At 34.6% G+C, this 134,410-nt stretch overlaps 11 protein-coding genes, 1 long non-coding RNA gene and 2 pseudogenes across 18 annotated transcripts; 5 read left to right on the top strand and 9 right to left on the bottom strand.

Annotated features, from left to right (window-relative positions):
- Positions 1–8,823: 8,823 nt before the first annotated feature.
- NRPB5 (Eukaryotic rpb5 RNA polymerase subunit family protein) lies at positions 8,824–10,885 on the bottom strand. Its single transcript, XM_089621402.1, has 4 exons — positions 10,568–10,885; positions 9,653–9,832; positions 9,448–9,561; positions 8,824–9,116 (listed from the first exon to the last, which is right to left on the bottom strand). Exons 1-4 carry the CDS (start codon positions 10,766–10,768, stop codon positions 8,991–8,993), a joined length of 621 nt encoding a protein of 206 aa, XP_089477528.1. The 5' UTR covers positions 10,769–10,885; the 3' UTR covers positions 8,824–8,990.
- A 10,246-nt stretch (positions 10,886–21,131) lies between these two features.
- Positions 21,132–23,001, top strand: LOC149392180 (uncharacterized). Its single transcript, XM_089619527.1, has one exon. The coding sequence runs from the start codon at positions 21,448–21,450 to the stop codon at positions 22,519–22,521; it is 1,074 nt and encodes a 357-aa protein (XP_089475653.1). The 5' UTR covers positions 21,132–21,447; the 3' UTR covers positions 22,522–23,001.
- A 7,641-nt stretch (positions 23,002–30,642) lies between these two features.
- LOC149392179 (PPPDE thiol peptidase family protein) lies at positions 30,643–32,967 on the bottom strand. Its single transcript, XM_089620280.1, has 3 exons — positions 32,592–32,967; positions 31,706–31,993; positions 30,643–31,206 (listed from the first exon to the last, which is right to left on the bottom strand). Exons 1-3 carry the CDS (start codon positions 32,728–32,730, stop codon positions 30,971–30,973), a joined length of 663 nt encoding a protein of 220 aa, XP_089476406.1. The 5' UTR covers positions 32,731–32,967; the 3' UTR covers positions 30,643–30,970.
- An 8,083-nt stretch (positions 32,968–41,050) lies between these two features.
- On the top strand, positions 41,051–42,986 carry LOC149392178 (Mitochondrial glycoprotein family protein). Of its 3 annotated transcripts, none has more exons than XM_089618569.1 (4): positions 41,051–41,302; positions 41,555–41,868; positions 41,989–42,050; positions 42,603–42,986. In XM_089618569.1, exons 1-4 carry the CDS (start codon positions 41,096–41,098, stop codon positions 42,611–42,613), a joined length of 594 nt encoding a protein of 197 aa, XP_089474695.1. In that variant the 5' UTR covers positions 41,051–41,095; the 3' UTR covers positions 42,614–42,986. The 3 variants fall into 3 exon arrangements, with proteins under 3 accessions (XP_089474695.1, XP_089474694.1, XP_089474693.1); XM_089618568.1 differs by lacking the exon at positions 42,603–42,986 and adding an exon at positions 42,264–42,448; XM_089618567.1 differs by lacking the exon at positions 42,603–42,986 and having other exon boundaries at positions 41,989–42,448.
- Positions 42,987–45,862: 2,876 nt separating this feature from the next.
- LOC149392177 (uncharacterized) lies at positions 45,863–47,060 on the bottom strand. The gene has a single exon (XM_089618522.1). The coding sequence runs from the start codon at positions 46,897–46,899 to the stop codon at positions 46,126–46,128; it is 774 nt and encodes a 257-aa protein (XP_089474648.1). The 5' UTR covers positions 46,900–47,060; the 3' UTR covers positions 45,863–46,125.
- Positions 47,061–55,510: 8,450 nt separating this feature from the next.
- LOC149392176 (uncharacterized) lies at positions 55,511–61,185 on the bottom strand. 2 transcript variants are annotated; one of them, XM_089620811.1, is made up of 11 exons: positions 60,292–61,185; positions 60,068–60,208; positions 59,748–59,852; positions 59,622–59,639; positions 58,881–59,131; positions 58,598–58,701; positions 57,827–57,959; positions 57,656–57,722; positions 57,110–57,194; positions 56,742–56,825; positions 55,511–56,663 (listed from the first exon to the last, which is right to left on the bottom strand). In XM_089620811.1, the coding sequence occupies exons 1-5, from the start codon at positions 60,292–60,294 to the stop codon at positions 59,027–59,029; spliced, it is 372 nt and encodes a 123-aa protein (XP_089476937.1). In that variant the 5' UTR covers positions 60,295–61,185; the 3' UTR covers positions 55,511–56,663; positions 56,742–56,825; positions 57,110–57,194; positions 57,656–57,722; positions 57,827–57,959; positions 58,598–58,701; positions 58,881–59,026. The 2 variants fall into 2 exon arrangements, 1 of the variants encoding a protein (XP_089476937.1); XR_016300271.1 differs by lacking the exon at positions 59,748–59,852 and having other exon boundaries at positions 55,511–57,194; positions 59,622–59,687; positions 60,068–61,172.
- A 2,495-nt stretch (positions 61,186–63,680) lies between these two features.
- Positions 63,681–63,905, bottom strand: LOC149392175 (protein transport protein Sec61 subunit gamma-1 pseudogene; annotated as a pseudogene).
- A 13,869-nt stretch (positions 63,906–77,774) lies between these two features.
- On the top strand, positions 77,775–81,838 carry RR10 (response regulator 10). 2 transcript variants are annotated; one of them, XM_089619656.1, is made up of 6 exons: positions 77,775–78,342; positions 78,690–78,842; positions 78,930–79,328; positions 79,388–79,464; positions 80,483–81,331; positions 81,558–81,838. In XM_089619656.1, the coding sequence occupies exons 1-6, from the start codon at positions 78,213–78,215 to the stop codon at positions 81,594–81,596; spliced, it is 1,647 nt and encodes a 548-aa protein (XP_089475782.1). In that variant the 5' UTR covers positions 77,775–78,212; the 3' UTR covers positions 81,597–81,838. The 2 variants fall into 2 exon arrangements, with proteins under 2 accessions (XP_089475782.1, XP_089475783.1); XM_089619657.1 differs by having other exon boundaries at positions 77,778–78,342; positions 78,930–79,307.
- Positions 81,839–89,223: 7,385 nt separating this feature from the next.
- On the top strand, positions 89,224–93,966 carry LOC149392173 (uncharacterized). Its single transcript, XR_016300257.1, has 9 exons — positions 89,224–89,669; positions 89,780–89,856; positions 91,122–91,281; positions 91,417–91,453; positions 91,580–91,867; positions 92,346–92,395; positions 92,589–92,684; positions 92,899–92,960; positions 93,041–93,966. It is a non-coding gene; the product is annotated as an uncharacterized LOC149392173 (long non-coding RNA).
- Positions 93,967–105,702: 11,736 nt separating this feature from the next.
- Positions 105,703–109,173, top strand: LOC149392172 (HXXXD-type acyl-transferase family protein). Its single transcript, XM_089618796.1, has 3 exons — positions 105,703–106,294; positions 106,810–107,343; positions 108,002–109,173. Exons 1-3 carry the CDS (start codon positions 105,818–105,820, stop codon positions 108,518–108,520), a joined length of 1,530 nt encoding a protein of 509 aa, XP_089474922.1. The 5' UTR covers positions 105,703–105,817; the 3' UTR covers positions 108,521–109,173.
- A 1,127-nt stretch (positions 109,174–110,300) lies between these two features.
- Positions 110,301–112,430, bottom strand: LOC149392171 (serpin-ZX-like). Its single transcript, XM_089620835.1, has 3 exons — positions 112,315–112,430; positions 111,594–111,991; positions 110,301–111,204 (listed from the first exon to the last, which is right to left on the bottom strand). Exons 2-3 carry the CDS (start codon positions 111,963–111,965, stop codon positions 110,413–110,415), a joined length of 1,164 nt encoding a protein of 387 aa, XP_089476961.1. The 5' UTR covers positions 111,966–111,991; positions 112,315–112,430; the 3' UTR covers positions 110,301–110,412.
- Positions 112,431–118,352: 5,922 nt separating this feature from the next.
- On the bottom strand, positions 118,353–120,223 carry LOC149392170 (serpin-ZX pseudogene; annotated as a pseudogene).
- A 491-nt stretch (positions 120,224–120,714) lies between these two features.
- LOC149392169 (uncharacterized) lies at positions 120,715–125,407 on the bottom strand. Of its 3 annotated transcripts, none has more exons than XM_089619623.1 (4): positions 125,132–125,407; positions 122,488–124,552; positions 122,186–122,418; positions 120,715–121,783 (listed from the first exon to the last, which is right to left on the bottom strand). In XM_089619623.1, the coding sequence occupies exons 2-4, from the start codon at positions 124,517–124,519 to the stop codon at positions 120,863–120,865; spliced, it is 3,186 nt and encodes a 1,061-aa protein (XP_089475749.1). In that variant the 5' UTR covers positions 124,520–124,552; positions 125,132–125,407; the 3' UTR covers positions 120,715–120,862. The 3 variants fall into 3 exon arrangements, with proteins under 3 accessions (XP_089475749.1, XP_089475750.1, XP_089475748.1); XM_089619624.1 differs by having other exon boundaries at positions 122,494–124,552; XM_089619622.1 differs by having other exon boundaries at positions 122,186–124,552.
- Positions 125,408–129,249: 3,842 nt separating this feature from the next.
- On the bottom strand, positions 129,250–132,612 carry LOC149392168 (DOMON domain-containing protein / dopamine beta-monooxygenase N-terminal domain-containing protein). The gene has a single exon (XM_089620129.1). The coding sequence runs from the start codon at positions 132,312–132,314 to the stop codon at positions 129,633–129,635; it is 2,682 nt and encodes an 893-aa protein (XP_089476255.1). The 5' UTR covers positions 132,315–132,612; the 3' UTR covers positions 129,250–129,632.
- Positions 132,613–134,410: the final 1,798 nt, after the last annotated feature.

Here is a 134,410-nt window from a genome sequence, read left to right as displayed (position 1 = left end):
GCGTAACAGACAATTTAGTTCCATTTTAAATGGTAAGAAATATTTTTCTTAGCAGTTTCTTTAACACATTTGGGGTTTTAGTCAAGGGCAATTACGTCATTCGCTGTCAGGAACTGAGGAAAACACCAATTTTCACTCTGTCAATAACTCACTTATAGTTATTAATTATTCCCAGCAAAATTAATAAATAACTTGTTCTATTTTTTTTTTCTTTTTTCTTTTTTCTTTTTCTCTTTATTAAATTTGGGGTGCGCATGGTCTAGTCTCAAATTGAATTAGATTGTTTTAAACAGTATTTGAAAAAAATATGTTATCAAAATGGACTAAATAAGAAAATAGACCGAATTGAAAATTCAATTTAATCAGTCATCTAATTAAAAAAAAATGTTACTTTTCGAATTTATGAATTTATATAATAAAAAAAAATTGAACTATCCTTAGTTTTATCATAAACGTAATAAACTAAAACTATTAAATTAAATACCATAAAATTTTAAGATAATACAAAAAAATATATATGACTTCAAAATTCATCTAAACAGGGAATTCGTGACAAGTTTATCATAAAAAAAAATGGACAATTGTCTTCATCTAAACAAGGAATTCATGACAAGTTCATCATTGAAAAATGGAAGTTTGTTTTCATCTAAACAAGGAGTTCATGACAAGCTTATCATAAAAAATGGAAGTTTTAGACAAAATTATGGGGTTTGTTTTTTAGAAGTTTGGTTATAGTTGTTAAAAAAATAATAATAATAATAATAAATAAATAAATAAATAAATCTTCCGAAGAAAACAAAACCAAAATAGTAACATTCATGTCCAATTCCTTTTTTGTTGATATACAAAACTTGTTATAAGAAATGTTTAATGAAAATCCAACAATTCAAACGTGTATGTTTTACCAGGTGAAGATTCTAAACATAAATGTTACTGGTGATAGATGAGAATTCTAGTGAGTTAATCCTCATGCGAGCATCTCACTCTTCTACTTATGATTTTTTTTTTTTTTTTTTTTTTTTTTATATTTGTGATGAGTTTTCTTTCTTCGCTGATTGATCAGACCTACGATCGATATTATGATTATTGATGGATAACTAACGAGTACTTGTTTCTTTCTTCCGTAACCACGTTAGTTTATTATGTTGATTAGTCATGTATGACCTCTTCTAATTCTGAGCATCAGTTGGAAGTGAAAGTTTTATTTTTAATTACCGAAAATTTTGGTCCTTAACGGAAGGAAATCTTCCGATCATTAAGGACTGGAATTCCGATTTATCGGAAGTGGTGACTTCCTTCCGGTAATTTTTGTTACTATTCACATAATTAAAAAAATTAAACCTAAAATATGTCCTATTATCAACTCGGATGAATAGTCGGAACATAACTTTTGGTTCCGTGAATAGTTCAGATTTCTTCCATTCCATTTGTCCATGTTCACAGTTATCCTTTCCGATATTCTCGAGTTTATAATTATTGTTTTTACTTTACGAGCTCGAACGTTTCTTGTATGTTTTATAATATTTGCTGGCCTTTAGCAACAATATGTTCATTTATATAATCATTTAAATACTTGAAACTGAAGAAAAAAAATCAAATAACCATTTTATGTGACAATTTAAAAATTCGGTATTAATCCAATTTGAGTTAAGATTTCCCGGTTTTTTTTCACCATCTTAGTAAATTTTCAAAAAAAAATAAATAAATAAGTGCTCAAAAATTAGAAATACATTAACTATGCACATGAAAAATTATACCCGGTTAAAACATGTCACCTAATTATCTTATTTTTCTTATTGGTAAAGAGTGATTATAATTGTAAAAAAAAAATTAGGTAACTAGCCAACTAAAATATTTGGAATTGATATATAACAAATGTTTCGTAAATCTTAGATAAATAGCTATAAAGATGACGTGACATCCTTGATTTGCCTTTTAATTGAAATAAAAGGATTAAGTATTTACGCCAATTTATAAGTGTATGTAGACGTGGTTATTTACTTGAGATTTACGAAACATTTACTATATAACAATGTAAAATTGTAAATATGACGATATAAATTGACCCGTATAATTACTGGTAAAGAGCTAGGATATTGTTCTATAAACAGATGATCGTGGTAAGATGAAAGTCAATCAAAAGGGGCCATAAAATAGGAATGATTTTACGCCTTATAATTGAAAATATATTACGTTAATATTGTGCACATATATACATATAATATATATATATATATATATATATATATATATATATTAAATGATCTCATGTGAATCATTTGCGATAGATCATCTATATATATATATATATATATATATATATATGTATATATATAATATACATGATATTAGCCCTCATAATTTCGATGTATTACGCACTTTAATACTCATAGACATTATATACTTTGATTTCACCTGGATCTCTATACTCGTTTAAATTATCCCATTATTATGGGATCGGTTCCGTCTTGACTATTTTCATATTCAAATCCAAATTTTTAATTTAAAAAAATTTGGTCCAATAACCAGTCCAGCTTATTCCAAAACCGAAATTCGGTTATCTCAATATTCGATTATCCATTTTTTTAAATCCAATATCCAGTTTTAATATCCGATTTCAAAATTCGATTATTTAAAATTCGAACCCAATTTTAAAACTGGTTTAAAAAACTGATTATTCAGTTCTTAAAATCTATAATCACTTTGAAACTAGTTTTTAAATTCATACTTGGTTATAAAATACATCGATCAAAATCCGAGTAAAAATGTATCATACAATCCTAGCATTAATATTAATTTTTTTTTAATAAAAAATAATCGGTTAAATATCCGATATCCGATTTTTCCAAAATTTAAAGCTGATATCCAGACCAGTTTTTGAAACTGGAAAGGTTATCCAAATCCGAATTTCAATTATATGATGTGACACCGATTTTCGGTTTAGGATCGTTTTGGCTATCGATTTTATCCGATTTTTGGTTCGATTTTGTACATTTTTATCACTTATTGCATTCTAAAAGTGGAGAAATTCAATGAAAATGATTAAAAGGACTAAGAGGTCCGAATTCTAGTTTGTTATTAAAAATGATAGACCCAAATTTTATAAGTAAATAAATATTTAACTTCTTAGAAAAACTTCGTGTGTATTTATTTTTTTATTAACTACGTTTAATTGAATGCATATCATATGTCATAAATAAATCTTCGACGGTGTCAAAATAATTTATCCTAATGGGTATTTTCCGTTAACCCGTTACAAACGAGTATTATCCGACCCGTTTTTGACTGTGTGCACAAATTTGTAAAAGAAAACAAATGTGTAAGAAAAAAAATATTCAGAAAAACAAATATTTAAAAATCATTTAAGTTTAAGAGGGGCATATGTCTCCTAGTGTCCTTATCTGGTTCCGCCAGTGCTCGTTGAGATATTTGCATTGATATCAAATTTAATAATATATAGAAGTTTAATTATGTATTTTTTATATTTTATGATGAGATAGAATAAATATTTATTTAATTTAATGTATTAAAATATATGTTGAGAATTAGAATAATAAGTTTCAACGTAACATGGCAATGCTTTACAAAAGATTACTAAGTTAGGGTATAAATGGCAATTTTTTCATAAATAAATATGTATTCTTAATTTTAACCCAATTTATTTTGACGTAGCAAGTTATGTAGCTTATCCTGTCAATTCTTATCGTTATTCTAGACGGTTTATTGAAAATTAGAAAAAGGTTCAAAAGTCTCGTAACATATAAATGAGTTATGTAAATATCAACATCATATTTACATTTAATTTTGCTCTAATAAATCAACATCAGGTTTCACTTGCCGGAAAAGATTTGATTCCATTGCATGTCATGTTATTATCATCCGTGGTAGGAACTATTTAGCGAAAACAACAATAAATTTTGAAAAGAGAATTTGTATATGATAAATAATTTTAACTTTAGGGTTCATTTTTCGACTCACATGATGATTTTGTTTGGATAGCTCTGAACTCTTGAAATAATTATATATATTCCAAATAAATTGCAAAGAAAATGAAAAAAAAACGACACTGAATGCGATCGAGTACGTGATTTTAATGATTCAAGTGGACTCATAATATATATGGTCCACACCTAGCACGCATGTTTATCTTCTACCACTTGTAATAAAAACTAAAGTGATGCAAAATCTTTGTCTGTTCCTTTTTACTTTCATTATGTATATTTGTTCTCAAAGTTAAAAAAAATATATATCGGATATATATGCAATAAGTTATAATGGTAACTAAACCAAATAGACTAAGCAAAGCACTAAGTTCATAATGTAGAAACTAATTTCCCCAAGTTAAATGGAAATTGTCTAATTAATTTTCTCTCTGTTTTTGTTTTGTGTTATATTATTCATATTTTTACAAGTTAGATTGTTTTTTTTTTTGGCAGTCAAATATCGAATGACATTGATTACAAAAATATCCAATCACACTAACTTGCATGGCATATGATGTTCCGATAAAAGACATACATATAATGTCACCAATATTAATCAATGTGATAATATATCCCTTTTCTTATCCGTCCCTGTCCCGAACAACGTGAAACTTTAATCCTTCACAACTTTGCAGTTTTTCTTTAATGATTTTCCGATAATTAAGTTACTCAAATATTTGTATATCTTATTTCTTTTACCCTTTAATATACGAATCACCATTTTAGGTAACCGCGGATTCAAATAGCACAATGTGACTCACAACTTATAATTAATTTCGTAAACACTTCAAACCATTTATTCTTTGTATAATCTTTGTGCAACTCTTTCCAAAGAGTACCAACAATATAGTGATCCAAAAAAAATAAAAGGTACAAACAATACATAAGTTTTGTTTTAGGTTTTGTGTTTCAGAATTTATCAGTACTACTGTACTACTGTCTCAAAGTCAACCGTGAAAGATAAAAAGTGCACATTCCATTAAAATCTATTCAATGTCTAAAACAAGAAAATTGATATTGGAAAATGAATTTAGAAACATTTAAATAGAGGGAAGTAAAAAAAAAGTGACAGTTAACTTTTTTCAAGTTCAAACCTCCAGTCGGAAAAAAAAATGTTGTCGTACAAAAAAATAAAATAAATGGGTATGTTTTTATTTATTTATTAATATTACTTATGGGGGTGTCCTATCTCTTTCAATGAAGCTTCATGATTGTTGGCCTGTTTGGAAATTAATTTTGTTCCCCACAAGCATAAAAAAATAAAGTTGTTTTAAGTCTGATTATTTTGTTTTTACTTTTGGTTCATGAAAGTTGGTTACATAATTACATGTTAGTGAGTTTACCATCATCAATATTTTGAAACTTTTATGCGACATTGGGTCATATATATACTCATATATATATATATATATATATATATATATATATAATCCATACACATACTATATATCACTTTGACAAATATATTGAAAAAAAATACTCAATTTGTCTCTACATTCATGGTTAATTGTCTTATAAGACTGGACTTTTAAATAAAACGAGGGATGATGAATGTCCTCTTATGAGATCATCACCAATTTTGTTTTAGAAATTAAGCCATTTATCTTAGGGTTAATCATGACTATATGGTTTATGATGCTTTCGAAATAATGAATATTCAAGTATAGATATGTGTATAATATATATATATATATATATATATATATATATATATATATATATATATATATAAGTACTGTATCCTAGCATTGTTCGAAGAAGTTTAGATATAAGTAAGGAGTTTAAAAAACACACAATAAAAATTAAAAAAAAAAAGTTTCAAAAATATCTGGATTATAAAATATGTGGTTCAGTAGTTGATATTTCTAAAAAATTTAGACAAATTCAATGACAATATTCTAATTCTTAATATTCATGTTTAATTTTCTTGATGGTATAAATGTAATTATCTTGAAATTTAAAGGATAAATTTGTAATTTTATCTGAGAGTGAACAGTGAATTGTTTATAGATGAATAGTAAACTCGACTTCTCTTATATATAAACATAATATATATTATACACATAAACTAAAGTTTATATTACAATGGAGATAATTCATATGCTAGTAAAATGGGACTTGTTTCATGGAATGTTGTTGCTTTCAAGGAAGTTAACCATGTCTGCTTATTAGTTTGCATATATTTGCATATGCTAGTAAAAATGGGACTACTATTTGTTTCATGGAATATTGTTGCTTTCAAGGAAATTAACCATGTCTGCTTATTAGTTTGCATATATTTGCTATTGATTTTTTAATCGATTGAAAACGTAATGACTTTGGACACATTTTTGGCTCTTAACTATATGTTTGACCCATCAATTTGAATGACAAATATCATATTTTTGCGGATATTAAAAAAAATGTATAGAATCTGGTTGTAACCTACATGATCCGATCGAATAAGAATCTCGATCCGGATCGGAACAGAACATTTCCGCTACTAAGGGACCGGAATAGAATATTCCGTTTCAGTCAATTTCAATACTATTTATAAAAAAATTAGAAAAACCAAAACTTAACTCGTAGTCTAATATTTGAAGAAAAAAAATGGTGGTAGATTGATATCGGAAATCTATCGTTCTGTGAATAGTAACACAAAACAAATTTCCAGTTTTGTTTGGTTCCAGACGTCCCACCTTTAATTTTACAAGGTTTGGGGTAATGTAGCAAGGTTTTATTTTTCTAATCAACATAAAATAAACAAGCTTGTCACCACTTCAAATGAACACTATATTGTCGTGCAACGAGAATAGTACAACAAGCTGTAGCCAAATATGCATTAAATTTATTGGAATATTTTTAGTATTTTTTTCCTTTTTTGTTCTTGGTCATTTAGCTTTAGATTACTGAAGTGGATCCATTAAATATCATACACTAGAGTTGAAAAAAAAAAAAAGAGGACATTCCTTTGAAGGAAAAGCGGTCAAAAGTGTATCCAATCATGGTGTGTATGTAGAATCTCATGCGGAAATGTTGGGAGGGAAACAATCATATGGCACTAAAACCCCCCTTCAGTTTTCTCACAAACAAGCAACAAAATTCGTATTTCCTATTTGAATCTTCAAAACTTATTATTTATTTAGATATAGATGCCTTGAACCAAGTGACCATGCAAAAATCCAAAAGGCAAAGAGCTTTGTGTATTAGGTTTTGTTTAAGAGTTTAATTTGAGAAAGGAAAACAAAGAAAGGGTTGGTTGGCGGCTGTCTTACTTGAAAAGCCAAATTACTTTTATTTCCAAAATTATATAGTTTTTTTTTTCCTCACAGCCTAATAATTAAATTATAATTTATTGCAACTAATCAATTATTTAGATTCGTTTAAGTTTTTAGTCAAAATTTCATTTTGTTAAAAAAATAATTCACAAAATCGAAATAAATTAATTAATTGTTTAAGTTAATTTAATTTATTTTGGTATGATGAGCTATTTTTAAGCAAATTAATTTAATTAATTAATTAATTTACTTTGATCGGGTGATTATTTTTTTAATAAAGTAAAATTTTGGTTATTTTTTAAAAATAAGATGAACTATTCAGTTACTGATTTAATTGACCATAATTAGAAATTATTTGTCCGAATTAAATAATTAGAAATTATTTGTCCGAATTTCTCTATTTAATTTGTAATTGGTGGGGTCATATGGTATGTCTACGTATCGGACAAGACATGAATTAGAGGTATTTATTTCGTTGAATTGTTTTTTTCTTGGCTCGTCACATGGATGATGATGGATGTCCATGTTAAGAAATCGACATTCACATGGTCTTTCTAACAACTCTCCTCTTTTTCTTCATATAAACTATTCCAGAAGAAGACAAAACAGTGCATGTTTTGAGCTCTTTTTCTCTCTCTCTCTGGTCAAGTGCTATGCAAACAGTGGGCCAGCACTTCAGGTTTGTTTCAGATCAGTTGATCAAGACACAATCTAGCAGCCCTTAATTAGGACAAAGCTAGAATGGATGAACCTTGATATAGTAGTATAACTATAAAGTATAAACATACATGTTACTTTATGGAATTTTAAGTTCAGGATGTTAAATTGAAATATATTATATATAAAATATATTACAGGGTTTGTGACTCACCTTACCAAACACAAATTATACCAATTCATTCTATTTTTCATCCATACTAAAATCCTTCCATCCTACCTTATTCAAAAAAAAAAAAAAAAAAAAACCCTTCCATCCTACCAAACAAAGAGTAAATTGTGGAGAATAAAAGGTAAAAATTTGAGGGTCTAGGGAGTCGAAGAGCCGGGACATGGAGCTAAGAATACATGAGTAGAAACTCGAGGACTCGACTACGAGGATACACACGTCAAACGGATAAATTTACTTGAGGATCAAAGAGACATGCACAAAAAAAAATTTAGTAATTGTATATAATAAGACACACCCCTCCACGATCAAGAGATAAACCCCAAAGACCGCAATATAAAAAGATAATATTTTTTTTTATTCTTACAAATTAAAATTGGTTTCGTGTCCGGTGAATTTGAACTCACTGGATGAACCTCATTTTGGAGGTGGTGTAAAATTACGCTAGATCCGTCGCACACCAATCTTCTTAAATGGCCGATCTTCCGATTTCAGAGGTTGTGGATACTGATTATATTATATTCCTGACCTCTGGATTTCCCTCTCAATTCCATAGGCTTGGCATCTCAATTATCTTATATATAGGTCGGGCATCCCGATCCTGTTATTATCCCTGGCCTCTGGATTGTGTTAAAGTTTATTGTTGACAATGAAATAACAAGGGATATGATTTTCATTTTTAACACCAACGCTTAAGTTATACATATTTGTTACAAGTCGTTTATCCTCTTCTGTCCACCAAGAAGAAATATAAATAGTATTGCCCGTGTCATTCTTTCCACCTGATGAAATTATAGAAAACATGGAGGACCATTGACCAAGGTTCAAAAGTTCAACTCTTAGTTCAAACACTACCAAACCTAATTATACAACATATCTGTATGTGATGTATCGCCCGGCGGTTTCACTTGGCCGGATTATCTTCACAACTTGGGCTCGCTTCAGACCGTAGTATCTTGCTATCGGATCAGTCACTTGTATCCGAGGAAGCTGAATTAAAAAAATAAAACAAATAAGAGAATAGAATCCAATAATATAGCACACGCACAACAGAAAAATCAAAAGTTTAACAAAACTCTTAAGTCTATTTACTGTCCATTTTCTTTCTATCTTTCTCTTGATTGCTATATGCATGTCAGTCAACTTTAGCTACTGAAGCTGAATTAAATTACGAAAACAAAAACACAGAAAGAAATACGCACAGACAACAACAGGTTGTTGAACTCTTAAGCCTATTTACTGAAACACACTGTATTTTCTTTCCATCATCCTCTTAATTTGCTATATACATGTCACATGTGAGTCTTCTCAAACTACTTACCTGGGTTTCTTTCACTGTGTACCGCTCGAGTAGAGTCTTCTTTTCTTCGTTGGTGAGAACTTGATGCTCGGGGACGAGTACATGCTCTTTGATATTGACCAACAACTCTGCTTCCTGAATTATATTATAAAAAAAAACACTTATGTTAAACCAAAAAATGTTCGCCGAAAATGAGCCAAGGTGATCAATTGTCACCTCAATTCACCTGAAAAACTTCCAAGTGGAACTTGGAAGAAATCTCGCTGATACATGTCCGAGCAAAAGGGGTCAGATTCTGCTGGACGACCAAGATTGCCCTCGTCACATTCTCAGTCTTCATACGGTTTGTGTAGTTCTTCATCGTCTTCACACCAACCTTCGGTTCCTCGGGGAAGAACACGTAAATCTAAATGCAGACACAGTGGCCAAGTAATTACTGTATTGTTATTGGTTTCAACTCAAACAGAGACAATAGCATTGACTAAAAATTGCCCCCAAAAAAAAGACGTAGACAAAGAATCATCATCGTTTCGATTTCCCTCGCCAAACAAACCCAACAATACAGCGAAGCAGACAAAATATCAGGACAGTAAATTATAAAAACTACAATAGAGAAATTAAAAAAATAAAGGACTACATAGAGCCTTGTTAGTCATTCAAACATCTCCTGTTAAAGTTAAGTAAAGCTTTAAAAGCAATTGTTTCTAATTGACAATCGAAGTTTCAAATACACAATAACCAAGAATGATATGAAATCATAAGAGCATAATCTGCAACCTATACTAACTCCTAACCCTACAACTGCGATTCCAGAACACGAGATTTTACATAAAAAAAATATATAAGAATAAATATTTGGCCTCCAAAAGAAAGATCCCAGATATGGAACAAAACCATCTGGAAGGTATCAAAAAGGCCAATCCATGTCCGGAGCACTATGAGAAGAAGCAAGCTCATGGCTCTATGTTCTTCACTCGAGGCTCCATAGAAATCAATAATATCTTCATTAAATTTATCAGCCCCTAAGTTATAACAACTCTAATATCCAGCTGATTGCAAGTTCGCGAATCCCAAAAATGCACATTACGAACCCTAATCAGTGACCAACCACCTCGATTTCGAAGGGGATAAAGGTTGTTACCTGGTTAGAGCTGTCGTTTCTCATGGATTTGTTGATGACGAGGTCTTCTCTCTTCATGTTCTCGCCGTACTTGTTCCTGAACTGCTCTTTGGACATGTTGATCTCGAAATCGCCGACGAGGTAGTTCCGGTCCTTGAGCATCTGCATCACCGTCTTTCTGATCCTGAAAAGTCTCGTCATTTCGTCCTCCGAGATAACCATCTTCGCTCTCTTTCGCTTTCTCTTCTTCGATTCCCTGATCGCCGACGCACAGAGAAAGGGGTTTCTCAGGGTTTAGGTCAAGAGGAAAACTGTGCGGAAATATAAATGGAAAGTTTAATTAATAGAATGAAATGAATGAATTGAAAATGGAAAGGGAAAACTTATATGTAGCCCAGTCCGATTATAAATTAAAGAATTACCCGGATACCTCTTTTTAAAAGCTTTGTTCATGAATATTCAATTTTGCATTCTTAGTCGAAATATATCTCTTGTTATGAGAACATCCCATTTTTTCAATATTTTCCTTATTATTTATTTATAGTTTTATTTGAAATTTTTGACATTTTACAGTTACATCAACACTTTTTTTTAGATGTTTATAGTTTTATTTAAAATAAGCACAAAATATCTGAAATTTTACAAAAACGAGTTATTTATAAAATCTTTGAAAAGCTGAGATATTCAAGAAAATCACCACCGCCTGTTTGTGGAATATTCCCTATAAATTATTGTGGAAATTACCCTTACGAGAACACCTTATTTCATAGTATTATTAACCTCTTTTTTATTGTGAAATATCTTGTTCCTATGATTTTTTATCATGTTGCTTACAGTTTAATTAGACTTTCCCTTTTTTAAATTATTACAGTCTTATTTAATTTTTATTATATGTGTACAGTTCACTAATAATATCAGTAAAAAAAAAATTAAAAGAGAACTAGATATTGATGAAATGTATTAAAATTTTAGATATTTAGTGAATCACCCATTTCAAATAAAGTATTTGTAAAATCTCTCCTAAAATAATTAAAGTAAAGCCCAATGATTTACTTGGCCCAAATTCTGTTTGTTTTTTTTAATTGGGGGAGAGAGAGAGAGAGAATTCCAACAATTTGTTGCGATAGTTATGGCTTTCAGAGAATAAGTGTGAGAAAAAGTGAAAAGGACAGAAAGAAAACATAAAGAGGTGGTACCTAGGATAGTTTAGCGGTAATTCCACACCACCTCCTGTGTGGAGGTCATGGGTTCAATCTCCATTGCAGCAAACCTGCCTTAAAAAAAAAACAGAGAGAGGTAAACGAGTATTTGCACACTTGTATTACAAATATATTTGACCAGATTATATTTTTGGTAAAATATGAGATAAAAGTTATCAAAATGATAGTAATTGAAACAATTTCAATATTATTAGAGAGCTATACAGATGGTCTATTTCGACCTTCTGTGTTAAATTTTTTGCCTAAATAACTTAAATTTATTACAACATATATACACCTGTGAAAAAGAAAATGATAAGAATAATATTTTAAAAATATAATATTTCAAAGATGTCTATGTTTTAATCCTTATAAATATTTTTTCAAATTATAAACAATTATTTTTGTGAAATTTGTTGTAACTAACCAAGTTTGTCATTCTTATTGGGGGAATAGCCCAAGTTTCATTTTATTAAGCAAATAGCCCATATTTTCGGCTCAGGCCATAACGCCCTTGGTAAATTTGCGAATAGGTTAATTTAATTAACCTAGTGGACTGAGTTAGGTTAATTAATTAACTTATTGGTTGAATATTAGTTTAGGTTCTGATTTTTTTTTTAGTAAAGTTAATTTACAAAATGATTGAATTCAGAATTATGTTAATTAATTGAATGCTTTGAATATCAATTGACTTAAGTTATGATTTTTGTAAAATTTTTGTGAATTTCAAATCCTTCACGAATCAGTTAATTAATTAACCTAACTCACTCCAGTAGGTTAATTAAATTAACCGATTCGCGAATTTACAAAGTGTCTCTCCTCAATCCCCTCCATCGCCGCCGATTTCCTCTCCGCCGTCGATTCCTCTCCCCCCGCCGATTTTCGAGTCAATCTGAGCCGTCGATTCTCCGAGCATCGCCGCCGCCGGAGCTCGACGGAATCGACGCCGTCCATGGCGGATCTTGATGGAGTCTATGGCGGATCTCGCCGGCGACGTTAGGGATCAGCAACGAGGATGGACGACGATTGGCGACAACGCGGCGGCGTGAAATGGATCGGCGGCGTGAAGTGGATCAGTGATGTGAAATGGACGAAGACGAGAACGAGTTTAGGTTTAGGTTTTGGAAAAATTGAGTTTTGCTCTTATATATGAGGGTAATTTAGGTAATGAAATATTAATTAGGCTATTCACTTAATTTATTCAAACTTTGGCTATTCTTTTAATATTAGTGGGTTGATTGGGCTAGTATGCTCACTCTCTCAATATTTTTCGTATAATGAAACTTTAAAAGCTAAACAAATCAGTCCACAAAATATATAAAAAAAAAATGTAAACATTAATAAATGTAATACTTGCAAAAAATTATTTTTGGGATAAAAACGAGATACAACTTGTAAACATACTATCATATGCTACTTCCACTATTATAGGACAGTTAGGCATAAATGTAATATTTAAATAATTTAATTATATTTTTTTTATTGAAGATAATCATTAAATTATTTCAAACAATTTTTGTTTTAATCTAATTATTAATCACCCACCACACACACGAGTTAAGAATATCTTCCACTAAGCATAATGTAGAATCCTAACCTATTACATATATAATAAGGAGCCAAACTCAGACAACTTTGATCCAAGTGACTCTACATAGCTTTATTAAATGGTTACACGTAAAGTTGGTCATATGCGATATCGCGGGACCTCATTTCCCGTATTATTAGTACCATATGGAAAATGGTAAAAAACCATATTATGAAATATGGTACCGGGATTTTTGTCCCGAAACCATCCGGGAAATTAGACGGAACTGAGATCCCCGTTTAGCACCATTTAGTACCATATTTTTAAAATTGTATTTTTTAATTGAAAATATGGGAATTTTTATTCTTTTTTTTTAATGTATTCATGATTAAAATAAAAGGAAAAAATAAATATGGTAAATATGAGAATCACGGAAACGTGAAATATGGTACCAGGAATTCTCGGTACCATAGAAAATAGTTCCGGGATTTTCCGGTACCATTTTTTACGGTTCTGAGAGTCTCATTTCCCACAAAATATGGGACGGGACCAAGGGATCCCATTTCCCGAGTTCCACATGACCAACTTTAGTGACACGTGACGGTTTTTAAGTTTTATTTTTATTCTCTCTCTACATATCTCTCCAAAACAAGATATTTAGCAATTTCAACTTTTGTTAGGGTGTGAATGGTTGACACCTGACATCTAAAACTCTCTCTCTCTCTCTCTCTCTCTCTCTCTCTCTCTATATATATATATATATATATATATATATAGTAATAAGATCAGATTAGATATTTGGAGTTGCATTAATATGTTTAAATTAGGAATTCAAATCATATGTCTCATTTTGGTGTCATTTCGAATTTCTCCAATCAAAATTAGTCATACAACCATTTTATTTAATTATTAATTTATATTTATTTAAAAATAAATTAAAATAATTAAATTAGCTTATTTTAATTAGAGGGACATCAAAGGAGATACGGAAAAGAGAAAGAGGTTCTGAATTCTTAAATTAGCTCGGTGACCTTTATTTAATAAAAACTGAATAAAAAAAATGTATCCCAAACACACAAGCTATACTTTTTGAGAATTAGCCTGGGTAACTAAGAATTACGTGGTATATTAGGTTAGTTTATATTTGATGATTTTTTTTGTTTGTTTGTGGAAACCATGTTTCTATCATATTAACAACCATGTTAAATAAATAAATAAATCCCATTTCTAGTGGGCAAAGTGATGATTACAGGTCAGTCACCAAATTAATCACCATTGCCAATAAGCCACAACTTCATGTTGAAGATATTTACATCTCAACCAATCACCAAGTTTACATGTATTAGTAACGCAATGTTGATTAGGTTAGAGAATGAGTCTATGAATGGGTCAATACACAATTTAGTTGGTCAACATTGACTTGGAGTCGTCGTCTATTCCCTTTCAATAGTCAAGAGTCTATACTTGGACTTTCCATAATTAAATGACACGTCCTCTTCTATTCAGTTGGAGCCACTATATTAGAGAAACGTTTAAAGCCAAAGATGAAAAAGCCATCAAGAATACATTCAAACTTGCCGTAGTGTGTATATTTGATAATTAAGACTACGTGTAACTAGAGTCTAGACTGTGTTGAGCTTGAATCCAAATTCTTACGCAATCTAATTAAGTACAAGCATTACAAATACGACCCACTTAAAGCGAATATGTATGTTTTGATTCCACTTATTAGTTCGTTACTATGTTATCATATCGTTATTCTACACGTTGCTATTGTTAGACGACGGTTCATTCTTTGCCGTAGTGTGGTGAAAATTTAATTTAATTTTTTGATCGGACGTGAAAAATGTGAGTATATTGATCATGATGATCGTATATCGGTGAAAATAGCTCAAAACACATATCTCCGTGTTTTTTTTTTTTTTTTGTATTTTTTTTGTATTTTTTTTTTGTAGTTAATAATTCCGCGTTGTTCTCTAAATAATAATGACCCTAACTCGTCGTACAATTCAAACTAACACTTATTGACTATTAATTAGTCAATGAACTACTACCTCAAATAAACTACAGTTGTTTGGTCATTTACACAAATATTATAATTATAATTAGTTTAATTAAAGAATAATAGAGAATAGTCCTACATACACACTGCTTTCAAATTATAATTAGTAAAGCGATTAATATTCGTTGAAAACAAAGTTACAAAAATTGTTAATTATCAAGGTTTATTCTTTTTATTATTCCTATGTTTCTCCAAGAATTATTTATCACGTTAACAATTCAAAGAATATAAAGAAAAATAAACCAAGAGCGTCCTTTTAGCATTTCTCTTTCTTCAACTATGAGGAGAAAAGCTGGACTCCATATATGTGTGTAATGAAGATCAATAATGAGAAACACTGGAGCTAATATATAGACCACACACACACATTATATTATTTATGATATTTTTTTAACCATCACCAACATATTATTTGAGCTTAACCATTAAGAACCCACCTACTTTATTAGGTAAAGCAACAAGAAACTGAGAAATTTCTCATTTACGAAAATCAACTACCTGTAATAATAACTCATAATAATTTTTAGTGCTCCTCTCTCACATGCAAAAATTAAGTTCAGAAGTTTTTGGAAATTTCCGTAAATAACCATGAAGAAATATAAATGATATGCATACGTCCATATTAATTTTGATAGATGATATTTGTGGGGGTCCTAAGAATATTAATGGATAATGAAAGCAGTATATGATTTATTAGGTGATTTGGTTCCATATCAACTGTCCCTTTGAGTACCAGCTGGCTAATTTAACGCAAATTCAGACAAACTATACCCCAGCTAAAATAAACCATACAAATTGCTTATAGCACTATTTATACTTTTTTTTGTGTTCCTTTAGACTCTTATCTGTACAGTAATTCATTACATGATAAATGGATTAGTAAATTGATCATCACCTACATATATATATATATATATATATATATATATATATATATATATATATATGAATTATGAAGTTTTTTTATCCTATATTTTTTTGGGACTAGATTTCTCGGAATATATAAACTGCCCAAAATTTTGACTATTTCCAATAATACTGCGATTGGTCAACGAGAGTATATAAACAAATTTCCGTACCATCCTATTTGATACAAAAAATAAATTATATATGTGTATATGTATGTGTGTGTATCATATCAAGTGGTTGGGAACTTGGGAGGACTATGCTTATTTATCAGCTGGCAATTTCTTCGGTCCGTTTTGTGGCTAAACACATTTTTGTTTAGTTTTCTATTTTTGTCTGTGAAATAAAATAGTATTTATTATATGGTTTGTTGAGAGATTACAACGGATAGGGCTATGGATATGCGAAAATCATGAAGACTATATGTAGGATTTTGTTTAATTTTATATGTCGGCCAACTCGGCCCATACTTTGTTTTCCACATTAATTATGATTTGAATCCTGTCCAAAAATATACAAATAAAAATCAGAATAATATATTTTTTCTTTATTTTTTGAATTTTTTTTAAATAAGTTAAAATTTCTCATTTTCTAGTTATTATACTTCTAAGTTCAAACCTAACTTGTGCTCATATGATATGATATCACATTAGTAATTTACTTGTTACCATTAGCTATTGTTTTCGCCATTAGCATTTGGATCTAAAAGAAATAGCACATGACCTATTTTTTTTTTAAAGAAATTTGTAACCTATTAGCCTATTTCAAACATCATGTTTGGGATATAGTCAACATTTGAAAACTTAAAAAAAAAAGCCAAACAGATTGTCACTTGAATAAGCCAGCAGAATTTTCTATTTTGTCATTCCAACCGTTTTTTTTTGCTATAGTGATTCGTCACTTTCTCTCTCATACAAGTTTTTTTTTTTTTTTTTTTCTCATCAAAACTTCACAAATCCATATATTCCTCATATGAATTCGAAATTGAGTGATTCCAAGTCTTACGGATTCGTAGCGAGAAGAGCTTCAAAAATAGACTCATTGTGTTGGATGAAAAATCATGTCTACTACTGTAGAATTCCGCCGGAGTTCACTATTGGTACATTAATTGTCATTAATTGTCGAATTTTTAAATTATTTACATTTTTTTGTTAATTATAACATCTTTAATATAATGATATTTAACTCAAATATAACTGTCATTGGTTATTTTCCTAAAAGTTTACAAACGTTGGCTACATCCCAATTTTATAATTTAATTTTGGTTACAAATTTACAACGCCCTTTTCTTAATTGCTATTTTGATTTTTTATACTATCCATGGTTTAAGAAAATAGATTGCACATGTTTTTGACAATCTATTCACCATCCGAAAAATTATAGTGTATTAATTTTTAATGCAAATATGATTTATTATTATATACATATGTATTTATTTCATCAAGGATCCGAGTATACTAAAGTTAATTAAGAGCCTGTATTTTTCTAATTGGCTAAATTTTTATACGCTCATGCGAAAATGTAAATACTACTAAAATTTTGTCTTTATTTGGGCTAACTCGATAAAAGTCGATTTAAATATTATCATAAAAAAAAGATATACAAAAAAATTGAAAACTAGATTAAATATCAAGTTTTTCATTCCACAAAAAAAAATTCTGAATTAATATGGTGTGTTTTTAATCTCTTTGGAGTTTTCTATGAACAAAACAGCCTGAAATTGATCAAAAATGCGAAAACAAAATAAGCTATCTTCCCCAAAGGAATGCTCAATTTAATAAAGTGGTCTACCTATAAATTTAGTTGATTGTATTTCGTAATTTGAAACCGATACAAAAATCATCGGAGAAACATATGTGTAAATGTTGATAATAACCAATACGAAAAAAAAACCATTAACCGCAAGTCTTTTCTTCAATTTGTAAATGTTGGTAATTTTCTCTAATGATATATAGAATTGATTGTGATCAATTTGAAAATATTTTGCGAAATTTAATATTTACGCCAGAAAGATTTAATTAAAGTTTTGACGGTCTTACAACCATGTAAGTTTAAGTTCGTTATTTAATCCGATTCTCATATGAGGTTAATAAGGTCATACTAACACGAGCAATTTGTCTAAAAATTCAAAAGCAGTTTATTGCAATGTGTATAATGATAAACGACTCATGGATAGATACAGGACATATATGCGTTGTTTTATATATTTTTATCATGTGAAGTACTTGACACGTTATTTAGTCAAATTCCATGACGAATGGCAAGTCGGTAATGTATATGGAGGCTTATCTAGAATATTAAAAAAAACAAAGAAAACAAACCTTAGTAAAGGTTCAATTCGAAATCCTATTTCGCCGAAAGATCAACTTTAAACATATTTTTCCAGCTTGTGCCTGAGACATAAATTTTAAAAAAGGTTGCAGTAAAAGATGAGAAAACTAATCGGTATTTTTATAGTATTTTATCCCTCTTTACATTGATTCTACTATTAAACGGAAGTTACATGTCATTTTGAAATTAATTTCCAGGAACTTTCAGAGTTTATACATGGACAATAGACTTAGATTAATTAGATAAATTTTTGGTTGTATATTATCAACGAATGAGTGTTTGTTAGTGTTGGAGAATAGTATTATATGATATTTAATGATCACGTCGACGCTAAATTATATCTAAAGTGAAAGGTCTAATAAATTTTTATACATCTAAGTGAGTATAATTGTTCCGATTTTTCCAAACGTAAGTTCACGTGTTGTAAAAGTAATCAAATGTACGAGTACGAATGTCGAACCCAAAAAAATTAAATTGAACTAGCAAATTAATGTAACTTATTTGCGAATTGACTCAACTGTAATTAATAGGTGATTTTGACGAATAACAAAATTAATTAAAAATTAAAAAAACAGTGGAATCACGGGAATTCAAATATCGGTAAGCGACGGTTACGATTTCACGAGAACTAACTAAGTTCGGAATTTCGAGCTCGAAAACAACTAATTCATTTCTATATATGATAATCTCAATCTCTCTAAAAACAATCACATGCACTAATAGCAAGAATTCAAACAGTTACATATTTGTCTAGAGTTTTCTACTAATTTAAAGTAACAATGAAGACACGAATACGCGCACGATTATCAACTCTCTCATAAATTAAATATACATGTCTACTTCTCGACGACAATTATTTTGATACTGGTGGAAAATTGCTTCTCATGCGTGGTATAACAGGAAATTAGGAAAATAGACAACTTAAACGTTTGATATTGCTAAATAACAAACGTTTGATAAATCTTAGGTAAATAGCCGTAAATAATGATGTGACCTAATATATGGATGTGACTATTTATCTAAGATTTACGTCTGTAAATACATGAAAATGACTATTTACCTAAGATTTACCAAACGTTGGCTCTTTAGCAATGTAAAACGTTTAAATTGGTTATTTTCCTAATGGGTCAATTAGGTATATAGCAAACTTAAACGTTTGCTTTTGCAAAATAGACAACGTTTTGTAAATATTAGGTAAATAGCCACAAAATTTTATTTACGCTTATTTACAAGCGTATATTTACAAAAATACCCATTAATACCAAGAAATTTTTTAACTTATTTATGAGCATTTTTAATAAAAATACACTTGTAAATAAAATGCAGTAGCTATTTACCTAATATTTACTAAACGTTGGCTGTTTTACTAAATTCAAACGTTTAATCTGGTTATTTTGCTAATTTTTTGTTTTAATAACCGCTAGTTAAAAATACACTCTACTTGTTAAAAAAAAATAGTAAAATGGAAAAATTGACTATTTAATGTCCAAAATTTATATATAATACCTTAATAAGAGTCCTCAAATGTACTTAATCAAGCTAGCCATATAACGTTTTTCATTTTATTAATTTGTTAGACAGCCAACCGTGATAACATCTATTATCTTATCAACATATATATATATATATATATATATATATATATATATATATATATATATATATATATATATGGATATGGGTAAGAGTCGTACAATAGAGCCAATGGTTATTTATGTTTGGTTATAGCTAATCTAAAGTCTAAACTATTAAACTACAATAAATACGCGTTTATTGGTATTTCTTTTCCGTAGTCTTGAACAATAGTTGAATTATGTGGTTTGAAAATATTCTCATTGTAGATTACTAAAATTACATGGAACCTTGGCGTGCATATACGCGTGTATACAGAGACAACACTTATAAAATGCTATTTATAAGCATCATAACTTTGAAATATGTATAAATTTTCATTGCTATTACTGTTTTTAAATCAAAAGCTGATATTGATACTTCAGGGAACTTAAAGAAAGGAAAAACAATCCAAATGTCACTTATCCATAGGTTCCCTAATATGATATATAGTTAACTATTTTCCATGTGAAATTTAATATTATCATTGGCACCCAAATTGATGATGGTTTAACAAATGAGCTCTTATCGAAGCATTCATGATAACATCTCACTATTTCCGACAACTTATAGCAATTCAAAACCTTACTTAGTTGTGTTAATGAGTATGGCTATGAGATTGTAATTTGTGCATAAACATTAGATTCAATTACAAAAATCACAAAAATAATTGATACAAACATGATACGAAAATGTACAATTTGCTAAGCTCAAGTTGATAGAAGGCCTGAAGCTTCTATACAATTTCCGTGATTTTGATGATCACACACTATACACAAAACGTAGATGTGTCAAGACTCAAGTACTATGGTGATGTTAAATAAATGATATAATATGTCAAATTTAAAATAATAGATGATCAAGCTTGAAACTTCTAAAATTACTTTAGGCGGTAATGAAAGGCTATAGAAAAGTATTATTGTTGTTAAAAAAAAAAAAAAAAAAAAAAAAAGTCCAAAATGTCTAATATTTCACATACGAAAGACGAAATTGAAGAAGAAAAACTCTCTCTCCACGCTCCGTCTTTCGTTGAAGTCCAATCTATATAGACAGTCCTTTTCCACTCTAAAAAAAAATTAAGAAAAATAAAATAAAAATAAAAATGTCTCTGTGCTTTTATCTTCTTCTTCTTCTTCTTAGTTCGCCAGACAAACAAACTCGATCTTCCCAGTCCACCATTTCCTCTCTCTCTCTCTCCAACATTTTCCCAAAACCCTAGAAACCTCCATTGACGCTCACTCCAAAAGGAAAAAACTCGCGCGAAATGTCCAGGCCGTCGTCGCCCTTCCCGTCGTGCTTCTACCCGTCCTCCACCTCCGACGACCACGACGCGCCACACGCGCCGCCGAAACCTCCGCCTCCGCCGCCTCTCTCCGGCAATCCAAACCTAACGACGTGTCTGTACCACACAGACGCCGCCGTGTTCTCGCTCACCTGGTCGCGGTCCTTCATCGGTCGGAGCCTCCACGTCACGCTCCTCCACCACGCCTTTCTCTCTCCTCCACCGTCCCCAGCGATTTCCGCGCCGTCGCTCCATCTGCAGATCAAGCCTTTAGTCTTCTGGAAAAAGCACGGCTCGAAGAGGCTCCTCCCGAACGTACGGCTCTTCTACGACCTAACGAAGGCCAGGTTCGGCTCCGGACCTGAGCCGGTGTCCGGATTCTTCATCGCCGCCGTGGTCGACGGTGAATTGGCTCTGATCGTCGGCGATTTGACGAAAGAAGCCACGGCCAAGGTTAAGGCGAAACCGGTTGGGAATCCGGAGCAAGCGCTGGTCCTGAGGCGCGAGCACGTGGTGGCGAAGAGAATTTACTCGACGAGAGCGAAGTTCGGAGGTAAATCCAGGGAGATCGAGATCAATTGTGGCGGAGAGGACTGTTCGAGGCTGATTTTCTCCGTCGACGGGAAGAAGATCCTCCAGATCAAGAGGCTGAAGTGGAAGTTCAGAGGCAACGAGCGAGTCGAGATCGACGGCGTCTCCGTCCAGATCTCCTGGGACGTTTACAACTGGCTTTTCGACTCGCAAAACGACGACTCTCACGCCGTCTTCATGTTCCGATTCGACGACGAAACGTCGCAGGAAAAACAGAAATCCGCCGCCGCGGCGAACAGTAATAACGTGGCGGTGTGGGCTCATCAACAGGCGTGGAACTTAGGGATGACCGGAATTGAGTGGCGGAAGATCGGAAAGAGCGCTTCGTCGTCATCGGTGTCGATGTCTTCCGCCGGATCCTCCGCCGGAAGCTCCTCCGTGATGGAGTGGGCGAGCATGGAAGAGTCCGAGCTCAGCGCTGGTCCTTCCGGCTTTACTCTCATGGTCTACGCTTGGAGGAGGTGATTCGTTTACATACATATGTGATATATATCTGCTAGTTCTGTTCGAGTATTTGACTGACTAACCCCATTTGTTGATTTGATGAACATAATAAGATTGAATTCAGTAGTGAAAAAAAGAAAAGAAAAGAAAAAATAAAGCGTGAGATTGATTGTCGATTTGTTACCTCGTTGCTTTTTCTTGTTATTACTTTATTTAGGTATTAGGTTTGTATTGTATACTTAAGATTTATTTTTAGATAGATGATCTAACCAAGATTTTTAGTAGGTTTAGATTTAGACGAATCCAATTTTATTTTTCTTTCCCTATAATCATTTACATTTAGTGTCGTAACTTGTAATATTGTTTTGCTGGTTGAGTAGCGAAAACCTGTTAAGCTTGTTAATGATGACGATGATATTGAGGAATGAAACGCATTCATACAATCAATTTGTTAATCGTGTATTGTTGATTTTTCCAAGTTATTATATATGATTGTTGTCACTTTTGTGGACATGTGTTGATTCATAGACGATGAAAAGATGCTTGCGTTTTGTTAGCAACTTATCATTATATTAATTTTTTGGGTTTTGTAATTAATCCTTAGCTGTAAGATTTTGATTCGATAAGACTGACAAACAAGAGCCATGTGACGGTGGGTCTTAAAAAAGAATTCTAATATTGGGTGTGTGAGTTTACACGTATAGATATGAGAAAACCGAATTCAAACCAGATTGAATGTTTGACCATGTCTTCGATCGAGCCAAGAAAAATAATCAGAAATGAATTTGGGTGATTTTTAAACTTATAGTAATTTGGAATTTGGAAGAGAGAGGGTGTGAAAATATAATAATAAAAATTGTTAGCTGATCAAAAACGGCAACGAAAGAGGGTGGGAAAGTGGCCAAATGGCTGTTGGGAAATGAAAGCTCAGCAAATCGTTACCTGTAAGGTTGACTGTTTTGTACTCTACTACTACTCCTCCAAGACCAATACTATTTTTTTAATCTATTATTCAATTCTAGCTTAAGAAAGTTCTTCTCAATTTTTATTTTTTTTAAGAAGAAAAATCCTTTTGTTCTGCGTTTATTAGTACACTGATTGAACGGGTCATTTAAAATTACAAACTCAATGTCAAACTAATTTAATGCGGTAGTTTTACAAATATAAAGTTTCTAAAAGTTTTGAATTTTCGAGGCTTTCATAAATATATTTTTTTAATTTAATTTTTAGACAATTTTGCTCTAATTTTAAATAAAACGATTAACAAAAAAATTTGAATGAAATTATAATCAGTAGGATAAAATTATAAACAAGAAAAAAAAATGGTAAAATAAAAAAGATACTTGAGAGATTATATTTAAAAAGAAGATGCTAAAACAATTTCCACAAAAAAAAAAAAAAAAAAAAAACACTCCTAAAGCCAATATCTCATTTTTAGAGGGCAAAAGTTTAAACCACAGCTGTGTAAAATAATCTTCTTACTATTTTGAATATGCAATTGCTGATATTGATCTCGTGACTCTTATTTTGGAAAAAGAGTGTACACTTTATTAAATTTGAAGCTAATACAATACAATTCCTCTTTTCCTACTATATGGATAAGAAAACTAGTTTTTGGGTACCACAAATAAAACCCCGAACTTATGTGCACATGCATTATGCAAAAAACCAATTTTCCTTAATTTTTCAGTAACGAGACCCAGAAGATACAAAATGGATTCGAATAATGTGGACAAAATTTTTTAAGAGGCATAATTTTGAAAATAACGAAGCCAAGAAGACTTTCATACGTTCATGCTGATACATATTACATACACTTATTTATCATCTCTCTCTCTCTCTCTCTCTCGAAATAAGTATCTTCCGACATTTTCATAAATATAATTAAATCAGACTTTTGGATATTCTAGTCCTTAGAATGCAGTGTTTCACGGCAGATCATATTAGTCAATATATTATATATGTATTATAAGAAGGCTAGAAAAGAATAAGAAAAAAGAAAAACTTTTAATACTTGTAATTTGTAAATAGTGGTTCAAATTGCAAAGCAATTTTCCTACGAAGCATCGGTGTGAAGATTCAATGCTAGCCAGGCAGCCATTGATGGCTTGGACCATTTTAGTTGGTGTCTTTTATAGATTCATTTATCTAAAAAGTTTGGTCTGATTCTGTACATCTGTAAATTGTTCATATGTGGTGAGTATGTGATTAAGCATATTCCCATTATTTAAAAAGCAAATGAGTTGGCGATATTCATTATTGATTCATGATTTACCTCTTTTTGTCGTTTAATTAACATGTGTGTCTTGTTTTTTTTTTTCCTCTCCCTCCGCTGCTTTCCGTGGCTTAAATTGGACCATAGAAAGTAGTTAGGCAAAAGCATAAACATTTCGCTCGGTGTTTAGCATAATACTATACTATACTACCAGTATAAATAAACAAGCCCATATATTCAAACATGTGGATAAAGTGACAATTTTCATGCTTTCTTTGCCTAACATGGGTCTAAGTTATCGTTCGTACAAGCTTTGTTTTCTTTGAAATTGTTAGTACAAGTTTGAAGTTAGACTGTGTTCAAAAAATTAAAGTATATTGACGAAAGCCTTTAGCATAAATTGCATAATTTGTGAAGAAAGTTCATTGAACCAAAACGTGCGTTCTTATTATGTTCTTTGTTTATTTTTCAATTTCCTTAGGGTACACTTCATGTATGTACAGTGGGTCTAACCATGAGTGCAAGTCAAAATTGATGTTTTAGACTAAACTTCGTGTAATACTCAAATTCCTTTGTATGTCAACGTACTCTAATAACTTTTTACTGATGAATATTACACCGATATTTACAATATAGATATTCCAATTATAAATTAGAAATTACTTGTATGCAGAACATGTGAAGTTAGTATAGTTCCGTGAAGTTGAGCCATTATGTTGATCCGTGAATACGCCATTGCCGACAATATTGACTTTGAGTCTTCAGCTATGTTAAACTAGTTTGCATTTTAATTTGTCGTCCTCTTTCAATAGATTTTTTTTATTTATTTTTTATTATTATTTTTTTTTATCAAACTCTTTCAATAGATTTAGTAATCTCTAAGAAGTTCCATATTATATAGTTGAAATACTAACAGTTGCTAATATATATATTTATTGTTTCCTATTTAGCTCTGTAGCATTTGAAAAATTGAAACACTAACAATTTAATGGAACGACTAGGGGACATGTTATTCCACAGAGAGGTCTCCGCCAGGGCGACTCGCTTTCTCCCTTCTTCTTCCTTTTCTGCTCAGAGGGTCTCTCGGGTGTCTTCAGAGTGAGAGAGCATGCGAGATCTATTAGTGGGGTCCGTTTCAGGAACCTTCGCGTTTCACACCTCCTGTTTGCATATGATAGCTTGATGTTCTTTAAGGCTTGCCCTGAGGAGTGCGAGGTCGTGGCTGAGACCCTCCGAATCTACTATGTGGCTTCGGGTCAACTGGTTAACTTCCAGAAATCTGATGTCTGTTTTGGCAAAGACGTTGGGTCGGTTGAGGAGGAGGAGCTCCTTGCCCAGACCCTTGGAGTTCGGAGGATCGACTGTCACAAACGGTACTTAGGCCTCCCCGCGTTTGCTGGACGGAAAAAGAAAGAGCTCTTTGAATATGTGAGAGAACGCATTTGGGAGAAGATTAAGGGGTGGAAAGGTCTTTTCTTCTCACATGCTGGCAGAGAGGTGTTGATTAAGTCCATCCTTCAGGCTATCCCGTGCTATGTGGCCTCTTGCCTTAAGCTTCCGAAGACGCTGATCTCGGAGATTCACTCGACTATAGCTAAGTTCTGGTGGGGAAACTGCAACGGGACTAATAAGACTCACTGGTGTGCCTGGGAGGTCCTCGTGCAGAATAAACTTGAGGGTGGCATGGGTTTCAGAGACCTGGAAAAGTTCAACCAAGCTTTGATCGTCAAGAACGGGTGGAGATTCCTCAGACGGCCTGACACTTTGGTGGGCAAGGTCTTCCGCGAGAGTTACTACCCACACGGGGACGTCTTGAGCGGTCATTGTGGGTCGAACAGTTCCTTTATGTGGCGCAACTTGGTTTGGGAAAGGGAGATCATCCTGGAAGGCACGAGATGGAGTATTGGTGATGGCGAGTCGGTCATGGTTATGGGAGATAAGTGGATTCCCAGGCCTAGACTCTTTGCTTGGATTGATCCCCCTCTGATTCCTCCTGACATGAGAGTTGTGGAACTGATGAGGTATGACGGTAGCTGGGATGAGCCACTAGTTCGCAATATGTTCGGGGAGGACGACGCTAGGGCGATTCTGAGCATCCCCTGTGGCGGTGAAGGGGTCCCTGATAGACGTCGGTGGCTCTTCACAGAGGATGGCGAGTGCACGGTCAATAGTGGGTATAGGGTGGCTACAGACTCTATCATGTTGGAAGCCAGCTCGTCTGATCGGACTAGGATGGAGGAATGGTGGAAAAAGTTATGGAAATTAAAGGTTCCTCCTAAGGTGAAGCTCTTTTTGTGGAGAGTGTGTAAGAATCGGATCCCGACACGCTCTGTTCTCGTCAAGAGGAAGATCATCAACGACGATCGCTGCCCGGTCTGCTTGGGGAAGGCTGAGACGACTCACCATGCTCTCTGGGGGTGCAAGTGGAGTAGGAAGGTGTGGAAAGAAGCTGACTTTGGTGGGATCCTCCCGCCTCACGGGGATGGAGATGCCTTTGACACCATTCTCAGAGCGGCGGACTCTCTTGAGGTTAGTAATTTTGAATTTTATATCACTATTATTTGGGAATTATGGAACCACATGAACAATGTCGTCTCGGAGAAGAAAGCTTGGAATCGGACGGAGCTCGTTCAGTGGACAGGGTGCTTCCTGGAGGAGTTTAGGGAAGCGAACAAGGGAGCCAGTCAGAGTACGAATAAGGGCTCGGCCAAGCCTATGTGGATCCCTCCGGCGCAAGGAACAATCTCGGTGGCTGTGGATGCTGCTCTAGATCAGGACCAGGGAGGATTCGGTGTGGGTTGCATTGCTCGTGACCACACCGGAAGGGTGTTAGCCTCGCAAACGCTTTCCCAAGCTAGGGGATTCACCCCCAGCTTGCGGAGGCGTTTGCGGTTCTCCAAGGTGTAGTTCTAGCTCTCAGCATCGGTGGGTCGAGATTGGAGCTTCATTCGGATTGCTCGGAGGTGGTCAAGGCGGTGGCCAGAGGGAAGACCCCCACGACCGAGCTCGGGACGATCTTGCTTCACATTGAGAGAGAAGTGAGTAAGTTGACTGAGTTTAAGATTATGTTTATTCCTTGTCTCGGTAATATTGCGGCTCACAACTTAGCTCATTTTGCGGTTATTCATAGTTCTAACTCGAGATGGATGGGGCTTGTCCCTCCTTGTTCGGAAGATGCTATTAGAGCCGATGATAGGGAGATCCAATCCCGCACGCCGGGATAGTGTTTTCTCGTTTGGTGTGTTGTTTGGTGGCGTGGTTGTGTGAGTGTTCTTCCTTTCTTTTGTAACCACGGTTTTCATCCGACATACATGAGGGTTTATATGAAATCTTCGTGGTACCGCCCACGTTTCTAAAAAAACAATTGCTAGATGGGTAAATACTTCTGAAAAATAACTCCGGGTTTTATAAAACCTATTTATGCATCTATTTAAGCATCCAAGCTTCTTATCAATTATTTTCAATACATTCATTGAGTTACCGCCAATCAATTCTTATGGTTTGTTAATTAAATGATAAAATTGTGTTTAAATAATGTTGATGCATGAGTTGACAACACAAGACAAATCATACGACTACCTAGATTGATGAGTCACTTGATAGAAAAAGTTGAACTAGTAGACTACCTAGTTTGTAATGAATAAAGACCTTCATTGAAATAAGGGAAAATAACACATTTATACCCTGTGTTTTAGTGAAATGTCGAGTTTAACCCTCGGTTTTCAAAAATGTCGAGTTCATACCCTCTGTTTAACTAAAATGACGAAATTATACCCTATGTTTAACTAAAATGACGAAATTATACCATGAAATAGACAACAGTATCACAAATATTCTTTTTATTGACTTTTCATTGACGTTGACTATAATATTTATAATATAAACACCAATTATCTTTATTCATTCGCGCCATATATGTAATTTATTTAAAAACTAAAAAATAAACAACAGTTTCTTAATCGTGAAGAACACAGAAAGAGGCAAAGGGGTATACATCGATAGTTGATAGTCATCAAAATCGCATATTCGAACAGAGAATTCAAGATTTAGAGTTACAATTCGAACACGGAATGAAGTCATTTCTTAGGCGGTATGAGTTTTATTATTTAATTTCAATTTAAGGCTATTTTTATTTCAAAATTGAGAATTTGGAAATTAGGGTACAGATTTTGATTTGATTCGGTTTTTCTTATATAAGAGTTAATATCAATGAAAGAGAGATTTGTGACGCTGTTATTCATTTCAGGGTATAATTTCGTCATTTTAGTTAAACAGAGGGTATGAACTCGACATTTTTGAAAACTGAGGGTTAAACTCGACATTTCACTAAAACACAGGGTATAAATGTGTTATTTTCCCTTGAAATAATCATGAACTATCATACATATTAGAGGATTTTCAATTTAGAAACTTCGATGCTTGGAATGTTATGACAACGGTCGTTGTTGCATGTCTCATATGCAAGATACGATTGGTTCCCATTAAGCAAAACTAGTATGTGTGGATGGGTACGAGCCTCATCTAGGATACATCGCTAACAAGATCAAGCACAGACCTAAGCTCCGCACCTGGTCCACAAGTTCAGGGGAGAGCGTGTCTTGTGGAACTTGGATGGTTCACGAGATTAAGGGCATACCGAGAACATGCACTTGTGTGTGACATTAGGTCCAATAATGCACCCGGTCCACAAATTTGTAAGCGTTGGTGTCATATATGGACACCATTGCTTAAATAATTTTGGAACTAATCATGGGTTTATGGTACAGAAGAGGGTTGAAAATCCGATCCTTCTGGTCATGAAATTCGAGCAGAAGGATTCTTTCCGTGGAGAAGCGTGAGTGGCAGGATTTTCTTCCGCTAGATGAGCGGATGCTGACGAAAACGAGCAAAAATGATTTCTTCCGCACGTACAATTAAGGTTTGTATTTTATGTGTGTGTGTGTGTGTATATATATATGAGCCGTTCTCTAAAGTATGCCGAAAATAAATGTGATCGGAAGAAAATTCATTTCCATTTACTCAGAATAGAAATTTTATTTCCATACCGAGCGAAATTCCGGTCAACACCGGAAGGAATGATTCCTTCCACTCAAACCCGGAATTCCGTGTCTCATGGAAATGGAAATGCATTTCCCTTCCATAACCTGAGATTATTTGGAACTTTAAGTTACCCATAATGGAATGAGCAACTCAAGTTGCCCTTCACTTGAACATGAGCAACCTTCATTGAAATTGAAGTTGCTCTAAGAGAGTAGAGCTCGACATGATTTTTTTGAATGGTTAAAATATTGATTTCCTCATTTGTTAACAATTTTTTAAGCTATTTTTACAAGTTTCCTTAGCTATAGGAGCCCGTTAAAGTCCAACAGGAGTAACTACATTCATATAGATTGTCATGTTTTAACCGTGCATGTATTGACCAAGTAAAAATGTCACAAAACAAATTATGTTCTATCGTTGGCTAATTAACCTAACACCGACTCGATCAAACTAGGTCCAACAAGCTATTATTTAGAATCATTCGACGGTTGCGTTTTTTTAGGTACTTACATTTTTCTTGTTATATATAAACATTATTCTCTCGATTGAGCAATTCTAGGAGCCTATTGGGAACCTTCATGTACTTCTGAGATCGGAAAAAAGAGTTGTTCCACAACGGTCGTTGATTTAGTACACAAAGACAACTAAGAAAGGACATTATCTTATAAGAGAGACACCTAAATAACCAAAAATTACTTCAATTAAACATCCCAACGTTCCGTCACCGACAATACACAATAAAATAGAAACAAAAAACATAGGTCCCCCACATAAACATATTATGAATTTATGATCATGACACTCCATCATCATTAAAGCGAATTTCAAACCTATCTCTTTAACATTTTCAAACTTGGTACATATGAAGAGATAGAGAGAGTTTGGTATATTAAATTAAAGATGCATTATACCATTTAAATAAATGTACATACCATATACAATATTCATGACTACCACGTCATCTCTCTGTATAGAAAATACACCCCAGAAAAAAAAAAAGCATTAAAACATTTTACACAGACAAAAAAAAAAAAAAAAAAAAAAAACCTAAAGCTGCAACAATTTGAGGCAGCTGTTTCACAAACCATAAAGGTGTGGTGATAAAGATTAGTGAAAAACCATAAACATTTAAATATTTTGCTTTGCTACTTTGCTCATGTGAATAATATCTAAAAGAGACCTAGTAATAAGTTCAGTAGCGCAATCAGATTGAGATCAGAGCTTTAGTGACAAAGTGGAGGTTGAAGAAGAATGAATCAAAGAAGAAGGTGGCGGTGGAGTACACCGCTTTTGTTTACCGGTTGTGGAGGACGAAGAAGAAGATGATGAGGGATAGCTGTTTGAATGGCTTCGGAGTTTCTTCTTCTGTAATTCGCAAGACCCGTCGGATCTCACTTGCCGTACCTTTGCCTCGTTCAGTCCCGCCGGAAGAACACAGTTGCAGAAAAGCCCTGAGTTTGAGAAAGAAGAAAAAAAAGTAACAAACAACACCCTCAAGGTTAATATTAATAGTAACACTGAAACATACAGTCTAGCTTTCTCTTGTGTTGCTACAAACTAGCTCTTCTGCTTTACCAACACTTACAGAAACAAGTTCATAACATAGCAAGTTATTAACTTTTTGTTTTGTTTTCAAGCAATTTTGTATTGCCAACTTATAACTTTTTTTTTTCTTAACATTATTGAAACTTGGGGAATTCAATTGCAAAGAGTTGATAGCTATTCTTTTCTGCTCCTGCTTATTTCTTTGTGAACTTGATAAATCTCTATCCCTAAAAATAGTACGGTGGCTCTTATCTGTTCAAAGTTGTGAGCATAATTACGCTACGAATAACATAGAAACGGAATTACCCATTTCGGTTTAGCTTTTTCAATTCTAAATATTTCCCTCTCAAAAACAAGCAAATACAGAATACAGCGAGTAGAGACAGCAAGGAAGAGAAAGCTGACCGAGGCGGGCGAGTCGGTTTACCCAGCGAGGGATCGGCTTTCCAGTCAATCGAACGCAAACGTCGTTGCAGAAATGGTTGCAGTTCCTGGTGATGAGGTGATAAGTGTTCCCCGAATACTCTTCCGCCAATTTCTCCATCATCGATCGTACATCTTTCGGTCCCAGATCTGTTCTTCCAATCAGAATCGACTTTCTGAATGTGAAACCGGGACAGACTTGTGGCTCGACCTCGAAAATTCCAGTCGTTGAGTGGTCATGGGCTCCAAAAGCATATTCAATTCCATGGACTGTACATGAATAATTAATAAAATAAAACAAAAACCCTGCTGAGTAAGTGAACGTTTAAGGGACTAAAAAAATTAAGCAAAGATTTTAAAAGAACGAAAAATCTGGATAGATGTTTTGAACAGGTCAAGGGAATCCATTATAATATCATTGAATTTTTTTTCCCTCTTGTACCAGATTTTTCTCAAGTCTTCCGTCATTGGTTTTGTGGATGAATTTTTTAATCCTTTAATTTCAGTAGCTGCCAACGATTCAGCACATACACGAGTTTAATCAGCAAAAGCACTAACAATTTTTTAATTTTGTTGTCTCCAAATTGAATAGGTTCAAGTTGAACTGAACAATACATGTGAAACCTAGATCCCAAATTCAATACCAAACTCTAATCAACAGAGAAAAATATCAGCAAATATAGGTTTCATTTCCATTTCGCATGAAAAGATGAATAAACTTAGATCCGAACAAAATTCATTGTCGATACAGATCTCAAAACAACTAGTATCTCCACGGAATCGGAAAAAGAAAACGAAAACTTCTCTTCGATTTTCGCACAGTTTCTCAGCAGAGGAACAGTTTTGAGACACAGCGTAAAAAGGTTACCTTGGACGCCGGAATGATAAACGCCGAGCCCTAGCCAGTAAGCGTAGCCATTGATGGGCGTGAGATCATAGACGTTAAGGTAAACCGGAACTTTCCCAGTTTTCTTCTTCCTTGGCACCAAAACCATACGACAGAACATTTTCTTCGCAGCCAAACAGTCCTTACCAGCTTCAGAGCCAAACCCAATCAATTCTTCGATATTATTAAGAGGGAAAACGAAAACGAATAAAATAATAATTCGTGAACAAATAGTTTTTTTTAATAAAACAAAAATTTAGGTTCTTCTTCTTGTTCCGGCAGCCGAAAATGTTCGCGGTTAAGTCCCTTTTTATAACTTAGTAAAGCAAAAATACCAAACCTCTCTCACCAACCAATAAAACTATTTAGGATGTTGAATAAATAATTAATTACTACTTTATAAATCTAATCTAATCTAATCTAATCTAATCTCATTCAATTTTAATTAGCTGTTAACCAAACACAGTGCAAAACAAATCCGCCCATCGATATTTAACATATTGGAAGATTCTTTGAGTTGTTACCATAACCGCTTTTAGTCCATTAAAAATAAACATATAGGGGTTAATAATGCGAATTTCACTCGTCTATATTTTACCGATTGGAAAAATAAAAATTGCAAACATGTATTATTTTTTACGGGGTTAAACAGTGGGAACTGGGATCTCCAACTATTTTTCAAATAGTGATGGATCGTCTATGTGGAAATTTACTATATACTTTATCATGCAAATAATATAATTGCGATTCAAGGTCACATTTTAAAGGAAAATAGTGGATATGGATTTGTTTAAGAGTCGCATAAAAATGGAAAAGAATTTATTGAAAAATTGAAATAGAGATCGGATTCCATCTAATGAGTGTATGGTCGCACACACCGAAACCATGCCCTTATCCACGCTATTCTGTCTTTTAAGTTGGAGACAGTGACGAATATTAATATATAAATATACACATAAAAATTCTCTTCATTTTTTGGGGACATAAAATCCATATAATACACTTATGTTTTTGTATTTTCACGGATGTGAATGTGATTACAATAAAATATCCCGACTTGGATCTCATATTTTTTTAGAGGGAAAAATTTTAAATTTTGACTATTTAATTAAGGTAATAATTTCAACCGAAGAGAAGAATAAGACCTATTTATCAGCAACTGGTCATGCATATCAATACTCTTTACTTTGTAATACTCTTTACTTAATATAACAAACCCAGTAAAAAAAAATCAATTGGGTACATTGCGATTTCACTATATATATGTGTGCGTGTGTGTGTGTGTATATATATAGTTAATCATTACCTAGGTAGGTCTACTCGGACCACATTAAAAAAAAAAAAAAAAAAAAAAAGCAAGCATACCACGATCGATCCACTTGTGTATAATAATCTTTCTACTTGGCTTATGTAATTTGAGTGTGATGTTAAAAGGGTTTGTTTTAAGGAGAAAAAAAAATACGAGAGCTTTTGGTGTCATTAATTATACAATATTACGAATGTAATGGTTGTTGACTAAATTTTTATAATGCCAAAATTCAAACTAGGTCTACAATATGATCATATCAAATGCATTCTTTTTGTGTGTGCGCAGTAAGAGAAACACAGGAGCGTTAGTGTTATTAAAAAGTCAGTGTCAGTGCACTAATAGTAAATTAATTAGTACCACAAATGAATGACTACAGCGAATATAATTAAGGCTGTATATATGATTATATTTTTAGATCTGTCGTTTCTGTCTTAACTGAATCCTTCCTATTTGACGTTATGGGATTCTGATGTTCGAGACTTCCTATGTAAAGCGTGTTTAATTCAGTATTAAACTTTGATTATCAATTCAAACGGTGATCAAACGAATAACAAATATGGTTGTTGCGTCTTGAATTAGGTCGATAGTATAATCAATGTTTCTTGATGGTAAATCTCAATGAGTTATTACTATAATTGATTTTTGGCCGTCTTTTATTTTTACTCGCGAGGATAATATTGTAATTTGTAGCCCACACACTATCTCGGGGGTCTTTTATCCATTATTCATTATCCATTATCCATTACATATTAGAAGTAGCAAAATGTGCCCCAACTTCCATCCTCACGCCGCCACGTGGCGCCGCCTGGCGAAGCCACGTGGCGGCGTGAGGATGGAAGTTGCAGGCGGCGCCACGTGGCGGCGTGAGGATGGAAGTTGCAGGCGAAGCCACGTGGCGGCGTGAGGATGGAAGTTGCAGGCGGCGCCACGTGGCGGCGTGAGGATGGAAGTTGGGGCACATTTTGCTACTTCTAATATGTAATGGATAAATGATTGACTTCGTCAGGCGGCGCCACGTGGCGGCCTCTTTTTTTTTTTTTTTTTTTGCCTTACCCTTTTCGGTTTTGTTTTTTTTTTTTTTGGCCTCAGCCTTTTCGTTTTTTTTCCTTTTTTTTTTTTTGGCCATTGCCTTTACGGGTTAGTTTTTTTTTTTTTTTTTGTCCTTTGCCTTTTCGGTTGTTTTTTTTTTTATTATTTATTTAGTTTTTTTCAATCTATTTTGTAAATCTTATTTTATGTATATAGATCATAATAATTATTAATAAGATATATTTTACTCTATAATCGCGTATATGTAGAATTACATATACGATTTTAATCAATATTAGTATATGTTATTATATATATATATATATATATAAATTTTTCGCCGCCACGTGGCGGCCTCTTTTTTTTTTTTTTTTTTTGTCCTTTGCCTTTTCGTTTTTTTTTTAATTTAGTTTTTTTCAATCTATTTTGTAAATCTTTTTTTATGTATATAGATCATAATAATTATTACTAAGATATATTTTACTCTATAATCGCGTATATGTAGAATTACATATACGATTTTAATCAATATTAGTATATGTTATTATATATATATATATATATATATATATATATATATATATATATACATATAAATTTTTCACCACGTGGCGGCCTCTTTTTTATTTTTATTTTTTTTTTTGCCTCAGCCTTTTCGTTTTTTTTTTTTTTTTTTTTTTTGTCCTTTGCCTTTTCGGTTGGTTTTTTTTTTTTTATTATTTATTTAGTTTTTTTCAATCTATTTTGTAAATCTTTTTTTATGTATATAGATCATAATAATTATTACTAAGATATATTTTACTCTATAATCGCGTATATGTAGAATTACATATACGATTTTAATCAATATTAGTATATGTTATTATATATATATAAATTCTTGGAAAATGTATGTGATATTATACATAGAGTTAAATGTCATTGTTTAATATATAATACTTTTTCTGTAAATTAAATATATAACAGCAGTACAATTTTCTTATGTTATTAATATAAATATAAAGAAAATTTTATTTTAATATTCTATTTTTCTCTAACTTTTTTTTTATTAAAATTTAACTTCAATTTTTATACTTGATAAAAATTTGGTCCATAATATTTATAAGAAATCTGATATGATAAGACATTTAATAGATTTTAAAATTACTGAATCATCAAGATAATATAAAAAAAAATTATTTTTATTTTTGTAATTTGTTACTCATTAAAAAAAATTGACAACAATTTTACTAACCCTAATTTTATGAAATTGAAAACTCTTCAATACACTCTCTTTTCCCTTAATTTATTTTATACTTTTATTTAAAAATAATAATAATTTTATCGACTCGTGCATAGCACGTTGTTGAAACTAGTCTTTAAATAAGATGTTTGTTAGTGAAAGGGCATTCTTTGTTTTAACTTCATTGAATATACATGAGAAATTTCATTTTCTATGTATGATGTAAGTGCTAAAATTACATTTTTATGTTAATAATGTAAAAAATTATATGCATTTTGATCAAACTATACCTAAAACTGATAAACAATTATATTCTAAATTTCGGACTTTTTTTAGATTTCATATAGTGCTTTTTCATAATTTCCGTCAAAGAACAAAAGGGTTTTTTTTTCTTTTCTTTTCTTTTTTCTTTTCTGTTCTCTGTCTCTTCATTTGGTCATTTTGGACAAGATAAATAAATCAATTGTCCCCATACGGCCAAACGCTTTCTTTTTCTTTTTATTGTTTGCTATAATTGCGGCCAAATTAGCCATTTGATAATATAAAAAAAATATAAAAATTCCTAATATAGCCAAAACTTTGAGCAAAAGTTATTAGCTCTATTTTTTTCTTAGTTATTTTATGTTTTATACAATTTTAAGGGTTTTTGGGTCAAATTGTATGTAATTTTAAATTTTTTGACATTATTGGCTGTCATATCAACGAATATATATGACCGAGGTTATCAAACATAGAAAATGAAAATTTGCATATATAGTAGATAATAACAACAATATAATAAGTTGAATCAAGTCCTCGAGCTAGTACAAAACTATCGGATCAATAGTGCCAATAGTTTTGTACACTTCTCAATATATATATATATATATATATATATATATATATATATATATATATATATATATATATATATATATATATATAAGCTAATAACTTAAAGCATTACATACCAGTATAACTTTTAACTTACGGTACCTATTGGGGCATATATAGTATTTTCTTTTTCCACGTAACGGAAAGCATAATAAATTAAATCCCCTAAAAAGTTGCTAATCCCAATTGTTACTTACTTGACCCTAGTCTTAGGGTTTGAGTGTTGAAAAAAAAAATCATCGATGGAAACAATAGGCGTGGGAAAGAAATGCACAGCAAGCCAATTATTTGTCTCAAAACCCACAAAAGCAGGAAATTATTATGACAAGAGATTGAAGACCCACACGTTCAAATTATTCATACAACGCAATTCTAATTTCTAACTACCATTATTGGTCTTATTGTTTTCCAAAATCAAAATAAATTTAAAATGGTCTTATTGTGTGCTAAGGTTTACATATACCCATGAATGACGATGTTATGATATGTTCATTTTTTGTAATCTCTATATTATACGGTCACTGTATAGAAATACTGTGTATAGTACATTAAATAGAATATTGATATCGATGCCCGTCTTCTTCTTTTATCGGCAAAGACAATAATATCAATCTTGTGTAATGCAACGTTTGTACTTTTATTTTGGCAACTCTTGATGCACGTTTTCGGTGAGAATGATAATCGGATTCGAAATTATGATTAAAACTAAAAAAAAAAAAAATGCTTTTCTTCAAATTTTGGGACTCTAAAATCAACCTGGATTTGTCTTCCTCACCCATAGAGAACTTATTTGAGAAAGTGAACATTGAACTACAAGAGTGTCAGGATCATGGCAACCACTCGGACGTACGAAAGTGTGTATGATCTAAATCTCGATCTCGTCTCTGGTGGAGAGAGAGTTATTAGCCCAAATAATTCATCTCAAAGTTTCGTAAAGGACATTGATACAAATATTGGATTGAACAACCGTATAAAACCATTTCTTACACCTTATCTCTCTATCTACACAATAGGCGAGCCCTAAAAGGTTAAGAAGTTTGTACAAGTCCATTAAAAAACACCGCACACCTTATACTGACTTGAACAATAAGATGATCGCCCGGATCTACTCTGGAGCCTCGTAATTTGTTGTTCATGTTGTCTTGAGTATCGATACGAGGGGAGGTCAAATATGGTAGCCCAATGCACCTTATAAGTTTGTTAAATTAGTATCCATTTATATACTAATATTGAATGAATGTTTATGTTAATGATTTGAATTATATAGTAAATTAATGTTTTGTATTTAATGAATATATGTTACTAAAAAAAGAAAAATAAATTATGGGTCTCAAAATTAAATTATGCTTAAGAATACAACATTCATGATCCGGCTTAAGGTCTAAACTTCACTAATCACTTCGAATAGGTTGAGAAGTCTCAAGAGATGAGAAAGACAAACTCAATACTCGAGTTCTTACCATAAGTTACTCTCTTAAGCCATATTTTCGCTCGTGAGAGGACATGATTGTTTTCGAGAGTTTAATTGTTATTTCGACTTCCAACTATCGTGCCCCAAAAAACGTACATCAGATGGTTAAAATCTGGTTCTATGATCGGAAGCTAATTAAAGAAACATGTGTAATTTGTGGCCAATTTATTATGTAGGTGACCTTCTTCTTATAAAAAACTTGTTATATAAAAATCTAAACTATGTTTTGTATTTCTTATCCTAAAATGTAATCAATATTCCGTTACATTATAACGACTGATACCAATATGAAAGAAAAGTATACTCTCCTATAGTTGATCATAATAGCATAGTTGACAAAAGTTATCATCATATTTAATTATATAAGTCACATCAGAATCCAGGTCTAGTACCATATATATATATATATATAATTATTTAGCTATTATGAATTCAAGGATGGGAAAGAGAAGCATGGTTACAGATTTGGTCTCCATCGCTCTCCATATTTCAGAAATGCATGGTTGGGTTGTTAGCCAACCATTTTGTTTTCGCTTCGTACCATTCATGTCCATCTACTCTACTCACGTTCATGCACCTATACATATTTTATATTTCAATTTAATTAAAAAATAATATCTCAGAACTCTCTTTCTTATCAGTCGACAGTCATCAAGAATAAGGAATTAACAAATATGACTTATGTGTAACCAAAAAATATAGATACACATGGTATGGCCTACAACAAAAGTGACAAGGTCCTGTCTATTTTTTGACCCTGCAATCAAGTGTCGTTTTATGAAGCAAACGACAATATACTTTTAGGAAGAAATGGTTGGGACTTGGGAAATAAATACACCAAAGTGCACTTTAGTGAAAATGGAATGTAGCATATTTTATAGGATGTGCTAGCTAAATAACTAATAAACTGATTATATGCTCGTAAAATAATCATAGTTTGTTTAAAACAGATAAAATAGCTTAAATAAAAATCGCAAATACTAATTCTCATATATATGTGGTGAATATCGCAAATACTACAAAAATATAACTATCTAAGTCACTACAAATATCACGTTTGCTATATAACCAATGTTTGAAAATTCTAAAAAAATTAACCAAAGTGACGACGCATTAGACTCTCTTAATGTGATAATCAAAATTTTAGGCAAGCGATTATAGCAAACATGATTTTATTTTAGTTGATATTATTATATATTAATTAAATGATTTGTTTCCTAATTCGTAGCGTGCGTTTGAATAACTCTATCTGGACGCTTCTTGGTAGCACTTTTTTTTTTCCTGGCCATCATCCTGAATATAATACAAAGGGTCTATTTATTTACACAAATTCATTAACAAAACTCTCGTATTAACCAAAATTAACTAGTATTAACAGTAAATTACCAACATATTATCATTTGACACTTTCTTATCATTTCTTTTGTTTTTTTACTCATAATTGTTTATTTTATTTGACGAAGTCAACAAAATCATTATCTACACTTCTTTATTTGGGTTTCAAACGTTCTTTTTATGTTTTACCACTAGACTGTTGATCGAATAACAAATTAACATTTATTGTAATAGTTGATCACATGAAAACTAAATAATCCCAACATGCAGAATCGAAACTCATTTTTTTGTGTTGCAAAACTATTTGTAAATAATCAAATCACTTTCATTGTTAACGATTTAAGCAAAAATATTGGAATAATTGTATTTTTTTTTATTTCCAGCAAAAAAAACCCCCTAAAACAATTAATCGGACACCTCATTTTTTGATAAAAAAATTCCCACAAACGATTACCAATCAGTATCGTACATGGTCTGTGTCGATCGACACGCAAGTTTTTTTCCCTTGTTCATGTAGATGAAATCGTGTAGAAGAACTCTAAAGTTTTTCTTTTGTGCGTTTAATGAAATGAGAAATAGTCAGAAATATAAATCAATTGCGTGTTTTGATAGATTTCTTACCTCGATTATTGCGAATAATACTAACTGCCTTTTAATATTTATTTTATAATCGGAAAAAATTTCCCTGAAAAAAAAATCAACGGAAATGAATATTTTGGGGACAGAAAAGTCCTTTTTTTTTGTTAAGTGTTTTGAGGGCTAGTTAATTAAAGAGTACCAAACGTTGCTATATACTGAAATTTATGTTTCATAGTGGTTATATAGCTAGAGTGCTCCAAATAAATCTCATAGTCTAATTTGTACATTTGGCTAGTTTGTTAAATTTTCCAAAATATTGGCTGTTTTACCATTTGACTTAGTACGTACAATTTTTCCCTTATAAAAATAAAATAAACACATGAAAGAAAAAGAGTTCTCAAAACAAAAACATGAAAAAAGAAAAGAAAAGAGAAGAAGCATAATCCTTTTATTTATTATTTATTTTTTATTTTTATTTTTCCCTTAGAAGCAAAGTCCTTCCTTTCTTAGAAACGACAATAAGCTTGTAAGAATAAACGACATGCATTAAATATAAATGTTTAAACGACATTTCCATTTTTTTCTTCCCCTAAACCCTGCTCTGAAGAGCCAAGGACGACGATAGTCGCAGATGAAGAAACCCTAGCTCGGAAGTGTCCACGGCACTCATGGCTCGTCTTCTCCGATCTCCTCGGAACGCTATTCACATCTGTTCAGCTCAGTCTCCTAGCTTTTCTTTTCTCCAGCGAAGATCCGCCTTGACCAGCTCGAAGCTGTCGGATGAGATTCTTCCGAGATCGCCGCTCGACGCCAACATCGTTCGAATACTTGGCAAAGATATCGATCGCCGGTTGGAATTCGATCCTCCGCACGAGGTTCGTCCTTTTTCTTTCTTGAAGAATCTGTTTCCGTACAGAGAAAGTTCAGAATTTCATTCGATGGAAAAAGGAAAATTTTGAAACACTCAATAAGCTTGAATATAACTCTGATCGTGTTTCAGCTGTTAACAAAAATAAAATATCCTGAATTTCCATTTTAGTTGTGTAAAAATATCTGATTTTTTTTTTTTGTTCTTTTCAACTTTTTGCCTTTTGTTAATCAATCGATTCACACGGAAATTCGTATAGCATGCTGCGAAGTATAAATCATTCACTGTACAAGACCGATATGGAGAGAAATGCATTACGATGAGCAGAAAGTTTGGAGATAATGAGGATATCAAGATCAGGGCTACGATGTTCGACGGTTATGCACGTGATCCAAAGGACATAGGCAACAAGACCCTTCACATTAGCTTGTTCGCCGATATCTCGAAAGGAAGCGATTCAGAAACTTGGCAGTTTGCGTGTTCGGTTTGGCCTGGACGTTTAGAAGTTCAGTGGGTTTCTCCGCTTCGTTCCAACACAGAGCTCGCTAGACCTTACTTCGGAGGGGAAATGAGGTTTGGATTGGTTTGTTTCCGATTAAATTTTGTCTGCAAACATGTCAGTGATGTCTCGCGGTTCGCATTTTAGCAACTGAATTTGATTTTTTTAATATGTGTTTGTGTTTTCATTATCAGGCATTTGAAAAGGAATTTAAAGAAGGGGATTCTCGAATACTTGGAAGCAAGAGGCATAGATGGTGAGCTTTCTATTTTCTTACATCATTTCATGAAGAACAAGGATAGGGTCGAGGGTATACAGTGGTTGACGAGAGTCAAATCTTATGTTCGTAAATAGGACGACTGACAATGACGATTCACCGGTTCTGATATTCAATTTGTTAATTTGTTGTAATGCCATTGGTTGATAAAGAGGTTTTTGAAATTAGAATAAAGAAGAAAAAAGCACACAGGTCATTCACTCGAAGTGGTCATTTGCATTGTCGGGGTCGAGCAATTTTTAAAGGTTAGTTTCTACGGATAGAGTGCGTTTGTACAAGTACACAACAAAATCAAGCTTCATACATTTTTCTTTCTAGCAATTTTGTCCAATATGTATGTTAAAACACAGCTTAAAACTGGTTTGCATTATTGCTTATCTTTCCCCTCTAAAACTTAAAATTCTGCCTAGTTTATATACTGCGAAAGAATCTAGTTGAAGTAAGCTTTGGATTGGGCGTTGGTTCTCTCCTCTTTACAGCTTTACTTTTGTTGACTAAAGACCTGTTATACATTAGAGCCTTGCTGCGCAGGAATTTGTTGATATCTACTTGTCTGGTTCTTGAACAAGGCTTCTCATCTTTTTGGATTATTGTCTAATGATAATCCATCGCACGTGGCTCTTGATTTTTTTTTTTTTTTTTTCTATCTCTCTTGTGGGTCCAAATTATTCAGTCCATACACGTGAAAATGCATGTAACCCCAACAACCTTTGGATAGGAAAGATGAGGAGTTATGCTCTTCTTTAATGCAATGGGCCAAGAGGTATTCCTATTTGTCCTCAAAGTCCGTGACATGGAAAAAGTCTACAATATGCGAGCCCACACATTATAAAAATCGTGTTTTGGCTGACATGGATTGTAGGTGTCGTTTTTCGGCTGTACTTGTTTGTTAGCTGAAATAATTTTGTATTATAACGTCTATCAGCATTAGCACTTCGTGTATCCCATCCAATCTGTCAACAAGTTTGGGCCTCTGCTTTTGAAGCCAATACTTGCTTTTTAGTTTCTCATTATATTAATAGTGCTCGGCTATAATAATAATAATTGTACTAATAGTGCTCGTCAATTATTTTTTTTCTTTTTTTCCTTATCGATTGTACTGTTTTTCTATATAAATTTTGATTAGGTCGATTGCTGAACTTTGGTTATAACAACATGTATTAATCAATTGTACTCGAGCGATGACTATCGATTTACTAACACTAAGAGGTTGGTTTAGTGGTAATGGTGATTATTGGGACTTCGTGGAATATAGATTGGTCCAACCTGAACACCACGGCTATAATAATATATAACTTGGTTTTTTAATCTCTCCTCAACCAATTTCCATGCCCATGAATAGTCTCAACTTATTTCAATTAATGTTTTAGGTAGAATGTTTGATATCTATCCCCACAAACTCGTCTACGACTCCAAACAAGCTTCTAAAAGGATTTAGTGGCCCTCATAAAAAGTGCGACTAAAGCAAGCGACTCTAAATGAATTTAGAAGCATTTTTAATATAGCGCAGTTAAAAATGATTGTCACACCACGTGGATTTCGAAGGATTTAGTTTTAGTGGTGCTTACTGTTAGAAACACCACTAAAAATGTATTATTTGGCGACATTCAATATTTAAATGCAGCTAAATGGATGCGACGACGTGAATGGAGAAGATTTTTTGTGGTGTAATTGAGCATAATGCTTTCGCAGTACATTATACCGGGGTTTCAAATACCGCGGATTCGCGCGCAATTTTGCATTCCGTAGGCCCACGATAAAGTTTCGAGTTTATTCCACAAATTCAGCAAAAAATTTCACAAATACAGTAAATGTCGCAAACAATTTTGCAAATATTTGATCAAATTCCAAAAAATCCGCCAAATTTTTTTACAAATTTCGCACCCCATATTTTATTTATATTAATTAATTAATTTATATAAAAAATAAATTGTGATAAACTTTTGGCGCTTACTGTATACCACAAAATATAAGTAATAAATCAGTAAAATTGATGTCATGTACCTGGTACAGTAGCGGTTATGAATGCGATGCAAGTTATTAGAGGCACCTTTAAAAATATTTTCACCTGTGTTTTTTTTTTTAGCTCATGTGACATCTTTTAATTGGTCTATTCGAATATACTCGATTATTATATTCAAAACATAACTTTAGTGGCGAATTTTTTATAAGCGTCGTAAAAACTATTCCTGTAGCGGTGAGGAGGAGGGCTTTATAATTGTAGTTTGTAGGTACTGTCGTTTCTAAGTTAACGTTCTTGTTTATTGTTTTGAAGAAACTTGTTTGGACTTTTATTCCAAAACAAGGCAATGGCATCTTTACACTCGATATTCCTTTTTCTTTTAGTTTACATTTTTATATTTGCAATTTGGGGCGGCAGGTCTATTGGCTACGAATTACGTTACCCTATGAGCCCTACACATTATTTGTGTTTTTTTTATTTATCACTACTTTAATCATGAGTGAAAAAATAATGAGAAATATCATGCACTGTGTCATATGTTATGCTAATAAATATGTACCTGAATCTTTAGTAGATCTTTAAGATCAGTTTATGATAGGGACACAGTGCACGCTCATCGAATGAGGACAAAAGATGTAAGTATAACTGCATTAAAAAAACAAGTTAAACAAAGAACACATCATAGTGCGAATTTCTTCTTTAATATACGGTCCCATGTGAGGACAAAAGTCACAAAACCAACTTATAAATAGTTTTAAAACAAATCACTAATTAAATTATAAATGAAGTTATCGATAAGTCCTTTTAATTTTTTATTAAATAAAGTCCTTTTAATCAACGTAAAATTCCATATATATTAAAACAAACAGAAAATGGAAATGTAACCATGCCACCAAGATGATAATCGATTTAAAAAAAAAAAAAAAAAACTAAAAGAGTATAAGCCAAAATGCATTTATTAAATAAATTCAGGGTCACTACTGCAAAAGAGGCTATTTATCATCATAACATAACATACACGTACGATTAAGTTATATCTGACTCATTATTTCGGTTTGTTTCCCTCTTTTTCTTTCTATTCTTAATATGTCAAGTGGGTGATCAAAAGTTCTCTATCGATCAATCAACGTAATCTATTTCGTATTTTTGTGTCTTTTTCGGAGGTTTCTTGAACGTGAGAAACCGAAAGATGTCTTTATCACCGATGATATAATTATTAAAGTCGTGATAATCTCCGACTTTAAAATTTCTTTTCTTTTACCTTCTTAATTTAGGGTATAAAGTATAAACTATATACTATGCGAGTAAATTTGTGCAATGATGGCGGTGCTTACTCATCATCCAATTTATTCAAATAGTTTAGTCATACTAATATATCACTTATAATTTATATATACATAAAAAGTGATCGCAAAGAAAACGACAAGGAGGCATTTAAACAAGTTGATAAAGCACTTTGGGAAATGGCTCTTCATTTCCCATGACAACGATTCAACCGTTGAAAGAAATTGGTAGATTCTTTTAAACTGGTTTTAGTTTAGCTACAGTTAATCACCAATAATAATCTTTCGAAGTCCCGTCTCAAAAATAATAATTGACTGTCACGTGTCAACACTCCTTTACAAATTAATTTCCGTGGTTAATTAAGCCATATAGAAAACAAACACTAAAGATTAATAGGTCATATCATGTCTCTGATTACCTGTTATCCATAAAAAAAATAACATCGAACATACCCTAAAGTAGTTCGGATCAAAGTTCTAGTCATAATCAACAATCTCCTCAAACTTCTCAAATATAATCATAATAATCTCACTGTGTAACCCAACAGCTAATATTAAAAGTAAATTCTCTCCAATAAACTGAACGGTTTTGATTTGAAACTAGTATACGTACATATAAATTCCTTATAGTCTTAAACAGAAATATATACACAACATATCATTGTGGTAGAAAATACATATTTAAAAAAAAAATCAAACCAGATCCCAGTATAATACTACTACTGCTACCCAAAAAAAAAAAAAAAAAAAAACCCTAATTCAAGGAAAGCAAAATTAAATTGAATTATACATGGTCTTACTCATCATATCATAGCTTAAGAGACAAGTCAAGCTTTCTAATATCCTCTTTGTGATGAAGATCAACAGCGTTGATCATCAAACGGTCAACACTTCCAAGATTATTACTCGCACACCAATTGAACCTCCCAACACCTCTCTGATGATGATCGAATTGGCTAGTCAAAGTCAAAGACCCCTTATTACTATTACTATGGTCAAATCTCCCCGCTCCACCGGATTTCGACGCGTGTTTCCCAATCGCCGGCTGTCCGTACATGAACCCACCGGAGTGGGCTTGAATCCCGAGAGAGCGCGTGGCGTTGACGCTGTTGTTGTTGTTGTTGTTGTTGTGGCCTTGGAGAGGAAGAGAAGCCATGTTGGTTGACCAGTGAAGCCGGTCAAAGTAAGGATGGTAGAGCTGGTGGTGGTTTCCGACGATGATGGATCTCTGACCGTTGGATCTCTTCGCCAGAGTCCTCTCTCTCTTGTGCGCGTTTTGGTGGCCTCCGAGCGCCTGAGAGCTGTAGAACTTTCTCTGACAGTAGTTACACGAAAACACTCTCTGCTCGGAACTAGGGTTTGTGGCAGTGTTTGTGCTCTGATGATGAGAAGAAGAAGATGAAGAAGCGTCAAAGCCGTCGATTAGGTTGATCAGCTCTAAGCTCGTCGTTGTCGTTTTGTTGGACGACGAGAGATTTAGGTCTAGCGAAACGCTGGGATTTTTTTGTTGATCATCGTCGTCATGATCAATAATTATATCTTGCTCGTTCATCATATTCTTCTTCGTTGGAGTTTGATCCATTGGAGAGAAGAGAAGAATATAATGTGGACTTATTGGATAAGATTATAAGAGAAGTGAGAAGAGAGAATAGATATATTCATCACAGTAGTGATGTTGTGTCCTTAAAATAGGATCAGAAGTAGTCAGAAGTACCCACATATTTTGATGCTGACGAGATATATTGTACTTTATAAATAAGAATACATAAATTTATTATATTCTGAATTGATGTTCACATCATCATCTACACTTCACGCAAAACTGCTTTTCTATTATATTTTATTTTTTGTTTTAAAATTAGCATAATGAAGCCAGCCAGGTTTAGTGGATAATAGCTTTGTTTTTTTTTAATGGTCAATTATATTTTACAAGTTTTTGAAATTAATTAACTACCCTATAATAATTAAGCATATAATATATCTAGAAAAAGGCAAAGAGTACATGATTACAAATAATATGATGATAGATATGCGAAATATATGGTTTTGGTGTAGTAAACGATGTCATGCTTCATGTAGGTTACTCATATTATATAATAAAACTATATTGCGGAATATCGGTAGGACCTATTCGTAACCCCTCTTTTACTTATTTTTTTTAATAGACTTGTTGATATTGGATGGTACGGGTTTTTTTTTTCTCTTTTAAATACTATTTTTGTTTCTTTGAAATGTATGAACTTTGTACAGTACTATAGTACTCTATATATTATATAATATGTATGCTGTTTTATGTAAGTTTTCTAGGAGAGATATATCATATATCTGTCAGAGTCGTGTAGCAATGTACAATATCAAGAATCATGTAATTAAATCTACATAAGCTAGCTAATCTTATATATATATATATATATATATATACACACACATATATATATATATATATATATGTGTGTAAATATTTCCCATGTTAGTGGGACCTAGGAAAATGGCCGACAAAGTTAAAGGAGAAGCTATGTGGAGTCTCTTATTGCCATGGTAGTGCTATTTATTTCCTACTGAATTATTATCATTATTTAAAACGAATTTCAATCCCCCAAAGTTAGCCTTCAAAGATCATAGTAATCTTAATTTTAGCAATAAAATAATTAAGGCGCACAACACAAGCGCATAAAGTCATTTTTGAGCAATTTCTTTGAAAATAACACTAACCCCACACACACACACACACATCTAAAGGGTTTGAGAGAGAGAGAGAGAGAGAATGCGCACCCAGTGGACTTTTTGACGTTTTACATTCATTGGCTTAAATTGCTAAAGCCTAAAACAAACACCCCATGATATGATTCTATCAAACATTACTCTTTCAATCAGTTTGAACCAAATCTCTTTATCAGATCTCTTTGTCTGTGTAAACTACTCCGAACTTTGAAAAGAAAAAAAAAACTACCCACCACAAAAGAAAGCAAGAAAAAAGGGCACACAAAGCTTTTCCACGTCCCAAGCCTAAAGAACAAAAGAACAACTAAGAAGAAGAAAAAAAATCTCTACTTTTCAATATGTCAACTAGTGGACAAAAACAAAACTATTTATATATTCTCTCACTCTCATTATTCTTGATCAAGAAGCCACAACAATCAAAACTATGTCCTGTTGATTGTTGTGATGTTTCACTTGATAATCTCTTGTCTATGGTCGACATGTCACACTCAAGCTGGACATGTACATAAACATTAGGTATATATAGCTAGCATAAATAATAATATTCATTTCATTCCTTTCTAGATCTAGTACCTTTTATTTTTAATTTTCCCACCTAATACATCTCACATATCAGGTATTTTTAGTTAATTTAAATTAATTAAATTGGTTTGTTTATCACGATCGTCGCCGTAACTTTCATTCAGATTTACTGATATTTTCAACGGAAAACATTATATATCCAGGCAATCATGTTTTTGCCATGTGACATATCTGAAACAATCATTCTTTTAGTTGATAATATAAAAGTAGCTTTAGTTAACGTACTATGCGTGGCTTTACTTTCACTTGGAACTAGGTTTTATCTTATTTATTATAACAAAAGGCAAAGTTCAAGGTTTTTACTTGTCAGAACCTGAAGAAATTACATGTTATGAAGTTAAAAAAAAAAAACACAAAACACTGGAATCTCTAATTTACTATAAGACGAATAATCATCTTCTATAAGTGGGAATTAGGTTCTTACTATATCATGCTGAATTTGACAGAACCCAAAAAGGAAGAAAATAGCTTTATAAAAAGATAATTTGATTCCACACACACATGTATATATTCTGTATAAATATGTATATACCGCAGTTAATTGTAATTATTCTTTTCATAATTGGTTAGAACACCAAATAAGACGATCTGGTTGTACATCAAGCCGATCATTATTATTATTGTTATTATTTGCTTTCTTATTTGCCTGACGGAAAAAAATACTGTTATAATGTCTTCTCTATCGCTTTTTTTTTTTTTTTTTTTTTTGTGTAATATTAAGAGTTGAGAGCAATAAACGTGCACGTGTTAAGATTCATAAAACTCCGAAAACCATCGAAGATTAAAAGCAGTAGCAGTTATACTTTGTATTTTCTTTTATAATAAAGTAGTAATTATACAGATACTTAGTGGAAGAACAGTATGCATGAGACATATTTTTAGTTTCCATGTCTAATAAAAGAAATACAGTCAATAAACGCATGCACTAAGATAAGATTTATTCAATAATGGACCCAATAAATTAATGTTTTAGAGTAGTTGGAAAGCTTTAATTCCAAAAGATACGCTCACATGAAAATTATTAAAATACGTATTTGTTTAAGCAGAATGAATTAAAAAAAAAATTAATTGCAATATCAGTTATAATATATACATATATATATATATAATATAAGTATGTATATATGGAATCCCTATATAATCATGCGCACTGAAAGTTAAACTTAAAACAACTGATCAATACCAAACTTTGAGAAAGCTGAAACAGACAGCAAATGCCTTACAAGAAAAAAAATAAGTTGGTAATAGATGAAAAAAAAACCCTACCTTAATAGCTCAATATGATATCAATGACATGTAAGTTGAGAAATGAACAATGGACTATCATGTCATTTACGATTCTTTCTGACACATGCAATGATATATCAGTTTCAATTAATGGGAAATAGCATCTGATCATATATTTAATATTTCCTGAAATATATTTTATAAAAAATGGAAAATATTTTATGTATCCTAGTGTTTTAATCAAAATGCCGTAATTCTTCCTATAATTTTTCAAAATATCAGTTTATACCCTAAAAAAATTATTATTGAGTCCAATATGGCATTTTCTTCAATGAAATTCAACCAAAAGTCTTAAAAAGGGTTATATTTGACGCAATAAAACTGTTTATGGTATAAACATGTTATTTATAGTGATGTTAAAGAATAAATATGATATTTTTAAAAATTATGAAAATAAATGCCGCATTTCAATTAAATAGATAGAATATGGTTATGTATGAGATCCTTTTTTAGATGGGGGAGAAATAATACACCAATACTTGCTGATATAATAATAATAACACCCTGTAGTTGTTTCTAAGTAAAAATCTTATGTAGTCATTCTCATGCAACCTAATCTCAAACTCAATTATAACAAAGTGTTTTTCTACTTAAAATTAAATTATGTGATAATGCTTTTTTTTTTAAATAAAAAAAACATCGAGAATAGCGTATTTCAAATTTTTACCATGAAAATAATAATTTCACGTGGTAAACAATCATTTTACTTGATGTTTGATGTTTTTATGTATAATTTATTTAAAAAAAAATTATTTAGTGTTTTTAGTTCTATTTAACTTTGTCTAATTGTTACAGTGTCATTTATAAGGAAAATAACTCAGATAATTATCAACAGCTTAAAAAAAATACTATTTTTAATAGGATCTAAAACAACCCCTATATTAGAAATGCTGCACTTAAATATAATATTTATGTTATTTTCCCGACTTATAAATAATAAGATAGCATGTGCTAGTCTTGTTTGACCCCACTATGTTTGTTAGGCCTTCGTTTCGAATTACATGGTCTCTGGGCTTTATGATGGCGCATCATATTCTAGTGTTTTAATCCTTTCAAAAAAATAGTATTTTTAAAAATGTGAACGGTCATTTTTCTTATAAATAAAATTAAAAATAGTAATTAGAGTTAAATATATCCCACAACAATAAACAATATTTTTAAAATATAATTTGTTAACAGAAAAAAATAAGTATCCACAGCTTAAAATAAATACTATTTTTAAACACTATATTATTCTTATAATTGGTTTAAAAAATACACTACCCCGAACTTCTACTGTCCCTTCAGTACTTTCGTTCGTGGACAAAGGAGACAAGCCAATGGACTCAGAACTATGGAAGTTGGCATTGGACCCAGAGACAAGAGTCTCTTTGTTTTATTCTATTTTGTTGAAAATATAGTCTTTAGACTTGCTACATCTTTTGGGCCTTTGGGCTGGGACTAATGTTTGACTTCTCCAAAGCAGGTGTGTGATAATGAGAGTTTAATTTTTGAGATTTGTAAGCATATTCAAACTTAACTTAGAATTTCATTTTGTCATACTTTTCAAATTTTTTTGATTTTTAGCCATTCTGTTTATGTGACACATTGTTTATAGGATCTCGGATATCTCACTCTCTCTCTCTCTCTCTCCATATATATATATATATATATATATATATATATCTATATTTTCACGTTCACTCTTTCTCCTCTCTCTCTATCTCTCTCTCTCGTCCCATTTTTAGCCATAACGAAAGTTGAAAAAAACAGCATCGCAGTTAATAGTCGGTAATAACTGTTAATTTGTTTCTACCAGAAACCCTACTAACAGTTATTACCGACTATTAGTTGAAGCAGAAACCTATTAACAGTTATTAACGATTATTAACTGCGTTTTTTTTTATGTTGTTGACCTTTGTCCATGGCTAAAAATGGGACGAGAGAGAGAGATAGAGAGACTAATAGTCGGTAATAACTGTTAGTAGGGTTTCTGGTAGAAACAAATTAACAGTTATTACCGACTATTAACTGCGATGCTGTTTTTTTCAACTTTCGTTATGGCTAAAAATGTAACGAAGAGAGAGAGAGAGAGAGAGAGAGAGAGAGAGAGAGAGAGAGAGAGAGAGAGATAAATTATTTTCATTTAATTTATTTTTGGCAAAGAATTAGGGGAAAAAAGAAGGGTAATTATGTTTTATTACATTAAAGATTGACTAATTATCAAATATTACTAAAACGGTAGTTATTTCACAATTCTAAGTTTTAAAAAGGCTAGTAATCTAGAGCGCCCTTAATTTTTTATTTTTTTTTTCATCGTTAACGTATAATTTAAGGTTTAATCTCGTGGAATTCATTGCTAATAAATATTTTCCTTATGCGTTGGAAAAAGAGATTAGATAGTTGAAGCATTTATGGTGTAATATTTCTATGTTTCTCAGTCATATATACGGTACTGGTGTCCTGGAATGGAATATTATAATTCTTTATATTTTTTGTTTTACAAAGAAGTGAATTTTACTGTAACCTATTTCCACCTAATTAAGAATCAATCCCCACTTTGGTCTCTTTCCCGGTGTTAAAAAAAAAAAAAAAAGTCACTTTAATTTAAAATCTGGCTTTCCAAAGAAAAGCTAGGTCCAACTCCCTTTGTTTTCTAAATTAATTGAAGAAAGAAATTTACTACATCTTCAATTGAGACTGCTTTTTAAAAACATGAAGAAAAAAAATATTTAATCATTTTACTCTTTTTGCCTCCTGGTAATTTATGTCTAAAAAAATTGTCAAAAACTACCCATGTACAGATAGGAATCCTATCGCCACTATAAGAAATAGGAAGATCTTTCAACTTGTAAAGTCGTTATATGGGGAAGCAAGTTTGAATTAAATGGCTCCAAATACCTATTAATTTTCAAGAGCACATATGCTAAGATTCTTATGCAAACTTGTCAAGTTGTAAAGTGATCTATAACCGATTTGCTGGCATTTTTCGGAATAAAATGTTGTCGTGCTTCGCGGCCTCCGACAACCAAACATCAAATGACTAGTATTCTTCCTTAAGTTTTCTTCTCATTTTTATAATTTTAAGTGAAAAAAAGAACTGATTTTTTGTCCGAAACCAAAAGCTACAGAAAGTTAGCTAGATTTTGACGAAATTCAATATCGAAATGAAAAACTCGCTTTTGTTATGAGAACTTTGAATGACATGCTAATTTGAATAATTAGCAAGTAATGTAAAGCAAATAAGATTTAAAAAAAAAAGTTCAAATAATTGTAACCTATTAACATTCCAAGGCTATAATGGTACAAATAATTTTGAAACAATTTCTACGTCATTGACTCGACTAGCTTGGTTCATTCTAATGCGTTTATTTAGTTTAATTTCTCTTACAACATAAATCCCCCAACTCATATTCTGGATTCTTAACAAAATTTGATATCCACCCTACTTCTATAAGATGATTATTAAACTTGATATCCACAAAACCTCTCGACAAAGTTGGTTAGTCCGACACTCCAGACTCCATTTTCTAAAAATATTATTCAAACGAATATCATATTTATTTTGTAACAAATAAACATGCATTGTTATATTTATTAAACATTTTATTTAATTCACCCTAAATAGCAGTTTTTTAGGGTTGTCAAATAATTGATTTATTCATTATATTTTTTTAATACGATCACGCATAGGCTATATCACAAAGTGGTATTTGTATCTTATGTCACAAATTGGCAATCCAATTGCAAATAAGTCGCATGCAAAAATTTTAGAAAGTTTTAGAGGAAGATAAAGTGATTTTTAACGAAGTATTGTAAAAATTCAGAAGACATTGAGTAACTAATAAAAAGATTAAATGATGAGAGAGAGTAATTTGAAATTTGCACATGTGATACGAATGTAAATACGTGACACAAATGCAATTTTGACAACTTTGTGACACAAATACAAAAACCCGACGAATTTGTGACATTGACGCAAATTTCCCTATATCAAATGGATAGCTAGTATATTTGGAGAGGGAAATGGCTAGCAGTAATTTTAATACTTTGAATCATAATAAACTAAACAATGTTTTTGAACATTTTTAATAGTAACTGTAAACATAAAAGTATACAGTTGTCAAAAACTTTAGACTTATAAATTTACAAATAACAACACTTATAGATATACAAAGTTACTTTGGTCAAAGTTATCAAAGTTGTTACCATTTCCGTACTTGGAGATATATCGCTCATTTTTGTAGCCAAAATCTTAAAGCTCATTTAGACGATAGATATTTTAACCAAGACCACACTAAGGGTATGTTTGGTTGGTGACTTTTTAAAGGAATCGAATGGAATGGATTCCTTAAATTTACCATTCTTTTGTTTGGTTTATTTTTAAATGAGGTAATCATCATTATATGGAATGACCATTACATTAATTTGATTCTTTATAAATTGGGATGAATGGACCATTCCACGGTGTAATGAAATATGCTTCCCAAACTGACCTTTTATATCATTTAATTTATATTTGTAAATCTAAAACGAGCGCCTTCTCGTAGAGCACGACGGAGACGATCATTCCTAGGGCGGCGACGGCGAAGATCGACGCCGGAGGGATCTCGAAGGCGCCGCCGAAGACGCGGTGGTCCGTGGCCACGCCTTGTTTGATGGTAACTTCGAATCTGACACTTGAGTCACCGTCGACAGCCGAGCCACCGCAAATGGTAATCGATATGAGAGGCTGTGAAGGTCTTTGACGGGACGTTCGGCACCAACCGCCTTTGTCGCCGCTCTCTTGACGGAGAAGATGCGATGCCGACGATGAAGACGACGGAGACGAGTTGTCTAGAGTAGGTTCATAGATGATCGGAAAGCGATTTCAAAATATTTTCATTTTTTTATTTTATTGATTGTTTGTTGAGTTTGTGTATGGAAATTGTTAGGCTGGGGAGATTATCCAGTAAAGATCCAAAAAAATTGAAACTGGTTTTTGCAGCACAATACACAATGAAAGGGAAAAAAAATTGGGCCCTCAGATTATTCTCCTAAATAGACCATGGATTTAAAGTTTTATTGAGAAATATGGTTTAAAGTCAATTTTAGTTCATCTGGTTTTATTGTACCAGTCCTAGAAGAAGACGAAGAAGAAGTGATAAAGAAGAGAAAGTTGGTTAAGTTATGGAAAGGGTAATATGGTCACTTTCATTTTCCATTCTGTTTGAGTTAATATTACAAACCAAACAAAAAAATATAATACCATTCCATTGTATTGCCATTATCATTCCCATTGCCATTAACATTCCATTTTTTATTTTAAACCAAACATGCCCTAAGCTCATTAAACAGAGTACAAAGGAAATGGCTGTACTCATGGACATTTTCAACCAAGAAGCAACAAAACTAAAATAACTAAAACCAGCTCAGAGCAAAAAAAAAAAAAAAAAACTAAAACCAGCAAAGTAAAATTGAGTCAATCTAGGAAATAAATGAGGTATGAATAAACAAGATATGTCTATCATTTCACGCACTAGGAAAACATAACCACCTAGGTAAATGTCTACATTCTTTGACCATAACAAATCAAATTCCAGCAAACGTGAGGTAATATATAAATATCTATCTCATGTCATCATCACAAAAAAAAAAAAAAAAAAATAATCGCATATGACAGACATACATAACAAAGATAGCAAGCTAATAAGAAAGAAAGCACATAAAAAGAAAATTATTAACCGAAATTTACATGGGAGACAAATATTTGAAGATAATGAAAGGTAAACAAAAATTTCCACTCTAACAAGACATGATGAAAATCTAGACTATATGAGATAGCCAATAACCCATCACTTTGGACATGATCACATTTGAAAATTTCAATCACGTCAAAATAAGCAAACAAAAAACAAATTTAGAATACTAAACCAAACGGCCCTAACATTTTCACACAATCATACACACAAACCACATTTAAAAAAAAAAATAGGAAAGGAAAGAGTAGGAAAGTGTAATCACATTAACTTTTGGCCTCTGGATGCCATGAAATTTTTGAGCTCCCCATGTTTAGAGAAACTGCAAGGCAGTGAACAACTTAGATAGATTAGATGTAAAACAATGGAAAAGCAAATGAAGCCTTATTCTAAAGAAGTATGAAACACCTAGAATTCATTTAAGCTAATTGATATGGATTGAATCACGGAATCAAATTTCAAAACTAAAAAACCAGGTACCATATGAGTTGTACAAGCTCATGTTACTACACGATTTAGGAGTTCATTGTTGGCAATTCTGATCACTACCATTGCAGTAAATACATTTTGATGAATTTGGAGAAAACATATAGATAAATTATACTGACATATAACATATATACATTACTATCATGTGCAAACACACTAAAGTACATGTGCAAACTTATTACAAAAAATGCGATGAAATAGCTAACATGAAGGAAGAAAAAAGGACAATCAACACTACGGAAAAGCTAGATTGCCTACCTCGACGAAGATGAGGTGGTCTGGTAAGTGAAACTGAACCTGTGTGGGTTATATGATACTAAACCAGCTCTGTATCCAAAAAATTAAAATTTTGAAACAAAAACTGAAAAGTATATGACACTGATGATGAATTGGATTATATCATTTATACTCGCATCGCAGGATATCTAGCCCCCAAAACAACAAGATTCTCGAAGGCGTTAGCGAATCGTCTCATAAAAAGTAGAAAATCCTTCCAGGTTAATTGGTTGCAGATCTACAATGGCAGCCGCTGCAAAAAATAATCTCCGCCCTCCCACAACACAAACCCAGTTTTCCGTAAAAATAAAAAAAGGTAATTGCAAAGTAAAACAAGAGACTGTTCACATACATTGGTTTATCAAGTGCTGAAAGTTCTATGTCCCTCGGCTGCCACTTCTTTTACGAGATTTCCAGCTTTCTAGATCCGACCTTCCTTGCAAGTCATGTGTAAAGATATTGGGTTAGAAACAAATACACAACAACAGGGCAAAAAAAAGTGCAACAACAGCTTTCTTTGTTCGACAATGACACTAGATATCTCTCAACCTTGTACTGTTCTCCCCTTTCTCATCATCCTTTGATATAAATACTGATAATTGTGTATCTATTTTGAGCACATTAAATTATGTGGGCGAGCAAGATATTGGATTATCTATTTCGAAGTAAAATGGCACCAAAATTACTTCAAAGTAGAAGTAGCAAAGCACAAGAAGATACTTGTTGTCGAGGCATAAGAGATATGATACAGTACATGTAGGGCCAAACCATAACCACCATTCACGTCTTGCTCGAAATGAAGTTACTGAAAAATACATCAATGCCAAGTTCTATTCGGTGCTACAATAACACTTGGAAAGCATTAAAAATGAACAAGAGATTGACTAGAAGTAAGGTTAGTTGTGTTATCATGAATTTACAAATGTTGCCGTGTGGAGAGATGTTTATGAAAAAGTGAGGCCAGAGTTTGTTGTTACATAATGTATGGTTATTGGACTTTCCTTTTCTATGAAAATGAACCACAATTTTTCTATCACGCCTGGTTCCCATTTATCCTTTTTATTTTTTCTTATGTGTTATGCCTATGCTCTGATATAACTTTATATATAGATTTTTTATCTGTCCCAGACGGAGAGGCGATCACATCAGATTTGAATTCTAAATATTTTCTTCGGCTCAATCAAATGGGATAAAAATTAACCTGAGTTTTATTTAAACAAAAAAAAAATACAAAACCTACAAAGATGAAGAGGTTGAAAACCTTACCTGTCTTGGTTGTTGGAAATTGAGCGAAGTGATCCTCCCAGCACCGTTAAAATCCTCAATCTTAATTCTAAGGTTGAGGGGAGAGAGAAAGTTAATAAATCTCAGATAGCTAAAAAAAATTATGTACAAAAGCTAAGAACACCAAAAAGAGAATTTTAGATCAAATCCAACCTGCTTTTCACTGATTCTCCCATTATGGCCAAATTTTCTGCCACAAGCGAACTGATCTCTCGCGTCTTCACAACCCTCTTGATAAATTAACCACACAAATTCGAATTTGTAAACTAGTATCTCCATGAAATTTCTAGCAAAGAATACACAAATACTTGTTTAGAAAACGAACACGACGGTCAAGTGTATGTATCTGCTCCAAATGTATCATCGAGTATTTATTCGGCATAATAATAACAGTAAAGTAAGATGCAGTTAAATGTTAGCAAGAGGCTAATGGGCTAAAGCCTATGCTTTATAGTAGAAAATATGAACCATATTATATCTAACACATCTATCTACCAGTATGTTTGTAAGTTTTGAGATATATGTCCATTGACATATCAACACATGCAATAAATAGTCAAATATTGAAAAACGAGAGAAAAAGAGAATGGTTTCGCTTGATATTCAAATTTACAGCAACAACTTTCGTTTGACTTCTTAAGTTCGTTCAGGAGAAAAAACTCACAGAGAACTTCTGGCCCCCAGTTCAAGTTATAGTTGTTTGTAAGGAGAAGTGAAAAGTGCCTAGTTTGTGAACTCCTTTTCTTAAATAGAGGATAATACTTACAGAAAAAATAATCTTGATATGCAATAAAACAAATGAACAGATTAAGAAGATGAGTGCCTAAACAAAGACAACAAACAGAGTTAAGAGAAGAATAAATGTCAATGAGATTACCTCAAACGAGCAGAGTTTGAATGCATAAAAAATATGAAAAAAATTACCTCAAAATCTCAATGAGATTCCTCATCACGCTCTGTCCTTGTATAGTGCTCCTAACTAACGAGGAGGACGGTCTGGTCAAACTGGACCCTCGTGTTCAGAAGACCTATTGATGGTTGAAAATATCTTTTGATTAAATTTGACTTTTGAGAAAGTAGAGAAAATTCTCCAACATGAAAAGAACACGTCGATTATAGTCTGTCCCTCAATGAAAATTTGTCTAACATTGTGATTCAAGATTCTTATTAAGGGTATGTACTTCTTTTCTTTTATTTTTCAGATTACCTCTCTCTTGGTCATAAGCAGTGAAAACACGAGTTTCAAAGTTCCATGAGTCATCGAAGGCAGATACTCCACAACTGGCTCGGCACGGGATTGTTTCACATACCAAAATTATGAAAGCTCTATTACCCTCAGGCTTCCATGTCTTTTCACGAGGTTGACATCTTTCTCGATTCGACCTTCCTTCCAAGTGCATCCCTCTCATCTCGATTGCCAAAGAAGAAACCAAATGAATTAAACCCGTCTTGCGAAGCCTGTGTAAGATAACGGGTTAGAAACAAATACACAGCATCAAGGCAAAAAATAATTAGTACTACGTATACACAAAACCATCGGGAGTTCCTCTCGTGCGCCAAGGGAACAAATAACTATGAGGGGTGAGGGGTTTATGCTTTGCTTTTTGGGGTTTAGGGGTTTATTGAGTGTTGAAAGCTCTATGTCCCACGGCTTCTATTTCCATTATGAGGTTGTCGTCTTTCTCGCTATGTCCTTTTATAGTGATCCTAACCGACGAGGAGGACGGTCTGGTCAAACTGGACTCTCGTTTTAAAAAGACCTATCAATGATCTACAAAAAACATAGTTCAAAAGATCTTTTGATTAAATTTGACTTTGGAGAAACAAAATAATTTTCACCAACATGAAAAGAACACATCAATAACAGTCTGTCACTCGATTAACATTGTCTCACATCGTGATTCAAAATTCTTATAAAGGGTATGTACTTTTTTTTTTGGCTGATTACCTCTCTCTGGGTGATAAGCTGAGAAACCACGCAATTCAAAGTTCCACGGTACGGGATTGGTCAGAACTGGAAGCCCACATATAGAAATTTCCACATCAGTTCTGAAATTATGATTGTTTCACATACCACAATATGCAGGTCACGATTCATAAAATGTGCTCCTTCCTTCATAGCAAAACAGTACGGAGCAGTGGAATAAGATAAAGCTTGGATCCAAAGCCCCAAGTCCTCCTTCATGCCAGGAATGTTCAGCAAAGTTGCCCAGATAGTGCAATAGTGTCACAGCCCAAAAGGAAATAAAATAGCACAAGAACACGGTCATTGCATATGATATTAGGTACACTGTGATGAATTGGATAATGTCTTATGTATACTAATCTGAGAGTCAGCCCAAGTATTATTATCTTTTAGAAATCAGTAAATAAAATGGGAGATTGTTCACTTACACCGGTTGACTTATTGAGTTTTGAAATCTCTATTCCATTTTGTTTTACAAGGTTGCCGTCTTTCTCGACCCGACCGACCTTGCAAAGCGCATCGATCTCACTCGCCAAAGAACTAACCAAATCAAACCCGCCTTGCAAAGCCTGCGTAAGATATCAAGTTAGAAACATATACAACACAACATGGCAACAAATAATGAGTACTACGCGATACATATATACAACACCATCAGGAGTTTCTCTGCTCCGCCAAGGCCACGAGTGAATACAAGGCCCGGGGTTTATGCTTTGCTTTCTAGGGTTAAGTGTTTGAGGGTTTATTGAGTGTTGAAAGCTCTATGTCCCATGGCTCCAAATGAATCAAAAACCCTCTCGCAAAGCCTGTAAAGAAACCGGGTTAGAAACAAAAACACAATAAGGCAAACAAGAAAAAACAACGAAAGGATAAAAAAAAAGTACTCCCTAATCGCCGCGATCGGGGATTGTGACGGTGGAGCCAATACGAAATGAATTAGAGAGAGACTGAGAGTGAGTTGGAGGGTTTATGCTTTGCTTTCTAGGGTTTTTACGGAAACTCTCGCTAGAGATCATTGGAACACTGTTTTGGCGTCTCCGACACCGAAGCCCCGAAGGAAGCTGTGATCCACCGACCGGACGAATTAAAGGCGGTGCGATCTAGCAGATCAACACCACCACCTCCAAGAGGAGTATCCGCGACCCAAACACGGCGAACTTCCTCTAGGCTCGGCCGAAACTGGAATGGACGGGTCAAGGGACTTAGTCTCCACAGCCAATCTCGCTCTCCACCCGCGCTTTAAGCCCGATCACCGCCTCCGGAATTCCGACAGAAGCTCGCCGGACAGGTTGAGATCTGGTGGTGGTGGTCCGACTGGCCTCCGGACACACCGCAGATCGAAACCACCACCTCCAGACTCGTCAGAAGATTGAAGTACCCGTTGGAACCGGCGAGCTTCTTGCTGAGGACGAACAACCTTATTATGCCGGAAACGGCGTCGAGGTTTGGCGACGAGGCAGAGAGGGAATGGCTGGGAACGAATGAGCCAAGACGGTGTGGTAAAAACCCTAGATTTCCTTTTCACGCCGAACTGGTTAACGGTGGTGCGATTCAACACCACCAACTCCATTCGGAGTAGAAGCGAAGGTTCGGTACCGACGATCGTTCGTACGAAGCTGGAAGGGACGGGTCAAGGGAATTATTGTCTCCACAGCCATTCTCGCTCTCCACCCGCGCTTTTAGCCCGATCACCGCCTCCGGAGCGCCGAAGAAACTCGCCGGACCGGTTGAGATCTGGTGGTGGTGACGCGATCTGGCCTCCGGACACACCGCAGATCGACACCACCAACTCCAGCCTCGGCAGAAGATTGAAGTACCGGCGAACCGGCGAGGTTCTTACTGAAGTCGGCGCAGTAGATTAGTCTTGCAATTCCGGCGACGGCGTCGAGGTTTGGCGACGGGGCAGAGAGGGAATGGCTGTGAATGAAAGAGCTGAGGATGTGCCGTAAAACCCTAGATCCTCATTTACGCGCCGGTGATGTATTATATATACCACCATAAACTTGGCGTCCAATTAACTTTCCCTTTCTTTCTCTCTCTCCTTGCCGTTAGATTAAATTTTGATCCAACGGTTGATTATGTTGTTGTGATAATTGCAGATATTTTATTATCTTAATAACGATTTCAACACCAAAAAGATATACCAACGGATATATTATCTTATAAGCGCGTTATGTTTCTTTTGTTTCCTTCTTTACAATACAGACATCCCATTAAAATACTAATAACAATCAAATGACTTTCCGGATATAAACTAGTTCTCCACGTCCAATTAATTAACTTTACCTTTTCTTTCTCCTAGCCGTTAGATTAGGTTATGATCGAAAATTTTCGCTTTTGATCCAACCCGAAAAATTGATTGTAACATGAAATTTTGCAGACACATTTGTTAATAGCCATCACATATGAAATATATTGTTGTAACATTTTGTTTTCTTTTTATTTCGTATAAACATATTATCAAACTATTATATTAAAAATTGTATTTTGTAGCTAAATAGTCTATTTAAAGGGTCAAGCGGCTATATAGCCAAATAGAACTTAAGCTTTTGCAAAATAGCCATAGTTTGTCGATTATAAGCAAACTAGCCAAAATAAGATTAATCTAGGCTGGATTAAATTTAATCTCAACGAACTATAAAGACATAATGTAAGCTTTATGAATGTAGGATTAAAATTAATCGAGGCAGGATTAAAAGTCGTAGTACTCTTAATTGGCTATTTTGCTATACCTAATGAAACTATGGCTATTTTGCAAAAGTCATAGTTTGAATTGGCTATTTCATATCATTTTTCCCTATTTAAACTATATAATTGGCTTCTAGGATTTTTAGGGAAACTCTCGCTAAAAGATCATTGGCACACTATTTTGGCATCTCCGACACCGAAGTCCTAAAGGAAGCTGTGATCCACCGACCGGACGAATTAAAGGCGGTGCGATCTATCAGATCAACATCACCACCTTCAAGAGGAGTATCCGCGACCCAAATACGAGGAACTTCCCTCCAGGCAACGATCGGCCGTACGAAACTAGAATGGACAGGTAAAGGGATTAAGTCTCCACAACCAATCTCACTCTCCACCCGCGCTTTTAGCCCGATCACCGCCTCCGGAATTCCAACAGAAGCTCGCCAGACGGGTTGAGATCTAGTGGTGGTGGTCCGACTGGCCTCCGGACACACCGCAGATCAAAACCCCTACCTCCAGCCTCGTCAGAAGATTGAAGTATATGTTTTAACCGGCGAGCTTCTTTCGATCAACCTTATTATGCCGGAAATGGCGTCGAGTTTGGCGAAGAGGCAAAGAGGGAATGGCTGGGAACGAATGAGCCTGTTTTAACCGGCTTTCTTTTCACGTCGAACTGATTAATGGTGGTGTGATTCAACACCGCCAACTCCAATCGAAGCACCCGAGAACCGAACATGGCGACCTTCCGATCGCGAAGCTGGAAGGGACGGGCCATGGGAATTGTTGTCTCCACAGCCATTCTCGCTCTTCACCCGCATTTTTAGCCCGACCACCACCTCTGGAGCGCCGAAAGAAGCTCGTCGGGGCGGGTCGAGATCTGGTGATGGTGGCGCAACCTAGCAAAAAAAGCCCGATCACCTGACTTAGAGGATAAATTACATGAGTCCCCCTGAATTCTAGGTCGAGTCACAAACCACTCTCTCAACTTTAGTTTTCCACAAAATCAATGTTTGAACTCTCGTTTTGCTGCAAAAATTCCCCATTTTATCAATTTTTTAACCATTCCATCCAAAATTTGATGACGTAGATGTTACATGTGACTTAAAACATGTATAACTATGAAAATACTCCCAATTATTATTATTATTATTAAGTTAACAACCATAGATGAAATAAAAAGAGCAAAATCGGAGAGGAAAAAAATCATTATTCAACTTCTCTCTCTTTCTTTTTCACCATGTCTGTACCCTTTTTTTTTTTTACGAAACAGTAAAGTCAAATTATATGTTCTTATTTCTGTCAATTGAACATGTTCAAAACAAAAGCTCTTTGTAAATACAAGCTACGTAGCTTTATCCTCAAGAAGACCTAAACGGATCCAATGATGATGTTGTTGATCGGGATGAAGATCAGCTTCGCGAAGAAACCCACAAATCACATCACTACGAACCCAATTGTTATTTGGAGAGCGACCTTGGAGGATTCTTTGCGATCGGGTTTCTAGCATCTCTTGACGAGACGAACGTTGTCCTTGCCGAAGTCTCTGAGGAGATCGATGACGGAGTCAATTGCTTCCATTGTTGTTCTTCTTCGTCTTCGAAATGGATCGGAGAGGATTTCTCTACTCATTTTGTTGCTTTCGTAATTTTTTGAATAAAATATTAACATAACTATTGGGGACTGTTGAAATGGATTTTGAGGTTGATTATGGGACCATCAAGAATAACAATTGTTGGTATTTTCCATATCAACAACAATAACAATGTCGATCCCTTCAGAAACTCTAATCCTGATCGTGGAAGTCAATGGATACCCTTGAAGTGTTTTGCTGAAATTGGGGGTTTACTTAACTGATAACCATGACGAGACTGATAGTGGAGGTCCACAACGTGACGGACCCGATGCCAAAGGATGGCCATGGCACGGCGTGCCGAGAGAGAAGTTTTTGAACCTCTCAAGCCCTTAATTCTTCGTTGTTGTTCGAGTTTTTCTTTGATTTTGTTGTTGTAAGGCTGAGTTCCTCCACCGTGTTGGGTTGCCACCCACCTTAGTATGATATTGTCTGTTTTGGACTCAAGCCCGCACAGATTTGTTTTTGGGTTTCCTTCCCAAAAAGCCTCGTACTAGTGTAGTTAGGTGGGTTTCTTATATCCAATGCATTCTTTGCATTCACTTCCGATGTGGGACTTACATGTTACATCCCAACAGTTGTGGCTTTCGAAGCTCTGAAATAGAGAGAGAGAGAGGGGTTGGTTCATCTTCGTCCATGAGCAGTAATGATGCGGTGCCGTTTTAATTGTCAGCTTGGAGTTCGGGTTAGTACGTAGATGTGGGCGAATCCGTTGAAGATCTGGGTCCCTTAAAGATTGGGCTTGGTTAAGAATTTGTTGGTTTTGACTGTTACAAAGCAGGTGACTTACTACGCAAGAAACTAACCTGAAAAAAAAAAAAATTAAACAAAAAAACCCTAGGTACAAATCCTCAAACGAAGGGAAACAAGCGATCAAATTCCTGAACTCAAAGTCAAGCAAACCGACGCTAAAGCTTCTTCACGGATTCAAATTTCGACGGCAAGGGATTCGGACCGTAAAATTGTACAGCACTCAGAGACAAATCTTCGAGCGACTTACAGTCAAAGAGCAGAGTCCACAGATTGGCCGAGCTCGGGTTCCTCCAATAATACTTCCCCCTGGTTCTCGAGCTTTACGGCCTTCACGTTCCGGCTAGTCGTGAAAGCCAAGATACTTTGCAGACGATCAGCGAGGTTTTCGTCGTCAATGGCGGCAGAGAGGGAGAGCATCTCGAGTCACAGCGATTTCGCCGGAGAGCGATCGAAGCGTCGACGTAGTCAGTCGGAGCCTTTGAGCGGACACGGCTTCTCGTCGAAGGCCAGCTTGGGTTTCGCGATGAAACCCAAGCCGATTGCCATTGCCGATACACCGTTGAAGCTCGGATCGCATCGTCCGGCGTGAGATGCGATAGGACTAGTTCGTTTTCCTCCATGATCGGGTTCCGTTTTTTTTTTTTTTTTTTTTTTGCTTTTATTTTGGTTTGTCAGGTGGTGGAAAATGATGAACTGTGTTGGAGAAAGGAGAATCGAAGTCAACTTACCGAAATGAGCAGTTATGTTTGTTTACGATACGGTGTCGTTTTTAACCCGTAAACGGGAATTCGGGTTGGTACGTTGACGTGGGCTTTAATCGGTTGAAGGTCTGGGTAAGTTTGGGCTTGATCAGGAATTTATTTTGGGCCCAAAGGCCCAGAATTACTCATGACATTGTCAGTAATACTTTCTTTCATTCTTTTAATAGATATATATACGTATATATATATATATTATTATTATATATATATATATATATATATATATTTTTTAAGTAAGTTCTTTTATTATTTATAATAAAAAAAAATATAAGTGAAGATGCACAAAAATCTGTTATCTGTATAAGGCGTGGACTTGATAGCTTGATATCTCTCTGCCGGCCCAGACTTTTTTTGTTTTGTTTTTATTTTTGGGTAATAATAATACTAAAATGCTATTGAATACTTCGATCACGTAAGTTTTCATGTCTACTCATATATGTATATATATATATATACATATATATACATATATAAAAGAATTATCCACTTATATCCTGATCATGAAGATGCCTAATCACTTGATGAACTCATGGTTTCCATATGCACTAGGTACTTGATAATTGAATCTATTTGGGATTAACAACTAACACAATTTTCTTTCACACATCCCAACTTATATGGTCTGTTTCTTCAAAGTTATTTCCATAGCCTCTCCATATAGCGCGCATTACGAGTTAAATCCTCTTTATAACAGAATATATATACCCCGTGGAATATAAAATGGATTGATCGATTAACCACTAGTGCTACAAAGTTTCTCATCTCATATTGGTTTCTCATAAATAAATAATTATATAAGTTAACATAGTGCATGCACGTTGTTATAGTTAGCCCTAGACTTAAATTAATGGTATGGTTGATTTCTTTTCTTTGTTAATTTTTTTTTCTTCTTCTTCTTCTTTGCGTGGGTGATTATTGACCTCTAATGATTTCCCAAAATGCCAGATCTTGATTCACTTTATAAGAACATGTGAGCCAGCTGGGCTTGAAAACTGGCCAAACATTTCGTCGAATATAAATTTAAATATTTAGAGGGACCAAACAAAATACCACTCAAACATGTATTTTGTGTATATATTTATTCATATATTATTGTTTTGTATTGATCCTAACCTAACTATATAACCCTTGTAGGAGACACCACTTAACTTGTACACATAGCATATAAAGGCCTTGTTCTTTTTTTCTTTTCTTTTTTCTCTCCCCTTAAATCATGCTAAAGTTGAAACTCATGTGACTTCAAAAGGCATAAAGGGAATCTCAAGATTTTGCACCCAACGTGAATCTTCCTATCGCATTATATATTATATGTATATGACTATGCATGTATGTGCGTGTATGTATATATGTGTGCAGTGAGTGTATGTGGATGGAGAGAGAATGAGAGGTTTTGTTGATCAAGCCCACTTGATTATTCAGTCAAATTATGGTGCTTTGGATAATCATAAACAACTTTATTGGGTTTCTGGTTAAGATTTCATCAAGATAACCCTTGCGTTGCGTGCGTGATACTCCAATACTCATCAAGCCACTTCTAGCCAACTATATGTGCTCTAAAGTAACTAATGAGTCTTCTAGTTAACTACACCCTTAAAATTGATAAATTTACAAATAATAGTAAACTCTGTGGATAATTTTTTTTATCGCTATCAATAAATTTATAAAAAAATTGGCTACGTAAGCCACCTAAACTATATGAATTGTAAATTAGCCAACCTTTGGTAAATAATTTGTAAATAGCCAACTTGCATACGTGGCAGCCTATTAACTACCTAAAATATATGTTTGGTTGTGTTAAATAAGGCTTTTATTAATTTGTTAATAAGTTTACTTGGCTATTTACAAGAAATTAACCAAAGGTGGGCTATATCTCAATCCACTATATCCGTGTGGCTATATAACTAAATAACCCTAAATTTATTATAGAATGGTTAACGGGATAAACAAATTTATAAAAAATTGTCAAATTTAAATTATAATAAAAACATTAATTGATTTACTCAAGATTAAATAAGTTTCTGAGTCCATCACTACAATTACCAACATTTGTGAAAAGTTAATTATATATTATCAGGGGCGGGCCCATAAATTAGAGTTTGAGGCTGGTCGACTATAATTTTAATAAGTTTGCGAAATAAACGATAAATAGATTATAGGGAAAATGACATATATATACTATGTGTTTTAGTGAAATATCGAGTTTAACCTTTGATTTTCAAAAATATCGAGTTCATACCATCTGTTTAACTAAAATGACGAAATTATACTTTGAAATAGACAACAGTGCCATAAATTTTATTTTTATTGACTTTTCATTGACGTTAACTATAATATTTATGTATAAACATCAATTATCTTTATTCATTCGCGTCATATATGCAATTTATTTAAAAACTAAAACATAAACAACAATCTCTTAATCACGAAGAACAAAGAAAGAGACAAATGAGTAAAAATTGACAGTTGATAGCCATCAAAATCACATATTCGAATAGTGAATCAAAGATTCTGAGTTGCAATTCGAACACGGAATGAAGTAATCTCTTAGGAGTTATGAATTTTATCATTTAATTTCAATTTAAAGTTATTTTTATTTCAAAATTGAGAATTTGAAAGTTAGGGTAATGGTTTGAATTGGATTCAGTTTTTCTTATATAAGAGTTGATATCCATTTAAGAGAGATTTGTGACACTGTTATCCATTTCAGAGTATAATTTCGTATTTTAGTTAAACAGATGATATGAACTCAACATTTTTTAAAATCAAAGTTAAATTCGACATTTCACTAAAACTCGAAGTATATATGTGTTATTTTCCCTAGATTATATAAAATATTGTAATGAAAATCTAAATTAAATTCATCCAAAAAATAAATAAAAAAATGTTTCAAAATGTATCTTCAATTTAAATCAAAATATAAAACGACTTGATTTCGTATAAAAAAAAAATTCTAAGGATACCCATACGTAAATATCAAAATTATTCTTAAATTAATCAACATCGACTACAAAATAAATTGCCGATTTCCTTATTTTTTGTAGTGACATCAACTAATTGAACTGTCGGTTGTTCATTTTGTATCCATCCTTCTAAAAATCAAAAATTTCGGTGGCCAATGAAGACTGCGACGAAAATGTTTTGAAAATTTTAAAAATATTTTTATGAAAATTGCAATAATCGACAAAAAGTTACAGTGCCCGATGAATATTATAATTACAAAATATTATAAATATTATTTAAATATATATGGTCTAAAAATTCAAATATAATTTTCACACACACACACACACACACACACACACATATATATATATATATATATATAAGTATATATACGGTCTAAACTCAAATTCAAATTAAAAAAACACAGTTAATGTATAGGGAAATATAATTTAAATATATATATATATATAATCTTATAGATAGTGTAAACTAAAATTCAAATTAAACTACACAAGTAATATATATATATATATATATATATATAAATATAGAGGTGAGGTAGGCTTTTAAACAACACAAGTAATATATATATCTATATATTTATACATGTTTATAAAAAAGATATTGAAAAAGAATAAAATAAAGGTATGTCGTATGTGTCATATTGATGCCTTTTTTGTACAGTTTCTTATCTCATCTCTCTCCTCTCTCTTATCCTTCTATTTTCTTTCTCTCGGTCAAAACCTCAAGCTAAACATCTCCCGAAACTTTTACAGGGTCTTTTGACACCAGAAAATTGGGGATGGTCTAGGCCACCCCGTACAAAACGTTGGTCCACCTCTGTATATTATTCTAATTGCCATAGGGTTTTTTTTTTTTTTTGCACAAATTCGCATTAAAAAAATACTAGACATACCAAATATTGAGAGCATCTTCAATCTTGATGCAAAATGCATTTTTGCATGTGTTTTAAAACTCGAACTCATCTCTATTTTACATATGTTTAAACTTTAATGCATTTTTTTTTTAGAATCATGATTTTAAACCTCTAATATTTTTTTTCCCACTTTAGTTTTCTTAGAATTATGATTTTAAACCTCTAATATTTTTATATTTTACAAATTTGCCCAAAATAGTTATTTTTTTCATACCACCAAATATATATATATATATATATATATATATATATATATATATATGTCATGTTTTATATTTGTAGTAGTATTGTGGCTTAATTGTAGTAGTTCAATTTTTTTTTTAATGTCTTTGTTATTTTTATTTCAATTTTCTACATGGTAATGTGGCTTAATTGTAATAGTTTTAATTGTTTTTTTAATATAGAAGTTGTATTTGAATTGGTGTATTTTAGAATATATTTAAATTTTTATATTCAATTAATAACTTAAGTAATCATATTAAAAATACATACATTAAGTACAAAGTTATAACTACAAATTAAAATTGGGGTCAATTTTAGAATTATTAACAACTTTAGTATTAAATAAATTTTATGCATCCATGAATAGTGGTGATCTATATTTGGATCACCACTATTGCATGGAGATACAAATATAGAGAATGCATCAAAATTTGCATTTTAGTTTGAGCAAAATCTCTAAACTTTGATGCAAAATGCATCATGGTGGGAGATGGTCTAATACTACAACACTATTTATAAATAAAATTGTATGAAATTATGATGTACAAACAAACATGAAACATAACAAATTTCATCTTAGACAATGTTTTAATTTTATTTTTTTTAAACATAGCCTTCAAGTTGACATGACAAGTGGAGTCAATATATAAATATATTGTACCTAATACACTTTTTGCTCAATCAGATATAATTACGAAATTTAAAAATCAATTAATTTTCGAAATAGTAGCTAAATACGTAAAAATAAAAAAAATAAAAAAAACCACTCAATTTAGGGTACTCTCTCTCTCTCTCTCTTTCTCTGAAACCGTACCAGAACACGATGTGTCGAAATCTCATGAACTAATAGTTTTTTTTTTTTTTTTTTTTTTTTTTTTTTTTTTTTTTTTTTTTTTTTTTTTTTAAATGAAAACGGTCCCAATAAAAAACCGCGAGATGATGTCCTGAATTTTTTGTTTAGGCATATTTTTTTTATTATTTTAGTTAGCTAAAATCCTTTGGGTCTTTCATCTCCTTAGCCGAAACCATCGATTTTTTTATTTTTATTTTTATTTATCGTTGTTCCAGATTCGTTAATCAATTAATACAGCTTACTTTTGAATCTTGTATAGTTCATCACAATAAATTATCGTTAATTAACGTTAATAGTTTTATGGGTTTATATGGTATTCAAGTTTTTTTTTTTTTTAATTCAAAATTGTGTATACAGATTCAATAATTAACGTCAATAGGTGCTGAGTTTTAATGATTTCGCAGATTTTTTTACTTATGAATCTTGTATAGTTCATTACAGTAATTTGTTATTAATTAATGTTAATAGTTTGCTGATTTTTTATGGTATTCGAGGTTTTTTTTTCCTTTTTATTGAAGGTAACAATTTTTTTTAAATGAGAATTAATTGGTTTTCATGTTTTAAAGAAGTAGTTACATAAATTGCATGATTTTAATTATCTCATTTTTATGTATTTATGAAAATAAACAAAATAAGTGTATTTTGGTAAAAGGCTAATCGTTAATAATATCTCATAGCTATTTAGCTAAAACTTTTAAAATGTTAGTTAAATTAAAATTATAATATTTCAATATGACTACTTTGTTAGAGTGCCTATATTAATACTACTGAAATAGCCATAGATAAACTGTGCTATTATGGCAAATTGTGATGTCCAATTTTCTTGTCAAATCATTTACTCAATTGTGCATAGTCACTACTAGTTCATGCATTGTTATGACTAGTTATTTACATATGCTTTCTTTATAAAGGATAAAAAGAAGAAGAAACATTGCAACAACCAGAAATGACATGGTATTTATCTTGAGTGGTTGCACAACTTTATACTTATAAGTCAGTCCAAGTTACACAAAGAAGAAGTGTGATATTTTCTTTTGCCACTTACGAAACATTGAGTAATTAATTAAAGCTTTGTGTGATGATAAACTTAAAAAGGGGATTAATGATAGGAACATCTTAACATATACAAAAAGTTAAGTCACATCATCTAATGATACAAATTACCTTTCCACGCCCTTCGTATCTATCCAAAACCACACGTTTTGGAGGTTTTTTTTTTCACTAAAAAAAATTATACACTTGGAATTGTGGGCATTTTGCTATAAAACGATTTGCTACCTATTATTTCCTTGATTTTTTGTTTCCATTTGTTATAGTTGCCACCTTTCTACAGTAACGTTTCTTTACAAAAAAAAGAGTTTAAATATTAAATTTGAAAGTACATATTATTTCCTTAATCCTTTCTTTTCTTCCACTAATTTGGTTATCATTGTCACAAAAATGTGGGCCAAAAATAACATAAAGGGAAACTTAAATCTACTAAGATTCATCGAATTTTAGTAAATCTACTTAAATCTTTTTTTGTTCTTGCAAAATAAAATTAAGAAAATTTCATAGCTAACCCAAAACATGGGTCACTTTTCATATTTCACTCATATTTTCAAAACATTTTACTAGTAACCATTTCTCTTTTTTTTTTTGACAAAAATGCTATCATGTTTCATAAATTTAACAAACAATTATTGAAATGTGATCGCTAATTATTGAAATATGGTCAATAATTATTGAAATCTGGTTAATTGTTATTGAAATTTGATTAAAAATTATTGAAATTTGATTAATAATTATTGAAATATGGTCAACAATTATTGAATTAACTGTTATTGAAATCTGTCAACAACTATTGGAATCTAGTTAACTGTTATTGAAATCTGGTTAACTGTTATTGAAAATAACTATTTATGAAAATTAAAAAGTTCAGTGATTAATATTGAATTTTTTTTTACAAAAAACAGTTACTTTCGACTATTTCCATGATAAAACTTCACATCAACTTTTGGGGACTTCACATGAAGAAACCTAATAGATGAATAACAAACTCTTGTAAGAACAAAAAGGGAAACTTAAATTTACTAAGATTCAACAAATTTTAGTAAATCTTTCCCGAGACTCCTTTTGAGTGTTTTTTTTTACAAAATAAAACTTAAAATCTACTTGCTTCTAATACGCCAAGGGAATTCACATCAAAGAAACCTAATAGATGAATAACACACTCTGAAGATAGTGAGAACATAAAAAGGGGAACTTAAATCTACTAAGATTCATCAAATTTTAGTAAATCTTTCCCGAGACTCCTATCAATTTTTTTAATTATTTATTTCATATTATTATTATTTTTTTACAAAATAATAATTTACATCTACTTTTAATACGCCCATGAAATTCACACTCTCAAGATAGTAAGAGCATAACCCATTATAAGCTTCAAAATTGCCTTTTTTTTTTAATCTCTAATAAATAAATTGGTGTGGTTGCATAATGAATAATGAGCATGTTGGAATATTAGAGAGGAATTGGATAATAAAGAGTATTTATTATCAAATGGGCTGATGATTTTAGGCAAAAAATTAAGTGGGGTCAACTTAACGGAATTTGATAATTCCTTCGTATTATTATTCTTTGCGGAACGGGGTATAATATCGATTATAAGTTTGCCAAAATCGAAGCTATAATGAATGAGAAATTGATGCTCAAAGTATGCGTAAAATCACATTTAGTGTGTATAAATGAAGTAAAAATCTAGAGTCCCGCATTGTTTGGGAATGAACATATTGCTCGGGTTTCGGGAATATCTCGGTCTCGGGCCTCCGATCCTAATCTTTTTATTGCAAATTTCACTTCTTGAAGTTCTTAATTTCTCAAATAACTTTTGTGTTATTATGAGAATTAATCTCTTATTGTGCATTGGCATATCAATGAAAACGTAATAAGACCTTAAATGGTTTATGTTTTGATTTCCTGAACGGTTTTTAACAGGTGCATTAGTGTGTGTGTTAATGCATTCAAAGGTCAGAATGCATTGTCGGTTTTGAATGGTTCTTAGGTGTAACCGCTCAGACCCTAAGGCTATAAAATGAGGCCTTTACTCTAATTCGAAACACAACTGAGAAACACATATTCTCTCTTCTTCTTCCTTTCTCTCCGAAATTGTTTGTTTTCTATTGCAGTCCGGTGGTTGGTTCTGTTACGGGTTTAGTTCGCCGGAGAAGTTCTGTTGGTGCAAAGCTCTTCTCATTCCGCTGTTGTATTCTAGGGGGTAAATTGCTCGTCGATTTCGGCACCCATGGGAGGACAATATTACTTTAAGGAAACCGTCGAACAGTCCTCGGCTTTTGTTCTTCCTGTCTTGTCTTCTCTTCGTCTTTTCCGTTTATAATATTGTTGTTGTTGTCTTTTACTTATTTTTATTTCTTCTACTATCAAGTTTGTCTTTTATTCCCAAAAATAAATATTATTTACGTAATATTTCTAACAGAGCATAGGATGACCCATTTATACACATTAGGATGAATTCGTGTTGAGGAAGTCGAATTTGCACCTTCTTATCTTCTTATACAGTTCAAATTCCATTGAAATTTAGCATCAAACCCGAATAGAAAAGCCAACGTCAATGTTCTTATATGAGCCCATTATTTGTTTAAAACAATTTCTGCGACGCATAAGAAAGACGCTGAAAAATGGCTCAATTCAATTTATTTATTTATTTTGCATATTTAAAACAACCAATGTTTATGCATTGTCTTATTAATCAGTGTTATACAGTCTTTTTCATACGATAAAAACAACACTCTGCGTTATAAATGACAAGCAAAGGATTCATTGGAACAAGCCTTGGCTACAAGGACCACGTAGCTAGCCAAATAACCTCAGCTTTCATGGCTTAGCCGCGTAGCACCGGCCGGCTTTCCTCGCTTATTTGCATAGCTGGTCTTTCTTACCCATAACCCGGCCTCGTTTAGCCGTTCAAGCTTCTCCCAAGCCGTGAGCTGTCTGTACGATCCAAGGTCCAAAGCCTCCTATAAAATACTTCACACCTACAAGAAGAACGGTAACTCAAAATTTAAGGCATAAGTCTGCAAACTGCTCTTCATTCCTCTTTTTTCTCTAAAAAAACTAGAGGAAGGAACAAAATAGCCCTACCTCACAATTTTTCATCGAAGCCAATGTTGAGCGTCATAGCTTGCGTCGGGATAAAATCATCTGCACCCATCCAACTCATTATCTATTCCGTATGATTAGGCGAGGGACATCAAGAGGGGTCAAATCCCGAAAAGAACGAAGACGAAGACAAAGAGACGAGAGAAAAATTTATTCGAAGCGACCGTTGATACTTCATTGACTCTTTAACGTTCACGACATTTCGAGTTATTATATCCCTTCTTCATCAAAGACCTATCGTCCATGTCGTAATTTTGAGGGCTCTATAGCATTCGTGACGTTTTGGGATTTTCCCTCTTCACCGTGGTCCTTTGGAGACCATCGAAAAAGCAACAATGACCACCCCCGACAAAACACATTATAAAACCTCACTCCGTCACGTCTATTGCAAATGAAAAATCGTATGAACAATTTTTTTTTTTTCATACATAAAGCAACTAGATTTTTCTCCTCTCATTTGGCGTTTTACAATGTTAATAAGAATGCTCGTTTTCGGTTTTTAGAACGAGTTATTATTTGATTTGATTACATTTATACTTAATTCAACATACTTGGTGTAAACTCTCCATTTATAATGTAACATCTGAATTACAAAATAATAATAATAAAAAGGGATCCCCTCCTATGAATTTAAACTTTTTACATATACTTCAAAAGCTTATTTTTCATAATGCATCACCTCACCATTTTCTGGTCCACAATTATTTATCCAATATATTAATCACTCTTACCTTTAAATCTTGTTTTCTTCAACGATTCTGGATCCGTCCCACTAGGGTTTCATATAAATATTGATTCTGATTCTCTTTCTTTTCTTCCCTTCTCTCAAATGAACCAATATTGGGGTTGTCTTTAAGCTTTTAAATAATTAAATTAAATGTAATGGAACAAGCTTTAATTCTGAAAAGAGGAGCCTAATAAAGGCAAAACCGGCCTGAAGATAAAAACAATATATTAGTTAAAGAATGAAAAAAAGGTATTAATTAAACAATATAACCAATAAATTTAGAGATTTGGAGGTACGAAGCTGAATCAACCGTGAACCACGCTCACGCCGGCCTCTGTGCCTGCCTGCCATCTGCCATTTTACACTTGACCTCTTTTTTAATTTTTAATTTTTATTTGCTGATTATTTTATTAATTACATTCCTAATTATATGTTAAAATGTACTCAAGAGGACAACTTAAAAAAAAAAAAAAAAAACTTCTACATTGACCAATTGTGCAAGTGTATCTTGATCAGCCATTGACTTGTGAATCCACAATCATGAACTAGCTACAACTAGCTGTATGAATCGAACATCATATATATATAAGATTGTAAATACCTTTAGCTATCGATAATCAATATCATAATGATTGTAACTTCAGCTCTGTGCAGAAGTTGATTAAATTTGATTGGTATATAATAATAATAATGTACCACCAGAATTTTAGTGATAGGAAATGTTTAAGATATTTGACATGTACAAGATTTCAGTGAACAGTACATCAATTAAATGCTTTAAATAAGATAAAAGAAATCAACAACAGTGTAAAAAAAAAAAATCAACGATGACAATCAACATTGTTTTATAAAAATAAGTAATGGAATGTATTAAAACTGCAAGTCAAATAATTGCGAGTAAAAATAAAAGTACAAATCCGTATATTCTTTTTCTTGTAAATCCGTATATAAAATTATAAATTATTGACGAAACACGAAACTACCATTAGGAGACAAAAAAAAAAAAAAAAATCAGTGACAAAGTACAAACTAGTATTACCTAAAGAATTTATCATATACATAGCAAATATTATAACTTAAAGCCAAAAATAATATTACATCAGTTAAAGTATAATCATTGGATAATATTACATCTGGGTATTGTGCTTAAGCTCGATATGAGCAAAGCATACGACCATATTTAATGAGATTTAGTGAGATTTTTACCTTAATGGATTACTCGAGTTATTGATTGTGTCACGACGGTAAGTTCCTCGATACTTATAAATGGGAAGATTTAGGACTCGTTTACTTTATTGCGAGAAATCAGACAAAGAGATCCGATGTCCCCGTACTTATTGATCTTCTGCGTTGAGGCATTATCGACGCTTATTCATGAGCAAATTCGTTTGGAGGCCTCGTTAATAATATATTATTCTTTGGACTATAAGTTAAACTCTAAAATGGTTATGGACTTTTTTGAAATATGCATAACCCATGAATAAATAACGTTGAATTCAAGGTTTAATACCGTGGAATTCATTGCTAATAATAAGTATAGTATATTTCTCTAATTAATTCAAAGATGTATCTCGTCATCAAAACGTAAAATGTAACCTTATGCGTTGGAGATTTTAAAACTAAATCAATAGGTGCACAGTTGTATCACTAAATAATTAAAAATATAAAACTTGTGACAGGAATAAGCAAGCTCATCTTGATTGTCAAAGGAATAAACTCACGTAAACATGGAAGAAATTCCTTGGTAAATTGATGTAGCTTTCGGTTGATAATAATTAATAAAGAAATAAAAGTTCCTAAAGGATAAATTCAATAACATTGAATTTCCCCTAAAAAGAAGAGAACAAAGAAGAAGAATACATGTGTGTATATATAAATGTATAATTATATATATGGTACTTGGGGTTCTAGAATTTTATATCATTGTTACATGTTTTTATCATTATATAGAAGTAAAATTTAGTGTAAAATTAATTACTATTTCCACCTAATTTAAGAATCAATCACCACTTTGATCTCTTTCCTAATATATAAAAGAAGTAACTCACTTTAAAATTTGACTTTCCGAAGAAAACCTTGATCTAACTCCCTTTATTTTCTTAATTAATTGTAGAAAAAAAAAACACCATACCTTCAAATTGAGATTGCTTCTTGAATTCAGGAACAAAAAAATTAAAGATTTAATCATTTAACCCTGAAAGTTTTAAGACCGGTAATTTCCCTAGGTTGACTTTTTTAATATACCCAATTACCCATAAGAAGATTTAGGAAAGAAATGCATGAAAAAAAGTAGGGAAGTACCAAATAGATTACTAAATAATATAGCACATTAGATGCGCGTGGCTCACGCGCCCAAATAATCTCTCTCTGCGTCCCACACCAATTCCATTTCCCAGATGCAAATATCACTGAAAAAGTTGGTCAATTCTAATTTTTTATATTTTTATTTTTTATTGTAGTTTCGAACATCGAAATCACAGACTCAATTTGTCAAAAAAAAAAAAAAAATCACAAAGACTCTTTTTATTTCATTCATACCCAATTTCCCCGTAGAGTTTTTCTCAGTCCATAGGTCATAGATTCTTCCTCTCTCTCTTTCCAGTCTCTCTCTCTCTCTCTCTCTCTCTCTCTCTCTCTCTCACAGAGAAATAGCTAATTAAAGCATTTATGGTGTAATATTCCATGTTTCTCAATCACATCCCTCGATCATCTCTCTCTTTCCATAATAGTTTGCCAATTAATTCCTTGCATTAAATCCCATATCTCTGTTTTTCCATGATAAGTTTCTTTATTTAATTCCCGGTTATACACGGACTTTGGTTTGTTATTTGCATAAGACACTGCTCAGTCGCAGAAACAGATATTCCCTTAGTTTTTCCTTTTCTTCTCACCGAAAAAAAAATGACGGTCGATCGGAGAATTGAAGAGCCTGAAGATCAATTTCCCATTGGAATGCGCGTTCTTGCCGTGGACGACGATCCAACGTGCCTCAAGCTTCTCGAGACTCTTCTTCGTCGATGCCAATATCATGGTTTGTGTTTTTTTCTTTTTCTCATTTTTTTTCCCTTTTTCTTTTCCGTTTATGGGTTTTATTGAGAGTTTGCCCTGAGATGGGTTTTGTTTGGGTTTTTATTATCTTTTTTTGGGGAGGCAATTCTTGAAATGAAGATTTCGTTATTAATATCTTTTGTCGGTTGTTGTTCAAAAAAATATAAAAATTAAAATCGTTGAGCAAAAAACTAAAGATTGGATTTTTATTTTTCTCTGAAATAAGTCGAAATCCTGAATTTGTCTCTTTGTCAGCTAGATTTTCACTACCGATTTGTATTTATGAAAGCATGGGTTTCGTTTTTTTTTTTTTTTTTTTGTTCCCTGTAGTCACAGCGACTAAGCAAGCAACAACAGCATTGGCTATGTTGAGAGAGAACACAGACAACTTTGACCTTGTTATCAGCGATGTTCATATGCCTGACATGGACGGCTTTCATTTGCTCGAGAAAGTGGGTCTCGAGATGGACCTTCCTGTGATCAGTAAGCCTCTCCATATCTCCGAAAGAGAGAGAAAGATAAACTAAACTCATTTTATTGACCCTGGATTTTGTGTTCTGTCTTTCTCAGTGTTGTCTGCGAACGGCGATCCGAAGCTTGTGATGAAGGGAATCAGCCACGGGGCTTGCGATTATCTCCTGAAGCCGGTCCGGATCGAGGAGCTGAAGAACGTGTGGCAGCACGTGATTCGCCGAAAGAATGAGGTCCCGAGAAGGAACGGAAAGCCGTCCGGGGCCGAGGGAGACAACCCGGGCTCGGCCGGAGCGGAGAGTCTGGACCAGAATGCGAGAGGAACGAAGAAGCGCAAAGACCAGAACGACGACGAGGACAACGACGAAAACGACGACGAGAACGACGACAACGGGGCTCAGAAGAAGCCCCGCGTCGTCTGGTCCGTCGATCTCCACCGCAAGTTCGTCTTGGCCGTCAATCAGCTCGGAATCGACAGTAAAGCCCCTGAAATCTTCGGTTGTATTTTTTTTATTTTATTTTATGTGTAGAGTCCTAATGTTGTATCGAAATCGCAGAGGCTGTGCCGAAGAAGATCCTCGATCTGATGAATGTCGAGAAGCTCACCAGAGAAAACGTAGCGAGTCATCTCCAGGTAGAATTTACACTCTATTCCTTTGATTCATTAACAAGCTACTTAAAGTTTGTAAAAAAAAAAAAAAAAGAAGCAAAATGCTATGAAATCAATAGTTTTAGGACCAAACTATTTCGCGCCAAATAATAGTTCATATTCCGAAATGCCCGCTAATATAATAGTTCAAGGACCATATATGCTAATAATTTCTGTTAGATATTCTTAAAATATACTTTTGAATACTGACCGGAGAAAACGGGGCGAGCCGTCTACAGATAGAATATACGCAGATAGATTTACTCTTTTTCCTTTGATTCATTTATAAGCTACTTAAAGTTTGTAAAAAAAAAAGGAGTAAAATGCTACGAAATCAGTAGTTTTAGGACCAAACTGTTTCGCACCAAATAATAAATCATGTTCCGAAATGCCCGCTAATATAATAGTTCAAGGGAGCAAAAATGCTAATAAATACTTTTACCTCCAGGTAGAACATATACTGATGAATGTAGTCTTTTCCTTAAATTCATTGACAAACTAAAGACTATGAAATCAATAGTTAAGGACCGAGCTATTTTCGCTCCTAATAATAGTTCATATTCCGAAATGCCCGCTAATATAATAGTTCAAGGACCATATATGCTAATAATTTCTCTTAGATAAATTCTTAGAATATACTCTTAAATACTCACCAGAGAAAAACAGGACGAGCCGTCTCCAAATAAGAATATACACAGATAGTTATACTCTTTTTCCTTTGATTCATTAACAAGCCACTTAAAGCTTGTTAAAAAAAAGAGGAAAAAAATGCTACGAAATCATTAGTTTAGGACCAAACTGTTCCGTTCCAAATAATAGTTCGTATTCCGAAACGCCCGCTAATATAATAGTTCAAGGAGCAAATATACTCTAAAATATGTTTTCTTCTAAATTGTTTAGGCATTGCAATTCCACTCAGACTAAAAATTAAAAAAATTTACGACGAAACTCTTTTTTCTCCGAAATGTGGTAGTCACTTCTTATTGCGTTTTCCGTGTTTCAGAAATACCGGCTTTACCTGAAAAGAATAAGCTGCGTTCAGAACCAGCAAGCCAGCATGGCGGCGGCTTTCGGGAGCACGGACCCATCGTACCTCCGCGTGGGTCCCATGAACGCCCACGGAAACTTCAACGCCCCGCTGGCGATTTCGGCCCCGTTCCAGAGCCACCACAACCAGCCTTCTTACCGGACTTTCCACCCCGGCGGAGGCATCGGGAGACTCAACAGCCCCGCCAGCCTGGGCCTCCGGCTCCCGTCCCCGTCGGGGATGATCCACGTGGGCCCGGGTTCCAACGAGCCCATCAAGTTCCGCGACCCGACTCTGCTCATCGACAACAGCCTCGGGATCGGAAACGGCGGCCCGTCCGATTTCGTGTCTCAGCCTCTGAAGTCGGAGTTTTGCCCGACCGCCGCCGCGATAGACGGCTGGTCCAACGCGGCTTCTTCTTCCTCGGCGGGGTTTCAGTCGACCTCGTCTTTTCAGCTGAACGACCGGTTCAAACACAGCTCGCGGATCGGAGCCGCTCATCACTTCGACGGCTCGTCTTCCCTGGTACCCGATCCTTCTTCGCAATGCCAGCCCTCGGGTCTGGCCATTCAAGGCTGGGACCATAGCAATAGTAGTAATATCAACAGTCCGAATATGGCGATGCCTGTGAACACGACGGACGCGATCGGGGCGTTGAACGGCGTGTTTCACAGAGACGTGGATTTCGGGTCCATGAGTTACGACCCTTCTTCGATGGTCGGGAGGTACGACGAGGTTCCGTACGGACAGAGGCAACAACAGGGCGGTTATATGATGAACAACTTTGGTCCTTTGGGAGATGTTGTGGGCTCTACGATGAAACAGGTAACAAAAATCCTTTTTTTTTTTTAATTTTATTTTTTTATTCATTAAGAATCATATCATAGACTTAGAGCAATGATCTTTCGATTTCCCAGAGTTGACCTGTGTAAAGTATCAGTCACTTTACTGTTCATTTGTGGTCGGTTGGTTGTTGATTTGGCTAGTCAATGCATGAATGCTCTGTTATTATTATTAATTTATTTATTGATGGATTGATTGATTTGTGTAGGAACATGTTAAAGGTGGAGACTTTGATGGTTTTTCGTGAGCGGGAAAAGAGGAGTTTAATTTGTCCTTCTTGGTTACTCTTGGAACGGAATTTACTGCCTGTAAATTTTTCAGCGTTTGACCGTGCTTGAGAGACACCTCTACTTGCTTTTGCCTAGTTTATTTTTATTATTTATAGTAGCTAGAGAACAGTGATTATAGTTTTCTTTTTTGTTTTCTAGTTTTGAGGATTTGTTATTATTAGATGTAGTAAGTTATGTCAGCTTTCACTGTTGTTTGTCAGTTTGAGAAGTTGCTCATTAAATCATAACAGTAATAATAATAATAATAATTATTATTATAATAGAGGTTTCTTATGAATATCACGACATCAAATCATAACATTTCAGAAATTTAAGCTAAACGTGCGTTTATCATAATTCTAATAGGCACTTTGTTAGTTTGTTAAGTGAGTAAGCGTAGTTCTGGGGAAATTTTTGTAAATAAAATCATTTTGAAAATGTATGGCAAAATTTATTTTTTTATTTTTGACATCACAAAATATGTAGATCTAAAATATTATTTTCCAAATTATTAAAAGTGGAAGTGTGATCAAATATCCGCTGGACAAAAAATTTATTGAAAAAGTGGACATTTTATAGTGAAATAGATTAAAAAAAAAAAAAAAAACTGTGAAATCGAAACTTTAAATTGATGTTTGAGCTTAGCGCTGGTAACCCTTTACGCGTATGTAAAATTAAATTAAAATTCATCACGAACATGAAACATGTTATATTTGTAAATTATTAAAATTAAAACAATTAGAAAATAGTTTATAATTTTTTTATATATCTAAATTGAGATTGTAAGTTTTCCTAGCTATTAGAAGCAATATCATAACTGGCTACAATAAAGTGAAAACAAATTAAAAAATCTATTATAAAATATAGATTTAAGAGGTGTTTATACTTATTATCCATGGTGTATCAAAAAATGGTGTATAAAATTTGTACATGGGTAATATCATGTGTTATATAAAAATCAAAAGCCTTCGTGTTCTAAATATAAAAAAAAAAAATAAAAAAATTGCTTATATTCGTTCGAGTCCCATTCCCATATCAGCAACTGTTAAACTGTTAATAATGGGGGTAATCATGTGTAGTTGATTACATTGATCGTTTGACATAATGACACCATAAATGAGCCTGAGGTTTTTTTTAAGAATAATTTATTTGTATATTATTCAGGGCCATAAGTCAACTCAGAATCATCGTCACATCATCATCGCTATACTAATCTCTCTGTTCCATCAACTTCTTTAGCAGAGGAGCTATATATTAACTATTAAGTAGTAGTGTATTTTTATCATTTTTTTTTTGTCCAAAATTATATGATTTTTTTTTATTTAAATTATATCCCCCAAACTTGTTTTTCAAATTTGTCCCTTCAACAACATAGAATTTAGGTTTATTTAAGTCGATTTTATAGAAATTAAATTTAGTTATGTTGCCTTTAATTATACAGACAATCGCATGTGACCGATGTACATTGAGGTGCAGTGGAAACCGCACAGAGAGAGAAAAAAAAACTAGAGAGCAAATGGTGGCTCTTCTGATTTTTTTGATTTTTTCATATGAAGTTTGATGATGAAGAGGAAGATTTTAAATCGAATTTGACTCAACTTTTATTAGAAGATTGCTTTAAATCGAATCTGACCTAGATCTTAGAAGCAATATATTGCTTTCAAAAGCTAGGTCAAATTAAAAGGCATAAAGTTGAATCGCGCCATATGTCGTTTCTAGAAAGTGGATCAAATTAAAAGAAAAAAAGTTGAGCCGCGCTTATTTTCACGAAAAATTCGAAGTGACATATCGTTTTTAATGCTGTTTCAATATATTAGAAGCAACATATCGAATCTAACATCTAAAAAACAAATTAATTTTTTTTTTGAAACTTGGTGATGCCTTACTTAATATGCGACATGTTGCTTCTAAAAGTTAATTAAAAACGACATTTAGATGGCACATATCGTGTATAATTTGATTAAGTTTCTAAAAACTTATTTTGTAGTTGTGTAATTGTAATATTTTTATTGATGATAAATTAATCGATATACATACTATATATTTTTCGTATTGACTGATTTGTAGCTAATACTCGCAATTTGTCCATGCGATACGAGTAACCTGTAAAGTTCGTAAAGTACCACGGTAAATCATAGTCGACACGTGGTATATCAGTAAAATAAGATGTTACATAAGCGATATTTTAATCTTTGTGTATATCATTGTGGCAAATGCGAATGAGCTGGCACAGCAGATCGGTAGAACGGTTTATAGACAGCAAAAAAAAAAAAAAAAACGAAAAAAGAAAAAGTTGAGAATAGTTTTACTTCTAAAAAAGTTTCCGAACCAAAATGCATCAATGGCAATAATTTTAGACCTTAAGGATATACATAAAGATTAAAACATCGCTTATGTAAATTATTTCTTTTGATTGATTTGTTCTTTTAACCTAAATTTCAAAGCTATTCCATTTAATTATATAAGAAAATACCCTTCGGAGTTTAGGGTACACAAGATGAGAGTGATAGCAGCTGAGCAAGGTCTTCTTCGAGCCCTTAACAACTCAATCAATCGCTGATTCCCTCAATCTCCGGCTTCATATTCTCAGGTGAACGGAATTTGAATTTGAATTTTTTCTTGTCGAGTATAAATCCATTCACCATCCTCGTTCTTGAACAATGGTTTTCATAAAATCTACACGTTAATTAAACATCAAGACCTTGCACGCTGTTGCCATAAAATTTGAATAAATAAACATTTGAAATACAATGCACACACTAATATATCCCAAAATGTATGGCTATACAGAACTGAAATTTTTACTTGAAATAAAAGGCCAAGGTTAAATCAACTTCTTACTATAATCACCAAGCTCATAAACAAAACACGTTCTGATTTGAGTATATCTTCCTCTGTACGTACCATATAAACAGCTGCATATTCGAGAAAGAAAAAAAAAGAGTTAATATATGTAATGAGTCGGAGATATATAATGGTTTTCGGTATCATATATAAACCCAACTTAGAACTGTTAACACAAATTACTATTCTCTAAAATTTCAAGTGTAACCTACCGTATGATCAAAGCCCTTAAATAATGGGGTAATCTTTAATCTTTGTTGAATATTATTATCTCCCTCACGGACTACAGGTCAAATAACCGAGACTCACATAAAAGAAGCTTATTGGAAGCAAAAAAAAAAAAAAAAAAAAAAAATCATTTACTTTCATTAGTATCTTATGTATGAAACATGTACACTTTTCTCATTTGTGTGTTATGAGACATAATACATTCAACTACCTGACATGTTTCATGCAAAACTTACGTGAACCACCCTTCACTTACATTCATTCATTAGTCTTCGATAAATTTTCTCTCCTTCTCGATCTTAAAACTAGTACCACCACTACACGTGACAGTACTCCAAATTACAAATATATACCAATGCATGCAATACAATGTCAGTTTTATACATGTATATATAATTAAGAGTTACAACCTCGTATAACAACACATCTCAACGCTCCTGATGATTATATAATCTATATCGGCACCGGCGTGGTCGTGGTGGTTGTAATGAAACACATCACTATTACCGTCATTCAGAAGAAACTGCTGCGATAGCTTCAACATTATTATTACTCTGATGATGATGATTATGTTGATGAAGATACTCATGAGCCTGTTGTTGCCGTTGGAGGTGCTGAGCCACCAGAGACACGTCACCATTGTCCACCGCCAATGACACGTCACCGACTCCGTCTCTGGTGTAAGCCTCTTTGCAAGGACCAAGTTATAGGAATTTGAGTGTACACTGAACCAGATTTTTTGTTGATGGCTGGCACGGTAGGAAAAATATTATTGGGGGGAGGGGACGCAAAAGTAAAAAAAAATAATAATAAAAAAATAAGTTTAACACGTAAAGCAAAGAAAAATCTTTGAAATTTGAGAGGGGCACACACATGTCTCCCTAGTCCGTCTTTGTCGTGTACGTCGACAGAGCTCGCAATATATTTAGGGGAGCGGATTTAAAAATAATAAAAAAAAAATTATCGGGAGCTAATTTGAAAATTTCTTAGATAAACAAAATAATTATCTATATTTGAGGGGGAGTTTGAGCCCCCGGGCCCAATACGGCCCCGTCCCTGCCCGGGTATATGTGGCTTGCACCAAGATACTACTTTTTTTTTTTTAATTGTATTTGGGTTGGACCCGACTAAAATTCACGAGACCCTCACTAATTAATCAGACGAGGACTAATACTTAAAAATCGTTCTTACCACTAAACCAGATATTATTTTATTGTCGATCGTCATTGGAAAATTGAAGACACCTCCTTTTAATTTTCATCCCAATCAACTACCTCAGAAAAATATATATATATATACAATTTAAATGCAATAAAAATAAAGTAATCGATCCAATCCTTTGATACAAAGTATCATATATTGTAGTCCAATACCACTATATTCACCGCAACTCAAAATATATTTCAAAACAAAAAGTGAACCTGTCTACAACTTTATTATTATTATTATTATTATTATTATTATTTAATCCAAACTAAACCAATAAAATATAGAGAAATTGTCTCAACTACCAATATTTGATAAAATTTTCCAATTTCTCATTAAAAAATTAATTTAGACAAAAATATTAGTAAACCACTTATATAAATGTAATTTTACTATCAACATGATGTCAACAGTTGACATTTATTGTTGATACAGATGTCAACAATTGACATTTATTGTTGACATCTATAAGTTTTTGGTTATCTGTTTGTTGACATAAATATCAACAATCGATATCTATTGTTGACATCTATGTCAACAATTGACATAAATTGTTGAAGTAAAATTATATTTGTATAAGTGGTTTAGTAGTATTTTTGGTCAAATAATTAAGTTTTTGGTGGAAAATTGAATTTTTTTTATCTATTAGTATAATTGATGCAATTTCTCTAAAATATAACACCGGGGTCAACTTTATGCTTTGAACGAGAATAAATAAACCATCGATAATCATGCAAGAACATATGTTCTTTGGGGCATTTAGTCGAGCACCCGTGTGGCTTTGTAGAAAGGCTTCATGAGCAACGATAGAAATGCAAACACGATTCAAAATACCCACACACAGACATGAAGCCACGTGGGAGTGAGAGGGGGCTATAACCTCCCCTCAATTTTATTTTTCACTTTTTTCCCATTTTTTATTTTATTTTTACATTTTTTTTACCCTCAAAATTTAGAAATCAGCCTCCCGAATTTTATGTTGCAAATTAGCCCCCGTAATCTAGATTTCTGGCTTCGTCTCTGCCCACACAGATCAATGATGGAGTTTTTGCATCCCACGCTCAGGTCTTTTGAGTACTTCTCGTCTCCTTTATTCCGATATCTTTAATAGAGACTCGATCGGATTGAGTTTTCGTGAGGCTAGGGTTTTCAACTCTTCTCTTCCCTTCCCCTACAACTCTTTTTCGGAGACTCGAATTAATTTGATCGTTTCAACTAAAAAAATGGCTTTTTTATATTTAAAACAAATATGAATAACACTATTATATTTTAAATTGAAATTAATTTGTCGAGGTTGATGTTATAAAGTTATTATATAAAAAGACTTCATTTGATATATTTTCTTTTTATTTATGAAGACGTTTACAAAATGACTTAAAGCAAATATTTTGAAGATATGTATAAGGCAAATATTTTGAAGAGGTGATGTATACGACTTGAAGTACAAGTAATTTGATTATTGTTGATATGTAATCGTTAGGTTACTCTTTTTTATAAATGGAGAAAAGGAAACAAAAAGTTAGATATAAATAACGTTGGTTATTAATTAAAGGCAATCATGTATATTTTATATTTATTATTTTAATCATGTATATTTTTGGTGTGTATTTAAAAGGAAAGAGAGAGAGAGAGAGAGAGAGAGAGAGAGAGAGAAATAGAGAAGTCAAAGTAAGGATTTTGATATACAGCTGTATTTTTTCTATTTATTATGTGTGAACTGAAATGAAATGTTAAAGAGTATACCGTTACGCCACAGCTGTGTCGCTGAGCTAATTGTTGCGCAAGTTTCAACATACATATAAATAGTAACACTCATTTTGGACTCTCTCACTACTTAACTCTCTCTTTCTCTCTCTCTCTCTTAGGTATTAAGAAATTGTTTCATCGCCGCCGATTGGCTCCTCCGCAATGGTCCGTCCATTCACGCGGAAGAGCAGCGTGGTTGCTCCGTTGTGGCGGAGCCCTAGGTCATCGGAAAAGTCCGCAAAGTACAGATCACTCCGATCAGCTCCGCCGTAATGGTCTACGCCACCGTAACGGCGGTGGTGTCGACGAAGAGCAGCGCGGTGGCTTCATTGTGGCGGAGCCCCTGGTAATCCCGAGATTCAAGGCTTCTAGCATTACCAGGTAATAATCTTCATTTTAGTCTTTTTCTTTTCGTAGCTATTGGAAATTCTGACTTTCATAAGTTTTGGGGATTTTTCGTATTTCTTTAATTTCAGAGACCGAAATTGGCTGGGAATGGTATGCGATGGCCGGAATTGTAGATTCAGTGCGTAGTTGGTGCTGGAACGAACGGTGGTGGTGAGATCTGTTTGACGAAGATCGAGACTCACGGGTGCGTAACGATTTCTCTTTCTTCTCTTGCTCTTGTGTACATGGAAGAAAAATTAGCGTTTCAGAATCATATATTTTCTATCGTGCTCATAACCTTTTCGTTGTTGAATCACAAATAAAAGGGTCTTCCTCTTCATAAGTTTTGTTAATTTCGCTTCTTTCACTCAATAAACGAAGTTCTTTTTTAAAAACCCTAAATTCTATTTCTTTTATTGTACTCTCTTATTGGATTAAAAAAATGGTCTAAGGCTTTTCGAAACCCCTCACTTGCTCACTAAAAAAAAAAAAAAACCCTTTATACACAAAGATAGTTTCCAACGCCACAAAGCTCGTCGCAACGTTTGTCCCGATAATTGTCCCTTGCAAGCCTGCCTGACTATGATTGCCTCTGCCGGTGTTTCAATGCACAGTGTTGTTATAACCGTTGCCGCTGCACTCTTCTCTATGTGTTGTGGACAGAGCGTACGCTGCAGCGATGATCACTGTTATAGAGAGGCGATCTGGACAGTGCACAGCTCAAAATAGCGGTGGCTTTGTTGGCTTGTCATTCCTTTCTCTCTTATTATTTTAAAAAAAATATCTTAAATTTTAAAATCTTCCAAGTTTCTGCTAAAGATTTTCACTTCTTTGAATCTATTGAGAGGTTCTTATCTCCCATCTGTTTTCTTCCTTCCATTGTTACGCTATCTTATTCCAAAAATTCTGATACAAAGCTTTTAAAACCTCTCCCTCTCTAAAAAAAAAGGTATGAGAGTTTATACATAAAGAAAGTTGCCACCGTAAAACACTCTAGCGATGTTGGTCCCCAAATTGTCCCTTGCCAGCCTGCCTACCATGATCGTCTCTGCCTGAGGATCGCTGAACACTGTTGTCTTCATCGTTGCGTTATGGACTTGTACATGTGTTGTCAGGAAAGATGACGGTGAAGATGCGGAAGAGCAGTGTGCAGCGATCCTCTGGCAGAGACGATCATGGCAAGGCAGGCTGGCAAGGGACAAGTCTGGAACCAGCGTTGTGACGTGTTAAGACTTAATTTTTTCTAAACAATTGACAAGGAATTTTTATATTCATTTTCAACCAGTCATAATGATAAGTTTTTCTGAAGAATCGCCAAAGAATTTAGTTAATCATTAATGATGACAAGTTTTTTTTTTCTTTTTTTTCTTTCCCTTCCAATGCGTATGACTGTTCACGAAGAAGAGGAGGATGGTGATGACTAGGAATTGTTGATGAAGGGTGCTGAAGAGAGAGTCCCACGAAGCTTTCACTACAAATCCAAACTAAACAAATTCCATCGTCAAATGGAGTCAAATTATAATTCTGACAAGAACTTTGTCTCCATCTCAAATGGACGGCCGTAGATCAGATCCTTGCAGCAGGGTGGCTACATTGTGGCAGAGCCCCTGGAGCTCCCGAGATACTTCTAGCATTAGCAGGTAATAATTTTGATTTTAGTCTTTCTCTCTCTCTCTCTTTTTTTTTTTTGTAGCAATTGGAAATTCTGGCGTTTCATAAGTTTTGGGGATTTATCCTTCTTTAATTTCAGAAACCGAAACGGGCTGGGAATGGAATGCGATGGCCAGAATGGGAGACTCAGCGCGTAGTTGGTTGATAGACTCACGGGTGCGTAACAGAACAGTTTCTCTTTCTTGTCTCGTGTACATGAAAGAAAAATAAGCGTTTCATAATCATATTTTTTTTTATCGTACTCATAACCTTTTCCTTGGTTGAATCACAGATAAGAGGGTCTTCTTCTTCCTAAGTTTTGTCATTTTCCTTTCTTCCGCTTTAAAAACAAAGTTCTTATTTAAAAACCTTGAATTCTATTTTTACTGTTGTGCTCTCTTATTTTTTTTTTTTTTAAAACTCTGGTCTAGGGCTTTTTAAAACCCCTCACTCTCTCCCTTTAAAGAAAATACAAACCTTTAGACACAAAGATAGTCTCCAACGCCACAAAGCTTGACGCAACGTTTGTCCCGGCCATGATTGCCTCTGCTGGAAAGTCGCTGCACAGTGTTGTTATAGCCGTTGCCGCTGCGCTCTTCTATATGTGTTGTGAGCAGAGCGTACGCTGCGGCGGTGAGCACTATTGTGGCGACACCATGGGGGCGATTGGGACAGTGCACGGCTGAAGAGCACGGCAGATTTGTTGGCTTATCACTCCTTTATTATTATTATCGTAATTTTAAAAAATGTTCCACTTTTCTGTTGTGTTCTAAAACTTTTCACTTTTTTTGATACTATTGAGAGGGTTCTCGTCTCTCATCAGTTTTCTTCCTTCCATTGTTCCGCTATCTTATTTAAAAAAAAAAAATCTAATATAGGGCTTTCAAAACCTAACCCTTTCTAAGAAGAAGTATGAGCTTTAACGCAGAGAAATTTGCCACTATCAAAAACTCGTCGCGATGTTGGTCCCCCAAACTGTCCCTTGCCAGCCTGCCTACCGTGATCGTCTCAGTCGGAGGGTCGCTGCACACTGTTGTCTTCATCATTGGGCTATGCACTTCTACATGTGTTGTCAGAAAAGCATAGGCGAGGGCGGTGAAGATGCGGAAGAGCAGTGTGCAGCGACCCTTTGGCCGAAACGATCATGGTAGCCAGGCTGGCAAGGGACAAGTCTGGGACCAGCATTGTGACGAGTCAGGACTTCATTTTTCTTGCAAAGGGATTTATATATTCATTTTAAAAAGCTTTTAAAACCTTTCCCTCTCTAACAAAGTATGAGCATTTATGCATAAAAAAGTAATCTTTATGTTCATTTTCAACCAGTCATAATGATAAGTTTTTCTGAAGAATTGCCAAAGAATTTAGTTAATTATTTTCAATCAATCTATAATGACAAGTTTATGCCTTCCAATTTGCATATGGCTGTTCACGAAGAAGAGTAGGATGGTGAAATTGAAGATTGTGATGATTAGGACTTGTTGATGAAGGGTGCTTTCAAGACAAATCCAAACTACACGAAGTCCATCGTCAAATGGAGTCAAATAAAAACTCTGACAAGAACTTTGTTGCCATCTCGGTGGACGGCTGTTGATCAGCTTCCAGGTTTATGCTTTTTCGAGTCTTTCTTTATTTTTCCAGAGACAATTGAGGCCGTTTCTTCTTTTTTGTTCAACGTTGCAAGTATTTTTCTGTTTCTAATCAATTGTATAAACCATATATTTGTTTCTGATATTATAGGTGGTTACAAACTTTCAACTCGGCGGGGATATATAAGGTTATAATAGCTTTGAAAATTTAGTTATGCACAGTTACTATGATATAGAGCATCTTCTTACTATGAAATAGAGTAACTGCTTGATATGCCTTTTAAAGTTGATTTTTTCTTAATAAATCTTTCAAGGTTTCTGTGATGAGAGGAATGCTCTTGGAAATCTGAAGCAGACATATCTACATTTATGCTGAAGATTGTGAAGTTCAGTAGAATCCAGTCATCGTGTGGCAATCATTTATCCTCCTTGTTTCAATTTCCACTCTCTTTGTAAGCTTCATATAATTATTCATTTCAATATAGAGCCATCATCATTTCTATTTGGAAGGCATGCAGTGGCTACACTTAGCAGAGTGGTGGCACTTTTGTGGTGAAAACATAGACATTGCCATGATTGAAGTGTTTCCACAAAACAGTGAGGTAACTGAAAAGATAGACACCTTAATCTAATCTTCTAATAATCATCTCTTTAATCTGACAATGCCTTATTTATTATTACAAAATTTGTTATCAACAGCTCTTATTTCTGCAGTACTCTCTTAAAAAAAATATATATATATGGTCTGATTTTGTATATTTCTATTCTCTTCTCTTTCTGCACTCTTTATGTATAAATATATACTTAGATGTATATTAAAAATTGCCAAATCAAACGGGGCTTGTGTTTTTGTTTATGATATATTACACAATCCCATGCCCATACGAACAAAATATTAGTTTGACATAAATCAGTTTTACGTGATTCCAAAGAAAGCACAAAGTTTCAATTGAGATTTTAAAGATCTAAAAGAAATCATTTAAGTCAAAGGAATCTTTTGTTCTGAAATTCAGGTTTAATTCAAGCATGATGAAATGTGCATTTTTTTTATAATGTTTGACTTTTTACTTTTCTGTGTAGTGATGCTACAGCACACTCATGAGAACAGGAATTAGCGATTTTGAGAAAGAGTATGTTTTCTTTTTCCTTTCTTTATTCCTTGTGCATCGTTCTAAAATATAACTGAAATGGTCTCTCATGTTAGGGAACGTTTTGGCCCGGGTCTTGAAAATCCTCTCTAAGCACCCCAATACCTACTTGACACTAATTCAGTTAATCCTTATTCATTTCAGTTAAATATCCCTAATTTCTTTTTGAATCCAGAAAGAGGAGCTATTTGTCTCGTGTTACATTTGGTCAACTGTTATTTCAAGTATCTCTATGAGGGAAAATATAATTGCATGATGATGTACAATCACTGTAAGTGAAAGAGTACGTTTTCTCTTGAATGTAAATTTGAAATTACATGTTTTATGCCAGGGTCATTTCTTGAGCTTAATTAATTCTAGTGCTTTAATAAGATTTCTCAATTAAGTATTTACTTAAATCTCTTATCGGCTCTACACCACTCTGTTACGTGACATTCTCTTCCAGATTGGAAATGCAACTAAGAATTATTTTTTATTTGTTGTAGACATATGGCAAACCTTACCACATGATGACCAACATTGTACTGCTGTCTCACAAACGGAAAGGGTAATGCTAATCTTCTTGATTTTTTTCCTATTTAGTAGCTGATTTGTTTGGTCTTCCTTCGTGATGTAATGCTTTTGTAGCCCGTGTACCTGCTCACAAGTTATTGTCTATGTGGATGGAAAATAATTAATTCAATTTGTGTACAAGTTCTTGAGGACATGAGAAATAAAATCGAGGTTAGTGTGATTGTATTAATATATGTCCATGGTCACATAATTCATCTCTGTCCAATAATAGATTTTTTGGCTTGTCTTGATTTGTCATACCTTATATGAAACCTCGTCGTGTTTAGTTTTACGGTAACTCTCTTTGAAATTTATATGCTTCCGCCAAGTTTTCAAGCGTTATCTTTATGTGCCTTGCACACTATGTTCAATGCAAGTGGTGGCAACGATACAACTCCAAAGTAAGTGTGAATGAGAGGAAGCAGATAACACGGCACCTGGAAATGTAAGTAGTAAGTATGCTAATGAACCTTTTTCATGTCATATAAATAACTTGTCTAAAAATAAAAGTATTTTTATCTATTGTTCCATACATCCCTAGAAATCTCTCTCCTCTTAAATGTTCTACTACTGGAATGTTAATTGCTGATAATCTCAGTGAACTTATTTAGCAAGACATGCAATAACTTCAAGGGGAGGAACCATACTTGGTATTGGTTTATCTTTCGTCGTATTATTGTTACTACACGAGTTTTTGTGTGTCGCATACGAGAATGCCTATCAGACTGACTCTTGCTAATTTTTTTATGAGTTTGTATTTTGTCTTTAGTGTTTCATATCAAAGAGTAGTCGTGCGTTTTCTCTATAAGTGTTTCTTGGAGGTATAGCTCCGATCATCTTCTTAAACTGCTTTTGAATGGTTTTATGGGTTGTATGATGCTGAGAGGTTATTGGGCTTCATTGATTTCTTAGATGAGCAAACCCAGCTACTACTAGACTAATGATTTGACCCATTATTCAACTTGAACTCTATTGGTATTAACATTGTTAATACTCTGTCTCAGGGTAGTATTTCTTTCGTATTGTGTCAGGTTGGTTTGGTATTGACATTGTTCATAATTTCTATTTGTATCTTCAACTTGGCTTGGTTTGTCTAATTATGAGTAACATTTTTAAATTGCTTTTCTTTTCAGGATGTGTGGTTATCTAGAGTTATATAGAGTTAGTATCTTTCCTTTAACGGGCTTTAAGAATAGCTCTTTTACCATGCATATTTCCAAGTTATTAATTACTGTATGGGTTATCTAGATTTGAGATTTTAGAATAGTTGATGGCTCCTTAAAACTAATGTCTGTTCATTATACACGATCGGCTGTTCATATTTCCAAGAAATGCAGAGTTTCTGTTGAAGTAGTTGCATAAGCATGAAGCTAGAGCGTTGCCTTTTATAGACTGTTTACAGATTGTTTGGCTCTATTACATCAGTCTTGAGTGTTCGCTTCTTTAGGTTGTTTATAGATTGTTTGGTTCTGTGCTACATCTAATCTTACTTTGAGTTTGAACTGTGCATTTTATCAGTGATTTCTTTGTCTGTGTTGCGTTCTTGTCTTTCATAGACTCTTTACAGATTGTTTGGCTCTGTTACATCAGTCTTGAGTGTTCGCTTCTTTAGGTTGTTTATAGTTTGTTTGGCTCTGTGGTACATCTAATCTTACTTTGAGTTTGAACTGTGCATTTTATCAGTGATTTCTTTGTCTGTGTTGCGTTCAACCATGGCTTGACCAATCCTCCAGTATTTGGGCTCCATTGATGCTTTGTGGGTTTAAGTCTTGAACTATCTCTAGGCCGTATGGTTATCAACTGCAGATGATTATTAGTGATACAGCATGATATTCTACTCTCACTGGTTGTCTCAGCTGTGTATTTAGTGTAGTCTAGCAATTATTGGCTTTTTGATGCCCAAGACTGAGAGCATGTCTTGGCCTGACCCATGATTGAGGCCTTTACTGCTTCCGTGAAGAAGAATTTGAGAGTAATATATGGGAAGTGACCCGACTATATGGCAGCCAACATTTTGTCGCTATCGACCAAAAATGGTAATAATTATCCCTTTGCTTAATCGGCTTATAGCTTATGAATTTTCTCACATGTGATTTGACAATCTTGTAACACTGGAATGGTGAGAACATGTATGGCTGGCTGAGGCATTTCACAAGATCACATATTTTTCTCTTTCGTTCATAGGCTTTTTCCTTGGTTGAAATTTAGGACTCGGAATCTGGGTGGATATATTGATAGAGTAGGGTCTTTGTCTTCGTTAGCCTAATATTTTTCTCTCTGTTATGCCCTCTTATAGAATAAATTTAAGTATAGGGCTGATACCCTTTCTCTGACTAAAAGAAATGTGAGCTTTTATACATAAAAGAAACTATACGCAGTGTGTATTGACTGAAATATAAAGGAAACGAAATACAACGGACTTTTGAGAGGTTCGTGCTCTCCCAAATGAGAATTTCTTCCTCAATATTTTCTTTTCATACCATTTCCCTATCTATTCTCTCTACTTATCATTGTTATTTATAGACTAAATTAACTTCTAGATATTCTGTATATAACCCCCTAATTATAATCCCAGGTCCTCAAATCATGCTGACCGAGATCCCCATGTTTTATTGCTTAATTTTAATAGTTTACTATCTCTCTTCACTTTGAATTATACAGTTGTAGCTAACTCATTAACGCTCTTTAGCTTGAATAGTGCATTTGTTCACATGACACTAGAATAACCATATCTGAATCAATCTTTGCCAATTTCTGTCTGCGTTGCATTTTCTTAATCTGAGTTTCATATCAACCTTTTAGCTGATTTCTTGGAGTTGGTGCTTTGAGGTACAGTAGTTCCTATCATAGCCTTAAACGGATGTTGTACGCTTTACGAATTGTCTGTTAAATCTCTAGGCCATTATGGTTATTCGTTGAAGATTATTTGTGGTGTACAACATAATATCCTCAGATACTACTAACATTGCTTCTTTCCTTCAAAAAATTATATTTAAATCTGTTGAACGACGACTATCGTTTGATTTATGTGTAGCACGGCTATGATTGCTTTTTTACCCTGCGACGGAGGGTATGTCTTGCCTTGACCCAATGTTCAATATATGTGCCTTCATTTGTGTCTTGGTAGTGCTTTTATTGGTTGCTTGTTAAATCTTCATGTCACCCTTTTACATATTTGTTCCTTTGTTTAGAATTTTTTTATTATTTTTTATTATCAATTATTGAAGTTTATTAAGTCTTCAAGTAGCTTCTACTACCGCGTTGGTTAGTTGCTTTCCCTTGTAGATTATTTTAAAAAAAATTCCCTCACTACTTGTGCGTGTGGCAAAAGGCATTTTGTATTACCTTGCATATTTTAACGGAAAATTTAATACCAGTCTGCCGTTGGTCGTTTATTTTGGATTGTTATGGTTTTAGAGCATCGACAAATACTGAAATAATTCTTCATTCATATGTATTGTGAACGAGAATTCAAAAATTGTAGACATTTATTTGTACCGATTTTGAAAAAGGCATTTTCGGTATGTAATTTAAAATGGAAAAATGATATGAAATAGCCAATTCAAACTATGGCTTTTGCAAAATAGCCATAGTTTCATTAGGTATAGCAAAATAGTCAATTGAGAGTACTACGACTTTTAATCCTGCCTCGATTAATTTTAATTCAGCCTTCATAAAGCTTACATTTTGTCTTTATAGTTTATTGGGATTAAATTTAATCCAGCCTAAATTAATCTTACTTGAGTTAGTTTGTTTATAGTTGACAAACTATGGTTATTTTGCAAAAGCTTAACTTCTATTTGGTTATATAGCCGCTTAACCCGTCCCTAGTAATATTGTTATCGAGCGCGGTAAAAGTAAAACACCTCAAGTGCCTTGATATCTTATCCTTATAGTTTTATTTATAATATATCATTTTTTAGTATTTTATTCTTGAAGTTTAATAATTTATAATGCTGACAAAATAAGTGTTCATATTATTGGCGCAAGTTTATTTTTCTAAGAAGTGAATAAGACATAAAAACCAAATTATATATCTTGTTTTAATTTTTTTTTTAAAACGTTGATGGGTGGTTTTTTTGGGAACGGAGCCTTGAGCTCGTGAGTCCTTTGGCGAATTTAAGCGGGATAATGGTGATTGAGACAGGAACCTTATTTTATTTATTTATTTATTTATTTATTCTATCTTATTACATGCTTTGATCTGTTTTGTATCATAAAATCTTATATATAATTTTTTTCTTATTATTTTTTTTTGTTGTAGACCAATTATTGTTTTTGTTTCGGGCTGTGGCAAGCTGGGGCGCAGTGATTTTTTTTCTTCTTTTTTTCGAAGAGTATTTCCGTACAAATGATCGTAGTCTTCATGACTTCAAATAAAAATGGAGTGTTTTTTTTGTTCATCTCAGACTTTCAAATGTCTCTTCTATAAAGAGACAGAGGAACAAATTGGCCCAAATATTAAAAATTATAATCAAGACAAAGGGCAATCAAATAGCGCAAGCTAACAAAGGTTGTTTAAGATTGGTCCTACTTTGCTACATCTACTCTAGCAAGGTGGCCAATATATATTGCATTGCATGCCTTCAAAGACTCACTTAAGACTTAATTAGCAAGATAAATAAAAGGGGAAACATATATGATTTTTTTAATATTATGATTAAAAGGTCAAAAGAAGCCCTAGCTAGTCTCTCGACCGCTATTCCCAATATGTAATATTATATATACGTAATTACGTACTGACAAAGTATAAAACAGTTATATGATATTCGTTTGAGTAGCTTCAAGGGTTCACGAGCTACTAGACGTTGATGAATACTTTCTTATCTCACTTGTAAATATAGAAGGAGAACATAAATCAATTCGCTATGCCTTAACCATATTAATATACCCGAAAATAATACGTCCAAACTCTTTATGTATAGACTAATTCCACCATATAATACTTTCAATTATTCATTCCATTACTTTTTATTGATCAGTGTTAATAGTCACTTAGATATTCTCAATTAACATTGATCAATGAGAATTTTATGAATGAAAGTTAAAAGAATGTACTGTGTATATATATGATTTAATGTTTAAGAGCGCAGAGTCTTTTTAAAAGATTACGCTTTAATGTTCCCACAATAGATTCTTATTTCCTGCTTTGTTCATTATTAATTATTAGTTCTAAACCGAAAGCTAAAGCGATACGTAAGAACATACTGTTCTTTTTGCTTCTTCTTTCGAACTCGTAACTATACATATTGGAAAACATCGCTGAAGGCTGTCAAATAGAAAATCATATAATTTATGTATCATAACAAATATTGTCTTCCCATGTACATATATAGGATTTGCTAGACCGTATTAATACAAATCCCTTAAAGCTAGGATAATATATATGATTAATTCTCTTCTTATCCAAAATCTAGACTAGTATATATTTGAATGAAACGGTACTAGAAGACTACTCATGAAGCTCTCAATTATATCTATTGTTTGGAATAGCACTTTTCACTTTGTCTCAGAGAGAAACGACAATTTCATATGCTTGTTTTATTATAGGATCACCGACAAGCGAAACGAAATAATATTTCAACTAACCCTTCCATGCATGAAGAGCGCTCTTAAGCTGGCTCTTTTGGAGTCACTAATATTTAAATTACAGTCAATATATTTCTACAAAGAATTAAAAATATATATAGGTATATATATATATATATATATATATATATATATATATATATATATGGTCTTAAAAAGATTGGCCGTTTGGTGATATAATGTGTTTTGAAAACAAAAATAATAGTCGACCATGGATTAGTTGATAATGACGATGAAAAAAAGATCTAATTCATTATCATTTTGTATATAAAAGATATTAAAGAGGGCCAGGAATAAGGGCATAGTGCAGGGAAAGTAGGCGACAAGAAGAAGACAAAATCTGGGCTTTGAATGCACGCATGCTCATATTTCTCTCTCTATAAAAAAACAGTCTCTCTCTCTCTCTCTCTCACACACACACACACACACACACACACACACACACACACACACAGAAGACATGACAACCTGTTTTTCCAACAAAAGCGATGGTAGCTTCAGTCCCACGCCTCATTGTGACTGAATGAGTTAGTGTGGCACTAAATTATAATAAAGGTCTTTTTCACTAAATAAAGATAATAGCTTTAGATGTTTTTTCCTCTCCTTCTTTTTGGGATTTGTGGTCGAATGGTGGTTTCGCTGTAACATATATTATATATGTATAGTTCCGTAATTAAGTGGATACGACATCAAAATATATTACGTCACAATGCCATTCCAGATGAAGTTAATTAATCTGCAAAATAAGTTAGGATTGTCCAAATTAGTAAAATAACTCTAATTTACAAAAATGTGAAAAAATTAAGTCTCGATATTTTTTTTAAATATATTAAATAATTTTTTTTTTGTCTTTTTTTACTTAAAAGAGGAAAAAATTGACTATTTTACTAAAAAAAACTCAAAATTTCTCTATTTTGTTACGTAATTTGTTTCACATTTTTTTTTTTATAATTTTAATTCTGAATAAATTTCCCTGATCAATTGTTTAGTACATATACGTAGTAATGTTAAATACAATGATAAAAATGTAATTAGCTTAGTACATACGAGTAGTTTAAAACGAGGTAGTTTAATGCACCAAATATATATAAAAATATATATTGAACTATATTTTAATTTCATATAAAATTATTCTTAATATTTCCAACTACTATTATTTTCCCACCTCACAATTATTTAGTTGGACTCAGAAACATAAAATTATTATGCTTAGCCAAACAACAAATATTAATATCAATAATTAATTATTAATATCAATAATTAATTATTAATATAACAAGGATTTCGATGCTTAAATTTGTCATAGCATACGCACCCTTATAAACCATTCAACAAGTATAAAGTAGCAAAAGATACAAAACCGATGTGTATGAGAACATGAACGTGACTATAGAGACAAATATGATTTAGGTTTTCTGATATATATATATATATATATATATATATATATATATATATATATATATATATATATTTCTCAGTATACTTAATGGCAAGCCAGCTTTATCCCACTTCAATAATCATAGGGCTGTACCGGTATATATGGATAGAAAACATAGTGCATGAAAATGTTCACTTTTCTCAAGTGACAACCGTTTAGGAAACCACTTCTAACATACATAAAATTAAATTCTGAAACGTTATGATTTTCGCTACATTTTTCTTTATCAATTTTTTCTACAATTATATATATATATATATATATATATATATATATATATATATATGTCATACCTAATATAACCTAATTGGTAATATTACAGCACTTCCAAAATAAAAATCGTGGGTTCAATCACTAAACCGTCCTTATATATATATATATATATATATATATATATATATATATATATATATATATATATATATATATATATATATATATATATATATATATATATATATACAGGGGCGGACCCACATAGTCAACGGGGGTGGCCCGGGCCACTCCCACTTTTCAGAAATTAATAATTTTTTAATTAGTTAAAAATTAAATATAAATAAAAAAATAATTATAATACACTAATAATACTAAAAAGATCAAAAAAATCGGAGTCGGTTCGCCTATTTAAACGAGAACAAACTTATTCTTTGATTGTTTTTTTATTCATAATCAATTAATCTCCCTGCGTCACACCCCTCCCAACAGTGCTCTGCCCTTCTGCTCTGCAGTCTGCTGTCCTTCTCTGTTCTCCCTGGCTGCCGCAAATCAGAGCAGAGGTAATTCTTTTCTTTTATTCTTTGTATATTATAATGCTTCAATAAAGTCAATACTTCACACGCATATACACTAGGTGATGAGGTGAAGTATCTATTCATCTTTTTTTTTTAGGGAGAAGTATCTATTCATCTATTATATTTTTTTTGCTTTTTGGGTTATTTGTTGAACAAATCAGTCACGCAAAAATTGCTTTTATGTATCCTGACATAATATTATTCTTTTTATTTCTCTTAGCTTCAAGCGAATTAGAGGATATGTACATGTGTATATTATTTTTTATTCAATATATTTTTTCTAATTCATTATTTTTTTTATTCAATATATATTGTTTTAATTCATTATTTTTTTTTCCAGATGAAAACACCCACAATTCATTCGTTCTTCAAAAGAAAAAATATTGAATCTTCATCTTCAGATAGTCAATTACAGTCTGAGGATCATGCTTCAAAATTACAAAGAGTTGAAGTTGTTGCCGAATTTGATATCGATAAATTAGAACGTGATCCAGGTTTACGACCACAAATATGGAAGTATCCATTCGATAAGCGTGACGAAGTTCGAAGAGCTTATATTAAGAATGGACCATATCAGCCTATACTTTCTATGTATCCAAAATCAGGTGAAAAACATTCTCGAAGTTTTCAGCCATCTATGTTTACCCGCTTTTCACCATGGTTGGAATATTCTCCTGCAATAGATGCTATATTTTGTCTACCGTGCTTCTTATTTCATAAAGAAGATGGACCATCAGGATCCAATGCATTCACTGTTAATGGGTTTCGGACGTGGAGTAAAGTGGGAGGGAAAAATTGTTCACTGGTGGCACATGTTGGAAAAGATCATAATTCTCCTCATCAAAAGGCACAACATGCCTTGTCAGATCTCTTGAATCAGTCTGCTCATATTCCAAACAGGTTTGGGAATTTTATATCTCAAGATATAATAGATAATAGACTTCGTCTTAAAACCTCAATTGAAGCAGCTAAGTGGCTTGCATACCAGGCATGCGCATTTAGAGGTCACGATGAGTCTAGCACATCAAGAAATCGCGGAAACTTTTTAGAATTGTTGAGATATTCTGCAGCTTTAAATGATGATGTAGCAAACGTTTTGGATAAAGCTCCCCAAAACGCGTCGTATACATCACCGAAGATACAAAAGCAAATATTACATGTCTTGGCAAGTAAAGCAAAAAAGTATATCCGAGAAGAGATTGATTGTGCGAAGTATTGTATAATTGTGGACGAAGCTAGAGATGAATCTAAAAAGGAGCAAATGTCACTTGTATTGAGATTTGTTGCCAAGGATGGTTGCATAAAAGAGCGCTTTTTTGGTTTACTTCATGTCAAAGATACTAAAGCATTGACTTTGAAAGATGGTATTTTCTCGATGCTCACTCGTTATGGTCTTGATGTGCAATCTATACGAGGGCAAGGTTATGATGGTGCAAGTAACATGCGTGGAGAATGGAATGGTTTGCAAGCCTTAGTTTCAAATCAATGCCCGTATGCTTATTATGTTCATTGTTTTGCCCATCGCCTGCAATTATCACTAGTTGCGGCGTCCAAGGAAGTTTATCATGTGAGTTTTTTCTTTACTAAGCTTAATTTTATTGTCAATATTGTGAGTGCATCATGTAAGCGTAACGATCAACTTAAAGATGCTCATGCCTCAAATATTGCATATTTGCTTAATATTGAGGAGCTTGAAAGTGGGAAAGGCCTTAACCAGATAGGTTCTTTGCAAAGGCCGGGTGATACACGTTGGACTTCTCACTTTAAATCAATTTCTAGTATGATTAAGATGTTTAGTGCAACATGTGAAGTGTTATTAAACATCATTGATGATGGAACTACTCATAACCAACGTGGTGAAGCAGGTTCAGCTTACGAGACAATGACTTCTTATTACTTTGTCTTCATTATGCATCTGATGAAAGAAATTCTAGAGATCACTAGCATGCTTTGCAATGCTTTGCAGATTCAATCTCAAGATATTTTAAATGCAATGCAGCTTGTTTCATCAACTAAGTCACTCCTTCAGAAGCTTAGAGATGATGGATGGAGCAATTTGGTTGAAAAATTGAGATCGTTTTGTGGAAGTGTCAATATAGAAGTGCCTAATTTTAGTGCTTTTCATGTTGCACGGAGGGGAATGGCTCGTGACATTACAGTGGAGCATTATTATAAAGCTGATATATTCTATACAGTGATAGACTCTCAGCTACAAGAATTGAATAGCAGATTTAATGATAATACAGTGGAGTTGATGATTCTCAGTTCAGCTTTAGATCCGAAAGAGATGCGCGCATCATTAAGAGGTGATGATATATGTAAACTTGTGCAGAAATTTTACTCAGAAGATTTTGCGGAATATGAGATGACATTGTTGCATATGGAGCTTCAACATTTTGATCAGGTTCGACAACTTCCAGATTTCATATCATTGACAACGATTTCTGATCTATGTCAATGGTTGGTGAAAACAAGAAAATCGGAAATATTTCCTTTGGTGTATAAAGTGATAACTCTTATTCTCACACTTCCAGTTTCTACCGCTACTACTGAACGTTCTTTTTCAGCGATGAAGATAGTGAAGACTGCACTTCGTAACAAGATGGAAGATGATTTCTTATCGGATTGTTTGCTCATCAATATTGAGAAAGAAATTGTTGAGATGTTTAGCATAGATTCAATAATAGATGATTTTCGTGATATGGAATCAAGACGCTCTTTATTTTAATTAAATTATGTATTAGGATACATTTTTTTTATGATATTTAATTTATATAATTTTTTTTTCTTGGCCACCCTCAACTTCAATTCCTAGTTCCGCCCCTGTATATATATATATATATATATATATATATATATATATATATATATATATATTACATTATATAATACTTTATGAGCTTTATTTGTTAACGATTGCTGGTCAAGAAAGATGTTTACATGAAAATGATATTTTTCCCATATTATATATATATAGATAGGGCCGGCCTTATTTTTGATCATTTAGGCCATAACCTAAGGCCTCAAATTTTTAATGGAAAAATAGTCTTGAAAAAACCCCAATTTTTTTTTTAAAAAAAACCTCAAAAATAAAATTATTATATATAAAACCCAATTTTTTTATAATATATTTTATATGTTTTTAAAATAAAGGCTTCAAATTTTATTTTTGCTTAGGCCCGTAGTTACTTTGGACCGGCCCTATATATATATATAGAGAGAGAGAGAGAGATTTGACGATGTGTTAGATTTTATTTCATGATCATATATATATATATATATATATATATATATATATATATATATATATATATGTGTGTGTGTGGATGATATACGCTCGTTGTGATACTGACGTAAATTTAAGCATTCCCACTCATTTAAGTAAAAAAAAAAATCTACAATGAGAAAATATGATAAGAATATATACTAAATGCATGTCTCTTATGTTATATACATTAATACAGACATATGCATGCAGTATTATGTAGTTTTAATAGCTGACACAATTTCGAAAAAAAGGTAGCTGACTTAAATGGAAATGAAACTTGTTTATACCCTCATAGATATATATATATATATATATATATATATATATATATATGTATGAAAAACATTCACGTGATCATAATATCGCTAAGCTTAACAAGAATAACGAGTCGTCTAAGTCTTCTTATCTTAAGATAGTTTCCTCTATGTATCTCGAGAGGTAGTAATTCCTTAGACTGTGATTCGTTCAGATCATGGACTACGCAAAAATCAAAATGAATTAAGTCATTATTAGTACGTTTTACTGAAGATACTACTTGTTTGAATACATATTAAACTCCAACATTTAATGCGCTGTTTTTTTTTTTTTTGGACAAAACCAATTGATTATATAAATTATATATACATATGTATATCACTGTTTCAGTCTGTATACCAACATTACTATTCGTGTATGTATATAGCCCAGACCAGCTACATTTTTTGTCCACTCGGTGCGACAACTCCACATGAAACCCATTATACTCTGATTTGACATGCTTTCTTATGTCATAAAAAATTAGTACAATTATTTTGAAGCAATAAATTTTATTTGAAATTATTTTATGAAATAATATTAGTAATCGATCGATATATATTAAAAATACAAGCTTGGAACATGTAATTTTCATTAAAATAAACAATTCAAACTCAAATTGGCTGAATATATCAAAATAATAATAAAAATCATAATAACAATGATTAAAAGTTGATAGGCCGTTGATACAGAAAGCTTTATCTTCCATCTTTGTATACATATATAAAGAGCACAAATGCAAGGTAATGAAGCAACATTTAGTGAATATGGTTCGTGAATTGTTCAGTTCAGCACTACTAATTTGAAAGGTTAAACGTATAAATTAGGGTCCGAAAAAATGGGAAGACTCGGGTCCACGTACACGACGTGGCCGGGTCAAGACTTTAAAAATATTTATACACTACTGACCATTATGTAACACATGGCGACAGAATTCGATTGTTCTAGTGCGAGCCAGATAATATTACTATATATTACTACCGTGTATATATAGACCGTATATATCTCTCTCGTGTAAGACAACCAACCAGGATCATCATCATTAGATCATCACTACTTCTCTCTCTCTCTCTTTTCTTTTCTTTTTTTTTTTTATCACACAACACAAAACACAGTACCATGCAAATAAAGCCCTCTCAGATAACTTACTTTTCTTTTGTGGCACAAATTCATATAACTTACTCCTAATTATATTATATATGTTAATTACTAGCTGGCTAGTCACCATGTTTGTTCTCAGGAATCTAGCTAGCAATAATACACATATTAAAACATAGGTCATATTTATGACATATATCATTATACATCTATATATATATAGCCAAGCCCTCTCTTGTATCTCCTCATACACAAAAAAGAGAGGGAGAGAGAGAGAGAGAGAGAGACATATATATCTCTTTTGTTCTTACTTACTTTCACAAACGAAAAAACCCTCCATCGCTTTCTCAAAAATCATACATATAATTCATATGGAGGCAACGACGAAACACGATGTTGAGAAACCCAGAAACCCTAAACCAGTCTGGGTAACAAAAACCATGTCCGTACACCCAAAGATCACCTCGTCGCATAGTAATGACGAGAAGCTCATAATAAGCCTCTCGAACTTGGACAGACAGTGTCCAACGCTCATGTACTTGGTGCTCTTCTACGAAAGCCCTAATAGTAACGACGATAACGGTCGTGATTTGGTCAACGGGTTGAGAATCGGGTTGGAAGAGACTCTGGTGACGTGGCACCCAGCTGCCGGGAGGCTGATCGGAGAGCGCGATGAGCTCAATCTGTGGTGTAACGACGAGGGAGCGATTTTGGCGGAGGCCGTCACGGAGGCCAAGATCTCCGATCTCGGAGATCTCTCTCAATACCATCACTTCTTTGAGAGTCTGGTTTTCAAGCCCGCTTTTGATCGCGCCACTCTCACCGACATGCCTCTTGTTGTTGCCCAGGTAAGTATTTCATTTTTTGTATTATTTTTTGTTTTCATTGATTCCTATAGCATATATATCGTCATGATCCGTGGAAAGCCTTCTTGAGACCTCGAGGCTAGGAATTTTTTCTAATTACTCGTATATATAATTAATAATTTACTTTTTTCCCCCCCTCCGAGATTATCTTCCTGTGTAGTGTGTTCTCCTTGGCGTTGAGCCATAATTGTAACACTAATTAGCAAAATAGTCCAAATTTGAAGTTACGAGTATAGCTTAAATGATTGAAATCTAATACTACATGTCTTGACTATTCCACTATTTCAGTCAAACCTCGACTACCAAGCTTTTAATTCCAATTGCCTATTTAAATATATAACACCATACACACCACAAATATATAGAAAATTTCTCTTAGGAGAGAAAAGAAAATCAAAACAAGTTAATAAGGCTAAACTGATCTACATATGTCATCCTCTGAATTAAGCCAATTGTAGTACTTGATCGAGTGTTTAACATTTACATACATTTATTAGGTGACAAAGTTTGGATGTGGAGGGTACTCGATCGGACTCGGGACAAGCCACTCGTTGTTCGACGGGCCCGCGGCTTTCAGCTTCCTCTCGGCCTGGGCCTCCGCCGTCAAACAAAGCCCATCTCGGCCCGAGGACGACGTGTTCAACCCCGTCCACGACCGATCTACGCTCTTAGCACTGCCTGCCTCTCAAACATCACCAACCTCAAATAAGGCCTTTGATCAAAACCTAGATATGCCCTCTAGATCTAGTACTGCTGGTTCTGATGATCATAATAATAATAATAGTAAGATGAGGACTAGTAGTTCTGGTGCGGCGGCGATAGATCACCTGCTTCAGTTGATAATGCAATCAGCTGATAATGACAATATTACTAATATTAATAACGATGATGATGATGATGATGATGAGTTTGTTTTCAAGACGTATCATTTGAGCGGTTCTTTTGTTGAGGGTTTGAAAAAGAAGGTCTTGGAGGAGGATCCTTCGTTTTCTTGCTCTTCCTTTGAGGCTGTTGCTTCTCTCTTGTGGAAGGTCAGTTTTTTTTTTTTTTTTTTTTTTTAATGCTGTGTAGTTTTGATATATGGAAAATAAATGAACACATAATCAGAGAGACCACATCCTTTTTAGTTACTGGTATTATTATTGTCCTGTTTGATATTATTTATTCTTCCTTAATCTATGCCCTTTTTGCATGTTTTGTTGATTAAAAAAAGAATATCTTCTTCCCATCCCTTGACATCTCTATATATACATAATCTCCAACTTAATACTGCCAAAAACAAAATAGACGTTATTATTTATATGTACCATAAATTCGGCAATTTGTTTCCAGGGCATCAAATAATAATTAGTTAAAACTAAGCAATCACATATTTATGTCAAAGGATGTTGAACTTTCACCTGCTATGGAATAATAGAAAGAACTCGGACTAGATATATAGTACATAGGAATGTTTTTTAGGATAAAAGGCCAAAATATGCAAGTTATTCACGTAGACATATTTGGAGTCTTTATTTGTTTTTTTTTTTCCTTTTCGAATTTCTTTAGGCGCATAAAATGTAATGCAATTTTAGTCACCTCTCTAGGAATATGTAATTCATGTTTTTACCATAGATTTCAAAAACCCTTGTTAGACTTTATGCATGATCTAATTCTTTTCCATTTATAATATTCTTCATGTGTATATAGGCAAGGACAAAGGCAATGGGGATAAAGAAGGAAGCGATGGCGTGCCTGCAATTCTCGGTAGACACTCGAAAAAAAGTTTCTCCGCCGCTCCCGAGCGGATTCAGCGGCAACGCGTACGTGCTCGCCTCCGTGGCCGTCCCCGCCGGAGACCTCGCCGGAGATAAGCTCTCAGACAAGGCCGTGATCGAGAAGATCAGAGAGGCCAAGGACAGCGTAGACAACGACTACGTTCGGGCGTACATGGAGAGTCTAGGGCTCCAAGCACCCGATCACAACTCGAGCTCTCCGTCTCTCCCACCACTCAAAGCCCTAACCCTAGTCTCTGATTGGACCAGAATGCCCTTCCACACCCTCGACTTCTTCTCCGGCGGGCCCGCCTTCGTCGCGCCGCTCGTCCCGCCCATTCCTCAGGTCGCCTACTTCATGCAGAGCCCGAGAGACCCACGCGCCGTCGATGTTCGGATCGGGATTTCTCCGAACGCCATAGGGGCTTTTTCGTCATACTTTCTTAACTATTAGAAACAACGATAACCTCTTTATTTTAAGCACTCGTGCCTTAAATGATGATGATGAGATGAGTTCGAGTGAAAAGTGAGAATAAATAATGAAAATGGAACAACAACAAAAAAATATGGTAATAGTAATAATGATGTTATCGAGTCTTACTAATCTGATTTACCGAGTTTGGGTGCAGCTGATGCGAGAGCTAATAATTCAATAATGCTATTTTTTTTTAATAAGCTCAATCGTATAGAGAGCTATTAAGTTAGTGGCTTAATTAGTAACAATTTGATGATCAGTTAGTATCCGAAATTCCGGTCGAGCCACTTTTAATCACTTTCACTTTTGGGGGGTTTTTTTTTTTTTTTCTTCTTCTTCTTTTTTTTCTCTTTCTTTCTTTCTTTCAGGGTTTACTTCTCTCACTAAATTGGTGATGGACGAGATAGAGCGAGAGACAGAGCTAGTGTGTATAATTAATTAGGATATCTAAACAAATCGTTAGGGAGTGATTATATATGTATAATGTATTCTGATATGTCTGTTTTCTATCATATATACTGAGTTGTCTGTGAATATGTCATATGTGGACTGTGTCGTTTGATAACGCAAAGTTCGGAACAACTGAAATAGAATGTCATTGGAAACTTCGTAAAATAATCATCTTCCTTCTTTTTCTCCGATCATACATTTGGTGGGATCTTTTACATTTAAACAAAATAAAGAAAAAAGCGAAATACATAAAGCCTTGAAGCTAAATTATGAGGCCTAAAGCTGAATTTTAAAATAATATGACAATCCAATGAAACCTAATACGACAAATTGTTAAAAGGCTTCGGCAGTTTGTCCCTGATGTCCAAATTGCTAAAAGGCGGTCTAGCTGCACAATTCATTTACTTGTAGCTCAAGTCCAATTTGGAAAAAAAAAAAAAAGTGAGCATAACTTGATGAAGAGAAAACGTCAATTTCGCACCATTTTTTTTTCAATTCTTAATAGGCGAGAGAATTTGATGTTGGAAATACTTCAGTTTTTAGGCGGATGGATCATTTACTTGATTGCTTAGGTCACAAGTTATCCTGTAATTATTTCTCTCTATTGAGTTAAAAATAGAGAAGCATAACTGTAGATGAGAGTTAGAGAAAGGAGAGGCAAGAGTATATCATTATAAGAAAGCCTAGAGCACAAAAGAGAGAATTTGTTGAGTCTGAGCTTGAAATGCTTTTGAAAATTTGTTGAGCGCTGGTAAATGCAATGACATTGATCATTCAAGATATTGATATATGATTGGTTTTCAAAGCTCAACGCGGTCATATTGACCGAACCAAGACAAACTATGTGTATTTTTCATACTTGTTGTACATTCGTCTCATTTTGTTTGTTAGATCACTTAGCTTGTCTCACAAGAATCTGGTTACTAAAACCACGAATGTCTAACTAAGAACATTAGCTAACGTAAAAAAAAAAAAAAAAAAGTTTATCATCCCAACGTGGAGTTCCGGCCAGAATAATTGAATTTGAATAATTGACCAATTGAGCTTTCTAAGTTATATACCATATCATGATGAGTCATAATTCTTAAACAATCTCATTGCGTGGAATCGAAACGCTGGACAGTAGTTTATGGATTTTAGCTGCGACGTTACCTATTTTGCACATTTTATGATAATAATGACAAACCATTGCTATGTTAAATCTAACAAACTAAGGAAAATATTAGACGAAAAATAATCCATTGAAAGCGACTAACCATTGTCGGGAAAATTGGCTACACACATATAACAGCAGATTTTGTAAATTGAACAAGCACATTGAAAGTGGATATAAGACTCAAAAGTAGGAACTAACAGAAATATTACAAACCCGAAATAGTGATGCCATTTCAGGGAGATGAATTTGTCCAGCAAACTGATCTCTACTGAAGTAGCGGATTGACCACGTGGCCGCTGAAGACGACCGTTTTGGTTATGTCTTCTCTGATCAAGAACATGAATGGGTGGTCAGCAACAAATTCAATCGTTTCTTCCCCGTAACCCCAACACCCCTCTATGGCCTTGGCAACCGTGGCAGCCGCGGCTTCGGTGCCTTCCTCGTTGACTTCGATCACCGACTTGTGGAATATCTCCGAAACGAGGAGTAGTTGACCGACAACAGGCGAGTCAACCATCTCCGAGAGACCACCTTCCATGCAGAGAGGAGCCGAAAGTCCCATGCCTTTGAGAATATCCGAAGCCTCGAACCCGAACGAGATCTTGAACTTTGGAATCATGAACTCGCCAACCTTGATTTCTCGGCGCGGAAGATGGCGATCGAGGAATCCGGGCTCGGAGCCGGCTCTGTGGACCAAAGCAGAAAGCCCGTCCCTGGCATCTGGAAGAAGGATGTACATCGTGAAACGGCTCTTCGTGTCCTTTCCATGTTTGTAAGGAAGCCCGAGAACTTTGAATCCTTTGTGAACTGCGACGAGTTGGTCTTTCCAGTCGGTCATAAAGGGCACTGTGACCGAGCTCCCATTAAGAAGATGAAAATCATCATACGTAGTCCACGAAGCATCGAACTTTTCTCGCCACTCTCCTTTAAAGCACAGCGCATTCGCTAAGATGAACCTCACAGTCTTGTCAACCGAATCAGGAGGAAGAAGGTTCTTGACAAGGCCGTTGGTTTCTTTCTCAGCCCATGAATTCACTTCTTCTAAAATCTCAGGAGCCTGAAGAATAACAACAGTAATCAAAACAAGATTCTACAATATGAAGATGCTTTAAACAAAGCGAACAGGGTACTTGAAACGAAACAAGGTTTCTTAAATAGTTTGTAAAATAAAACGAATGTATTTACTAACAATTTTTTTAGACACTAACTCAATGATACAACCAAAAAGGGAAATATCATTGCACGGTATATAGAAATATGACGGCACAGTTCTAAACATCTTTCACTAATGATATGAATATGTTACAGTCACTAAACAGAACAAATCATATCGAAACAGAAAAATGGAATTTGATATCTAATTTGGCAACAATTTCCTCAGACGAATTAAAACTTCATTTGAAATTTTATTGAAAAGGAATACAAAAGAATAGAGTCTTCGATTACCTTCTTGGCAAAATCAACTTGAGAAATAGCTGCTTTATAAGAACTTTCCAGAACCTGCTTGAAAGAATTTTTGAGAGCAATAGACTTCTCAACCAAAACGCTGTTGACGAAGGACAATCGAGGCCCTCCATCGAGGCTTCCATCGGAGAAGACGACGGAGACGAGCTCCGACGCGAAGGACCTGAGATGATCTGCAGATTCGAAGCCGAGGAAGGAGAGAATCTGGTCCAACGTGTGACCTTTCGAGCCGGCGGCGACGAGAGCGAGGACCACGTTGATCGACGCCGGGGACAGAATTACGTTCTTGTCCTTGCCTTCGGTCTCAAGGACGTGCTTTGAGAGCCGCAAAGCGACGTCGGTCTGGTTGATCATGGCTTCTCTAGTGTTAATGGTTACTCCTGAAAAGAGAAAGAAAACTAATTAATCAAACCTGTTTCAATGAAACTTTGGGAACAATTAATCGAACAGGAAGAGGGAAATGGAAAAAGATAACAGAACTGGTGCAAAAATAAAAAATTAAAAATAAAAACAGATCCGAAAGACTGGGAAAACAACCATGAAAACAAAAAAATAGAAAAAAAAAAAAAATTACGCAATAGGAGCACAAGAGAACTCAGGTTAGTTTCTTGAGAATTGTTGCAGTATTGAAATAACATATTTTTACACATGCACGGTTATAATTTGAGGAAAAATTCGCAGAACAGAGAAGAAGAAATCAGACCTTGGGGATGAGCTTTTGACGGCTTAGACAATGGAGAATTTGGTAGATTGTGGTTTCGCTGTGGTTGAAGAACAAGAATCAGCGTAGTAGGGTTTATATGGACGTGCGAGTTAAAGATTTAGACATTTAATCTGTACTAGGAAATCAAATAAAATCTAATTTGAAACATTCTTGAAAAAAGAAAATAATAGAGTCGTTTACCTTGTTCGTGAATTCTGCAACAACAACAAAAAAAAATAAGAGCTTCGAAACGGACAAGAAAACTTCTCACGAAGTTTAATTAACCAATTTCAATGATATGGAAACTATCAGTCTTTGAGAGATTTTTAAGATTTCTTGCTATGAACATTAAGAATTGAAATATTTGAAAGCGTCGAAGAATGAGGAAGGTAGTTAAATTAAATGGATTCACAATTAAATTAGGACTCAAGCCGCGGGAAATAGGGGTGTCGTTGCAGGATAATAGAAAAACGACTACAAAGGATTGAAAATTGTGTCGTTCCAGGATAATAGAAAAACGACTACAAAGTAATTTTTTTTAAAACGCAAATAAATAAATATAGTGGCTCTAAAGTTTTTATAATAAAAAAATAAAATTTTAAACTATAAACAATCCTTGATGTTTACAGAATAATTTAATTATTTTATTCATATGTATTGCAAATGATGAGGCACAATTCAAAAAACCGCCCAAATCGATGTCTACAAGTACAAGTTTTAATAAGTATAACTCATGTATGAATAAATTTTGATGGGTCCTAATTTTGACCCGAGCGAATGAATATATTAGGTAAAATTAAATGAAATAGACATCCTAATTAAGTTAGAAAATAAAAAAAAAAAATGAACTTCTTATTTGCAAAATATCTAAAATATACTTTTAACTCAAATATGGAAAAAAAATAAAAAAAAAAATAAAGGTATGTAAAACTTAATTTTTAAAATAAAAAATTATTTTAAAATCTATCATTGAAAAAATATTGAATTTCATCTTAGTTTATCAGAAATTATCATAATTAAATAAAATTAAGATAAATTAAGGAAACAACGACTTTTGTTTGCAACGACTATTAAAAAGTGTGTTAGATCAAATTAATTAAAAAAATACAATAAATTACGATAACTTTAAGCTAATTTCGGAACAACTAAAGTAGAATATCATTGGAAACTTCTTGCGGCATCTTCCTTCTTTCTCTCCAATCATATATTTGGTGAGATCTTTTACATAAATAAATATGACAATCTAACAACGTAGTCAATTTCAGACATATTTTAAAGGAAGTATCCAACGTTTAGTAAATTTTGTAATCTAGCCATTTACAGAAATAAAAAGTTAGAAAATATCAAAATACACTTATGTAACATAAATTATAAAAACCAACTACTAGTTAACGTTTTAGTCAACCAAAAGTTATCACGTGTAAAATAAACAGAAATTAATTAAAATTAACCCAAGAAAACTTAATATCGCAGCTAATTGGACTACAAAAAAAGAAATAAAATATTATGGAATAAAGAGGATGAAGTTAACATGTATTAAAGCTGCATTATTTGGGTGCGACCAAAACGAAAATTTAAAAGGTAATTCATTATGAAAATTAATACAAAAATATAATATGTAACCGTGCAAAAATATAATAGGTAACTGTGCAAAAATAATTAACCCACTTTCTCTTTCTTCTCAGTTAACAAAAGTTTCTCATCTAATGTCTAATATCACGTGTAGAATAAACGGAAATGTACTGAAATTAAACTAAAAAAAACTTGATATCGCAACTAATTAGACTACAAAAAAGGAAAAAAAATATTATGGAATAAATCAAGTTAACGTGTATTAAAGATGCATTATTTGGCTGCGATCCAAACGTTGGCTACATGTTTTTGTTCAGCCGATTTTAATAAAGGTTAATGTAGTAATTTGTTAAATAACTAAGGGAAAATATCAAGAGTATCCCTTGTGTTTAATCAAAATGCGAGATTTATCCCCTCTATTTCTAGAAATATCAGACATATCCCTCCAGTTTAATATAAATGACATATACATCCCCTAAATAAATGTTATATTACAAATATCACCCTTTTTCGTTTATTTTTTACAAAAAAATAATTTGAAATCCCCTAAATACCCTTAATGAAATAATTTTTTTATCTTCTATTCTATATAAAAAAAAATTAAATTAAAAAATTTCTTAATAAAAAGTTAAGGTTTTTTTTTATAAAGAGAGATTTTGATTTTTTTTTAATAAAATAGTAAATAAATATTTATTCTATTAAGGGTATTTTGAGGAGTTCAAATTATTTTTTTGTAAAAAATAAACGAAAATGGTAATATTTGTAATATAACATTTTTTTAGGGGAGGTATATGTCATTTATATTAAACTGAAGGGATATGTCTGATATTTCTAGAAATAGAGGGGATAAATCTCGCATTTCGATTAAACATGAGAGGTACTCTAGATATTTTCCCAATAACTAATAAAGTCACGTCATCATTTGTGGCTACATTTGAAACTTAAATGAAACGTTGTCTAGATTGCAATATCAACGTTTTAAGTGACTTAACCAGTGTAATTTTTCAATAAAATAAGGGAAAATAACACATTTATACCATGTGTTTTAGTGAAATGTCGACTTTAACCTTTGGTTTTCAAAAATGTCGAGATCATACCTTCTGTTTAACTAAAATAACGAAATTATACCATGTAATAGATAATAGTGTCACAAATAATCTCCCTTTCATTGATATTAACTCTTATATAAGAAAAACATAATCAAATCCAAAACAGTATCCTAACTTTCAAATTTCCAATTTTGAAATAAAAATTATCTTAAATTGAAATTAAATAATAAAATTCATATCTTCCAAGAGATGACTTCATTCTGTGTTCGAATTGCAACTCTGAATCATGGGTTCTCTGTTCGAATCTTTAATTTTGATGACTATCAACTGTCGATTTTTACATTTTTGCATCTTTTTGCGTTCTTCACGATTTAGAGACTGTTGTTTATTTTTTGGTTTTTAAATAAATTACATATATGACACGAATGAATAAAGATAATTGGTGTTTACATATAAATATTATAGTCAACGTCAATGAAAAGTCAATAAAAAGAAGATTCGTGGCACTGTTGTATATTTCAGGGTATAATTTCGTCATTTTAGTTAAACAGAGGGTATGATCTCGACATTTTTTAAAACCAAAGGTTAAACTCGACATTTCATTAAAACACAAGGTATATATGTGTCATTTTCCCATAAAATAAAAAAAACGAAATACATAAGGCTTTAAAGCTAAGTTATAAAATAATATGATAATCCAATGAAACCTAGTATGACAAATAATATGTTTGAAATAAATAAAAATGGAGAAAATCTTCGCCAGCGAGGCTTCGGCAGTTTGTGCCTGATGTACATATTGCTAAAAGAGGCGGTCTAGCTGCGAAATTCATTTACTTGTAGCTCAAGTCAAATTTGAAAAAAAAATAGTGAGCATAACTAGATGAAAAGTAAAACTACGTCAATTTCCCACGGTTATTAATTTTGTAAGGGCAAACTAGCGACGTAGCCATTTTGAAACATGGTTTTTAGAATCTAGCCAACGTTTGGTTAATTTTGCAAAGTAGCCATTTACTGAAATTTACGGGTAGAGAATTCCTTATTTACCATTTTCCTTATAAGGTATAGATATAAGTACTAGCCCACGTTTGACTACTAAGAATTGTGTACACGTAATTAATATCAGCTGTTTTCACAATTTAGCCATTTAAGATGAGATTCGGCAGAGATTTCTTAAAAATAAAAGAGGAAGCTAAATCTTAATTAATGAATAGGTCAAATTCAGAACACGTCATGGCATTAACCGTTCAATTTTTGAAATCAAATTTTAAAAAAATAAATAAATGTTATGCGTGTGAAATTGGTATACCATTTAATGCCCGAAAATTCTCTCTCTTCTAACCGTGCATTGGTAAACGATTAAACGATTAAGGTGACAAAATTAACCGAAATCAACCAAGTGAAGTTGAATAAGGTGTAACATATTTTACAGAAATAAACCAGGTCTGAAATTAACAGAAATCAACCAAGTGAAGTTCAACTATTAAAAATCAAACTGAATTGAAAAACAAAAATCCAAAACATGGTTGTACTGAAAATGAAAGAAAAAAGATAAAATAACTACAATTTGCAAGAACGCTTATTATGTCCCGCTCGTCCACATTTTCCACATCTTTGATGATATGGATGAAAGGTCTCACTCTTAGCACGATATCGCTTCAGTTTCGGTCTTCCTGCTTGAACTTTGTGAATTGGAGGATGAATTAGTTGAGCTTCGGGAGGTAAGACCCAATCTCCGTCATGTTCAATTGGGTTAACGTCCATGGAATACGTAGCAACATAACCCTTTTGTGTGTAATATTGAGGTATAAAATCCATTGGCTTGAGATTCAACCTCCACAAAGCAGCAAAAGCATGCGAACATGGGAACAAATCCAATTGCCAAACACCGCATGAACAGGTCTTGTTGGCAACGTCAACAACCTTGTGAATAACCCCGTCGATAACTTCAAACTGGTCGGCATTGATCGGTTCCACCTGGACAGTGATAAATTTACGATAATTAACAGAAATTTACAAAATGCATGGAATTAACAGAAATTTACTGAAATTAACACTGTGACGCTTACATTCTCACCAGTGAAACGGCGATAACAATTCTTAAACACGAGAAAAAGTGGAAAGGGACGTTCAATTTAAGGCGGAACAGAAACAATTCAAATTTTGAATTGCGTAGCAAATTAGATCCAGTGAATAAATGTGAGCGACATATTTCATAATTTTAGCTTTAAAAAAAAACAAATCTAATCCCTAAAAAATGGGATATCTTCCAAACTGAAGTAACGTTGATATATTATTCTCCTTTCCATTAAATGTGGCTACAAAAAAGGAAGGTCAACCACTTGAGTTGCAATTCCGTGAATAAAAATAATTAATACACGGAATAAATGTATAAACCGAATAAAAAAACAGAATTGGCTATATAACTCGGACTCAAACGTGGGCTAGTCATTTTGGATTGAAAGGAAGGCTAATATAGTAAATACAATCTTACATAAATATGCCACGTCATCAAAATTGGCTAGATTCGAAAAATAATGGAAACGTTGGCTAGTTTACAATTGTAACGTTTGATGTGGCTTAGATTGACTAATTTTTCATTTTTTAATTCTTAATAAGCGAGAGAATTTGTTCTTGAAAAATACTTCAGCTTTGTTTGTGGGATGGATCATTTAGTTGATTTCTTAGGTGTCAAGTTATCCTGTAATAATGTCTCTCTATAAGTTAAAAATAGAGAAGCATAACTGTAGAGAAAGGAGAGGCAAGAGTGAATCAGTCTAAGAAAACCGAGAAATACAAAAAAAGAGAATTTGTGGGGTTTTTGAGCTTGAAGTGCTTTTGAGAATGTGTTGACTGTTGGTAAATGGAATGACACCGATCATTCAAGATCTTGATACATGACTGGTTTTCAAAGCTCGACGTGGTTATATTGGCCGAACCAAGATAAAGTTTGTGTTGTTTTCATACTTGTTGTATATTCGTCTCATTTTGTTCGTTACCGATCGCCTAACTTGTCTCGTAAGAATATTTGGTTACTAAAATTTGTGGTTTACTTTCTCGTTACTAAAACCAACCACAGAGGTCTAACTATGAACATGAGCTAACACGCAACAAAATAAAGTTCATCATCCGTGGAATGAAAACGTGACCACCAAAGAGTACCATCCCCACCACGAGTTCCGGTTTTTTCGTCGAGATATATTAAAGCCAATAGAATAGTTAAACTCGATTAATGGACCAATTGAACTATCGTAAGTTAAATCCATCATGATCGGTCCTCATTATAGTGCAAAAAATTGGTTCGTTGCAGCATGTGTGGTTTGACAATAATGACAAACCATTGCTGTATTTAATTTAAATAAACAAACAAAGAAAGCAACGAGATTGAAATTCAACGACTTCATAGATCAAACTGTTGGAAAAATTGGCTACACAGATATAACAGCAGATTTTGTAAATTGAACATGCACATTCAAAGTGGGTTTAAGACTCAAAAGTACGAACTAACAGAAAAATTAAACACCCGAAAAATGATATATGCCATTTCAGGGAGAGAAAACAAAACGTAGGAAAAACAGTGTGATGAATATCAGCCAACCGAAATAATGAATTTGTCCAGCAAACTGATCTCTACTGAAGTGGATTGAGGACATGGCCGCTGAAGAGCACCGTTCCAGTCGTGTCCTCTCTGATCAAGAACATGAATGGGTGATCGGCAACAAAGTCAATCTTCTTCCTCGGAACCGTCCGAGCACACCCGAGTGCTATCATAGCGGCCGTGGCAGCAGCGGCTTCTGTGCCTTCCTCATTGACGTCGATCACCGACTTGTGGAATATCTCCGAAACGAAGAGGAGTTGACCGACACCAGGCGAGTCAATTATCTCCGATAGACCACCTTCCATGCAGAAAGGAGCCGAAAGTCCCATGCCTTTGAGAATATGTGAAGCCTCGAACCCGAATGTGATCTTGAACTTTGGGATCATGAATTTGCCAACCTCGATTTCTTGGCGCGGAAGATGGCGATCGAGGAATCCGGGCTCGGAGCCGGCTCTGTGCACCAAAGCAGAAAGCCCGTCTGTGGCGTCCGGGAGTAGGATGTACATCGTGAAACGGCTCTTCATGTTCTTTCCATGTTTGTAAGGAAGCCCGAGAACTTTGAATCCGTCGTACTCTTCGACGAGTTGGTTTTTCCAGCTCCTCATAAAGGGCACTCTGACAAAGCCCCCATTCAGAAGATGGAAATAATCGTCTATATTTCTAGAAGCATCGAACTTTTTCTTCCACTCTCCTTTGAAGTACAGCGCATTCGCTAAGATCAGCACCAGGAGGAAGAAGGTTCTTGACAAGGCCTTTGGTTTCTTTCTTAGCCCATGAATTCTCTTCTTCTAAAATCTCAGGAGCCTGAAGAATAACAACAGTAATCAAAACAAGATTCTACAATATGAAGATGCTTTTAAACATAACGAACCAGAGCATTTGAAACGAAGCAAGGTCTCCTATATGGTTTATAAAATAATATGAACGAAAGAAAAATAGACATTAAGTCAATTAATACAACCAAGAAAGGGAATTATCATTGCACAATCCTAAACATCTTAACTAATAATATGAATATGTTAAAGTCACCAAACAAAACAAACCATAACGACGCCATAAAAGGGAAATTGAAATCTAATCAGGAAACATCTTCATAGGAAGAATCCAATTAAACTCAATTTGAAATTTTCTTGAGAAAGAATATAGAAAGAAAGTCTTCGATTACCTTGTTGACGAAATCAACTTGAGAAATAGCAGCCTTGTAATAATTTTCCAGAATCTGCTTGAAAGAATTTTTTAGAGGAACACGTTGGTCGACCCAAGCGCCATTGACGTATGACAATCGAGGCCCGCCAACGAGGCTTCCATCGGAGAAGACGACGGAGACGAGCTTCGACGCGAAGGACCTGAGATGGTCTGCGGATTCGAAGCCGAGGAATGAGAGAATCTGGTCCAACGTGTGACCCTCCGAGCCGGCGGCGACGAGAGCGAGGACAAAACGTAAGAAAACAAAACGTAGGAAAAAAAGTATGATGAATATCAGCAATGAATTTGTTCAGCAAACTGATCTCTAGTGAAGTGGATTGAGAACGTGGCCGCTGAAGAGCACCGTTCTAGTCGTGTCCTCTCTGACCAAGAACATGAATGGGTTGACTTCGATTACTGACTTATGGAATATCTTCTCAACAACGAGGGGTTCAACGCCAGGAGAGTCGATTATCTCCGAGAGGCTCTGAGGAGCCGAAAGTCCCATGCCTTTGAGGATCTTCGAAACCTTGACCCGAATGTGACCTTGAACTTTGGGATCATAAACATGCTGTCCTCAGTTTGGTGATTACGAATGTTTGATTTTCGTGTTTGTATTATTTGATAGATGATTATTTTTTAATCTTTTTTTTTTTGTATTGAATGTCACGAATTCGTTGATTGTTGTCTCTAGCTTCATCAGCTTTCCAAGGTAAAATAATAGTACAAAAAATTATTTCTCCATTAAATATGCAAGTCCACCCACAAGTGCTTAGGTTGTTCGTCTTTTTTTTTTTTAAGAGGTGCTTAGGTTGTTTGTCATTTACCTCCGTATGTAAGGAATGAAATATTAATAATAATAAAATAAAACAAAAAGAAGGTGCAAGTCCAGGACAAGAAATAAAAGTAGACTTTCTTCAGCATATTATAACTAACTTACAAAAGCAAAAAAGTACGTTTACATACAAAAAAAAAAAAAAAAAAAAAAAAAAAAAGATGAAGAAGGAAGTACCATCGGTCTAACTCTAACTCGCTACTACTACTAGAACCAAAAACCAAAAACCAAAAACCGAATTAAAGTTAACATTTTTTTTTTACAAAAAAACGGCACACAATCAGAGCACTTTAATAAAATTAGGAATCAAGGTCATATGCCATGTACAAGGCTGGTACAGAAATCCAGAGCGTGTCTGATACAATCCCCTTCGGTTCCGGTGGACACGCTGGCCCGCGCAACCACCTCCGAGCGGGCCTTTTTGAGCCCGTCGAGCTTTGCCTTTGCCGCGTCGAAAGCCCTCTGAGCCTCGACGGTCTGCGAATCGAGCGCGGCGAGCTTGTCGAAGAAGATCTTCTTCCCGAAGATAGCCGAGACGAGCTTTCTCAGGTGCTCGAGGAGGAATTCGACGGCGAACCCGACCGCGGCGGCCTCTCGGACCACGTCCCGGAGCGCCAGCAAGGCGTCCTCCGAGAGCTTGCTTAAGGGAATCTGCTCGAGGGCGAAGAAGACGAGGCTGAGCCGCGAGAACATGATGTCCCTAACAGGCTTCGAGGCCCAGCATTTCGCCACGAAGTCGCCGTGCTTCTCGATCGCGTCGCTCATCGACTGGAAAGACTCCTCTGGGATCGGGATTCCGGCGAGGATCTTCGTTCGGCCGCTCAGCTTGAGGAACTCCTCGACAGAGCTCGGCGCCGGCGTGTTGCCGTTGAAGGCTCCCATGAGATGGTCCAGCTTGTTCTGCCAGGACTCTTCCGAGCCAGACTCTACGGCGGCGGGTTCGCCTCCGTTGGCGCTCAAAAGGGCAGTCACGGCCTCCGTCTCGAGGCGGTCTAAGCCGTTCTGGGTCTCTTTGCCGCCGCCGCCGCCGGTCGGAGTGTTCTCTTCTCGTTCTCGTTCTGGTTCTTGTTCTGGTTCTTGTGCTTGTGCTTGTGTTGGTTCTTGTACTCGTTCTTGTTCTTCCCTCGGTCTTTTGGCCGGCGGTGGAGAGACTTGCGGTGGCGGAAGTGGGGTCTGGGCGGGAGGATAGTTGTTCGAGCACGACACCAGAGCCAAAGGCAGGCTTTTTCTTTTCTGCGAATTCGGTGTTAAGGGTACCATAAGAACACTGTAATGTGAAGAGCTGTTGTTTAAGGTACACAGACACGGTGAAATTTTATTGATAAACTCGGATTCACTGTTCAAGAGGTGAGTCAATCCCTCGAATCACACAACTAAGGGAACAAAAATAATCAGTTAAAACGGAAGGGAATAAATATAGTACATTGGCAATTGTTCCCATTAACCCCAATGACTTTAAAAAAAAAAAATTAGTAAAATCCTAGTTTTCCTCTCGGGTTTTACTAGAGATCAAAGATTTTTCAGCACTCGGGACTATGAACATGTAATCTCTGATAAACCAACGCTCTTGGGGCTGTTAGTTAAACACAGATTAAATGGATATAAAAAAATTGATAGAAGGAATGAAAACCGTACCTTCGGATGGGTCTTTATAGCAGGGGTGGCAGTTTCAGGCTCTAAGTTTTCGTTATCAGCTTCAGACTTGAGCTTCCTAATTACATCATCAGCATTATCGAAGTTGGTCAACCCTTTTCCGGTCTGGATTGCGTCCACGTCATCGCCGCCTAAAGCGAGGTTGCTCGTTCCTTCGACAATCTGGGGTTCCTGCGGGGGTGGTGCTGCTGCTGCTGCTATCTCGGTGTTCATATCTGCATTACCAACATCACCGTCCATCACTAATTCGTCGGAAGTGTGGCCTTTCATCGACAATCTTGCACTTTTACGCTTCGGGGTTGCAGATTTTCTCCTGGAATTTGATTTTCTCCGGCGAGGCACGTCGGTCGGAGAAATCAGCTCCAGCGGTGGTTCCTCCCACTCCTCTGTCGGAGAATTTCTCGAAATCATTTCGGCCAGAGGAAGATCCTCCTCCGGGCTCACCGAATATCTCCCGTTCCTCACCGCTCCGACGACCTCTTTCTCTTCGCCGTCGATCACCGTGAAAGGCATACCGATCTTGGTACAGAACGAGCGAACCTCTCGAGTGTCCAGCCTCAACCTCTTGGGCACTAGGCTCGGCGAGGGAGGCTCGGTCACGGATTTCGGGCTCTTGATGAACTCATTGAACTCCCCGATCATCTTCTTCCAATATGTCGCGAATTTCGGAGTGTACAGTCCTTCTCTATCGTCGCCGGCGATTTGGATCGTCAACGACTTTATCGTCGGAAGGCTCTTCAGCGACGAATTAATAAAACGCGAAACCCCAAAAGACGGGGATTTAAGCACATCCTCGTCGGCAAAAGTGTAGAGCCTCGGAACGCCCTGGTCCAACCCGAACTGCCTTAATACCCTGTGAGGCCAGTAATTGACGCTGAACACTTCGGTCCCGATCCAAGCCGGCAACAACCCGGGTCTAATACTGACAACGTATTCGAGGTCCGCCCAAGTTCCGTCGGAATCGCACATCGGGATCTTCACAATGTCGGAAGCCGCGGAGGGCTCTTTGATGAGCGGCCTCGAGGAGAATTCGCTGTCGAGCCCAACGTAAGGCCGGAACGTGAAGCTATCGATCTCATCCACGAAGAACCAGATCGATGGCCTTTCCTTGATGTGCTTCATGTGGAACCACCGGCTCCAGAGAGGCACCTCCGTGTTGACGCCGAGCTCGTACACCACCCTCGTGCTCGTCGCCGGTTCTCCGGCGTATTTCCTTATCCGCTCCCACAGGAACACTTGAAGGAAGTTGATCCCAAGCTCCGAGTCTATCGCGTACTTCCCTGCGCCGAGGACTTCGTCCTCGAAGATCAGGTCGAGGTGTTTGTAGAAAGTGCCCAAGAACACCGGCGCCAGAGGGAACCGAACGCCCTGAACGATCCTTATCGCCAGAGGAAACATCTGGCGCAGAACCACGTCCCCTTGGAGGTCGGGGAACACGAATTTGCTCAGCCACAGAGCCACCATAGCTTCGACCCGGCAGCCCTTCCCGTACCCGGCCCCGGGCTGAAACTTGTCCTTCTCCACCGTCCCCCAGAAGAACCGGATCCAACACGCGAAGCTCGCCCGAGAGGACTGCTTGTTGTTCTCCAAGTGCCGGCACAGAGACAGGCCTTTCATGAGCGAAAGCCGAATCTCCTCTTCACGGTCCGAGAGCTCGATGGTGAACGGAGAAGCGTCTCCCATGACCGGCAGTCTCAGAAGCTTCGACACGTCGTCTAAAGTCGGAGTGAACTCTCCCCAGGCGCAGATGAACGTGTGGGTCGTCTTGTTCCATCGCCGCACCACGTGCCTCAGTCCCCGGATGTCTCGGTGGACCCCGAGCTGGGTCGAGGACATGAGCGCCGAGAGGACTCCGGCGCGGCGGAGCTGGTCTTTGACACCGAGGTCCTCGAGCTCGCTCGCGACCCAGTTCTTCCACTCGAGGGAGGGCCGGGAAGGGCAGCGGAAGAGGATCGGGACGGCGGTGTAGTCGGAGCGCATCAGCCGGAACTTCGAGGTGTCCTCCGGCGGGATGAAAAAGGCGTCGGAGTCGCTCTCCGGCTCCGCGAATGTGTGGGCGATGCTGCTCACGACTTCGAGCTTCAGCTTGTTGGCTTTCAGGAAGAAGCAGTCATGATTCACGAACCGGTGGTCGAACAACTCCTTCGTCGGATTCTCCGTCGCTTTTCTCTTCCCCGAAGAAGACGGATCTTCCGAGCCGTTGCCGTATCCGTTTGCATCCCCGGCGGCCATGGACGGAGATCTCTCTTTCTCCGCCAAGTTCGAGTTCTTCCTCTTCACGGAGGATTGGACTCTTCTCTTCGCCGGCGGAGCCATTTTTTTATAAAAATTTGAAAAATGGATTCACACCTGTAGAGAATGGTCAACCATCATATAGAAAGAAAAGAAAAGAAAAAAAAATCTTGGTTTTGTTTCTGCTATTTTTTCTTAGTAAGTAATGGTAATGCAACAGATATTCATTTCTATTTTAATAATTCATCGAAGAAAAGAGAAAAATCAAACAGGCTAAATCGTTTATCCCACAAATGAATATGCTAAAGAAGGTCAACAAGTTTTTAGTAAGAAACTATCGACATGCAAGAACGTTGGAATCTACATTGCGAAACTGCATTTCAAATTTGGGCAAAATGTACGCAAATATATTACGAAAATACCAAGAAAAAAAGAGCGACGCTTCGAGAGAAGCGAATGAAACAAAATCCAGCAACAATCTGGAGATTATTAGCCGGATCTTCGAATCTCGCAGCCAATAAATCCTCAGGAGAAACCTCAGAACTGAGACATTTCGAGTGGAAAACAAAAAAGAGACTCAAGACAAACAGATTAGGGTTTAGAGATTCCGATTCGAATTTGAATACGGACAAACCTATAAAAGAGATACGGAAGCAACTCTCCGGAGGGAAATGAGATAAAAGTTTCGAAATTTACTGTTTGGGTACGATAAGCTGTTTGATTGAGCTGAGCCGAGTCGAAGAAACGCCGTCGCTCGGTGAGGCTCGGCGGCGAAATTGTGTGTGTCTCTCTCTCTCTGACTGTCTGACAACCCACGACTTTGGCTCTGCTAAATGGGTGAGTCCGTGTGAGAGTCGCGGACTGTATTTTGCTAAAACTCTCTAAAACAGGAATTAAGCTTATACGAGTTTAGCGAATTTTTTATTGTTAATAATCAAATGGACTCTGAAGTAGTTTGGGTAAACAATTATTAGAAACCAATCAAGTTGATATACAAAACATACGGAGCATGTTTTGTCTTATCCAAAAGTAGAGTAATGCGATATAAAAATTCTAAATGTCACGCCGAATTTAAAATTTGATTGCAACTTGTTTCCTGTAAGGGAATAGCTTGTTTGCGTTTGTGTGTTTCAACTTTCAATCTCAACCAATGTAAATTGTTAATTTAAAGGTTTATTTTGTAGTTTATATTAACATATATCGTAAATTTAGTGGTACATTAATAAATCAATAATAATATGACAAGAGAATTGGTTTACTAGTAAGCACTCGTGCCCCCAAATATTCACACCGGAAAAAATAATATATGTATTAAATATACAAATAATTGGCTGCATGGTCATCTTAAACACTAGCAATTTATTTTTAGCCAACCTTTCGTTAATTTTCTGTAAATAGCCATATTGCTTACGTGGCAACTTATTAATTAAATTAGGTTTACATTTTTGCCCTTATTTAATTCAAAGGATTGAATTAATTAGACAGTTTTTTTTTTCAAATATCGAATTAAATAAATAAGGCAGTTTTTTTAAAAACAAAATTAAGGAAACCGATTAGGAAAGTAGTTATAGGTATCGGTTGACCTTAGGCAATCAGTTTCTATTTTTGTGGCAAAATATAATATTCAATCTGCAAAATATTCCTCATTTATTGACTTTATTATGGAAAACAATTCAAATATTACAATTACGATATTCATGATCTCAGTTGGCCGCCAAAATATTTTAGAACGTCCAAAATATTTACAGAAATTTTTTCCAGTTTTTATTTACACGAATATACTGTAAATATGCTTTGTATTTACAATGAATATACTGTAAATATGCTTTGTATTTACACGAATATACTATAAATCAGTTTTGTATTTACACGAATATACTGTAAATCAGTTTTATTTTTATAATGTTTTACGCTGAAACAATTGATACTAACTGTAAATCAATGTCGTATTTACAATACTGGAAAAGAAACACCTAAACCAAAATCTCAACAAATTCACAATCACTAAAACATATCTCATACACTCAAAACCACCAACAATGCCAATGAAGAAGAAGAAGAAGAAGAAGCATGACCACGGCGGAGAACACCATGGCCGACATCACGGCGTGGACAAATGAATATTTTTCTCTTTTAAACGAATATTTTCTTCTTCTGCCATCTTATTTCTTCTCGTTGCCTCACCGGAGAAGAAAGAAGATGACAGAAGAAGAAAAGATTCGTGGTGAGCCTGTCGACGAGGGTGCATCTCGGCGTATTCTGTGGTGCATTTGTTTTGAATGGATTTTGTGGTGCGTGTTTAAATTCGTTTGTTAATGCATTTATGGAGTTTTAAATGCTCCCTTGATTTATGCAAGGTAGTTATGATCGAATTTTTTTTTCCATTTAAATTATTACGCTGAAAATAATGGGCGGGAATAACAAAGGGCAATCCCGTCCAAATTTGACTGTTAATAAATGACAGTGGCTATTTACAGCATATTAACGAAAGGTGGACAAAAAAAATTGCTTATTTTCGAGAGGCCATTTAACTTAATTACCCTTAAATATATCATATATTGTGAAATTTTTAACATTTAATTTTTTTTTTTTTTTAGTTGCGATGTACGAATCAAATAATTTTTTGTATTAAATTTCATTAGTTGTGGTTCTTTTTGTGCCTTAATCAAATTTGTAGACTTTATTTTATAGAAAATTGGTTAATATCATACCATGAATACGGTGATCAATAATTGATGCGAGAAGATGATCACTAACGAGCTTATTGTCAACCGAGTTGATAACTACGCTTAACTCGCGTTCAATAGCTTAAGAGATGTAGGCATAACTCGAGTTCAATAGCTTCACATAATCTACTAACTTGTATTCTACTTAATTAAATGAAACAAATATATATATATATATATATATATATATATATATATATATATATATATATATCGTCGGTTAGCCGACCATTGATATGAGATCAGAAGGGTTATCCACATGTCATGTGAGATCCATCTATGTCTCACAATAGCAGTCCGCTAATAATAATAGATTAAAACTAATTTTCATTAAAATGATATCAATTTTGATGTTAAGAATGCGTATATCTTATTTCTACGATATTATATATCATCATTCCATCTTGAATATCTTTTATTATATAACTACATACAATTCTAATTTTTTTTAATTGATAACACTAGATATGATCTCATCCACTTAAAAACATGAGTGTACTTTTAAATAATTTATTCTTACATAGCATAGTTTGAAATTATATTAAATATTTAAGTACAAGTTACAAAGAAGTATACTTTTGTGTTTGAAGTACAAATTGCGGTGTACGTCAAGTACAAACGTTCGCTGATAAAAGAAATTAAGTACAAACTTTAAATTCAACTTCAACTTCAACTTGATCATATAGCTAAGCTAGTTGAACTTGAAACTTGGTTGGTTAGTAGTACTGCTAGTGCTATCGCTGTACGAAAACATGATCAAAATGTTGGAGCACAAGCATTCGGAAAAAATTGATTTAAAAAAAATATATATTATATGTACAAAGGAGGCGTTTTCAGTCACTGTCAATTTAGAAGTGTGCTTTTTCGTTTATCTTCCTAGATACTTGAGGGGTGTGGAATATGTAACTTTAGGGTGAAAAAAGTGTTGAAATCAAGCTCATCAGTTCGCCATCCCGTGTTACTTCGTCACCTCGTCTAAACTAGGCTTCACCTCGTCACCTCATCATTCCTCGTGACAAGTGTGCCTCGGGAGTCCTCACTCATTGGAACTCATCTCACACGGGAAATGTGTTACATTTATTTGTCATCTATTTTCTATGTCTTGTTCTCTGTGTAATATTTATTACTCTCTATTTCCTAGGTAGAATTATTACATGTATTTATTACACTCTCTTGTATCCACCATATGTATAAATAAGTTATACAATTTCATAATCTAATATAAAAAATATTCAAAGTCTTAGAACACTCTCTCTCATTTCTGATTCCCTCTTTCTTTATCGTTTCTACAAAAAGAAATGATGGCTTGCTTTGTTTGACCTTGTATGAATAGAGAAAACTTCGAGGTAAAGAAAATTGTTATGTAACTATCAGATAAAAAAATTTAACCACTTTGAAAAAATGAGCAGAAAAAATTAAAGGGTATTTCTGCTATATAGCCATTTGATTTATAGCGTTTTGTATAATAGTCAATTTTTTGTAAATTTTCTGTAAATAGTCACCTCAACTTATTTACGACTCAAAAAGACAAAAAAAAACTCAAAATAGGGGGGAAAATTTTTGGGTATTTTTGTCTTCTTGAGTGCCGTAAATAAGTTGAAGTGGCTATTTACAAAAATTTTACAAAAGGTTGGCTATTTAGCAATTTTTAGACTTTCGGTGGCTTATTTGACTAATTTTTTGAAAATTAAAATACACTCAAATTTGTACGTGCAGGATCTACACATGTATCTATTTTTCTTATTCTTACCTAATATTTTGTTGACTTATAAACACAATACACAACATAAACGAGCGAAAAGAATTCACTATCAGATGAGAAAAATCAATAGAGTGCTTCAGAACCTTTGATGTAGCGTCGTACGTACAAATTTGCAAAATATCTGCAGCGTCTCACAATCTACTGGAGCGATCTCGGAGACATTCGGGTCCCATGGATTGAACGGGTTAGTCGATTATAAATCTCGTCATAGCGCAGAAAATATCTCTTTGGAGTAAGAGTCAAAGCACTATTACACAAATGAGTCAATGGGACTAGAGAATTATATAATTGACTAGCGCTATAAGCCTAATACACAAGGAAGGAAGAAAAAAAACGTACAGTTTTATTGGCATAAAAAAGTTAACTAAACATTTCATTGATAAGTAACTAAACACTAATGAGTATGGCAAAAACGCTGCTCTGTGTTTGTCTTTAATAAAAATTTGAAGGATATAATTTTGTAAAAAAAGTATACAAACTATATGTCTACAGTTGAGGGTGTGAAAACAATCTTTCATGATGAAATCTCGTTGGTGCCTTGAAATATACTCTCTGTCGCCAAAAATCCCTCTATCTCTTCTCTTCTACTCGCTCCAAGAAAGAAAACTTGTCTTCTGATCCAAGCAAGCAAAGCCGGACCGGTCCGGATTCCCCAACCAAACTACAAAGGGAATCAAAATAGGAACACTGGGCTTGTCTATCTCCATGGCTATTTGTTCAGAGGTTCCAGCTGAACTTCCATTCTTCTCGACGCCGGCGACGCTTTATCCTCGGAAACCCTCAAAAGATCGAGCGAATCATCGTCCTCCTGGTTCCCGAGAACCCAATTGCTCCGCCCGGAAATCTTCTCCTTCCTCTTGACTCTCTCCCGGAACTCCAAATACACCACCAACAACGACCCAGCCGCGAACCAAGCGATCAACGCCAAAGTTAGTCCGCGAACATTCTCTCCGTCGTACCGATCGCCCAAATGCTTCATCCCGGTGAAAAGCGCCGCGACTCCGGCCACGATCGCTCCTCTTCCGACAATCACATGCAAATACTCCCAGGCCCGCCTCCTCGGCGAGCCCTCTTCTCCGTTCCCGGTCTTCTTCGGCCTCATCGCCGCGTTCACGGGCTGCGCACAAACCAGCGCCACCGCGAGCACCCCGAACTTGACGTGAACCGACCCGAAATGGAAGCCTCGAAGCTCGGCCACGGCGAAGAGCACTGCGAGCATCACGATCGCCAAACCCGAGTACTGAAGGTACACGTGGATCCTGTACCACCCGTCTCCCTTGACGTGTTTCATGTACCGTGCCGCGAGAATCCCTCCCGGGAGCAGGATCGCCCAAGCCAGGAACATCATGAAGCCGTGCACCGCCAGGACCGGCCTCAGATCCTGCTCGGCCTCGGCCGAGCCCCGGAGGAGAAGGATCCGAACCGCCCGGCTGCTCATCGCCGAGTGCATGTTCCGCTCCGCCGGAGCTCCGTCGGTCCACCCGGCCCCCATCGCCCAGATCACCTTCAGCGGTGTCGTCTCGTCGATGATGTTCTTGCAGACCGGGTCTGCGCTGAAGCCGCACGGCGCCTTCAGCGGCCTCGTGAACTCGATCGTGATGATCCCGTTCTCCGAGCTGCACCGGACAAACGAGAGGCTCTCGTTCGTCGGATGAACGCTCGAGGCGTCCGTGCCGTCGATCCAATACGTGTTGACCCGCCCGCGACCAGCGTCATCGACCCAGCCCACGTAGGCGAAACTGTTGGCCATTCCGCTCCCGAACCCCACGGCGAGGTAGCCGCTCTTCTTCTCGGCGCGGGCCGCGATCGAGATCGAGCCTTCGTCCTCGTTGAGCGTCCAGAAGAAGGTGACTTGCTGGTCGTCGAGCAATACGCTCTTGTCGTACATGTCGGCGAGTCCTCCGTCGACCACCTGGACTTTCCACCCCATCTTCTGCTCAAACACCGAGTGGTAGTAGACCTCGTCCGGGGTGTTCCGGTCCGGCGACCAGACGAGCTCCTTCGGGCCCGCCGGGACTCCCTCGAACTCGGCCCCGCCGGCGTAGACGGTCTCCGTCGAGTTTCTCGCGGTGGCGTTCCCTCCGATGGGATCGGAGGTCACGTAGAGCGCCACGTCGTGCCCGGCCTGGATCGAGAATTTCACCGGCACGCCTCGCTCGACTCTCAGCACCGGAGCCTCCTTCTTGTTGATGTAGAGGACCCTCGAGGGGCTCGGTGGGTTCGGGTACCTCGACGCGGGCCCCGCGGTGACCACCAGAGCTGAGTTGGCGTCCGCGGTGATCACGTCCTGGTCTTCCTCTCTATCTTCTGCCTCGAGCGGACCCGAGCAGTCGTTTGAGCCCGCCGAGAGGTTCAGGCCCAGATGCCCGAACGAAGCCCCGTCTGGACCGCCGTGGTTCTGAGGGAGATAGTACGACCAGAGAGTGTCCGGCGGCCGTATCTTTCCGATGGCCCAGATCACGGTCATGTTAATTTTCGGGTCCACCGCGAGATCGTACTTCTCGTCGGGTGATTTCAGCGGCCTCTGGTACCGGATGAACGAAACCCCGTCTCTTCTATGGCCGTACATCAGCTTCGTGTCGTTTGAGCCCTTGTAAATGGTGTCCGGGCAAACTCCGGTGGCCAAGCTATCCTTGTCGACGGAGCAGTCGGTGAATTCCGTTACGAAGAAGTCGTCGACGAACGGTTCTCCTTCCTCCGTGAAGCCCGCCACCGCCACATCCGCGCCGATCATGAGGCTGGAGGTTGATTTAGGGTTAGCCCAACCAAACGCTATGTAGTTCATCGTCCCAGTTGCGGCCTCAAGCCCTAAATCGACCGAGTTCTCGTCGGCGTTCACTGTCCATCGAACCCTCAATTTCTCCGTCAAGGTTTTACAGTTCTCGAACATCGTCGGCTCAGAGTGGGAAACTCCGCCGTCAATCAACAGCGGCGACGGAGACGGAGCCAAACTAATTCCGTCAACAGTCCGGTTCTCGATAACGACGTGGCCAAAATTCGACGCTGTCGGACGATCCCACACAGCGAGGACTCGGATCTCGCTCCACGTAACGTTCTCTCTCAGCCGTACGACGAAACTCGAGTTCCGATACGTCTGGTTCAGGCTCTGATCGGAGATCGCGAACCCGGCGGTTAGGTTTCCGAATTCCGGACCCATCGCTCCCCACCAGAGGACCTCCGAGCCCGAAATCATGTCGAAACCCGAGACCTCGAACGAGCAATCGTCGATCACCACGAGCGAGCCTCTGAGCTGGTGCTGGACCATCTTGAACTCCGAACTGAATCCCACTGCCGGGTGGGTCTTAGGGCAACCCGGATCCGCATCGGAAACGACGGAAGCGAGGACGAAGATTCCGTACAGTAACGCAAAAGAAAAGGCCTCGCGAGGCATGAGGATCGAGATTGGAGATCCAGATCTGATCAGATCAGGAAATACTCTTTTTCTTTTGATTCTTCTTTTTTCCTTTCTATTCTTCCGATAAAAAAAGTTCTCGATTCCAAACAGATTTCCAGAGAGAGACGCGAAGATGTAACTTAGATTAGGGTTCCGATAAAGTTACCTGTAATTGATCGGAGAAATGTAACAGTCGCCGCCGATTTTGTGTGTGAGAGAGAGGGAGAGAATGCGATTATGTTTCTTCGGTAGCGAGTTTAGAGAAAAATGGTAGTGTGTTGCTTGTTATTTCATTATTAATGGCGGTGATCGTGGTCGTAATTTTATTTTGATTCTTTTATTTTTACTTTCTTATTAACAAATAAAAATAGGGTACAACGCATAAATAAAAACGTGACGTTTTCTTACTTAGGTGATAGTCGCACTCACTCTCACACCGCGCCACCTCTCCTTTTCTGATTTAAGGATAAATTGCTATGTGCACAGTAATTTTAGGCATTTGGCCAAAACTACCCTTTCGATTTAAGCTGAACAACGCTTGTGAATCTGGTCGGAACGGCAGTTCTAGCCAAGAAAAAGTGGAAGTTCCGTTCTCCCGACGACTGGAATAGTTCAAAATCAAAAACTTTTATTCCAAAACTAAAAAATAAAATAAAAACGATTCTTTAATCAAGTATTTAAGGGCAGTGCAGGATCGACACCTTCGGAATCACGCTCATCAATTGCAACGACGAGGGCATCCTCTTCGTGGAGGCCTAGATCGACTCCGACCTCAAAGCTCCTCGAAGACCTAACTCTATCGTGTAAGACCTTTGTTTATGAGTAAAGATATATAAGTTTCGTTTATTAGTAATCATTGGTAAAAATTATTAAGGGATAATTGCGACTCAAACTTTGAGCTTGCTCATGTAGAAAATTGATTTTTGTCAGCGTAAAAGCGGTATCAGCGGATGACATGTCATTGTTGCATTCATTTATGTATTCTCCTGACCTTACTCTTTTTTCAAAATTCTACACACATGTGAGTACCGCTATAGCGATGTTAATAACATTGAACTATAAAATTATGATTAATTAAGCTAGTTTATTCACATCAATGTCAATAAACCACCTTGGATTGGATTGGTAATAAAAAAAACAACTAGCTTGAGCAACCATTACAAATTCATAGTTTTGCCTTCATTATATTCATGTAAATATAAACATAAATAAATAAAGTTTAAGAATAATTGACTTGCTTAAATGATAAATCTATCCTTTATCATACACCAATTACTTTAATTATCTTAGAATTTGACAAAGAGCGTTTTTTACAACAAATTCTTAAATCATTGGAATTTATCTTGTTGCTTATTGCATTTTCTTCCTCAATTTGTTCAAGAAATCACCTTCTCGCAAGAGAAACAAAAATGACCATATTAACTCAAATTTCGCGTTTCCTATTACCTAATGAACACAAAGATAAATTACAACATGCTAAACAATGTTAAAGGATGTTGTAACTAACAGATCATCCTTGCAAAGAAAAAAAAAAAAAGAGTCATCTCATAACACAAATAGCCAAAACTCGAGAAAATGCAACAGAATTTGAGAAAACCCGTAGAACTCGACAAAATGCAACAACAAAAACTTAAAGCCAATATCGACAACGACATTCCTAATACAAATTTATACAAAAATTACTAACCTTTTATTTTTTAGAGGAGGGCTTAGCCGCTGACTTCTTGACGTGTCTATCTTTGCTCGCTTCGTCGCAGACTTCGGCGATTTCGATATTCCCACCTTCCTCTTCTTCTTCACAGCGCTCGGATTTGAACCACGGAGCGTCTTCACAGTGGTCGGGTTTGAACCATCAACACTTGGATTCAAGACGCGAAGACTTCTACGTACCGGAGATGATTTATTTTTCGCTGAACCTTTTTTGGGCAGGGTTACACGACGAGGGTTTGGGTTTATTGGCAACGGCTTTCATTTTAGGGTTAGAGTTTGGTTTCGGCTTTGGGTTTGGAGGTTTCTTCATTATTTTTGGTAGAGAAGAAATGGAGACGAATATAAATCAGAAAGCATTCATGGAATGGTCGCATGCTTCATGG

The sequence above is a fragment of the Urtica dioica genome, chromosome 7 (genome assembly GCF_054948205.1).
Source record: "Urtica dioica subsp. dioica isolate 48M chromosome 7, U.dioica_male_clone48M_v1_H2, whole genome shotgun sequence".
Classification (NCBI taxonomy): domain Eukaryota; kingdom Viridiplantae; phylum Streptophyta; class Magnoliopsida; order Rosales; family Urticaceae; genus Urtica; species Urtica dioica.
Note: the sequence above shows the minus strand (reverse complement) of the source record. Positions and strands in the feature narration are given on the sequence as shown.

Bases quoted from the DNA above. Each gene is read 5' to 3' on its own strand.
- NRPB5 (XM_089621402.1), bottom strand. From the start codon at position 10,768: ATGGTTATCTCGGAGGACGAAATGACGAGACTTTTCAGGATCAGAAAG. The intron at 9,833-10,567 runs GTAACAACCTTT...GTCTGCATTTAG, and splicing joins GAAACGACAGCTCTAACCAG to ATTTACGTGTTCTTCCCCGA. The intron at 9,562-9,652 runs GTGAATTGAGGT...AATATAATTCAG, and splicing joins TCCACTTGGAAGTTTTTCAG to GAAGCAGAGTTGTTGGTCAA.
- LOC149392180 (XM_089619527.1), top strand. From the start codon at position 21,448: ATGTCCAGGCCGTCGTCGCCCTTCCCGTCGTGCTTCTACCCGTCCTCC.
- LOC149392179 (XM_089620280.1), bottom strand. From the start codon at position 32,730: ATGTTCTGTCGTATGGTTTTGGTGCCAAGGAAGAAGAAAACTGGGAAA. The intron at 31,994-32,591 runs GTAACCTTTTTA...ATTCATGTACAG, and splicing joins TTATCATTCCGGCGTCCAAG to TCCATGGAATTGAATATGCT. The intron at 31,207-31,705 runs GTCAGCTTTCTC...TCTCAAACTCAG, and splicing joins AAACCGACTCGCCCGCCTCG to GGCTTTTCTGCAACTGTGTT.
- LOC149392178 (XM_089618567.1), top strand. From the start codon at position 41,096: ATGGCTCGTCTTCTCCGATCTCCTCGGAACGCTATTCACATCTGTTCA. The intron at 41,303-41,554 runs GTTCGTCCTTTT...AAATTCGTATAG, and splicing joins AATTCGATCCTCCGCACGAG to CATGCTGCGAAGTATAAATC. The intron at 41,869-41,988 runs GTTTGGATTGGT...TTTCATTATCAG, and splicing joins TACTTCGGAGGGGAAATGAG to GCATTTGAAAAGGAATTTAA.
- LOC149392177 (XM_089618522.1), bottom strand. From the start codon at position 46,899: ATGGATCAAACTCCAACGAAGAAGAATATGATGAACGAGCAAGATATA.
- LOC149392176 (XM_089620811.1), bottom strand. The intron at 59,853-60,067 runs GTAAGTGAACAA...CCTGGCATGAAG, and splicing joins AACTCAATAAGTCAACCGGT to GAGGACTTGGGGCTTTGGAT.
- RR10 (XM_089619656.1), top strand. From the start codon at position 78,213: ATGACGGTCGATCGGAGAATTGAAGAGCCTGAAGATCAATTTCCCATT. The intron at 78,843-78,929 runs GTAAGCCTCTCC...TGTCTTTCTCAG, and splicing joins GATGGACCTTCCTGTGATCA to TGTTGTCTGCGAACGGCGAT. The intron at 81,332-81,557 runs GTAACAAAAATC...TGATTTGTGTAG, and splicing joins TGGGCTCTACGATGAAACAG to GAACATGTTAAAGGTGGAGA.
- LOC149392172 (XM_089618796.1), top strand. From the start codon at position 105,818: ATGGAGGCAACGACGAAACACGATGTTGAGAAACCCAGAAACCCTAAA. The intron at 106,295-106,809 runs GTAAGTATTTCA...TACATTTATTAG, and splicing joins TGCCTCTTGTTGTTGCCCAG to GTGACAAAGTTTGGATGTGG. The intron at 107,344-108,001 runs GTCAGTTTTTTT...ATGTGTATATAG, and splicing joins TTGCTTCTCTCTTGTGGAAG to GCAAGGACAAAGGCAATGGG.
- LOC149392171 (XM_089620835.1), bottom strand. From the start codon at position 111,965: ATGATCAACCAGACCGACGTCGCTTTGCGGCTCTCAAAGCACGTCCTT. The intron at 111,205-111,593 runs GTAATCGAAGAC...GTTATTCTTCAG, and splicing joins AAGTTGATTTTGCCAAGAAG to GCTCCTGAGATTTTAGAAGA.
- LOC149392169 (XM_089619622.1), bottom strand. From the start codon at position 124,519: ATGGCTCCGCCGGCGAAGAGAAGAGTCCAATCCTCCGTGAAGAGGAAG. The intron at 121,784-122,185 runs GTACGGTTTTCA...CCGAATTCGCAG, and splicing joins CTATAAAGACCCATCCGAAG to AAAAGAAAAAGCCTGCCTTT.
- LOC149392168 (XM_089620129.1), bottom strand. From the start codon at position 132,314: ATGCCTCGCGAGGCCTTTTCTTTTGCGTTACTGTACGGAATCTTCGTC.